This window comes from Salmo trutta, chromosome 15 (assembly GCF_901001165.1).
Source record: "Salmo trutta chromosome 15, fSalTru1.1, whole genome shotgun sequence".
Taxonomy (NCBI): Eukaryota; Metazoa; Chordata; class Actinopteri; order Salmoniformes; family Salmonidae; genus Salmo; species Salmo trutta.
This window is the reverse complement of record NC_042971.1, coordinates 11,099,629-11,243,807: the sequence shown is the minus strand read 5'-3', so window position 1 is coordinate 11,243,807 and position 144,179 is coordinate 11,099,629. Positions and strand designations below refer to the sequence as shown.

At 42.1% G+C, this 144,179-nt stretch overlaps 5 protein-coding genes across 5 annotated transcripts; 3 read left to right on the top strand and 2 right to left on the bottom strand.

Moving 5' to 3' along the window:
- Positions 1–35,307: 35,307 nt before the first annotated feature.
- On the top strand, positions 35,308–49,173 carry LOC115148470 (alpha-1A adrenergic receptor-like). The gene is made up of 2 exons (XM_029690379.1): positions 35,308–36,774; positions 48,397–49,173. Exons 1-2 carry the CDS (start codon positions 35,805–35,807, stop codon positions 48,936–48,938), a joined length of 1,512 nt encoding a protein of 503 aa, XP_029546239.1. The 5' UTR covers positions 35,308–35,804; the 3' UTR covers positions 48,939–49,173.
- Positions 49,174–63,558: 14,385 nt separating this feature from the next.
- On the top strand, positions 63,559–76,743 carry LOC115148469 (tetratricopeptide repeat protein 1). The gene is made up of 8 exons (XM_029690378.1): positions 63,559–63,661; positions 68,944–69,526; positions 69,709–69,769; positions 69,856–69,968; positions 70,455–70,491; positions 70,796–70,944; positions 75,890–75,944; positions 76,353–76,743. Exons 2-8 carry the CDS (start codon positions 68,966–68,968, stop codon positions 76,487–76,489), a joined length of 1,113 nt encoding a protein of 370 aa, XP_029546238.1. The 5' UTR covers positions 63,559–63,661; positions 68,944–68,965; the 3' UTR covers positions 76,490–76,743.
- Positions 76,744–80,827: 4,084 nt separating this feature from the next.
- Positions 80,828–95,292, bottom strand: pwwp2a (PWWP domain containing 2A). The gene is made up of 3 exons (XM_029690376.1): positions 93,808–95,292; positions 85,017–86,943; positions 80,828–81,305 (listed from the first exon to the last, which is right to left on the bottom strand). Exons 1-2 carry the CDS (start codon positions 94,947–94,949, stop codon positions 85,044–85,046), a joined length of 3,042 nt encoding a protein of 1,013 aa, XP_029546236.1. The 5' UTR covers positions 94,950–95,292; the 3' UTR covers positions 80,828–81,305; positions 85,017–85,043.
- Positions 95,293–99,794: 4,502 nt separating this feature from the next.
- Positions 99,795–101,579, top strand: LOC115148467 (gastrotropin). The gene is made up of 4 exons (XM_029690375.1): positions 99,795–99,973; positions 100,239–100,414; positions 101,261–101,350; positions 101,458–101,579. Exons 1-4 carry the CDS (start codon positions 99,907–99,909, stop codon positions 101,506–101,508), a joined length of 384 nt encoding a protein of 127 aa, XP_029546235.1. The 5' UTR covers positions 99,795–99,906; the 3' UTR covers positions 101,509–101,579.
- A 4,208-nt stretch (positions 101,580–105,787) lies between these two features.
- On the bottom strand, positions 105,788–133,459 carry LOC115148466 (cyclin-J-like). Its single transcript, XM_029690374.1, has 6 exons — positions 133,209–133,459; positions 132,528–132,613; positions 125,833–126,043; positions 108,921–109,220; positions 108,053–108,212; positions 105,788–107,384 (listed from the first exon to the last, which is right to left on the bottom strand). The coding sequence occupies exons 2-6, from the start codon at positions 132,594–132,596 to the stop codon at positions 106,898–106,900; spliced, it is 1,227 nt and encodes a 408-aa protein (XP_029546234.1). The 5' UTR covers positions 132,597–132,613; positions 133,209–133,459; the 3' UTR covers positions 105,788–106,897.
- Positions 133,460–144,179: the final 10,720 nt, after the last annotated feature.

Genomic DNA, 144,179 nt, shown 5'->3' with positions numbered 1-144,179 from the left:
GCCCATCTCGGACGTCAAGGTAGCGTCCATAAAGCTCTCATCGGCCCCAGGGTCGATGATTACCCGGAGAAATTTCGACTGGTTCCCCAAAGCAAGATGCCATGAAAAGTGGTGCAAGTAAGGGGAGAGGAAAAGTTCTCCATATGGCCTACCAGAGTACTCGCTCCTACCGGTGAGCCTGGTCTTTTAGTGGACAGGTGGACACGAAATGACCAGTAGTCCCACAATACAGGCAACTCTTCGTGTGAAGCCTGTATAGCCATTTGGCTGGGGACAGCCTAGCTCTGCCTAGTTGCATCGGCTCGGGAAGAGGTGAATTGGCAAACTTCGGAGACTCTCGGGGAAACTGGGTTAGCCTCAGGTTCTCTCAGAAACAGAACCGTCCAGGACTTCCGGGATTTCTCGGAGGGCGAAGTGAAAGCCTTGGGTGGGCGAGTGAAATCGAACCTCCTCTCCTTCCTTCGCTCCAGTAGTCACCTATCGATCCGAATGGTAAAGGCGATGAGCGAGTCGAGATCTGTCGGTAGTTGCCTAACTGACAACCCGTGGAATTGCTCCAGCAATGTGTTCAACACTCAGTCATGGAGTTCGGCCAAGGTCTGGAACCCTTCCATAAGACCACGAAGCAACTCCTCGTGCCTTCCAATGATGGCTCTTTGGGAGGAGATGGCGCTGCGGAGCTGGTCCGAGTCTGCTGGGTCAGTCATGACCAGTTTGTACTATCATTTTTCAGGAGAAGACCCAGATGCAGACAGTGTCGAAGTAACAAACGTTTATTACTAGAATAGGGGCAGGCAAAACGACAGGTCAAGGGCAGGCAGAGGTCAGTAATCCAGAGCAGTGTCCTTAAGGTACAGAACAGCAGGCAGGTTCAGGGTCAGGGTCAGGGCAGGCAGAATGGTCCAAACCATGAAAACTATAAAACAGGAACTAGAAAAGACAGGAGCAAGGGGGAAAATGCTGGTAGGCTTGACAAACAAAATTAACTGACAACAGAAAAACAGAGAACACAGGTATAAATACACTGGGGATAATGGGGAAGATGGGTGACAACTGGAGGGGGTGGAGACAAGCACAAAGACCGGTGAAACAGATCAGGGTGTGACACACCCTTGTGTTTGTGAGAATCTAAACGGTTTGGAATCTACAAACCAAAGTAGGTACATCAACGGTACCGACTTCAGACGAGTCCTGTGGCTGTTGTAGAGGAAAACGGAAACCACCAACGTGCTCGTAAGAGTTGTCTTTCTAGAGTGGTCAAATTGGTTTGTAGGCCAAACCGTTTGGACGCTACAGATGTTTTTGTGAGAAGACCGATTTTCGGGATGTCTCATGGTCCAATAAACACCTCTGTAGCTCTGTTATCTTCCATTGCAGATGCGGGAGACGCAGCCCATGCAAAAAACTTATCTCTAGCTTAAACTGAAGGATTTTGATGGGGATCTTTTTTATTACGTTACTTCGATTGATGCACCGGTGCGTCAATAGACTCTAGAACAGCGGTTCCCAAACTAGGGGTCACAACCCCATGTGGAAAATGGGGTCGCGAGAGAATTGCCAAAATCCTGAAAAAAAATACAAAATACAAAAAACATATAAACCCAGCAAAAAAAGAAACGTCCCTTTTTCAGGACCCTTTTACAAAGATAATTTGTAAAAATCCAAATAACTTCACAGATCTTCATTGTAAAGGATTAAACACTGTTTCCCATGATTGTTCAATGAACCATAAACAATTAATGAACACGCCCCTGTGGAACGGTCATTAAGACACTAACAGCCTACAGACAGTAGGCAATTAAGGTCACAGTTATGAAAACTTAGGACACTGAAGATGCCTTTCGACTGACTCTTAAAAACACCTAAAGAAAGATGCCTAAGGTCCCTGCTCATTTGCATGAACGTGCCTTAGGCATGCTGCAAGGAGGCATGAGGACTGCAGATGTGGCCAGGGCAATAAATTGCGATGTCTGTACTGTGAGACGCCTAAGGCAGCGCTACAGGTAGACAGGACGGACAGCTGATCGTCTTCGCAGTGGCAGACCACGTGTAACAACACCTGCACAGGATCGGTACATCCGAACATCACACCTGCGGGACAAGTACAGGATGGCAACAACAACTGCCCAAGTTACAACAGGAATGCACAATCCCTCCATCAGTGCTCAGACTCTCCGCAATAGGCTGAGAGAGGCTGGACTGAGGGCTTGTAGGCCTGTTATAAGGCAGGTCTTCACCAGACATCACTGGCAACAATGTCGACTATGGGCACAAACCCACAGTCGCTGGACCAGACAGGACTGGGAAAAAGTGCTCTTCACTGACAAGTTGTGGTTTTGTCTCACCAGGGGTGATGGTCAGATTTGCGTTTATTGTCGAAGGAATGAGCGTTACACCGAGGCCTGTACTCTGGAGCGGGATCGATTTGGAGGCAGAGGGTCCTTTATTGTCTGGGGCGGTGTGTCACAGCATCATCGGACTGAGCTTGTTGTCATTGCAGGCAATCTCAACGCTGTGCGTTACAGGGAAGACATCCTTCTCCCTCATGTGGTACCCTTCCTGCAGGCTCATCCTGACATGACCCTCCAGCATGACAATGCCACCAGCCATACTGCTCATTCTGTGAGTGATTTCCTGCAAGACAGGAATGTCAGTGTTCTGCCATGGCCAGAGAAGAGCCCGGATCTCAATCCCATTGAACACGTCTGGGATGGCTAGGGCCATTCCCCCAGAAATGTCTGAGAACTTGCAGTTGCCTTGGTGGTAGAGTGGGGTAACATCTCACAGCAAGAACTGGCAAATCTGGTGCAGTCCATGAGGAGGAGATGCACTGCAGTGCTTAATGCAGCTGGTGGCCACACCAGATATTGACTGTTACTTTTGACCCCCCCCCACTTTGTTCAGGGACACATTATTCCATTTCTGTTAGTCACATGTCTGTGGAACTTGTTCAGTTTACGTCTCAGTTGTTGAATCTTGTTAGGTTCATACAAATATTTACACATGTTAAGTTTGCTGAAAATAAACGCAGTTGACAGTGAGGACGTTTCTTTTTTTTCCTGAGTTTACATCATAATATTGTCTTTGTATCTCAAAATCATTGTTATCTGGTTAACCTTAAAAATCTAAGTGAAAATTATTCAAATATAAAATTCTAACGGAGATCATGGGAAAAGGCTGCACTTGACCGTTGCACTTGAATCATTCCCACGGTGAATGGCTAGGCCTGCTACGCTATGAAAGCACACACTATTGCAGAGACTTGATATTACCAGCCACAATTTATATGGTGAAAACAATATGTGGGGAGGCAGAGGCACAGAAACTCCAATCAATACCTTTGTCAGATAACACTGTTAAAACGAAGAATGTATGCTATTGCTAGCAATCAAAAGGGAACTCTGACTGAAGGACTCATACTCCCCAGCTTATGCGCCCCAAATGGACATTAAATGTGAGGGCCGACATGCCTATGCATTTACTTTTGTTTCCTATACATGTTGTGGGATGCTTTTCACGAGGACATATTGTTCTGTCTCACGATTCCCGAGCATGAAACGACATATGGGATGTTCAGTGTGCTGCGTGGCTATATTGACGGGAAAAAAATATTTCATATGGGATCGAAAGGTGAGCATTTGCACAGATGGGGGTCCATCTATAACGGGACTGCGAAAAGGCCTCTGCACTAGAGTTATTAATGTGTCTCCCTCTGCCATATGGAAGCATTGTATGATACACCGAGAGCACCTGGCGGAAAAAGAGCTGAACAGTACTCTGAGATATATACAGTACCAGTAAAAAGTTTGGACACACCTACTCATTCAAGTTTTTTTTTTTGAGAGTTCCTCTGTCCAGTGTCTGTGTTCTTTTGCCCATCTTAATATTTTATTTTTATTGGTCAGTCTGAGATAATGCTTTTTCTTTGCAACTCTGCCTAGAAGGCCAGCAACCAGGAGTTGCCTCTTCACTGTTGACGTTGAGACTGGTGTTCTGCGGGTACTATTTAATGAAGCTGCCAGTTGAGGACTTGTGAGGCGTCTGTTTCTCAAACTAGACACTAATGTACTTGTCCTCTTGCTCAGTTGTGCACCGGGGCCTCCCACTCCTCTTTCTATTCTGGTTAGAGCCAGTTTGCGCTGTTCTGTGAAGGGAGTAGTACACAGCGTTGTACGAGATCTTCAGTTTCTTGTCAATTTCTCACATGGAATAGCCTTCATTTCTCAGAACAAGAATGGACTGATGAGTTTCAGAAGAAAGTTCTTTGTTTCTGGACATTTTGAGCCTGTAATCGAACAAACAAATACTGATGCTCTAGATACTCAACTCGTCTAAAGAAGGCCAGTTTTATTGCTTCTTTAACAGTTTTCAGTTGTGCTAATATAATTGCAAAAGGGTTTTCTAATGATCAATTAGCCTTTTAAAATTATAAACTTGGATTAGTTAACAAATGTGCCATTGGTACACAGGAGTGATGGTTGTTGATAATGGGCCTCTGTACGCCTATGTAGATATTCCATAAAAAATCAGCCATTTCCAGCTACAATAGTCATTTACAACATTAACAATGTCTACACTGTATTTCTGATCAGTTTGATGTTATTTTGATTGGCTTTTCTTTCAAAAGCAAGGACATTTCTAAGTGACCCCAAACTTTTGAACAATTTTTTTTCTCCTGAATAGACATAGTGCATTCAGAAAGTATTCAGCAGTTAATTTGGCTATATGGAAGACATATATTAAAACATGCAAAATGACAAATGTAAATCAGGGTGAAAAGAAAAGTACTACCCTCCCCCGTGCCCCCCAAAAATAAAAAAATACAACCCTCCCCACATAAAAATGAAAGTTTGACAACCCTCCCCTATTTTGGACCAGCCCCCCCACACCAATAATTTCGAACTGTCCCTTATTTAATCAAATGTGAAGTATGGTTTATTGTACATGGAACTGTGTACGGTTAGTGTCTACATAAGTTCAAAAATTGCTTTCTTCTCATATTACTCTATACACCACTGAATTGGTCAGTATCCTAAAGAGCGGTATGAAAAGAGTCCCATATGAAAATATACGATAGTATACTATGGTCTAAATACAGTAGTATTCACTGTAGTGTTGTTGTACAACTTACTATAGTATTTACTGTAGTGTTTTTACAGACATGACTGTGGTTTACTATAATTTTCCCTGTAGTGTATTTGCGGACGTGACTGTAGTATTCTATAGTTTTCACTCGTGTTTTTGCAGACCGTACTATAGTATTTATTGTAGGGTTTTTGTGGACATGACTGTATTATATTGTAGTAACACTTGCTGACTAGGGTTAACTAAAATGGCACAGCTACCAGACTATGCCAGTTACTGTTTAATAAGAGGAACACCTCAACCAGAACAGGGACTAAGACCCACAGTTTTGTGACAGGCCACCTATTGAGTTGGGTCAACAGTTCTGGGCCCGGTTTCCCAAAAGCATCTAAAGACTAAGTTGATCGTTAGAACCTTTGAAGCATAATCATTAAATCTCCAAACTGTTTCCCAAAACCATCATTATTAACATTGCACTTGAAATCACTCGGAATCTAACGCCTCATTTTCAATTGAAGGAAAGCGGGGAGAAGCGTAGAGGGCTGGGGACCGTTGGGCGCCGCGAACGTGGCGTGGGAGGCGGTGAAAAAGTTTAACATTTCCCAACTTTATGCAAATCACCAGCGGTGACCGCTAGGCGATGACCAATCATATCGAGTGGTTTCCATGACGAATTTGACGCTATGTGACCCAAGGCAGTATACTTTCAAAGATGGCTGACAAAAATACTAGGATAGAAGCAAATGTAAGTAATTATAATGTCATAACGGTTTCGTATTTCACTGAAATAATAAACGTTTTGTTTTCGAAATTCTAGTTTCCGGATTTGACCGTGTTAATGACCAAAGGCTCGTATTTCTGTGTTTATTATATTATTATTATGTCTATGATTTTATATTTGATAGAGCAGTCTGACTGGGCGGTAGTAGGCAGCAGCATGCTCGTAAGCATTCATTCAAACTTTACTGTGTTTGCCAGCAGCTCTTAGCAATGCTTGATTCACAGTTCTGTTTATGACTTCAAGCCTATCAACTCCTGAGATTACTCTGGCAATACTAAAGTGCCTATTAGAACATCCAATAGTCAAAGGTATATGAAATGCAAATGGTATAGAGAGAAATAGTCGACGCGTCATAATTCCTATAATAACTACAACCTAAAACTTCTTAACTGGGAATATTAAAAAACTGGGAATATTGAACCACCAGCTTTCATATGTTCTCATGTTCTGAGCAAGGAACTTAAACGTTAGCTTTTTTACATGGCACATATTGCACTTTTACTTTCTTCTCCAACTGTCAAATAATAGTTCGGCAGGAGGGGTGAAGTCAGGCGCAGGAGACTCAGGTACGTGAAACACGTAGTTACTTTAATGAAGAAAAAAACAAGTCCAAAATATCCAGCCGACAAGGCAAGGGAAAAATATTCCAACAAAGGAAGAATAACACAGTCTTGGGAATATATCGGGACGCAGCCCAGCAACCCTAACGCCAAAACGCTAAAATATAAATGGACCAGAAAAGAAATCCCACCCCAACCTACAATAACAGACACGAAACAATCCCGCACAACCCCAAACCTACCATTAAAATTATAGACTGATCATTTCCTTGTCAGTGGGCAAACGTACAAAATCAGCAGGGGATCAAATACGTCTTTCCCTCACTGTACATCCCTATCTGTATTTCAATGTAAAGCATTCTTTAATAATACTTCCTGTTGACCTGACCAAGTGACCTCTCACCTCTGATCATGCTGTGCCCTCTATGTAGCCAGTTCAGATGCGGGAGGGGTTCACCGACACAGCTGATATAACCTAGAGGATTTAGGGAGAAGGGGAGAGAGGGATGAAGTGAAGGAGAGAGATTGTTATTGAGAAAATAAGGTAGTTAAAGAGACAGTGTTCAACAGGAATCTGTGTGTATGGCCCACACTAAGTGGCTGCAGAGTACTTTATGCTGAAAAACATGCACCGACACACGAGGACAAACAATATAGCGTAGTTATAGAAATAATGAAGTGTCTTACTATTCTCCACGGTTGGTCCTCTTGCACAACACAATCCATCAATCAGATTGATACATGAGTGTGTAGGTGTGGGTTATAAGATGTCAAATTGTTCTTAAAAAAGCCTGTTTTTGTACAGACATCACACCCTTACCTTAACAGCACCCTCACCTGGGAAGTAGAAATCAAAGGAAGAGAAATTGGGAATTGAATAACTGCAGTTGACATAGCTAAGTCAATGCAAGAATACTCTTATAAGACCCTTTGGTTGTGCATAATGTAGTCTATGGTGTTGCCAGGGAACAGCACCCTCTTCAATAAAGTAGGAGGTGAAGATCTCCCGCACACGGATTGCCTCTCTTGCTGCGTTGTTGGACCCCATCCTTGAAACATCCTGCAGAGCAGCAGACTTCTCCTCTGGCACACAGCGGTGAGCTGCAGATCCCCTCCTGGTCCTCGTGGCCATCCTTATGAAGTTATGCAGGACACAGGTAGCCTTCACACGCCTGAATTCTTCCAGGAATTCACCCAACCTTGCAGTGCCCTACACAGTAACTGTAGGCAATCGTTTTGAAGGTATCTCCAGTTATATGGTATCTGTAGGAATATGGAAGATAATGTCATTAGTAGACTTTTACATTACCAGGTCATTGTAGATTGCTAAAGTATAATATCCCTTATAACAAATCACGATAACATTGGATGGATAGATGCATGTGTACACACATGTGCATGTGACAATAGCAGGATCATATCAAGGATAGCATCACAAATGAATACATAAATACCACTTGAAGCTTGATGGTGAGTTGAGTATTTGAATCAGCTGTGTAGTGCTTAGGCAAAAACAAATATGTGCACCCCTTTGAGTCCCCAGGACCAGGACTGAGAACCATTGCTCTTCATTGCGACCTCTTCATCTGCAGACAGGCTTTCACAGCCGAGGACAGAAAACCTCACAAGAAACAGACTTCATTATACTCAAATTAGACCGCACTGAATATTATGTTACTATTATTTCCATCCTCACGTCTAGGGACTGGAACTACACAAAAGTACCTGCCCTATCCAGAATAGTCTACTTTAGCATTGACAGTTGGGGGGTGCTATCCTTTCACCCTCCTCTATGGTTGTTAGCTAGCTACCTACAAATGCATTTGGAGTTTGTTTTTTACAGTGATACATATATCAAGATAGCTAGCTAATATGAAGTTAGGTAGCTGGTGATATTTCATTCACTTAGCTAGCTATCTATACAGTATGTAAAGTTGGCTGGATAGCTAGAAAGCTACGTTAGCAGCTCATTTGAGTTAGCCTACACTGTAGCTAGTTAGCTGATAATACATCGTTTTTTTTTTACATTTTCGAAATGTATTTACATACTTGAATAGGTTCTCCCAGCCATGTGGACGATTGGAAACAGGGAAACAAAGTTTGTTAATCACCAGAGCGTTTTAGAGCATATTACTATTTACCTGTGAATAAATTCATGAAATGGAGAATGGATGAACTATTTACCCATTTAATAACCAGACCTTTATACAAACTTGCTATGCTGAATTCTTGATGCACAATCAAACGTGCTGCTATATGCTGCTAGCACGCCCACAAGCGAGCTACTCTAGGCGGCCTAAGCTGCAATTCACCTCGTGCTAGTGTACACTAGCCGTTAGATGCGTTTTTTCCCTTTATACACAGAAGATCGCCGCTAAACATGGATAAACCTTATGATTCTATTTCTATGACCTCCGATAACTTCAGAACAAAGTTGACTACAAATACAATGTTGGCAATGTCTTTGAAATTGATACAAACAACCGAAGTATAAAAATATGCTTCAAATGAAAACCGAGACTGCATCAAAATGTAAATAGCCTACAGGCCCATTTCATTGATATTGAAATACATATAATGTTCAATAAATTCTGTCTGTAGGCTACGGTCTGTAGTTTGTCTCAATATATTTCACGATATATAGCCTAACGTGCGCCAGCCTAACATTAATTAAGCGCAATTAAGTGCCAAATCGGTGATTTAGTGCATTTATGGGGGGTAAGCATTAGAATAAGCTGCCTCAATATTTCCAGCCGTAGGTGGTAATATCTCTACAGGAGCTGATCCGTCGTCTATATTGTGAAATAATGCTAATGTTAAGGAAAGATTTGAATGGAGAAAGCTGATCCAAGAGCAGCACTGTCTTTTTTCGATCACATCAATATGCTCCAATGACGCACTTAGCAGCTGTTCTCTCTGGATGCTGTTTTGGGTAACGCATGTTACATCTTTGGCGGTTGTAGGAAAGATGCAGTTTTAAAACATTCGTAAGTCTAAGTTCCATCTCTATCGGGAAACTGGGCTCTGAGCAATACAATGGACCAGACAACATCTTAGCAAAAATATAAAAAATGAATTACAATTGTAACATCTAATATATATATATATATATATATATATATATATATATATGTGTGTGCACTGGTTGTAGGCCCATTAAAGGAAACAGTACAGAGGCAGATAAAGAACAAGCCAAGTTTAAAGCTTAGAGGATTAGGTTTGCTTGTTTGATGCAGATCAAGAACAACAAGAATAGATCAAAATAACGTCTAGATAGCTTTCTGAAATACAAGAGTGCTTCACAGCGATTCAGCTGACCAAGTTCAAAATATGACCAAAAATGGTTACAGAAAATATTGTACTTCTGATGGTAGAAAATAAAGAACAGTTAACCACTGCATTTACATAAACAATGGATATTTTAGAAATACAAATGACTTAAAAGACACTCACCTTATTGGAGGGCGCTGTCAATAAACTGTTTGGACTTCAAACCAGCAAAGCCTATCCAAAGAAACCAATTGAAAACTAAATGACATTATTCAAATCAAATTGTATTTGTCACATGCACTCTTACTTACAAGCCCTTAACCAACAATGCAGTTAAGAAAAACAAGTGTTAAGTAAAAAATTGATGAACAAAAAATAAAAGTAACAAATAATTAAAGAGCAGCAGTAAAATAACAATAGCGAGGCTATATACAGGGGGTACCAGTACAGAGTCAATGTGCGGGGGCACCGGTTAGTCGAGATAATTGAGGTAATATGTACATGTAGGTAGAGTTAAAGTAACTATGCATAGATAAACAGAGAGTAGCAGCAGCTTAAAAGAGTGTGGGGTGGGCAAATAGTCTGGGTAGTCATTTGATTAGCTGTTTAGGAGTCTTATGGCTTGGGGGTAGAAGCTGTTAAGAAGTATTTTGGTCCTGAATGGCAGGAAGCTTGGCCCCAATGATATGCTGGGCCGTACACACTACCCTCTGTAGTGCTTTGCAGTCGGAGGCCGAGCAGTTGCCATCCCGGGCAGTGATGCAACCAGTCAGGATGCTCTCGATGGTGCAGCTCTAGAACCTTTTGAGAATCTGAGGACCCAAGCCAAATCTTTTCAGTCTCCTGAGGGGGAATAGGCTTTGTCGTGCTCTCTTCACAATTATTGCAGAGGCCTTACATAACGAATATCTTCAATATTGTCACACACTGACAAACTCAACACATTCCATTCAGAACAATAGACCACACCCCAAAAATCTATTCAAGACAGCATGGTCACAAAATGGTTGCTCACAGAAATAAACCAACAGCACCAACACCGTACAGCCTATTCACACAAAATACCTTCCAGGTACATTTCTTCTTCTTCTGTGGTATAATGGCATTCGCAACAATTAAATGTGCATTCCCCCACCTACTGTGTGGGTGGATAATTAGGATCCCAAAAAAGGAAAAACATTTGGGTAGAAATAACATTTCATACAAACTACCAAAAAATGTATTAACTAAAAATTAACCTGGTTTTCTGTAAAAACCTCATTCTAATCAAGTCCCAACACAGGTTCAGAAGCCTCTTGTGAGGGCGGGACATCTTGTGACAAAAGTAGTGCTTCTGCCATAAAGTCTTGGAACCCCAAAAACTTATCGACTGCAGATATAATGATATCCAGCTTCTTGGACTTCTTAGACACTTGTGCTGTACAATTAATCGCTGTGGCTATAAATGCCACAAAATTCACCTTCTTCACAATGAGTGTATCCAGATTACCCGATTGACTTAAAACACTAGCAAAAAAACGTAAATATCCTTTGCTATTTATTTTCTATTTTTAGATGTTATATGTTTTATGACTGCTGCAAGATGAATTGCCTCTTTGAGGACATTAAAGTTTTCTGAATCTGAATAGCAACTGGTGGCAATGCATCCACTGCCTCTTCAACACTGTTACCTCTTGCCCCTTCGACTCTCTTCACCGCCTCCACATAAGAGATCTGCTGTGCAGCCCTGATCCTTGACACCTCGACCTCCTCACCGCTGTTGCAACATTTTCCATTCACAGAATCTTCAATATTATACTTCTCCCGTCTGCAAACATTTGACATGTGACCATATCCTTTACAATTTCCACACTGTAATGGTTTGGACACAAATTCTCTCACCGCATACCTCACATATCCAAGCTTCATGTAATGAACACGATTGGAGACAGAGAGCTGGTTTCAAGCGCAGGGCACAGCAGTTGTTTATTTGTAAAGGACCACAGGAGGAGGCAGGTAGCTGGGTCCAGGGGCAGGCAGAAGGTCATACACAGAGGGTCCAAAAGGGCAACAGTACAGGCAGGGAAAAGGCTAGTAACTTTGTCCGGGAGATCAGGCAATAGGTTGATAACAGGAAATCCGATAGGCTAAAGTACAGGCAGGGAATAGGCAAAAGGCGTCGTAACTGAATAGGCAAAAGGCAAATAACTGAACTAAATAGTGTGTGATAATAACAGGTGATCCGAATTCAGGTAATTGGGATCTGGAGAGAGCTGCGTTCAGGGGATCTACGTGTTTGAGAGTGTGAGTTGGAAGCAGACGTTACACTTCACATATCCAGGTAGAGTCTCCTCAAACAACAATAATATCGACAGGCTTTTCTCCTTCCTTCCATTTACCAGACGGATCAGGCAACGTGCACTGACCACTCCTGGGATTTTCTGACTAAGGAATTTAATCATCTATATCCATCGAGACTCCAGCTATAACTCCTTTGGCAGGTGCCCTGCTCCAAAGATCAATACATTTGACTTCTGACGTAGAGAATTTTTCCAGATCCAGTGTTCTTCATCAACACAATTAACCAAAACAAGGCCGTTTCTAGTCACCTTGATTGAACCCACCTTTCCCACTGCTTTCTTCACAGTCCTCGATACTACAAATGGATCTCCCAAAATAATCTCCAGCCCAATAAGAAATGCATTAATGGACCGGTCCTTTTATATACATTTCCTGCATGTCCTCTCCTAATAAGGGTGCCCAGGGAAACCCTGACCAAAACTTTGGTTCCAAGCCTGGCGCACAATATTCTTCAGTTACAAGATTGTAACTGATTGAGGTTTAGGTGAGGGTTATGGTGATACTAATCTACTGTGGGACTCCAGTTAAAGAGCAGGCAGAGACGCAGTTCAGTTTTAGAGTTCAGGTAATAGAGATGATACATGGAAGGGAATAATTGACAGTCGTTGACATGAGACGCTTGTCTTGAATTGAGACTTGGTTGGCTTTCTATGGAGTATGGTTTATCTGAAAGGAAAAACAGAAAGGTGCAAATAATAACAGAAATAATAGCAATGAACCTATATAACTAATTGGTTGTTAATGGCAATAATCAATGAGAATAAGCAAATGCAATAATTATATAAATGGGTAAAACTATGCATAAATAGAGCAGCAGTTAACAATGATTGGCCAGAAACAGGGTGCAATAGCATGTGGTATGGTAGGCCGAAGCTATAGCAGGCTAATGTATCAATGGCTACATAGCGTAGCGTAGCATGGCAAGCAAACAAACAATATAAAGCTAACAAAAGTAGCAAACATAGCCATAAAGCAGGCCAGTTAGTATAATAAAATAAATTCACAAAAGGTAACAGATCAATAGACTCAAAATGGCTGTTAGCATTTCGCAGTCATCAGCTGTCGATATCAACCATACAAAACAAACAATGGAGCAGTTTTCAGTGTAGTTTATTTGTATTATAACTGTGTTACTACTGCAGTTTCATTTCAGTCATAGTGAAATTATACTGAAGTAATTACATTGCACTTCTGCACTGTGGTTTTAGAGCAGGGGTTCCCAAACTTATTTGCCAGTTGAGGTGTCTGTTGAATCGCGACCCAGTCGGCACAGTGGGCCTGGGCATATTCCGTTTGAGACCTGGGAAACTTGGCATCGACTCGGGGCTTAATGCGGGCCGAGCTATTTCCGAGTCCGGCAGAATCGTTTTACTCTGGGTTCCGGCCAATGGTATTTGGGATGATTCCAGTTCAGCACTCAATTTAAAAGTGCACATACACTTCCATAACATTTGTTCTACCAGAATGTAAGATTAAATGCACTGCACAATAATAAATTAACAAAGTTGCACTAATAGGCTATGCCCTTACAAAAAAATCACTCCTGCTAAAATGCTGTATAACTACAGTACAGTGAATTAATAGTTGCTTAATTAAAGATATCTACTGTACTGGTAGTTTGCTGTGTTGGCTTCCTGTTTGTCTGTGTTCATTGCACCGTTTATTGTGCTGCATATTTTCTTCTGTTCCACTGAATGCAAATGTTATGTTCTATTGTTATGGCAAACTAAATTTGTTTTAAAAATGTAACATATAACGTGTATGTCTTTTATTCCAATATCCTACAATCCACTAGGATTTATTTTTATTCTATTTCCCTCAACAGGTAAAAAATTATTGCACTTGAATTTGACCGTAAAAATATAACAATTACATTTGGCCTTTTAAGAAATGTTTGATTCTACTCTGTGCGCAGGCCGCCTGCTAGCTCGTGCATCAGCATTCCATTTCATGGTACACAACAACAACCCTTGCTGGAAAACTATGGTTTCTCAAAACGTACACAAATAACTCGGAAAATATTTGTCTGCTAAGTGGTAGTCTCTGTTCTCTTGCGCTCTTGTTTAAATTTTGTTAAATTAGCGATGTTTTGTTGGAGACAAGAACGTCAAGGAAAGTTTTTCTAGCTAGCTTAATGAACTTAATTGGTAATCACGATTCGCCTCTGTCTTTGCAGTTTCTTAAACATGGCAATGACCTGATGCATGGCCTTTACAGCAGTCCATGGCCACCCACTCAGTTACCAGTGACCTATTCAGCCGCATCCCAGGGAAAGCAGGGAGCAGAACCACCACCACTCCTGAAATGTTTTTTTCTCTCTTTCATACGCTGATCTTCAATGTGTATTGATTCCTACTAACCAGTTTAGTAAGAGCTATGTTTGTATTAGCTATGCGAGAATGCTGATCAGTTCAGTATTCAATGCTATTGTTCCCTCCAATCTCAACACCAAGCTCAGAGCCCTGAGTCTGGACACCACCCTCTGCAACTGGATCCTGGACTTCCTAACAGGCAGACCACAGGCTGTTTGAATTGGCATTACCACCTCCTCTAAATCAAATCAAATCAAATGTTATTTGTCACATACACGTGTTTAACAGATGTTATTGCGGGTGAAGCCAAATGCTTGTGTTTTTTGGGTGAGAGGTTATTTTCCTGGCACCACACTCCCAGAGCCCTCCCCTCCTCCCTGTAGGCTGTCTCATCGTTGTTGGTAATCAAGCCTACTACTGTTGTGTCGTCTGCAAACTTGATGATTTGAGTTGGAGGTGTGTGTTGCCACGCAGTCATGGGTGAACAGGGAGTACAGGAGGGTGCTGAGCATGCATCCTTGTGGGACCCCAGTGTTGAGGATCAGCGAAGTGGAGGTGTTGTTTCCTACCTTCACCACCTGGGGGAGGCCCGTCAGGAAGTCCAGGACCCAGTTGCACAGGGTGGGGTTCAGACCCAGGGCCTCAAGCTTAATGATGAGCTTGGAGGGTACTAAGGTGTTGAATGCTGAGCTATAGTCAATGAACAGCATTCTTACATAGGTATTCCTCTTGTCCAGATGGGATAGGGCAGTGTGTGATGGTGATTGCATCGTCTGTGGATCTATTGGGGCGGTAAGCAAATTGAATTGGCTCTAGGGTGTCAGGTAAGGTAGAGGTGATATGATCCTTGACTAGTCTCTCAAAGCACTTCATGATGACAGAAGTGAACGGGGTGAGTGCTACACAGACTCTTAAAACAGTGGCCCCCCAGGGGTGTGTTCTCGGCCGTTGTACTCCTTGTTCACCCACGACTGCGTGGCTTTGCATGACACCAACTCCATCATCAAGTTTGCTGACAACACCATGGTTGTAGGCCTGATAACAAACAAACACAAGTCAGCCTATAGGGAAGAGGTAAGTGAACTGGCATTGTGGTGCCAGGATAACAACCTCTTCCTCAATGTGAGCAAAACAAAGGAGTTGATTGTTGACTTCAAGAAGAAGAGGAGGGAACATGCCCAGATCCGCATCAACGGGACTGCAGTAGAGAGTCAGCGGTTTTAAGTTCCTCGGCATCCACATCACGGAGGACATGACATGGACCAACAACACCACCACTCTTGTCAAGAGGGTGCAACAGCATCTCTACTTCTTAAGGCGGCTGAAGAAATTTGGCATCTCACCCCGGGTCCTGTCTAAATACTACTGTTGCACCATCGAAAGTGTCCTGACCGGTTGCATCATGGCCTGGTATGGGAATTGCTCTGTCCACGAACCACAAGGCCCTCCAGGGGGTGTTGAAGATGGCCCAGTACATCACTGGGAACGTGCTCCCACCCATTCAGTACATCTACTCGAAACCGTGCCTGAAGAAGTCCCGCAGCATCATCAAGGATCCCATACACCCAGCCACGAGCTGTTCACTCCCTTACCGCCGGGCAGATGGTATTGGAGCATGAGGTCTGATACCAACAGGCTCAGAGACAGTTTCTATCTGCAAGCCATCAGACTGCTGAACACTTGAACTGGACTGACCACTTGCTCTGATTCTCTATACATTAGCACACACCCACACAGACATTCAAGAGATAATGCCTGAGAAGCCGGTGTTTGGAGGATATATTGGCACGGGTGTTGTTAGGCCCAAGACGATGTCGACAATGGGTTACCAACATATTCAAATAATGATTGACATACACTATATGTGTATAAATGTGTATAAAATTGAGCACACTGCCATGCAATCTCCATAGACATACATTGCCAGTAGAATGGCCTTACTGAATAGCTCAGTGACTTTCAACATGGCACCGTGATAGGATGCCACCTTTCAAACAAGTCAGCTTGTCAAATTCTTGCCCTGCTAGAACTGCCCCGGTCAACTGTTAATGCTGTTATTGTGAAGTGGAAACATCTAAGAGCAACAACAGCTCAGCCGCGAAGTGATATGCCACACAAGCTCACAGAACGGGACCGCCAAGCGCTGAAGCACATAGCGCGTAAAAATAGCCTGTCCTCGGTTGCAACACCCACTACAGAGTTCCAAACTGCCTCTGGAAGCAACATCAGCACAAGAACTGTTAGTCGGGAGCTTCAAGAAATTGATTTCCATGGCCGAGCAGCCGCACACAAGCCTAAGATCACCATGCACAATGCCAAGCGTTGGCTGGAGTGGTGTCAAGCTTGGTACCATTGGACTCTGGAGCAGTGGAAACGTGTTCTCTGGAGTGATGAATCACACTTCACTATCTGGAAGTCTGATGGACGAATCTGGGTTTGGCCAACTGTAAAGTTTGGTGGAGTAGGAATAATGGTCTGGGGCTGTTTTTCATGGATTGGGCTAGGCCCCATAGTTCCAGGGAATGGAAATCTTAACACTACAGCATACAATAACATTCTAGACTATTCTGTGCTTCCAACTTTGTTTCGGGGAAGGCCCTTTCCTGTTTCATCATGACAATGCCCCTGTGAACAAAGCGAGGTTCATACTGCAATGGTTTGTCGAGATTGGTGTGAAAGAACTTGACTGGCCTGCACAGAGCCTTGACCTCAACCCCATCGAACACCTTTGGGATGAATTGGAACGCCGACTGCGAGCCAGATCTAATCACCCAACATCGTGTCCGACCTCACGAAAGCTCTTGTGGCTGAATGGAAGTAAGTCCCCACAGCAATGTTCCAACATCTAGTGGAAAGCCTTCCCAGAAGAATGCAGGCTCCTTATAGCAGCAGAGGGGGGACCAACTTCATATTAATTCCCATGATTTTGGAATAAGATGTTCGACGAGCAGGTGTCCACATACTTTTGGTCATGTAGTGTATTTCCATCAAAAGCTTTATTTTAATGAATTTATTCATACTTTTTCATCCTTCCACAAGTTATTGTCCAGGCACTAATCTAGGGTTTCTACGCAAGCCAGCTTTGTTCTATCTACGCAACCCAGTCGTTAAGTCTTTTTGTTCTATGTATCATTTGTTCTAAATGTTCTATTGCCATACTGGCTGGCAACGTTCTTATCCCTTCCTTGCCAGCTACTTAGAACTTACAGTTACGTCAAACAGTGCAGCCAGAATGACAGCAAAGTAGCTGCATTTGCATTTGTTTAAGCTTTTTTCTAGTGACATTTATTTGGATAAATTCATAGATTTGAGCTAATGATACGCAATTTCTCCTGGCATAGAAAATGTTCTCTCTTGTCAGGACACTGTTGTTCAGAGGAGCTAGCCAACAACACAGCTAACACAATCACTTCAAACTGAAGCTGGAAAAACTGCAAACTAGCTGCATTTTGTTTCATTTGACATGTTTTCTATAGACATTTATTTGTTTATATCCATAAAAATTATGCTGATTCATGATTTTGACTGGCTGAGAAAAGCTTCCTGCCTGTCTGTCTCATCCTGACTCTCAACCCCTACATGTTCATTACTATGAGACAGCAGAGGAAGCACCCCCTATCCACATCGACGGGACAGTAGTGGAGAAGGTGGAAAGTTCCTCGGCGTACACATCACAGACGAACTGAAGTGGTCCACCCACACAGAGAATGTGGTGAAGGCGCAACAGCACCTCTTCAACCATAGGAGGCTGAAGAAATTTGGCTTGTCACCGAAAACACTCACAAATTTTTACAGATGCACAATCGAGAGCATCCTGTTGGGCTGTATCACCGCCTGGTCCGGCAACTGCTCCGCCCACAACCGTAAGGCTCTCCAGAGGGTAGTGAGGTCTGAACAACGCATCACCGGGGGCAAACTACCTGCCTTCCAGGACACCTACATCACCCTATGTCACAGGAAGGCCAAAAAGATCATCAAGGACAACAACCACCCGAGCCACTGTGTGTTCACCCATCTATCATCCAGAAGGCGAGGTCAGTACAGGTGCATCAAAGCTGGGACCGAGAGACTGAAAAACAGCTTCTACCTCAAGACCATCAGACTGTTAAACAGCCATCACTAACATTGAGTGGCTGCTGCCAACATACAGACTCAAATCTCTAGCCACTTTAATAATACAAAATTGGATGTAATGAATGCATCACTAGTCACTTTAATAAACAATGCCACTTTATATAATGTTTGCACACCCTACATTACTCATCTCATATGCATATACAGATACATTTCAACTCAGTTTTTGACAATTCCTGACATTTAATCCTAGTAAAAATTCCCTGTCTTAGGTCAGTTAGGATCACCACTTTATTTTAAGAATGTGAAATGTCAGAATAATAGTAGAGAGAATGATTTATTTCAGCTTTTATTTCTTTCATCACATTGCCAGTGGGTCAGAAGTTTACATACACTCAATTAGTATTTGGTAGCATTGCCTTTAAATTGTTTAACTTAAGTCAAACGTTTCGGGAAGACTTCCACGAGCTTCCCACAATATGTTGGGTGAATTTTGGCCCATTCCTCCTGACAGAACTGGTGTAACTGAGTCAGGTTTGTAGGCCTCTTTGCTCGCACACGCTTTTTCAGTTCTGCCCACAAATTTTCTATGGGATTGAGGTCAGGTCTTTTTCAGCTGCCTGCCATCCAGGACCTCTACACCAGGCGGAAGATGAAGATCACTAACATCATGATTCAACCTTGTTTTTCTCTGAGTTCCCAGTTGTCTTGAAAGCACCATAAATCCAGAGAATGGCAGACTTTGATGACAAAGTTTGATGACAAAATTTGCCCACGAAGGAATGCCTTCCTGTTGAAGTGAGCACAGCACAACAAGGTGAGTCCAAAAATGTTTTGTATGCTGCTGCATAAATTATGTAATATACCAGGGAGATATGTATACTGTAGCTAAGAAAGTAATACTAAGTGTACTGTATGTTGTGTAGTAAGCTGTTCGTAGCCCATGTGTCTCACTATAATAATTTGGTCCCTTTTCCCCTCATAACTTAGCCTACTGTTCTGACTTGGTGGTGCACATGTAGCCTATACCCTGTTTTAGAGAAATGTCATCATCGAATATTGTAAGCGCTTTCATTGTCTGCTTATATGCCCCCTTTATTTATCCAATGGTTCTGACTTGGTGTACAGGGAGAATACTGTAAGAACAGCCCATGTTCGGAATTCTGTCGATGTACATTTCAAAAAGGGCTGAACAAATAGTTATAGTGACTACGTCTGTCCTAGCTCGCTCATTAATGTCTTAATCAAAATTATGGATTTCCTCTTTTCCGCTCATCGTCCTTCTAATGCCGTAGTTTGTACATCTCAATTGTCAGTAGAAACCACATTTGTGTAAGCAAGTCAACCATATCAGCTATGTTTTTTTTAAGTCAGTAAATGAGGCTGAATGAACTGTTTCACTGCCAGACAAGGCTCCGCTGATAGTCAGGTGTAACAGTGGTAAGGTGTTGGGACTGATGTTGAGATGCTGCTGTTTGGACATCTTTATGTAGGGTCAAACAGCTTGTGGGCACCATTTGTCACAGCTATAGTCTAATTAATGTCTCGTTTAGTGTTGTGTTGTGTAGTGGCTTTGCTGGCATGCATCTAAAACAATTTCTTTGAGTTTGCCTCACCAAGATTTACTTGCTAAAATTGCCACTGCAAAGCACACATACTCACCAGACATGTCACCCATTGAGCATGTTTGGGATGCTCTGGATCAACGTGTTCCAGTTCCCAGCAATATCCAGCAACTTCGCACAGCCATTGAAGAGGAGTGGGACAATATTCCACAGGCCACAACCAACAGTCTGATCAACTATATGGGAAGTAGATGTGTCGTGCTGCATGAGGCAAATGGTTGTCATATCAGATACTGATTGGTTTTCTGATCCACGCCCCTATCTTTGTTTAAGGTATCTGTGACCAACAGATGCATATCTGTATTCCCAGTCATGAAATCCATAAATTACTGCCTAATTAATTGATTTCCCTATATGAACTGTAACTCAGTCAAATCTTTGCAATTGATTTCCCTATATGAACTGTAACTCAGTCAAATCTTTGCAATTGTTGCGTTTATATTTTTGTTCAGTGTAGTTCTGTGGAGTGTTTTAGGGAGATAAAGAGTGATTGCAAAAACTCCCTTCTTGTTTCCATTCCAGTCTGTTGCAGGATATCCTCTCTGAAATTAGCACTGACAAAGAAAACAAATCTAATTTAAACATTCCCAGTCCCAAATTTTCCTTGGCATTCTACAGACACACACACAAATCAGTGGAGCACATCAATTATTTCATCATGGCTAAATCAAAACTGAATTCTTGGCTAGTTTTTGCATCAAAAATGTAACATTTGACCAACATGCAGTGTAAGAGAGCAGTTCTCATAACCTCTCATCGTTTGGCACCTTTCCATGTGTGTCATACACCCACAGACTGTGATCATATTCATGGTTCCACACCAACAGGACATTCTGGGTAAATGGCTGCCTCAGAACAACACGGATCATTAAACTACGCCCCACAATGTGGAGAATATCTTAAATGAGACCAGACCTCCCAAAGGAGAGGGAGAAATTAGGTAAGGAGTTTGGAGAATGCATAATTTATGAATATACCTATTACTATTTTTGTTAAGCGACACGCTGTGCATTTATTCAGATGCCCTCGTTATGATGCTAACTATAATTGTTTTCGCTATTGTTGTTTCAAATACTGTTATTATTACACAGAAATTGATTTCCCCCACACATTGTTCTACATATAGTAATTTCAGAATCACCCAAGTTTTGTAGCCTATGCTGTTGCGGATGCAACACTTTCTGGCTGTGGGCATGGTTGTTCATGCAATGTAGATATCACTTAGCCACTTTGGGAGGGAAGAGGCTAGAATGATTCAGTTGTTTATATTCATCATTTGGTTTGATGCCTGTTTATAGATGCAATGCAATTCAAATAGCTTTGTGTGATTGTTCAGTCTTACTGACTGTAAAGGGAGGAGGCTCTTGGCTTCTATTTCCCCTGGCACTCCCTTTGATGGAGGAGTATGGGTTTCTGTGTGTGCACGTCTCTATACACGTTTGTGTGCATTCACGTGTGTGTGTATGTGCCTATACATAGACCTGTACCTACACAAGTGTGAAATAAATTGTCAGATGACTCTCAGATTTGGCAAAGGTAGCTAAGTGCAACAAGCTACTTGTGTCGACAGAAATCCATTGTGGCACCATTGCCATTTTATTCCCCAGGTATTAATGAAAGAGTAAATGGTTTGTGTTCAGAACTCCACTACTACCAGCATGGCTAATCACTTCACTTACAACAACCAGTTGTACACCACTCCCTGGAGCTTTTAAGGTTTGAGGTTCAGACAGTTAGACAAAAAGATTGCAGAGTAAAGAGCAAAGATGGTCGTTAGACAATCAATGCCCATTTCTCTACAGTTACAGACTTCAAAGCTAATCTTAAACAATTTTCTGTTATTTTGTCTCAGTATTTTAAAAGGAAAGGGACAGAAATAAGGAGGACAAAGTCTGAGTTGAATTGGGTATATGCTGATGGCTCATTTCCCATACTTAAACTTTGACATGGCTCCCTCCTCCCAATGAGATACAATATTTCTGCTCAGATGTAAACTGAGCTTGGTTCAAAGTAATGCATAAACGTTCACCACACAATGTCTTCAAGTTTAAACATTTCCATAATCGGCTATACTGTAAACTTGGGGAAAGTGGGGTATCAATATTTTCTCATTAAATTTATGAAGGCTCTAGAATCAGATCAGACAAATCCCCTACATATGTCTTGATTTCCTAAAGATGAAAGAGGGTCAAACATCAACTAAAACATTAAGATCCATTCAGTTTGACTCCTTTCAGTTTATCCCGCAAAACATTTGTGGGGTTGTGATGTGAACTCAGAAGTACATTGTCTGCAGTGGTAGAAAAAGTAGCCAATTGTCATACTTGAGTAAAAGTAAAGATACCTTAAAAGGATTGGACCCTGTTTTTAAATTTTCACCTAAAATGACATACCCAAATCTAACTGCCTGTAGCTCAGGACCTGAAGCAAGGATATGCATATGCTTGATACCATTTGAAAGGAAACACTTTGAGGTTTGTGGAAATATGAAATGAATGTAGGAGAATATAACATTAGATCTGGTAAAAGATAATACAAACAAAAAAATGTGTTTGAAATGCAAGAGAAAGGCCATACATTAAGATAGGATCCTAGGTGTAATTTAGATTTTGTCAACAAGATGGCAGCAGTGTATGTGCAAAGTTCAGACTGATCCAGTGAAGAATTCCCTCACTACACAATATTTTGCATCAAGTCTGCCAGGAGTTTGCCCAAATGTGCGGAATTGGTCAATTTATACATGTTCAAGTACATAACTATAGAGAACATACAAAAATGCTATGGTAATAAACAATTTAAGTTTACACACTCCCAGGAATGTCATACATGATGGATCATTAACTAACACTAACTTTCACACATCTAGATGCCTGGGCGGGGTGGGTGTGGAGCCAGAGACCGAAGGGGTTCAAACTGTAGAACCCAGTTCCTACATTTGAATATAAAAATGGATTTTATCAAACAAAACTATGCTGCATTTTATCTCTCGGACCCTCAGGATGACAAATCAGAGCAAGATTACTGAATGTAAGTACATTTTTTACCTTCAGATGTGAATGTATCAGACCAGTTGCCCATGATAAAAATGTTTTGTTGTTGTGCACCCTTCTCAAACAATAGCATGGTCTTTTTTTCTGTAATAGCTTCTGTAAATTGGACACTGCGTAATGCACACCTGTCACCCTCGAGCACCGGTCTGACAGTACCCCCCTTCTCTAGGTGCGCCACCCAGCATCCCACCTGGGCGAGCCTGATGGGCCGGCCGAGGCATGGGCGCCTGACGAGCCGGCTGAGGCGTAGGAGCCTGACGAGCCGGCTGAGGCATGACGTTGGATGGGAGCCTGCCGAGCCAACCTAGGCAAGGAAACCTCTCGAGCCAGCTAAGGCGTGGAAGCCCGACGAGCCAGCTGTGGCACCCACGGTTCCATCGGCAGCGGCACCCGGACCCAACTTCACCAACAAAAACTAAAAACTAAAACTCCCTGATGCTTCAAATTGTGGTGTCAGCATTCTGTAAGGACAGATGCTGGGAGACAAGAAGCAAGTTCAGGGAGTGAACACTTAATAAAACCGACAAGAAACAAACAAGGACAGTGTCTGGACAGGGAAAACATAACGACAATAATGCTGACACGGGGATAAAACAGAGGAAAAGACACATATAGGGAAGGCAATCAAAACGTGAAGGAGTGCAGGTGAGTCCAATGAAGCGCTGATGCGCCTATGAAGTTGACAGGTATGCGTAATGATGGGCAGCCTGGCGCCCTCTGGCGCCCTCGCCCTCGAACGCCAGGGAGGGGGAGAGCAAGCAGGCATGACAAATGGAGCATGTGTGTTTAGTACTTCTGCCAGATCAGAGGCAGTAGGGATGACCAGAGATGTTCTCTTGATAATTGTGTGACTTAGACCATTTTCCTGTCCTGCTAAGAATTCAAAATGTAACTTTTGGGTGTCAGGGAAAATGTATGGAGTAAAAAGTACATTATTTTATTTGGGAATGTAGTGAAGTAAAAGTAAAAGCTGTAAAAAAATATAAATAATAAAGTACAGATACCCCCAAAAAACGACTTAAGTAGTACTTGAAAGTATTTTTACTCAAGTACTTTACGCTATCAAAATAAAGAAAGTCACACACTCCATGTATAATCTCCCAGCAATTGAATGGGTATTTACCCACGTTTCGGCATCACTGTGCCTTCCTCAGTGGGAAGGCACCCTGAGGAAGGCACAGTGATCAGGGGGAAGGCACCCTGAGGAAGGCACAGTGATGCCGAAACGTTGGTAAATACCTATTAAATTGCTGGGAGATTATACATGGAGTGTGCGACTTTCTTTATTTTGATAGTTTATAGTTTATTCGCCGTTAGTAAGCACCTCCACACAAACTATTATTCTGGGTGTACGCCAGCTCATGTTTTATCTACTCAAGTACTTTACACCACTGATTGCCTGCATATCTGTCAAATAAAAACAAAAACAGGTACAGAACATAAGATTACCCATAAACCTCTTTTAAGAAGAATGGGTTGGAGGCAGGGAAGAAATAGCACTTTGATTTATGTCCTATAGGACCTTCTATTTCAATCTGATTGTGCTGAACCAACTGTTTATGTGTTTATGGCTGTGTTCTCCTCTGTGAAATACATCTCAGTTTAAAGCGCTGTATTTTCTGCTTAGGGTTCAGATGGATGAACTTATAATGACTTTTATCTAGATTCCATTACCCAGGCCTCTCACAATAGTGCTCAATTCTGTAATTTTGTGCAGGCTTTTCATATCTCACGCACGCACAATTGAACCTTAATGTTCAAAGTAAGGAAGAATCCCTGTTGAAGTATCAAGATAGTGTGATTGTTTTTTTTTTTCAACAATCTGTTAATCCCGACAGAAAAAAACTACAGTAAATTCCCTGCTAAGATTTTGGTTCTTTATTAAAAGTCAACAACAGAACAGTTAGTCCTGCCATGACTCCCAATGATGTCAAATCTGATGACAAGTTCATGTTTGAGTACCAACCTACAAACCTGGCCACGCATGCGTATGTTATTGCTTGAATGTAATAGCATGGGCATTTCTTGATGGTGTAACGGCCTGGCCATAGAGGGGTTTTTGTTCTTTATTTTGGTTAGGCCAGGGTGTTACATTGGGTGGGCGTTCTATGTTCATTTTTCTATGTTTTTGTATTTCTTTGTTTTGGGCCGTGTGTGGCTCCCAATCAGGCACAGCTGTAGTTCATTGTTGCTGATTGGGAGTCACACATAAGGAGCCTGTTTTTCCTTTGGGTTTTGTGGGGGGATTGTTTCTGTTTAGTGTTTTGCACCTGACAGGACTGTTTGGCTGTCGGTTTTCTTGTTTTGTGTGTATCGTGTTCGTTCGTTAATTAAAATTCAAAGATGAACACTAACTCCGCTGCACCTTGGTCTACTTCCACAGACAGCCGTTACATATGGCCTGTTTGCATATCAATTTATGTTTTTTTTTGCTGTGGAAATAACATCATACTTTAAAGATGTACCCTTTGAAATATTCTAAGTGGGTGGTACACAACTGATTCAGTGGTGCTCATAAATAAGTCTAATAAGAGGGGGTGGGCATATTTACTATTTTGGAGTCTCTCTCTCTAATACTTACGGTGAAAGCCATTAAAAGGATCAGCTCCAACAACAGGCCTGAAATGTCTGGGTGCTTTAGGACATGGTCAAATAAATAAAGTGAGCAAAAAGTAAACAAGTGAGTCCCATGGACTTTGTCCCATTAGATTGATCCTAAATCCTAAATCAAACCGAAAATGAACATTTAAGGACATCAGAATCGGTAACTGTTTGAGTCTAGTGTGGTTATAAATGAACAGCTCTGTACAGCTGTTTGTTTCCAAAACTCTTTGTAGTTCTCAGTTCTGTGGGAGAATTGTGTCATGGAATCCCACTCAGACATTTTTGCTGACTTCGTATATCCCCTTAAGTCATCCTCTCCCATTCATCAACCTGAGGTAGTTCAGGGGAAAAAACGGAAATCATTTTAAATGTTCATCTATGCGTTACTTATCTTGGCTACAGATCAAGAGTTATATGAAGAGATGAGGTATATATAGTGTGTGTTCAATATTTATATCCATCATGCCTCTTTATGTTGCCTGTTGCCTTGGTTTGGTTTTATACTGTGGTCAGCACTGATCTCTCATGTGTCAATGCATCAGACTCCCACACAGCATCTTTTAGTTCCCTGCTTCGAGGCCCTAGTGCAGAGGCTGCCGTATTCAATCGATCTTAGAAAGTTTGGCAGTGCCATCTAAGAATAAGGCAAAATGCCTAGTCTGCAATGACTGCAATAGAAAGCCTGGACTACAGGAGGCCTACACACATCGTGAATAACATTTCAGTTATGGTTACTTTGTAATAAAATGTATTTTCCTACTATTTGAAGAGCATTCCCAGGTGTATTGCATTAAATCAGACACCACAGGTGTCTAACGCTACTGAAAACAACAAAGATTTGGCAGATAAAGTTGTTTTCAATCACTTTGGTACAATTTACAGTATGTGGTACATTTTCAAAACTCTAAGAACATTTTCGAATAACTGAGTACAATAAACAAAGTAACTTGTTCACTGCACCAAAACACTCTTTCAATTTGGATACATATTCAATCTAAGTATCTGCTTTTCAAAATGTAATGTTCACAACTTTTTATAGGATTTTCTTGTCATTTGTTAACAATACAATGAACTATTACTTAATCAAACTGCTCAAAATGGATAACTACTGAACCAAAATCACAGAAGGTGATCTTGTACAATGCTGCATGGGGCAGAAATGACATACAACACTGTGTTATGTTTTTGTTAAATAGCCAACTGCTTTACAATAGGCTACCCCTATTTCTAATGACTTGTCCTACATATAAGGATAATGAAACTGTAAGACTGACATAACTGCCATTGGATGCAAATTGTGTTTAAAACATGTGCATGTCAAGTTGTAATCAAATACTGTATGTAAGATTATGTTTACCATCTACTATTCGTTCTATTCAGCACTTCAAAAAGAACAGTTTAGAAATGTGTAGCTTGTATTTTTTGCTATTGGATTAAATGGTAGATAAAATGACAAAATGTTGAGCCTATCATTATCTGATGTATTGGTGACGAAACTAAATGTTCTCATGATATTTCATGGAAAACTTTTGCATGAATGAATCAGGGGTGAAAGATGTGTGAAACCCCAAAGAATGCACAATCAAAGATTCTGAAGATAAGCTAGGGGCATTACAAGTATAATCAGTTTAGAGTATAGTACGCTTTTTTTTAAATTCACCATGTACTTCTGAAAATAGCACCAAAGCGTTTTGAAATATAATATTTGGCCTGCCAAGGGAGACTGTGTGTGTGTGTGTGTGTGTGTGTGTGTGTGTGTGTGTGTGTGTGTGTGTGTGTGTGCGTGCGTGCGTGCGTGGCCGGTTCCAGGCATAATCGACATAAGCTGTCGCTTAGGGGCCCGGGGTCACTAGGAGGCACCCAACGAAAAAAACTCGGTTGGCGTCTTAACTTACTACTGAGAGTAAGAATAGTAGAATACACCAGGTGCAATTTCTAAATGTGGTTGTGCATTACCAATTTTTCTCTTGTATATCAGTCACTGACAGCCACTCATTCAGCCATGTCAGCTAACGTGCACAGGGGCCCTGACCTCCAGGGGGCATGTCATGCCAAATATTGTCCCCCTGCCAAAAAGTGACCCCCCCCTCCACTGATATAGTTATATGTCTGTCATATTGAGGTATCTAGCTATAAGTTAATCCTGATCAATCAAATGGATAGGTCAGTCACTGACAGCCACTCGCGAGTATGGTAATTCCAAATGCCCTTAACTAGGTGTCTTTGCTTGACAGACACAGAGAGAGAGGGGGTGGGTGAAAGTGAGAGAGGGAGAGAGAGGTGGGAGGAGAGTGGAAGACATACAGAGAGAGAGCTGAAGAGAGAGAAACAGAGAGTGGAAGACATACAGAGAGAGAGCTGAAGAGAGAGAAACAGAGAGAGAAAGACATTAGTGCAAATCTACTTAGACTCGAGTATTTCAACAACTCTTCTCTTCCAACTTGTTAGGCAATCATATGTACCTACGGTGGAAGGATAGCCAGCCACACAGAAGGGTGATTTTCACTGAGGAGAAGGAGGCCGTGCTGACTGAGATGCATGCTGGTCATTTCAGAGTGAAGAGCATGATTGCCAAAATCAACCTACGCTTCTTCTGACAGGGAATTGTCAAGGAGGTGGACAGCTGGGCAAGTTAAATAACATTTTGTTTATCAATCACATTCTATTATATCTGAAATTATTGAGATTTCAATGAATGTCATATCAGAGAGCACACAATGTTTTAATTTGTCTCTTTTTGCTTCAAGGTCAGTACCCTGTCTAGCCCGCCAGAAGTTTGAGAGGGCAAAGACTGTGGCGCCGGAGTTGAAGCCCATCAAAGTTGTTTCTCCATGGCAGTGTCCCAATTCAAATTTTGCCCTGATAAGTTGTTTTGTCATGGTTGCTTTAGTTGACCACAGCAGAGTTCAATATTATAAAATGTGTGTGTGTGTGTGTCAGTATCCTTACAAATATGAAAATCTGCGTACTGTATGACATAGATATGGGTAAGAATAAAGTAATCTTCTCTCCAAAACTTTAAATGTTAGGGGTGTACCTCATCGGACCACTTTAAATGTTAGGGGTGGACCTCATTGGACCCTTCACAAAATCCAGGAATGGCAACAGCTGGTGTCTGATGGTGACCGATCACTTTACCAAGTGGGTGGAGGCAATACCCATTAAGGTCAGTAAATGAAGAGTACGTGCTTAACTCAAAATTCCCTTCTGTAACCCATTAAAACAGGTGCTTGCAACCAAAAATAGATGTTTGTTTTGTATGATACCCATCAAGTCCGAGACTGGTGAGGCCAACTCCAAGGCGATGACGGACATCTTCAATCCATGGTTCACCCATGATTGACTTAGTGTTGTTTTTTGTCTATTGCTGTTTTTGTATAACATACTTTCAGATCACTGAAACCCCACCTGATCTGGAGGAAGTTGTCGAACCAGATCAGAACGCCTTCGAGGGCCACCTTCAGGCACGGACTGAGAAGGATGTGGAGGTTTTTGACCAGGTAAAAATGATTGTCCGCTGTTAATTTGTTTTCTGTCCCTCCAAGTGACATGTAAGAAATGTATTTGTAATATGAAATATAATTGGATTCATTCCTATTATCAATCAAGGTGAGACTGAACATCGACAAGGCGTCGGAGAAACAGGAGAGCTACCGGAGCAGAATCAAGAAGAGGACCAAGTGCTTCAACATTCGAGCGAATGACTTGGTTTGGAAGAAGGACGAAAGGAAGGTGAGACCTGGGAAACCTCACTGCTCTTTTGCTCCTAGCTGGGGTCACCATCTGTTAAGGTGAATATAAAAAATCTCAGATAATAACTATTTGCATTTGCACACAAAATAACCTGAAGCAAGTTGTAGTTTCCCTAACACTGACATTTTTCTCAGTTCGAGCAGTTGGATAGTCGACCACTGAAAGCACTGATGCCCTACACTTCGGTGAAGCCCAATAGACAAGAAATTGTAGTTATGCTGAGCTCATAAAAATGTTGTTCTTCAGTTTACCTCTCCAAATGACTTGAGGTCCAACAACTGTCCGAGCCCCCCAGGAGGTATCCCATCCACCAGAACCAATGAGTTCGGATCAGTCTGATTGTCTGTGCTCCGAGTCGGAGGGGGACCATCTTGAGGTAGGCTATAACTTCCAAAAGTGTTGAAAAGTACATATCCCCCATTTATAACACTGCACTAATCCATCACATTTTCTCACAGTAAAGTGTAACCTGTGTGTTTACTTGTTAACGTCTCTGTCTCCTACCCTGTTCCCTTTAATGCTGCTCCTGTTCTGCAGGACCTAGGGGTTCTGCCCAACACACATGGATCCACCTGGTGTCCTCCATTACCAACCACCCTCCAACTTTTCATTACATCATCTACAGCTACTGTTGTTGTCATGTTGTCATTATCTGCTAAGAATTTTGTTTTGCTCTATCATACTGAGTACATAATATGTGAGAAACATAGATTAACTAAAAACATTAGCACTGCAAATACTCAGAACAAAGAGAGCAGCAGTGCCTGGACTTTCCAGTCTCCCTCTTCTAGTCCCCCTTCCGAGACTGGCTGCCTGTTGAGAACAAGTGACAGGCAGAACCTCCCACCAACCCACACAGCAACCACCTCCTCAAATTCCACACACAAATTCCACACACCAGAATTCTGTATTTTAGTTTACGATGTGAGTGTACAAAAAATGTGAAGAAAAAAAATCTACGTTTATGTATTACAATCTTAATATTGCCAAGTTGGTTTTCACAGCTGTTTCACAAGGTGTTCATTATTGTAAGTTGTAAGGTATCCATTGATGGTATTTATTTGTTCCACATTATTCATTGTTGTATTTTAGGACCTAGTCAGGTTTGTAGGCCTCCTTGCTCGCACATGCTTTTTCAGTTCTGCCCACACATTTTCTATAGGATTGAGGTCAGGGCTTTGTGTTGGTTACTCCAATACCTTGACTTTGTTGTCCTTAAGCCATTTTGCCACAACTTTGGAAGTCTGCTTGGGGTCTTTATCCATTTGGAAGACCCATTTGCGACCAAGCTTAACTTCCTGACTGATGTCTTGAGATGTTGCTTCAATATATCCACAATTTTCTATTTTGTGAAGTGCACCAGTGCCTCCTGCAGCAAAGCACCCCCACAACATGATGCTGCCACCCCCGTGCTTCACAGTTGGGATGGTGTTCTTCGGCTTGCAACCCTTTTTCCTCCAAACATAACGATGGCCATTAAGGCCAAACAGTTCTGTTTTTGTTTCATCAGACCAGAGGACATTTCTCTAAAAAGTACGATCTTTGTTTTTTTATGGCGGTTTTGGAGCAGTGGCTTCTTCCCTGCTGAGCGGCCTTTCAGGTTATGTCGATATAGGACTCATTTTCTGTGGATATAGATACTTTTGTACCTGTTTCCTCCAGCATCTTCAAAGGTCCTTTGCTGTTGTCCTGGGATTGATTTGCACTTTTCGCACCAAAATGCATTCGTCTCTAGGAGACAGAACGCCTCTCTTTCCTGAGCGGTATGACAGCTGCATGGTCCCATGGTGTTTATACTTGCGTACTATTGTTTGTACAGGTGGATGTGGTACCTTCAGGCATTTGGAAATTGCTCCCAAGAATGAACCAGACTTGTGGAGGACTACAATTTATATTCTGAGGTCTTGGCTGATTTCTTAGGATTTTCCCATGATGTCAAGCAAAGAGGCACTGAGTTTGAAAGTAGGCCACAGGTACACCTCCAATTGACTCAAAACATGTCAATTAGCCTATCAGAAGCTTCTAAGCCATGACATCATTTTATGGAATTTTCGAAGCTGTTTAAAGGCACAGTCAACTTAGTGTATGTAAACTTCTGACCCACTGGAATTGTGATACAGTGAATTATAAATGAAATAATCTGTCTGTGAACAATTGTTGGAAAAATTACTTGTGTCATGCACAAAGTAGATGTCCTAGCCGACTTGCCAAAACTATAGTTTGTTAACAAGAAATTTGTGGAGTGGTTGAAAAGTGAGTTTTAATGACTCCAACCTAAGTGTATGTAAACTTCCGACTTCTACTGTATATATTCGACCACAAGGGTGTATTAATGAGATATGCGAGATAGAAAAAAATTCATCATAATAGAGGACTTCTGAAATTATATTATTTCAGTGTAGATAAGGGAAGAGCAAGTTAAAATAAAAACATGACAGCCAGACAAGTCAGTGTATGAATCAAACGGATTTGCATATAAATGGAGTAGAAATTAGCTGACTTTGTGATCTGTAAGGTAAGTACATTTAATGTGTCAAGTAGATTACACGTTTTATTTGCCATTTCCGAAATGTAGCAACGTTTAAGACATGGATTTTATGTTGTAATGTTAACAAGGTACCCAAAAGTAGTCATTTTATTGGCTAAACAAAACTAAACAAAGCTAAACAGCGAAATTGTCGCGGAAATCAGCCTTGTTTGCATAGCGATGATGAAAAGAACGTAATTTAGGCTGTAATGATCTCCAAAATTCTAATCATTAGGTCATCACACTGTTGATATAGCAACGGACGGTAATATTTTATCGAATCCCATTGTGATGCAGAGGGGACACTTTTTTGGCCGGGGGATATTATTTGGCATGACAGGCCCCTATTGATTTTGTTAGTCATTCTCACTCAGATATTATAACATAGCATTACTACATTTTTATAATTGCAGGAAATGAGCTTTAAAACTGCGAAAAATGTATCTCGTCCCCATGACAAAATGAGTAGAATTGCATGAAATTTGTTATAAAATGCCACATTTTCTCTCCACCCCATGGAAAAATGTTAGAATTGCAGAAAACTTGCTTTAAAACTTCTTGTGGATCAGTGGGACGCTAACGTCCCATTTCGACAATTTCCAGTGAAATTGCAGAGCGCCAAATTCAAATTAAATTACTATAAATATTAAACTTTCATGAAATCACAAGTGCAATACATCAAAATAAAGCTTAACTTGTTGTTAATCCAGCCGCCGTGTCAGATTTCAAAACGTCTTTACGGTGAAAGCAAACCATGCGATTATCTGAGGACAGCGCCCAGCACACAAATGCATAACAAATCATTTTCAACCAGGGAGTTGAGACACGAAAGTTAGAAATAGTGATATAATAAATGCCTTACCTTTGAAGATTATTTTTCTGTTGGCACTGCAATAGGTCCCAGTTACATTAGAAATTGTCCTTTTGTTTGATAAAGTCCTTCTTCAGTTTAGCTGGCACGCTTCAGTCAATAATCCACTCAGTTTCCCTCCTTCAAAATGCATATAAAATGAATCCGAAACGTTACCAATACACTTATCCAAACAAGTCAATCAACGTTTATAATCAAACAATTGGTACCCTAATACGCAAATAAACGATAAAATTTAAGACAGAGAATTGTTATTGTCTTTACCGGAGAAAAATACCAAAGAACGCACTCTAATTTACGCACTTGGAAACACTACAGCCAAAATGGGAGCCACCTACAAAAACTACAATTTCTGGCTAATTTTTCCAAAAACAAGCCTGAAACTCTTTCTAAAGACTGTTGACATCTAGTGGAAGCCCTAGGAACTGCAATCGGGCACGATTTCGCCCTATTATGAAAGTGTCAGCCATTGAAATCAGTGGTAGGATGAATTTTTTTGGGGGGGGAATGGTTTGTCCTCAGGGTTTCGCCTGCCATTTCAGTTCTGTTATACTCACAGACATTATTTTATATCCAAATCTACCAATTATATGCATGTCCTAGCTTCTGGGCCTGAGTAGCAGGCAGTTTACTTTGGGCACGCTTTTCATCCGGACGTCAAAATACCACCCCCATCACAAAGAAGTTTTAAAGGTCGAATACAGCCATTTTCCATCTCAATAGTAAATGTTTTACATTTTAGTCATTTAGCAGACACTCTTATCCAGAGCGACTTACAGTAGTGAATGCATAAATTTCAACAACAAAAAATATTCTGTATTGGTCCCCCGTGGGAATCAAACCCACAACCCTGGCGTTGCAAACACTATGCTCTACCGACTGAGCTACACGGGACCTCTGGATAACAATTAAATACCTTACTGTGATTGTTTTCAATTAAAATTGGTCAAATTATCCAAAAATAGCTTCTTAGCAAAGAGCGATTTCTCAAGCAAAAATGTTGCTAGGACGGTCTGGAAGTGCTCTGAGTGGGGAGGGGAAAACTGAAAATTTGCTGTTATTGGCAGAGAGGTTTGGAACTCTCTTTCTTATTGGTCTGATAACTAATTTACCGAATGATGATGTCACCATGGAAGGCACCACCAAAACAGACTGAAATGTCAGGCGTTCTTTTCAATCAGATCTTACACTAAAAGGGCTTTATCATCATCTTCCCAATTTAACAGTATCATTCCAACCTCAGTGTGGAAATATTTTTATAAAACGCATGAAAATCATGTTTTTCGACTGCACTGGGTGTTTAAAACTGTAACATTTTATGTACGAACCATAGCAAAATGTGTAGAATTGTAAGAAATTAACTTACATTACATTTCTCTGCAACATCAAGAGGGGTGACACTAAAATGTTTTGTGTGTGTGTGCGTATACATGTGTGTGTGTGTGTGTGTGTGTGAGCCTACTGTGAATTTGCCATACATTAGTCATAAATTTGTCATTTTATTTAGAATGAACTTACAGTACCAGTCAAAAGTTTGGACACACCTATTCATTCAAGGGTTTTTCTTTATTTGTACTACTTTCTACATTGTAGAATAATAGTGAAGACATCAAAACTATGAAATAACACATATGGAATCATGTAGTAACCAAAAAAGCGTTGAACAAATGTTGATTCTTCGAAGTAGCCACCCTTTGCCTTGATGACAGCTTTGCACACCCTTCGCATTCTCTCAACCAGCTTCACCTGGAATGCTTTTCCAACAGTATTGAGGGAAATAACAACATAAAGATGTTGCTCTTGGTTGTGTGGATGGCTCTGATGATTTCCATCATCACTATGACACCTTTAAAGGAATGACTTTTGGATTGGCAAAGTACCAAACACACTCCCACAGTTTTCAACGTGTCTCTTTGCTTTCAATAGCATTTGCTAGTGGGTTGAGTTACCTTATGCAATTGAGGATGATTTGCTGGAATATTTGGCCACACTGCCATCCTTTAATGCTGGGCTCCAGAGTGGCTGGTTGGGGAACCACGCGACTGCCTGACCCTTCCCTTACGCAATTAATTTGTAATAGCTTACTACCTAAGAATGTTTACTCGTTGTGCTAATAATAAAACACACATTGTAAACGTCTCTTTCATCAGTAGACTGTGCGTAATGGTCCCCTTAAAGCTGTTGAAAGAGTCGCCTAAATTATTTTTTCACAATAAATTGCCCATGAGTTTGTGTAGATTGCAGTTTACTTAAGACAATGACTATATGTGTAATGAGCACTACAGGTTAGTGCTTTGATTTGTAGTCCTTTCTATATCAATTCAACAAGTTATTTTTGGCGCGCTGGTATATTGCTTAGGGCTCTAAATAGATAGATACTATAGTAATTGGTGAGGGTTGATGGCACGCGCTATATGCCTGTGACTTAAATGACCTGTCGTTGTCGCCCAGTGCTTATCGGTTTTAGGGTTTCGCGTTGGTCAGTCCTGGAAACAATTGTGTGATAGCATGTGCATGTCGGACGACGTCTTGTGTCAAAATGTTTAGGTCAATCCAGAAAGGGAGGAAAGGTTGTGTCTTGTGCGCATGGATGCGGGAGTGGTCACTCTGTGGTGTCGCTGTGTTTCAGCAGTAAGTATCGCCACGGTGGGAGCGCTGCAGTGGGAAGGGAACGGAGTGAGAGGCGACAGTCACGACGACTGCAGTAGCTGGTTAAAGTTATATAATCATGTGTTATGAGACTTCATTTTTCCGGACAACATCATGGGATTATGGAACCACACCATAAAAGGTCATTGCGCTTTTTCTCTGAGTTTTGCGCTCATGCTTAGTAATTGTTTTAGTTTGATTACCATTGAAAATGAAGTACACAGGTGATGTAACAAAATAAACAACGTTTGTGTTGATCCATGGATTTACACATATCTGGTTTGGAGGAACAGGGTCGTCAACATGAATTTTGATACTGCTGATGAAGTCAACTTCTGGAGTAACCGTTCCTCGGAGCTGTACTCGGAGACACAGGGACCATTATCTGCAAATAATTCCAACTTGACCACAGCAAATGACACAGATAATGACACATTCACGAGTCCGCTGGACCTTACCCGAGCCGTGTCCGTTGGTATAGTTCTGGGTGCGTTCATTCTGTTCGCAATCGTGGGCAACATACTCGTAATACTTTCCGTTGTATGCAACAGACACCTGCGCATCCCAACAAACTATTTCATTATCAACCTAGCCATTGCGGACCTGTTGCTGGGTACAACGGTGCTGCCCGTGTCTGCAACATTGGAGATTCTTGACTACTGGGTATTCGGGAGGATATTCTGTGACATCTGGGCGGCAGTGGACGTGCTATGTTGCACTGCTTCCATTATGAGCCTGTGCGTAATATCCATAGACCGTTATATAGGAGTGCGCTACCCACTGCAGTACCCCTGTATAGTAACGGAGAAAAGAGCCCTTTTGGCCATGCTCGGTGTTTGGGTTCTCGCTACTGTCATTTCCATCGGACCTCTGCTCGGGTGGAAACAACCACCCTCAAATGACGACACCATTTGCCCCATCACCGAAGAGCCCTTTTACGCACTGTTCTCGTCATTGGGTTCATTTTACATACCTCTGGCTGTCATCCTTTGCATGTACTGTCAGGTTTATGTAGTTGCCAAGCGGACCACTAAGAACTTAGAGGCGGGGGTCATGAAAGAACACATGGACTCGAATGAGCTCACGCTCAGGATCCACTGCAAAAACGCACAGCTGCAGGAATACTGCGGCGCAGGCAAGGGTCAGACACGGAGCACGCTAACAGTCAAACTGCTCAAGTTCTCTCGAGAGAAGAAAGCTGCTAAAACGCTCGGTGTGGTGGTGGGCATGTTTATTCTCTGCTGGCTGCCATTCTTCCTCGTGCTGCCTATCGGTAGGTTTGGAGTTTTGTTCAGCAAACTGTTGTCATCATTGCTCCCTAGTTGCATTAGGTTAGATTAAACCACATAACTGATAGATAGATAGATAGATAGATAGATAGATAGATAGATAGATAGATAGATAGATAGATAGATAGATAGATAGATAGATAGATAGATAGATAGATAGATAGATAGATAGATAGATAGATAGATAGATAGATAGATAGATAGATAGATAGATAGATAGATAGATAGATAGATAGATAGATAGATAGATAGATAGATAGATAGATAGATAGATAGGACACTGAATGCATTCACTCTGTTTATAACAAAGAAACCTTGAAAATGAGTGCGGTCACCAGGCACGAGCACAGATGGGGCTCTACCTGTACAGAGCACATGACCCTTTGCCATTCCGGTCTCCAAAGTGCCCTTTTGGGTGGTGGTATTATTTTTCCCCAAAATATATATTTTTGTATAATTGTTTTGTCATTGTTGTTCGGATCCCACTTATCGCAAGTCATCAAGTTCGCCACCCCCCACACAGTCTGTTGGTTGCGCATGTTGATCGTTTGTCCTTCCGTGTCACTTTACACACAGACAATGTCAGCTAAACATAGAATGAAGATGTTTATCTGTCTCTCTGTGACGGCCGAAAACTTCACAGTTGAATATTAATAGCCCAAAAAGTTCCCAATGTTATAAACAAGCGAATCAAGGCCACATTTTTTCAAATTTAAAACAAGCCAACTGAATTATATAAAGCTAGATTATTAAGCTAAATATGGACATCACTTTCATGTAGGCCTATGTGCAATCGATAGACCTACATCTGAGCCGCTACAATGTTCTTATCTATTAAGCCCATAGGCTAGCTACTATTATCTAAAAGCTTGCGCGTTTCACTGTAGCCTAACCAATAACCAAAAGGTGAACATACCAGGTATATGTCAACGTGGCTTAACTTTCTACTTAATGTTTAATTATTTTTAACTGTTTGTTTATTTCATTGTAGAATAGCTGTAGCCTAGGCCTACTTTAAGCTCAATTCCTGCCTGCCCTTAGGCTTCAATGATTTGTTGAGCAAAATTTGCGAAAACCATTGTCATATCCTATTTTTAGGTCACATTGATGTTTTCTATAGCAAACGAGGGAATGAGCGACTTTTACAGTTTACACAAACTGTAGACATTCAGAATTTACATAAACCAACATTGCATACAAAATAGCACGAGAACACTTAGAATGCATAACACATGGCAAAGATATAAAACAGACACTTAAATACATAATAGGCTACAAAACATGTTTTCTCATAATTGGACAACTGTACTGTGTAAAAGAAAAATTATATATATATATATATAAAGGATTAGTTCGAATAGCCATAAAACATGTAAAAGATACAGCGAGCTCTTTGGCCTATATACTGGAATCATTTTCAGCACGGGACAGCTCCTGTAAAGGCCGTTCAGTTTCAGATTGTAACAAGTGCACTGCGTCGTGTTTTGGGAAACGGGTGTGACATCTTGGTGTGACAGCTGTTATTTTTAGGATGCATCGTTAAAACACTCGTAAACCTAAATTCCATCACTATCGGGATTCGGGAAACCCGGCCCTGTCCTTTGTCCCAATCTGCCCTGTACGAGGATTGCGCACGCCCGGTATCCAAACACTGTCCGAGTGTGTGCAGCTAGCTACCTAGTATAAATATCAGCAGTACTGCCACAACAGCATTATATTTGATTCATACTTGATAACACCAGATTTAGCCTACATCATTCGGTCTGGTTGGCTGACATGCGCAGCAGAGAGCGACAAAAAGACAGAGGTAGGCGAAATGACAATCAGTAAAATAAATGAAACTAGCGAGCAGATCAACATCAAAGATCAGCTGATAGCCGACTCTATTTTACCGATGTCAATCATGTCTTTAGGATGCACTGTAACTAGGTTACTTACAATTTGTGATGATGAGAAAATGTTTATTTTTTTTTATCTTAACAGGCATTTTGGTATGTTATGAATTTCGAGTTATGATTTATGAAAGTAAAACAAAAAAATCAAGCAGGGTGCCATTTTTGTTATTTGGAGCACCTGGCCCCTGAAAGGTCTGTGCATGGCGCTGTGTGTGTGACAGAAGAGGACAGCATCTACCTGTACAGGATATTCTCTGCTTATCATTCTCACACAAGCACACAGGCATTTATTAACACACACAGCCTCTCTCTTTCGCTCTGACACACACACAGATACTATTTTTTCCATATACAGTATGCCAATAATGGAGAGTTTTCATAAGCCTGATGGTAGTCATGTCAAAAATAAAATCTGGTTAGGCAGAAAAGGGGTTAATCAGACGCTGTAGGTCTACACCCATGCCAAAACGTGAAAGTGGGGTATGACAGTAAAATACAACTTCCTTTTATTATCAAAAGATTAACTTGCCAAAAATGTAAAGATTGAAAAAGACCATACTTCCCAGCCTATGGCACCAGAAAATGGAGGTAGCTAGTTAGGGGTAGCTTGGTTGTAGCAGAAGGGTGTACAAATAAATAATTTATTGTGGGTGCTAATGGGGGTGGTTGGCCTGTTCTTGTGTGTGTTTTAGCACCGGCAAGCCTCTATCTTGAGCTTCCCATGTTCCCAGCACCTCTTAAATCAAGTGAGCAACACATTACACATCAAAGTGGATTCCTCCTACATCTGTTGTTGATATGGAAAAGTTCAGAGATAAAACAGACTTTTATACATGAGTCCTTTCCATCCCCCGCCCTCTATATTCATCTATATTTACTGAATTATGCCAACCCTGAAATACCATATCCATTTAGAAATGTATACCGTAGCATGCTCAGGCTCTTTCAAAGTCTAATTTCCAAATCTCAGGCCCACAATCTTCATTCTCTCCATATGGACTTCACACAGTTAACTGGACATTTTTCATTTCAATTTTGTAAAGCAAAAAGTCAGTAGGCCTATACCACTAGGAGAGTATATAAATACAGGAGCTACTACATTTTCGATGATTGATTACAGGTATACTAATTATTCTGTGCTTTTACTAAACCAGTGTGTCTATCACATAAATAAATCCTGAATGAAGGGTGATATCAGTCAGTCATGACCTTGCATGAGATAACAGAAATGTACAGTTTTGTGGTGATAATCAGGTTATTTGGCTTTGCTCAAATTACCCTGTTATAATGTCAAATTGTGGCTCCCTATTGGTTCCTGACGCCTCCTCAGGGTGTGATATAGACTGGCTGTGTGGATGACAGAGATGGAGACAATAATATATGCACTGAGCAGAGCAGTGACCTAGCATGGCCACACCATGGAAGTGGAAGAATTGTGTAGAGTAGAGGGATGACATCTAGTAAAAATCACACAGAGTACTTGATGGTGAACAATCAGACAGTGCTTTGGGTAGTAGCCTAGTTAGTCAAGTTCACGAATCCTGTTTTTATTGTCAAGTGCACAAGTACAGTGAAATGCCTTTCTTGCTTGCTCATTGCAGTAATCAATATCAGTAGTACAATAAAACATTTAATAAAAAAGTAAAGTAGAACAAAAACACACAAGAAATAGAAATAAGAACATAAGAAAGTAAGTAAGCTATATATAGGGTCAGTTCCAGAGTCAGTGCCAATACCATATTTACAATGTGCAGGGATACTGGAGTGGTAGAGTTATATATGCATAGGGCTAAGGTGACTATAGGCATCAGGATATAGGATAAACTGAGTAGCAGCAGCGTATATGATGGTTGTATGTGAGTGTGTGTGTGTGTGTGTGTAGAGTCAATATGAATGTGTGTGTGCGTGTTATGTATGAGCAAATTAAGTGTGTGTGTTTGTTTTGGAGTGTCAGTGTAAGTGAGTGTGTGTGAGTGAATGTGTAGAGTGTGCATAGAGTGACTGCTGCAGACGTCTGTGTCGTTGTGTACCATGTTGGACCCTCATCCAGACACTCAGGGACTTCTATTAAAGATAATAAAAATGCTGTTGGTTTGAAGGATTACAGCTTTCCTGACATTGGTTGTAATTTCCTCCTTCTATGGTTTTTGGAATATGATGTCTGATATATTTGTTATGAGTCCAGGAAGCAACAATAAGCCCTGAATAGCCCTGTCTTTGCTATCTCTACCAGTATATCAGTGATATTATCTACATTATATTAAAACTATATAATCTGTTACATCACCTGTTATTATTTACTTAAGGTATGGCGATTAGGAGCGGTTATTATCTCAGTTATGCAATAAACAGTAATAATTGGCATATAGATGGTGTTTTCATTGGAAATGAATGGTAGTCCTTACAAAGCACTCCCTTAGACGAATTGGATAAAAATAGCTGGGTGAAGAATTCTTGGTGGTCATATTTTACAAACTTGTTGCTATTGCAACTGCCAGGATTTTAAAGTATCTTTGTGAGAGCTTTTGCAGATTGTGGGTAACAATAGTTCCACTTTTCAATGACAGTATAAATTGTGCAATTTTCAAACTCTCTGCCTTGACCCGCCAAAGACATGTTTTGTTTGTGTCACCCAACATGATGTAGTAACCACAAACTATAGTGTTCTGTGATCAATTGTGCCTGTATTTTATGGCTTGTCCTCAGGCAGAGGTGGTGAAGAATAGAAGGATAGATTTAATGGGACAAACAGGAAACAGCATTTTTTCAATTGACCACTGATGTGGTGATCAGTATAGCGGTTGAGGGCTTTTGCTTTTTTCATCTCACAACTCACTAGATGAACCAAAATATTACCTGCTAAAGATACTGACCCTCCAGTGATTGTTGCTTTCCAAGTTACGTAACCAATATTTACTATTTTACCAAGGTTACAGTTAAATGCATATGCATGATATTGCATTCCCACCATATTTAATAGATGTTTCCAATAATGTTTCAGATTAGTTAACTTATCAACCCAAATTCTCCAGTGAGCTGGACCTTGAGCGTGATATAATGGTGATGGGTTCCTGATGCTTTTAGAGGGCAGGGGGCAGGATTTCAGTGGGAATGCCAAGGCACTCATACAGTAGGTCCCACTTACTATCATGCATCTTAAGCCGTCTTTAAAAATGGCCTTTGACATTATATTTTATTCCATGCTTTTGTCCATTAATGGGTTGTGCGGAGCTGTCCAAGGACATTAAGTTCCCAGGTAGATCTCAGGGTCTTTCTCCGGCGCTATATGGCACCGGAGAAGATGGCTGCTGTTTTATGGGCTGTTTACCAACCATGCTATTTTGTTAGATTTTTTCACACTGTTGGTAACTTATTTTGTACATAATTTTGCTGCTACCGTCCCTTATGACCGAAAAGAGATTCTAGAAATCAGAACAGTGATTACTCGCCTTGAACTGGACGAAGAATTTCTCTCTAATGAGTCGGACGAGAGGGCTTTACTCCAGACACCCGAACAGGCCCTCATCCTGTCATTCGCAGAAGAAAGAGACGGAAAAGATAATGCGGAAGGAGATCGGGGTGCCTTGTGAGGATCCGCCGACGATTGGATAATGTGCCCTTGCCATCAGTACTTTTGGCCAGCGTACAATCGCTGGATAATAACTTGAACGAACTAAAAGCACTTAATTCCTACCAACGGGACTTTAAAAACTGTAATATCTTACGTTTCACCGAGTCGTAGCTGAACGACGACATGAATAACATACAGCTGGCGGGTTATACATTGTATCGGCAGGATAGAACAGCAGCCTCTGGTAAGACAAGGGGAGGCAGTCTATGTATATTTGTAAATAACAGCTGGTGCACGATATCTAAGGAAGTCTCTAGGTTTTGCTCGCCTGAGGTAGAGTATCTCATGATAAGCTGTAGACCACACTATCTACCTAGAGATTTTTCATCTGTATTTTTCATAGCTGTCTGCGTACCACCACAAACCGATGCTGGCACTAAGATCACACTCAATGAACTGTATACCTCCATAAGCAAACAGGAAACGCTTATCCAGAGGCGGTGCTCCTAGTGGCCAGGGACTTTAATGCAGGGAAACTTAAATCCGTTTTACCAAATTTCTACCAGGATGTTAAATGTGCAACCAGAGGGAAAAAAAACTCTAGACCACCTTTACTCCACACACAGAGACGCATACAAAGCTCGCCCTCCATCAGACATATCTGACATAATTCTATCCTCCTGATTCCTGCTACAAGCAAAAATTAAAGCAGGAAGCACCAATGACTCGGTCAATAAAAAAGTGGTCAGATGAAGCAGATGCTAAACTACAGGACTGTTTAGCTAGCACAGACTGGAATATCTTCTTCCGATGGCATTGAGGAGTACATCACATCAGTCACTGGCTTCATCAATAAATGCATCGATGACGTCGTCCCCACAGTGACTGTATGTACATTCCCCAACCAGAAGCCATGGATTACAGGCAACATCCGCACTGAGCTAAAGGGTAGAGCTGACGTTTTCAAGGAGTGGGACTCTAACCCGGAAGCTTATAAGAAATCCCGCTATGCTCTCCGATGAACCATCAAACAGGTAAAGCGTCAATACAGGACTAAGATCAAATCGTACTACACCGGCTCCGACGCTCATCGGATGTGGCAGGGCTTGCAAACTATTACAGACTACAAAGGGAAGCACAGCCAAGAGCTGCCCAGTGACACGAGCCTACCAGATTAGCTAAATTACTTCTGTGCTCGCTTCAAGGCTAGCAACACTGAAACATGCACGAGAGCATCAGCTGTTTTTGACGACTGTGTGATCACGCTCTCCACAGCCGATGTGAGCAAGACCTTTAAACAGGTCAACATTCACAAGGCCACATGGCCAGATGGATTACCAGGACGTGTACTCCGAGCATGCGCTGACCAACTGGCAAGTGTCTTCACTGACAATTTCAACCACTCCCTGTCTGAGTCTGTAATACCAACATGTTTCAAGCAGACCACCATAGTCCCTGTGGCCAAGAACACTAAGGTAACCTGCCTAAATGTCTACCAACCCATAGCACTCACATCTGTAGCCATGAAGTGCTTTGAAAGGCTGGTCATGGCTCACATCAACACCATTATCCCAGAAAACCTAGACCCACTCCAATTTGCATACTGCCTCAACAGATCCACAGATGATGCAATCTCTATTGCACTCCACACTGCCCTTTCACACCTGGACAAAAGGAACACCTTTGTGAGAATGCTGTTCATTGACTACAGCTCAGCGTTCAACACCATAGTTTCCTCAAAGCTCATCACTAAGCTAAGGACCCTGGGACTACACACCTCCCTCTGCAACTGGATCCTGGATGTAACTGGATCCTGGACTTCCTGACGGGCCGCTCCCAGGTGGTAAGGGTAGGTAACAACACATCCGCCATGCTGATCCTCAACACGGGGGCCCCTCTGGGTTGTGTGCTCAGTCGCCTCCTGTACTCCCTGTTCATTCATGACTGCACGGTAAGGCACGACTCCAACACCATCATTAAATTTGCCGATGACTCAACAGTGGTAGGCCTGATCACCAACAATGACGAGACAGCATATAGGGAGGAGGTCAGAGACCTGGCCGTGTGGTGCCAGGACAACAACCTCTCCCTCAACGTGATCAAGACTAAGGAGATGATTGTGGACTACAGGAAAAGGAAGACCGAGCACACCCCCATTCTCATCGACAGAGCTATAGTGGAGCAGGTTGAGAGCTTGAAGTTCCTTGGTGTCCACATCACCAACAAACTAACATGGTCCAAGCACACCAAGACAGTCGATAAGAGGGCACGACAAATCCTATTCCTCCTCAGGAGACTGAAAAGATTTGGCATGTGTCCTCAAATCCTCAAAAGTTTCTACAGCTGCACCATCGAGAGCATCCTGACTGGTTGCGTCACTGCCTGGTATGGCAACTGCTTGGCCTCCGACCGCAAGGCACCACAGAGGGTAGTATATACGGCCCAGTACATCACTGGGGCCAAGCTTCCTGCCATCCAGGACCTCTATACCAGGTGGTGTCAGAGGAAGGCCCTAAAAATTGTCAACGACTCCAGCCACCCTAGTCATAGACTGTTCTCTTTGCTACCGCACTGCAAGAGGTACCGGAGCACCAAGTCTAGGTCCAAGAGGCTTCTCAACAGCTTCTACCCTCAAGCGATCAGACTACTGAACATCTAATCAAATGGTTACCCAGACTATTTGCATTGCCCCCCTGCACCACCTCTTCACTCTTTTACGCTGCTGCTGCTCTCTGTAATTATCTATGTATAAGTCACTTATATATTTCTACCTACATATTACCTCAATTACCTTGACTAACCAGTGACTCTGTACCGGTACCCCTGTACATTTTTTATTTCATCTTTATTTAACTAGGCAAGTCAGCTAAGAACAACTTCTTATTTACAATGACAGCCTAGGAACAGTGGGTTAACTGCCTTGTTCAGGGGAAGAACAACAAATGTTTACCTTGTCAGCTCGGGGATTCAATCTAGCAACCTTTCGGTTACTGGCCCTAGGCTACCTGCCGCTATTGCTGTTTATTGTTTATTGCTGCTCTAAATTATTGTTATTGTTATTATATTTATTTTTATTTTTTAATGTTTTTGTCTTAAAACTGCATTGTTGGTTAAGGGCTTGTAAGTAAGCATATCACTGTAAGGTCTACACCTGTTGTATTCGGCGCATGTGACAAATACAATTTGATTGGATTTGATTTGATTCCTTGCCTACACTATCATAATCAGGTATGTGTTAGCAAACATGCCCAAACCAGAAAATGGATAAATCCTTCCTAAAAAATTAACTGCTCCTTTTGGCTGAATCTGTAGTCAATGTTTCTGTCCTAAAATGGAAATACCAGTTATGTAGCTAAAATGCGTAGTACAAATAGAAATTTGACAGCATCAGTGATTAAAGTAAAAATATTCCCAGTCTGTCTGGACCTCTGAGAAATTAATGTGCCGACATGACTGTTGTTTTCTCATTCCATGTTACTCAATCAATGCCCGGGCATACAGTTCCTCTAAGGACCTCCACATTGGTAGAAGAGGGCATGGACTGAGAGATTCCATTTGAGATTATTTCTATGTATGGCGATTGATTGTGAAACAATGATAGATTGAGGAGTTTGCTGCATTATCCTGAGTTCTCCTCCCCCTCCCTCTGGCATGCTGTTTTTTAGCAGCACTCAGGACATAGCCAGGAGATGTGTTGAAAGCCAGCAGCTTCACAGGGCACTGCATACTGGAAGCCTACTGTAAATTTGACTGTCCCCCATTCCAGTCAAATGTATTTTATCAGTCTTTGCTTTGTTGTTTACTACCTCTTCTCTATAGAGCAACATTGACTTCCTTTCTGTGTTTGTCTCATTAGTTTGTCAGAATTCAGCAGCCGTCAAGCCGGACTCAGTCATTTTGTAGATAAGACGGGCAGTCAATGTTGTCCGGATGTGTGAAAGACGTGGCGAGTAGATTAAATGGTCAATTAGTATGTGTAAATAAAGCCCTAGGAGATGGACTGTGCAAGTGGAATTGAGAGAGAAGTTGGACAGAGTGCACTGTGATTTGTTAGCCTGGATTCCACAGTTGCACGGCGCGAAGAAGCGTCCTAAATCTTTGCATGTAAGCACTATCAGAGTAAAGTGGGTTCCTGGCTTCCGGTGACTAGGGAGGTTGGGGGATGAGGACTTTACAGTTAGTGGAATAGCTTTGCGGAAGCTCCGGCTATGAAGGCACTTTGCACTGGACAATAAAGCCAGCCAGTAGCACATGATTAAAGTCTAACCACAGTCTCTCCTAGGGACAGGCTGGGAAATGACAAATGTGTCCTTGAATTAGATGGTTCTATGAGCCATGGCTCTATTCTGAGGAAACACTGTAATAACTCTTGTTAAACCTCTCTCCATCCCAAAGCCGAAATAGAGAAATAGGATAGAATGCAACATCTTTCTTCTCAGGTTTTCATCCAATAACGTGACAGCCAAGGCTTCTGTGGCAGGACATACCAAAGTGGATGATTACCCACAATGCTGAGTCCAAAAAGGCCAAAAAGGGGATGTGATGTGCATCAGGGGAGGAGTGTGAGGGTTGTTAAAGAGTGGACTCCCAGCGGTGAAAGCCTCTGGGATTAGTGTGCCTGTAAAATGGAGAAGAATTTGGAATGATGACGGATGTCTGTGACCTTTGTTTATGAGCTGGAGACAGCAAAGATGAAACTTGAAAAAGTGCACAGTAGTGTCGGCACAGTAGTGTTATAGCTTACTGTAATGATTTCTTTATTTAATTACGCTGCTTGTAAATCCTGCCTATAACTTTTTTTTACTACTTTTCTTCAATGGTATTGGAAGCTTAGTAGCTTATTCAGAATCAGTAGAAGCACATGCAAGGTTTAGTCGGATTGAGCTCAGTGACTAAAGGCCCAGTGCATTCAAAGTGCAGTTTTACCTGTGTTTTGTATTATATTGTACAACAGCTGATGAAACTAACACTGTAAAAGTGTGAAAACATTTGATCAGTGTTATTTCCTGATAATTGCTGGTTGAAAACGCAATCTACACAGGACCTTCTAATCAGCAGGTTTGGATGGGCGTGAATTTTCATCTTTCCATGATGACATCACCATGAGGTAATTGGTTAATAGACCAATAACAAAGAGTTCCAACCCTCTCTGCCAATAATAGCTAGTTTTCAGTTTCCCCCCTCAGACCATTCCCAGACAGTCCTAGCGAAAATCTTGCAAGATAAATAGTTTTTTGCTAAAAAGCTATTTTTGCCCATTTTAATTCAAATCTATTCCAGTAAGGTACTTAATTGTGACCCAGAAAGTATGATATTGATATAAAAACAGCTGAATTGGGCCTTTAAGGAGAGTATAGTACAGTACAGTAATGACGTGTGTTGTCAGTGAGTCATGCTATCTTTCTCTAAAACATTCCGAAACAGGAAACAGTCAAGACAGTAGAATCAGCACCAAAATGGTAATACTTGGAATCATTGTAATAATTGGAGACCCACCAATCTCTATATCTCTGTAGTGTATGATACTCCCGTGTCACTACACACCTGAGGCACAGGAGTATCATACACTACAGATTGTGCCCTCTATACTTGAAATGAATGTATGATTAAAAAGAAATACTTTTGCCAGTTGTACAATTGGAAATAGTGTTTGATGCTTCAACAAAACCATCAGACAGACACAGAAGAGTTGAGTGAAGCCCCGCCTGTACTCTAAAAGTTCTCATGAGCTTCGTCACTGATCACTGATCATTGATCTGAAAAGTCTGGGAAGGGGAAAGCTGAGCGATTGAAACACCACCAAGCCTATATTTCACCTTTCCCGTCTTTCCAGATCTGTGGTCTCGAGCGAGTGGAGGATGCCAGTGATAAAGTAGCTGCTGGTACATTGACTGTCTGTGAGGTTCTTTTGATGAATGCTGCCATCTATTGATCACCAAACATAATGCATTGAAGAGATGGTTCAGCGTTTACATTGTTTTCTCAGATACAGTATATCTACCACCACAGTGCATACCACATCTTATATTTAAAATGCCAAGTTAAGTTAAAATATATAACAGATATAAGATATGTATAATTACATCGTTTTTGGAAATCTCTGTCCATTTATAACATGTTTTCTCTATGTAATCTACCAGGGTCATTCAACGCCAACCTGCGTCCCCCGGAGACATTCTTTAAGGTGATCTTCTGGCTGGGCTACTTCAACAGCTGCCTGAATCCCATCATCTACCCCTGCTACAGCCGAGAGTTCAAACAGGCCTTCATCCGCATCCTCAAGTGCCGCTGCCATCAGAAGAAAAAGCAGAAGGGCTGGAGGGCCTACTACAACTACCGTTCCTCTCACCTGGGCTCCACCAACAACTCCTACCTGAACGGGAGCCAGCAGACCCTGTCCTCTGTCAATCCCAGCCCTCGCTGTGTGAGCAAAGGATCAGGCTCTTGCCTGGAGTCTGGGTGGGGCCATGGCTCCCTGTCTCCCTGCCTGTCTCTGCCTGGGAGCCCCTTCAGCAGCCAGATGAGGGCCCTTCCTGGGGCTGTCTGCCAGAGCACCAACAGAACTATCAGAGTCAGCCTGGCCTCCCCCCTGGCCAGGGAGCCAGTGCATGCCAAAGGACAGAGTGGGAATGGAAAGGTGGAGCATGGAGCAATCAGGGCAACACCCGAGACAATGATGTAATGGCAGATTGGAGCACCAGTCATAAGCCTGGACAATGCCGTTTGATAGTCTGTACTTATGCAACGGTAGCCTTTACATCCAGGTGCATGTGGGTATTTTATGCTGGATACTGAAATATGGACAAAAGCCTAACTACTGTAGCAGTCTGGATTTAAGATTTGCGCATCACACCAGAGGGTCAATGGTCAATGTGTCCGTAAGTATTTATTACTAAAAGTCTGATTGCTTGTAGTTCCATGTCCTCCTAAATAATTATTTGTATTATTAAAGGATACTTTTAGACAGAACACTGAAGGCCTCTGCTACTGCACAAAACCTTTTCAGAATAACATGTGCAGCTCTGGCACATACACCTTTTTCTTTTTATTGTTCTGGTACTATTTTCACAATTATGTGGTGAATTTTCAAAACTCTTAGTACAAAACTCAAAATGGGTAGCACTTGTAACGCAGCCAGTCTTACATTCAAACCCTTTCATTGTCCATTTATTTCATTTGTAGACATCTTTTACCACACAATTGTTTAATCATCAAAACACAACATAATAATATCTTCTCAATTTAGTTATTTTAAATACCAGTTAATCCACTAGCAAAACATCTAAGACACATGTTTCTATCACGTTTCAGGTAAGACCCAAATGCTTCAGGTAAGACCCAAGTGTTGTTGTAACAATGTTTATTACAGCAACAGGGGCAGGAAAACGACAGGTCAGGTCAGGCAGGGGTCGATAATCCAGAGTAGTGGGGCAACGGTACAGGATCAGGATCAGGATCAGGCAGTGGTCAGGCAGGCGGGCTCAGAGTCAGGACAGGCAAGGGTCAAAACCAGGAGGGGGAAAAGCAGGAGCTGAGACAAAACACTGGTTGACTTGACAAGCAAAACGAACTGGCACAGACAAACAGAGAACACAGGAATAAGTACCCGGGGGATAATGAGGAAGATGGGCGACACCTGGAGAGGTATGGAGACAAGCACAAGGACTGGTGAAACAGATCAGGGCGTGACAGTTTAAAATTGCATTTTTTATGCAATATGCTACAGTACTGTAAATTACAGTATATTATACTTTTTTCACATTAGGCAATACACCTGCACTACCCATTAAAATTGACTGAACATCACATTTCCATAATGTCTATTATCCCATGTGTGATGAAATGTGTGACCATTGAAGACATCTGTTTAACAGGCACTAGTTCGCAGTAAATATCTTCACTGTTCATGCACCTGGGGAAAAAGCTTTTGGCATGGCGAATCTAAGCCTGACATTGGTCTGAATTGATGTACCGTAAATTCCGGACTATAAGCCGCAACTTTTTTCCCAGCTTTGAACCTCGCAGCTTAAACAATGACGCGGCTAATATATGGATTTTTCCCGCTTTAAATATTTTTTTTCTCCAAAAAAACACATTCTGTGACGTGCTCAGTTTTTTGGCGGCATGAAGCTTTCATTAGACCAATGAAATTGCCGAATGGGTTAAGGTCAAACAACTTTTTTGTTTACTGTTTAGATTAAATCGAGCGCTCTCAAACTTCCCATCATTCTGATTACGGTAGTCATTTTGTCACCCTCATCATGGCAAAGACACAGAGAAATGCATATGATGCAGCTTTCAAGTTGAAGGCGATTGATCTGGCTGTTGGAAAAGGAAATAGAGCTGCTGCACGGGAGCTTGGTCTTAATGAGTCAATGATAAGACGTTGGAAACAGCAGCGTGAGGAATTGACTCAGTGCAAAAAGACAACTAAAGCTTACTGCTAATTTTTTATTTTTTGTTACAAGCCGTGTTTCGTTAAAGCCTATTTATTTTTGTTACAAGCCGTGTTTCGTTAAAGCCTGTGTAAAGTTCATTTGTTTCAATGTACCGGTAGGCACTTGCGGCTTATAGACATGTGCGGCTTATTTATGTTCAAAATAATAAAAATAAAAAAATTCAGTGGGTGCAGCTTATATTCAGGTGCGCTTAATAGTCCGGAAATTACGGTAATCACATGCCTCGTCCATGGCCTGAAGGAGGGTGTTACACTCATGGAGATGGCAATCATACATCTTCCAAATGTATTTTAATCGTGTATTGTATTGGTCCTGTACATGGCTCAGTTCATAAGAGCATGGCACTAGGAAAAGGGGATACCTTGTCAGTTGCTCAACTGAATGCATTCAACTGAAATATGTCTTACACAAGGCTGCCTTAATCAACATAGGCAAGTAGTTGTTGTTTAACTGCCTTGCTCAAGAGCAGAACAGAAGATTTTTTCACGTTGCCGGCTCAGGGATTAGGACTAGCAATTCGGTTCCTGGCCGAATGCTCTTAACCACTGGGCTACTTGCCGCTACCAAGCAGGAATAGAGTTGTGAGTTCGATTCCGACTAGGGTCACATACCAAAATGTGTAGACTGTTGTCACTTTGGATAAAAGTGTCTGTTCATAAATGGCAAATATTATGGTACTACAGTTCTGTACTGGCCAATGAATTTTTGTAAGGCCCCCAATAAACTTTTAATTGATTTGTTACATACAGTACATCTCTGATCTTGTCAATATCAGATTGTTTTAAAGAGTACTGTGGAGTAAAATCATGAAAGTAGTACATTCGAGAGTATATATATACAGTTTAAGTCGGAAGTTTACATACACCTTGGCCAAATACATTTAAACTCCGTTTTTCACAATTCCTGGCACGTAATCCTAGTAAAAATTCCCTGTCTTAGGTCAGATAGGTCATCACTTTATTTTAAGAATGTGAAATGTCAGAATAATACACTGCTCAAAAAAATAAAGGGAACACTTAAACAACACAATGTAACTCCAAGTCAATCACACTTCTGTGAAATCAAACTGTCCACTTAGGAAGCAACACTGATTGACAATAAATTTCACATGTTGTTGTGCAAATGGGATAGACAACAGGTGGAAATTATAGGCAATTAGCAAGACACCCCCAATAAAGGACTGGTTCTGCAGGTGGGGACCACAGACCACTTCTCAGTTCCTATGCTTCCTGGCTGATGTTTTGGTCACTTTTGAATGCTGGCGGTGCTGTCACTCTAGTGGTAGCATGAGACAGAGTCTACAAACCACACAAGTGGCTCAGGTAGTGCAGCTCATCCAGGATGGCACATCAATGCGAGCTGTGGCAAGAAGGTTTGCTGTGTCTGTCAGAGTAGTGTCCAGAGAATGGAGGCGCTAGGAGGGCAACAACCCAGCAGCAGGACCGCTACCTCCGCCTTTGTGCAAGGAGGAGCAGGAGAAGCACTGTCAGAGCCCTGCAAAATGACCTCGAGCAGGCCACAAATGTGCATGTGTCTGCTCAAACGGTCAGAAACCGACTCCATGAGGGTGGTATGAGGGCCCGACGTCCACAGGTGGGGGTTGTGCTTACAGCCCAACACCGTGCAGGACGTTTGGCATTTGTCAGAGAACACCAAGATTGGCAAATTTGCCACTGGCGCCCTGTGCTCTTCACAGATGAAAGCAGGTTCACACTGAGCACGTGACAGACGTGACAGAGTCTGGAGACGCCATGGAGAACGTTCTGCTGCCTGCAACATCCTCCAGCATGACCGGTTTGGTGGTGGGTCAGTCATGGTGTGGGGTGGCATTTCTTTGGGGGGCTGCACAGCCCTCCATGTGCTCGCCCAAGGTAGCCTGACTGCCATTAGGTACCGAGATGAGATCCTCAGACCCCTTGTGAGACCATATGCTGGTGCGGTTGGCCCTGGGTTCCTCCTAATGCAAGACAATGCTAGACCTCATGTGGCTGGAGTGTGTCAGCAGTTCCTTCAAGAGGAAGGCATTGATGATATGGACTGGCCCGCCCGTTCCCCAGACCTGAATCCAATTGAGCACATCTGGGACATCATGTCTCGCTCCATCCACCAACGCCACGTTGCACCACAAACTGTCCAGGAGTTGGTGGATGCTTTAGTCCAGGTCTGGGAGGAGATCCCTCAGGAGACCATCCGCCACCTCATCAGGAGCATGCCCAGGCGTTGTAGGGAGGTCATACAGGCACGCGGAGGCCACACACACTACTGAGCCTCATTTTGACTTGTTTTAAGGACATTACATCAAAGTTGGATCAGCCTGTGGTGTGGTTTTCCACTTTAATTTTGAGTGTGACTCCAAATCCAGACCTCCATGGGTTGATAAATTGGATTTCCATTGATTATTTTTGTGTGATTTTGTTGTCAGCACATTCAACTATGTAAAGAAAAAAGTATTTAATAAGATTATTTCTTTCATTCAGATCTAGGATGTGTTGTTTAAGTGTTCCCTTTATTTTTTTGAGCAGTATAGTAGAGAGAATGATTTATTTCAGCTCGTATTTCTTTCATCACATTCCCAGTGGGTCAGAAGTTTACATACGCTCAATTAGTATTAGGTAGCATTGCCTTTAAATTGTTGAACTTGGGTCAAACGTTTCAGGTAGCCTTCCACAAGCTTCCCACAAAAAGTTGGGTGAATTTTGGCCCATTCCTCCTGACAAAGCTGGTGCAACTGAGTCAGGTTTGTTGGCCTCCTTGCTCACACAAGCTTTTCAGTTCTAACCACAAATTTTGTATAGGATTGAGTGAGGTCTGGACTTTGTGATGGCCACTCCAATACCTTGACTTTGTTGTCCTTAAGCCATTTTGCCACAACTTTGGCAGTAGGCTGTGGGTCATTGTCCATTTGGAAGACCCATTTGTGACCAAGCTTTAACTTCCTAACTGATGTCTTGAGATGTTGCTTCAATATATCCACATAACTTTCCTTCCTCACGATGCCATCTATTTTGTGAAGTGCACCAGTCCCTACTGCAGCAAAGCACCCCCACAACATGATGCTGCCACCCCCGTGCTTCACGGTTGGGATGGTGTTCGTCGGCTTGCAAGCCTCCCCCTTTTTCCTCCAAACATAACGATGGTCATTATGGCCAAACAGTTCTATTTTTGTTTCATCAGACCAGAGGACATTTCTCCAAAAAGTACAATCTTTGTCCCCATAGGCAGTTGCAAACCGTAGTCTGGCTTTTTATTGGCTGTTTTGGAGCAGTGGCTTCTTCATTGCTGAGCGGCCTTTCATGTTATATCAATATAGGACTTGTTTCACTGTGGATATAGATACTTTTGTACCTGTTTCCTTCAGCATCTTCACAAGGTCCTTTGCGGTTGTTCTGGGATTGATTTGCACTTCTCGCACCAAAGTACGTTCATCTCTAGGAGACAGAACGCGTCGCCTTCCTGAGCGGTATGACAGCTGCGTGGTCCATGGTGTTTATACTTGCGTACTATCGTTTGTACAGATGAACGTGGTACCTTCAGGCGTTTGGAAATTGCTCCCAAGAATGAATCAGACTTGTGGAGGTCTACAATTTTGTTTCTTAGGTCTTGGCTGATTTCTTTTGATTTTACCATGATGTCAAGCAAAGAGGCACTGAGTTTGAAGGTAGGCCTTGAAAAACATCCAGAGGTACACCTCCAATTTACTCAAATCATGTCAATTAGCCTATCAGAAGCTTCTAAAGCCATGACATAATTTTCTGGAATTTTCCAAGCTGTTTAAAGGCACAGTCAACTTAGTGTATGTAAACTTCTGACCCACTGGAATTGTGACACTGTGAATTATAAGTGAAATAACCTGTCTGTAAACAATTGTTGGAAAAATAACTTCTGTCATGCACAAAGTAGATGTCCTATCCGACATGCCAAAACTATAGTTTGTTAACAAGAAATTTGTGGAGTGGTTGAAAAACGAGTTTTAATGACTCCATCCTAAGTGTATGTAAACTTCCGACTTCAACTGTATATATATATAAGAGGTCGACCGGTTATGATTTTTCAACGCCGATACCGATACCGATTATTGGCGGCCCAAAAAAAGCCGATACGATTAATCGGCCGATTTTATTATTATTTTTTGTTGTTGTAATAATGACAATTACAACAATACTGAATGAACACTTTTAGTTTAACTTAATATAATACATCAATAAAATCAATTTAGCCTCAAATAAATAATAAAACATGTTCAATTTGGTTTAAATCATGCAAAAACAAAGTGTTGGAGAAGAAAGTAAAAGTGCAATATGTGCCATGTAAGAAAGCTAACGTTTAAGTTCCTTGCTCAGAACATCAGAACATATGAAAGCTGATGGTTCCTTTTAACATGAGTCTTCAATATTCCCAGGTAAGAAGTTTTAGGTTGTAGTAATTATATGAAATATAGGGCTATTTCTCTCTATACCATTTGTATTTCATATACCTTTGACTATTGGATGTTCTTATAGGCACTTTAGTACTGCCAGTTTAACAGTATAGCTTCCGTCCCTCTCCTCGCTCCTACCTGGGCTCGAACCAGGAACACATCGACAACAGCTACCCTCGAAGCATCGTTACCCATCGCTCCACAAAAGCTGCGGCCCTTGCAGACCAAGGGGAACAACTTCTTCAAGGTCTCAGAGCGAGTGACGTCACCGATTGAAACGTTATTAGCGCGCACCCCGCTAACTAGCTCGGGAGTTGATAGGCTTGAAGTCATAAACAGCTCAAAAGCACAGCGAAGAGCTGCTGGCAAACGCACGAAAGTGCTGTTTCAATGAATGCTTACGAGACTGCTGCTGCCTACCACTGCTTAGTCAGACTGCTCTATCAAATATCAAATCATATACTTAATTATAACATAATAACACACAGAAATACGAGCCTTACGTCATTAATATGGTCAAATTCGGAAACTATCATTTCGAAACCATAACGTTTATTCTTTCAGTGAAAAACGGAACCGTTCATTATTTTATCTAACGGGTGGCATCCCTAAGTCTAAATATTCCTGTTATATTGCACAACCTTCAATGTTATGCTAGAATTACGTAAAATTCTGGCAAATTAGTTCACAATGAGCCAGGTGGCCCAAACTGTTGCATATACCCTGACTCTGCGTGCAATGAACGCAAGAGAAGTGACACAATTTCCCCAGTTTAATATTGCCTGCTAACCTGGATTTCTTTTAACTAAATATGCAGGTTTAATAACGTATACTTCTGTGTATTGATTTTAAGAAAGGCATTGATGTTTATGGTTAGGTACATTCGTGCAACGATTGTGCTTTTTTCGCGAATGCGCTTGTTAAATCACCCATTTGGCGAAGTAGGCTATGATTCAATGATAAATTAACAGGCACCGCATCGATTATATGCAACGCAGGACAAGCTAGATAAACTAGTAATATCATCAACCATGTGTAGTTAACTAGTGATTATGTTAATATTGATTGTTTTTTTATAAGATACGTTAAATGCTAGCTAGCACCTTACCTTGGCTCCTTGCTGCATTCGCATAACAGGTAGTCAGCCTGCCACACAGTCTCCTCGTGGAGTGCAATGTAATCGGCCATGATCGGTGTCCAAAAATGCCTATTACGGATTGTGTATTTCCAACTATAAAACATGGAGGACGAGGTGTTATGGTGTGGCGGTACATTCCTGGTGACACTGTCTGTGATTTATTTAGAATTCAAGGCACACTTAACCTGCATGGCTACCACAGCATTCTGCAGCGATGTGCCATCCCATCTGGTTTACGCTTAGTGGGACTATCATTTGTTTTTCAACAAGACAATGACCAAACGCACGTCCAGGCTGTGTAAGGGCTATTTTACCAAGAAGGAGAGTGATGGAGTGCTGCATCAGATGACCTGGCCGCCACAATCCCCCAACCTCAACCCAATTGAGATGGTTTTGAATGTATCGGACCGCAGAGTGAAGGAAAAGCAGCCAGCAAGTGCTCAGCATATGTGGGAATTCCTTTAAGACTGTTGGAAAAGCATTCCAGGTGAAGCTGGTTGAGAGAATGTCAAGAGTGTGCAAAGCTGTCATCAAGGCAAAGCATGGCTATTTGAAGACTCTCAAATATAAAATATACTTTGATTTGTTTAACACTTTTTTGGTTACTACATGATTTCATATGTGTTATTTCATAGTTTTGATGTCTTAGCTATTTTTCTACAATGTAGAAAATAGTAAAAATAAAGAAAGAAAACCCCTTGAATGAGTAGGTGTTCTAAAACTTTCTACCGGTAATGTATATGTATATATATAAATCATACATTTTATGTTTCTACTTTACAAACATACATTTTCATTATGTAGTTCTCAGAATCTGTAGTTAACAAGCCAATTTACATGTTAAATCTATAGCTTTACCAAACATTTAAGTGATTATCAATTAAAAGCAGTCAGATTAAGTAATAGTAAATGTCTCAAAGTAATGAGTTATATCATTATATCAAAGTAATGAGAGCATTGCATTGTGAAAAGCAATTACTTTATCTGAACATGTATTGCCATGTGAAAAATGTAATTCTAGATTAAACACTTAGTCAATTGAAAATGTGCTTAGACTTTTGAAATAACTGCCTTTTTTATTATCTGTTTTGAGTTTTGTACTAAGAGTTGTGAAAATGTACCACATACTTGTGAAATTTGCACCGAGGTGACAAAAAATACTGTAACTAGGCCCTTGAAGGGGATGAACTTTGCCCACGTCTTGACTTTGGTTGCACTGCTCTCCATTGTAACATACACTGAGTGTACAAAAACTTAGGACACCTTTCCATGACATAGACTGACCAGGTGAATCCAAGTAAAAGCTATGATCCCTTATTGATGTCACTTGTTAAATCCACTTCAATTGGTGTAGATGAAGGGGAGGAGTCAGGTTAAATAAGTATTTTTAAGCCTTGAAACAATTGAGACATGGATTGTGTATGTCTGCCATTCAGAGGGTAAATGGGCAAGACAAAAGATTTAAGTGCCTTTGAACAGGGTATGGTAGTAGTTTCCAGCTGCACCGGTTTGTGTCAAGAACTGCAACGCTGCTGGGTATTCCCGCTCAACAGTTTCCCATGTGTGTCAAGAATGGTCCACCACCCAAAGGGGGTGCAACTCGATAATAAACTCAGCAAAAAAAGAAACGTCCTCTCACTGTCAACTGTGTTGATTTTCAGCAAACTTAACATGTGTAAATATTTGTATGAACATAACAGGATTCAACAACTGAGGCATAAACTGAACAAGTTCCACAGACATGTGACTAACAGAAATTGAATAATGTGTCCCTGAACAAAGGGGGGAGGGTCAAAATCAAAATTAACAGTAAAAGTCAGTATCTGGTGTGGCCACCAGCTGCATTAAGTATTGCAGTGCATCTCCTCCTCATGGACTGCACCAGATTTGCCAGTTCTTGCTGTCAGATGTTACCCCACTCTTCCACCAAGGCACCTGCCAGTTCCCAGACATTTCTGCAGGAATGGCCCTCACCCTCACCCTCCGATCCAACAGGTCCCAGACGTGCTCAATGAGATTGAGATCCGGGCTCTTGGCTGGCCTTGGCAGAACACTGACATTCCTGTCTTGCAGGAAATCACACACAGAACGAGCAGTATGGCTGGTGGCATTGTCATGCTGGAGGGTCATGTCAGGATGAGCCAGCAGGAAGGGTACTACATGAGGGAGGATGTCTTCCCTGTAATGCACAGCGTTGAGATTTGCCTGCAATGATGACAAGCTCAGTCCGATGATCCTTTGACATACCGCCCCAGACCATGATGGATCCTCCAAATCGATCCCGCTCCAGAGTACAGGCCGTGGTGTAACACTCATTCCTTTGACGATAAACGCGAATCCGACCATCACCCCTGTGGAGACAAAACCGTGACTCGTCAGTGAAGAGCACTTTTTGCCAGTCCTGTCTGATCCAGCGACTGTGGGTTTGTGCCGGTGATGTCTGGTGAGGACCTGCCTTACAACAGGCCTGCAAGCCCTCAGTCCAGCCTCTCTCAGCCTATTGCGGAGAGTCTGAGCACTGATGGAGGGATTGTGCGTTCCTGGTGTAACTCGGGCAGTTGTTGTTGCCATCCTGTTCCTGTCCCGCAGGTGTGATGTTCGGATGTACCGATCCTGTGCAGGCGTTGTTACACGTGGTCTGCCACTGAGAGGATAATCAGCTGTCCGTCCTGTCTCCCTGTAGTGCTGTCTTGGGCGTCTCACAGTACGGACATTGCAATTTATTGCCCTGGCCACATCTGCAATCCTCATGCCTCCTTGCAGCATGCCTAAGGCCCGTTCACGCAGATGAGCAGGTACCCTGGGCATCTTTCTTTTGGTGTTTTTCAGAGTCAGTAGAAAGGCCTCTTTACTGTCCTAAGTTTTCATTACTGTGATCTTAATTGCCTACCGTCTGTAAGCTGTTAGTGTCTTAACGACCGTTCCACAGGTGCATGCTCATTAATTGTTTATGGTTCATTGAACAAGCATGGGAAACAGTGTTTAAAACCCTTTACAATGAAGATCTGTGAAGTTATTTGGATTTTTACAAATTATCTTTGAAAGACACGGTCCTGAAAAAGGGAGTTTAGGAAGGTGTTCTTAATCTTTCGTACACTCAGTGTGTATAAAAGACCTTTGTCTCGACTATTTTGGAGGGTGAAACATATTATTTTTGTCATAATGTATTTATTTTATTTGTATGTTTAGTGAAACATTTATATTTGCTAGCTAGCTGCCCAGAAAAGGCTATTGAAAGCATTGTGTTAAGATAATTCAGGTTCATTTTTGACATCAATCCCCATGTGCATTTGGGTTTGTTCTCTCAATTTAAGAATGTAGATGTAGTATTCCATAACAGCCACTGTGTAATGTAATATTGAAAATGCATTTTTATTGTATGAACGCATGTATATACATATATGTGTGATGTATCTTGATTTACAGTATTGTATTGCAGCGTTTGTACACATCTGCAGCGTTTGTAGTTCACGTCTGCTAAACTTGGGATTGATATTGTATTTATTTATTTAGATGGCGATATATGTGATAGAAAATGCTTTATTTAAGGGGGGAATGTGCTTTTTATCTCAAACAATTTAGAGGGACAGTGGAGTAACAACCTAACTATGCCGATTAAGATTTCAATTAAATACTGTACTTGTGCACATGACATTAAAACATGAAATCTGAACAGCCATAGAGGGTCTTGATTTTAATTTCATTTAATGAAATTAAGCAGCAGAGGTCAAGGCATGACGTTTATCATCAGGGTCAAGAGCACACTCCTTTGCAAATATATCCCTAATCCATTCAGTGATACAGAATACTGTGTACATCATAAAAATAGATGTTCAGCAGAGAATGTGAGAGAGACATTTTCTATGGCAGCATTCAGCTATAAAGCACATTTTGAGGATGTATCTGTCCATGTCATTTGATCTCAATAATACCTTTTTCTCCCTCCCAAAATGGTCCCACAACTTGTATAATTTGTACCCAAGATAACAGCATTTGGATTTGTAGAGCAAGTACCATCTCTTATGCATATTTCAGACTTTTTCTAGCAAATACAAAAAAGTGATCTCAAAGGGATGTTGATGATGAATGTTTTAACGTTAACTGGGCTCCACAAATGAGAAATGACTGAGACAGGGTTTTATCCAGTCAAATAACCTTCTCTCCACTCCATCCAATTCAACCAAGCCCATTCATTGATGCCAGAGCCCTTCAATAAGAAGATTGTGGGCTAATCTTTACACAGATCGCAGCTAACAACAAACATTTCCACAGCTTTAGAGAATGTTCCCTTAGTCTCATTAACATTTCAGTCGTTTAGCAGACACTCTTATCCAGAGCACACATTTTCATGCTGGTCCCCGTGGGAATCAAACCCACAACCCTGGTGTTGCACGTGCCATGTTCTATGAACTGAGCAGCATGGGATACATCTAATGTTTTCATAGGAATGTTCCTGTGATGTGCAAGCAATGTTTCCAAGAGTCCATTCCCTTAATGTAAAATAGAAATTACCCAGAACGTGGTTACCATGTTCTCAGAACATAAAATAATGTTCTGGACACATTTCATGGGAACGTTGCAAAAGCATTTATATGTCAACTTTTCTGTGGGGTAGGAGAATATTGTCCAGAAGAAACCCTAACTCCTCTGAACAATGCACTTTTGTAGATTTGAAACAACTTGATATGTCTAAGCAATAGGGTGAATGCACTTTGAAGTAAATCTGAGCTCTGTTCAAAGTACACTCAAGAAAAACTTGTATTGATCATAGTGATTCAGGAGTATCATTAAAACAGGTTATTATGTGCCAAAACCATTAAACAACTATACAGAAATCCCTTAAATAGTTGAAATAAGGAAATGAGAGAATGATGAGAGAATAGTCAAATTAACTGATAACTGACACAGACATGGTGGCATAGCAAGAAGATCTGAGTACTGTAAACCAAGAGGTTTGTGAGTTCAAAGCCCAGGTGAGGACATGTTAAATAATAATTACTGTATACATGCACAATGTAGTCAAAGTGTGTCCAATATGTAAGTTGAAAACACCACTGTATATGAAACACCACTGTGTGTGAGTATCCCTAAACTTGCCAAATAAAGGTTGACCGATTAATCGGAATGGCCGATTAATTAGGGCTGATTTCAAGTTTTCATAACAATCCGTAATAGGCATTTTTGGACACCGATCATGGCCGATTACATTGTACTCCACGAGGAGACTGCGTGGCAGGCTGACTACCTGTTATGCGAGTGCAGCAAGGAGCCAAGGTAAGGTGCTAGCTAGCATTTAACGTATCTTATAAAAAACAATCAATATTAACATAATCACTAGTTAACTACACATGGTTGATGATATTACTAGTTTATCTAGCTTGTCCTGCGTTGCATATAATCGATGCGGTGCCTGTTAATTTATCATTGAATCATAGCCTACTTCGCCAAATGGGTGATTTAACAAGCGCATTCGCGAAAAAAGCACAATCGTTGCACGAATGTACCTAACCATAAACATCAATGCCTTTCTTAAAATCAATACACAGAAGTATATGTTATTAAACCTTCATATTTAGTTAAAATAAATCCAGGTTAGCAGGCAATATTAAACTGGGGAAATTGTGTCACTTCTCTTGCGTTCATTGCACGCAGAGTCAGGGTATATGTAACAGTTTGGGCCGCCTGGCTCGTTGCGAACTAATTTGCCAGATTTTTACGTAATTATGACATAACATTGAAGTTGTGCAATGTAACAGGAATATTTAGACTTAGGGATATCACTCGTTAGATAAAATACGGAACCGTTCCGTATTTCACTGAAAGAATAAACGTTTTGTTTTCGAAATGATAGTTTCCGGATTTGACCATATTAATGACCTAAGGCTCGTATTTCTGTGTGTTATTATGTTATAATTAAGTCTATGATTTGATAGAGCAGTCTGGCTGAGTGGTGGTAGGCAGCAGCAGGCTCGTAAGCATTCATTCAAACAGCACTTTCGTTCGTTTGCCAGCAACTCTTCGCGGTGCTTCAAGCATTGAGCTGTTTATGACTTCAAGCCTATCAACTCCCGAGATTAGGCTGGTGTAACTGATGTGAAATGGATAGCTAGTTAGCTATACTGTTACACTGGCAATACTAAAGTGCCTATAAGAACATCCAATAGTCAAAGGTACATGAAATACAAATCGTATAGAGATAAATAGCCCTATAATTCCTATAATAACTACAACCTAAAACTTCTTACCTGGGAATATTGAAGTCATGTTAAAAGGAACCACCAGCTTTCATATGTTCTCATGTTCTGAGCAAGGAACTTAAACGTTAGCTTTTTTACATGGCACATATTGCACTTTTACTTTCTTCTCCAACACTTTGTTTTTGCATTTTTTAAACCAAATTGAACATGTTTAATTATTTATTTGAACCTAAATTGATTTTATTTATGTATTATATTAAGTTAAAATAAAAGTGTTCATTCAGTATTGTTGTAATTGTCATTATTATAAATAAAAAATAAAAAATAAATCGGCCGATTCATCAGTATCGGCTTTTTTTGGTCCTCCAATAATCGGTATCAGCGTTGAAAAATCATAATCGGTCGACCTCTATTGCCAACAGACAAAAAGAGCTGGAAATGAATCAGTGGTTCACCAATCAAGGCCTTGATGTTCTTGACAACAGTAACAAGGTGTGAAGTTTAATAAAATATAAATTCTTTGGACAATATTTCTTTGGGACAATCAGACGACATCCTGACAACTGATACACAGAAATGTTCTTGCAACATTTCCATGAAACGTGTCTAGAACATTAATATCTTGTTTTGTGAGAAAATGGCATCCATATCCTGTGTATGTTTGGTGGGACGTTGAGGGAATATTCTCCTAACTGGACACATGAATGTTCTTGCAATGTCCGATATAACACATCTAGAACATTGCTGTAGTATATTCTGTGAACATTGCAAACAAGTTCTAAATCAGTTCTGCTTGACATTGAGGGAATGTTCACCTAACTTAACACCAAAATATTCTAATATTCTTGCTAACATAGATAGAATGTTCACCTAACTAACGGGAAAACTGCACACTCAAACATTAGAGTAACATTACAAAAACTCTTTCTCTCCCTAGAATTGTTAGCTGGATTTCTGAAAGGCAAGTTTGAGAGAGATTCATTCATTGATTAGTCGGTTTTTAATGGTTTTCTTCAGGGTGAAACCAAATAATAATTCTGTGACGAAACAGACAGTATTTATGGGAAACATTCATTCAGCCAAGTTTTCCCTTAATGGCTACACGTCCCAGAGTTCCTTGGGGTAGTAACCCTTATGTGATTGGATAAGCAAGCGGAAGCATTGTTTACAGAGGAAACGTCATCGTGAGTAGAGGTAGGAATGTACTAAATCGTAAATATGCAATATTATACTCCTTAACGAACCATTGTAAAATCTATATACATATGTTTACGATGGTGAATAAGTAATTTAGCTTTAAGTATTGAAATATATATAGAAAACATAATTCAAATGTCACAATGCGTATAATTTGGGTCTGTAACTGTTGGGTAGCATTATGCTAGCTAGCTAACGCATTAACTTAGCTGACTAGCTAGCAAGCTAACGTTAGCTTTATCACTGAAGTAAAAATGTTTTTTTGCTGCTAGATAAGCAAACATCATGCTGATATTAAGTAAACAGTTAGTGAGCGAACGGAGTAGCTAGAAGTAAAAAAAAAAAGTGTCCATGCCTCTACATTCGTGTTAGAGAGGGCGCTGACAAGAGGCTTAAACGGCGGTGATACGTTGCCTTCAAAGTATTCATACCCCCTGATTTATTCCGCATTTGTTGTTACAGCCTGAATTCAAATTGGTTTAAATACATTTCTCACACGTCTAACGTTACACACAATGCCCCATAATGACAACGTGAATACATGTTTGGATCGTGCAACATTTGCCCATTTATTATTTTCAAAATTCTTTAAGCTCTGTCAAATTGGTTGTTGATCATTGCTAGACAACCATTTTCAGGTCTTGCCATAGGTTTTCAAGTAAATTTAAGTCAAAACTGTAACTCGGCCACTCAGGAACATTCACTGTCTTCTTGGTAAGCAACTCCAGTGTAGATTTGGCCTTGTTTTTAGATTATTGTACTGCTGAAAGGTGAATTCATCTCCCAGTGTCTGGTGGAAAGCAGACTGAACCAGGTTTTCCTCTAGGATTTTGCCTGTGCTTAGCTCCATTGTTTGTTTTTTTTATCCTGAAAACTCCTCAGTCCTTAATGATTACAAGCGTACCCGTTACATGATGCAGCCACCACTATGCTTCAAAATATGGAGAGGGGTACTCAGTAATGTGTTATATTGGATTTAACCCAAACATAACACTTTGTATTTAGGACAAGATGTTAATTCAATCAATAAATCATTTTTTTTCATAAAGCCCTTTTTACATCAGCAGATGTCACAAAGTGCTATACAGAAACCCAACCTTAAACCCCAAACAGCAAGTAATGCAGATCTAGAAGCACGGTGGCTAGGAAAAACTCCCTAAAAAGGCAGGAACCTAGGGAGGAACCAGGCTCAGAGGGGTGGCCAGTCCTCTTCTGGCTGTGCCGGGTGGAGATTATAAGAGTACATGGCCATTTAAGGACAGATTGTTCTTCAAGATATTCAAACATTCATAGATGACCAGCAGTGTCAAATAATCACAGTGGTTGAAGAGGGTGTAACAGGTCTGTACCTCGGGAGTAAATGTCAGTTGGCATTTCATAGCCGAGCATTCAGAGGTCGAGACAGCAGGTGCAGTAGAGAGAGAGTCGAAAACAGCCGGGAAAAGGTAGCACGTCCGGTGAACAGGTCAGGGTTTCCTAGCCGCAAGTAGAACAGTTGAAACTGGAGCAGTAACACAACCAGGTGGACTTGGGACAGCCAGGCGTCATCAGGCCAGGTAGTCCCGAGGCATGATCCTAGGGCTCAGGTCCTCCGGAGGTGGAGGGAGAGAGAGATAATTAGAGGGAGCATACTTAAATTCACACAGGACACTAGATAAGACATGAGAATTACACCAGATATAACAGACTGACCCTAGCCCCCCGGCACATAGACTATTGCAGCAAAGATACTAGAGACTGAGAGAGGGGTGTGTCGGGGGACACTGTGGCCTTGTCCGACAATACCCCCCAGACAGGGCCAACCAGGTAGTATATAACCCCACTAGAGGGATATCAACAGACCACCAATTTACTACCCTGAGACAAGGCTGAGTATAGCCCACGAAGATCTCCACCGCACAAGCCTGAGGGGGTGCAAAACCGGACAGGAAGATTACATCTGTGACTCAACCCACTCAAGTCACGCACCTAGGGACGGCAAGGCAGAGCACTAGTAAGCCAGTGACTCAGGCCGCGTAATAGGGTCAGAGACAGAGAATCCCAGTGGAGAGAGTGGAGCCGGCCAGGCAGAGACAGCAATGGCAGTCCGTCGCTCCAGTGCCTTGCCGTTCACCTTCGTACCCATGGGCCAGACTACACTCAATCATAGGACCTACTGAAGAGATGAGTCTTCAGTAAAGAGTCTGCGTCTCTCACATGGATATGCAGACCATTCGATAAAAATTGAGCTCTATAGGAGAAGGCCCTGCCTCCAGCTGTTTGCTTAGCAAATTATAGGGACAATAAGGAGGCCTGTGTCTTGTGACAGTAGCGTACGTGTAGGTATGTACGGCAGGACTAAATTGGAGAGAGTGGTAGGATCAAGCCCATGTAATGCTTTAGCAGTAAAACCTTGAAATCAGCCCTAGCCTTAACAGGAAGCCAATGTAGAGAGGCTAGCACTGGAGTAATATGATACATTATTTTGGTTCTAGTCAGGATTCTAGCAGCCGTGTTTAGCACTAACTGAAGTGTATTTAGTGCTTTAACCGGGTAGCTGGAGAGTAGAGCATTGCAATAGTAAAATTAACAAAAGCATGGATTAGCTTTTCTGTATAATTTTTGGACAAAAAGTTTCTGATTTTTTCAATGTTACGAAAGTGAAGAAAAGCTGTCCTTGAAATATTCTTGATATATTCGTCAAAAGAGAGGTCAGGGTCCAGAGTAACGCTGAGGTCCTTCACAGTTTTATTTGAGACGACTGTACAACCATCAAGAATAATTGTCAGATCCAACAGCAGATCTCTTTGTTTCTTGGGACCTAGAACTAGCATCTCTGTTTTGTCCGAGTTTAAAAGTAAAACATTTGATGCCATCCACTTCCTTAAGTCTGAAACAGATGCTTCCAGGGTAGGCAACCTTGAGGAACGCCTATTACAATTGATTTGTCAGAGGCCAAAACATCCACAGAGACGAACTGATATCTTTACGACATATAAGATCTAAACCAGGCAAGAACTTGTCTGTGTAGACCAATTAGGGTTTATAATCTCTCCAAAAGAATGTGGTGATCGATGGTGCCAAAAGCAGTACTAATGTCTAGGAGCACGAGGACAGATGCAGAGCCTTGGTCTGACGGCATTAAAAGGTAATTTCACACCTTCACGAGTGCATTCTCAGTGCTATGATGGGGTCTAAAACCAGATTGAAGCATTTCGTATACATTATTTGTCTTCAGGAAGGCAGTGAGTTGTAGCGCAACAGCTTTTTCAAAAATGTTTGAAAGGAATGGGAGAGTTGATATAGGCCGATTTGTAGTTTTTTTACATTTTCCATGTCAAGGTTTGGCTTTTTCAAGAGGCTTTATTACTGCCACTTTCAGTGAGCTTGGTACACATCCGGTGGATAGGGAGTCATTTATTATGTTCAACATAGGGGGACCAAGCACAAGAAGTAGCACTTTCAGAAGTTTAGTTGGAATAGGGTCCAGTATGCAGTTTGATGGTTTAGAGGCCATTACTATTTTCATAAATGTGTCAAGAGATACGGGATTAAAAAAACTTGAGTGTTTCTGTTGATCCTAGGTCCTGGCACTTCTGTGCAGACTCGGGACAACTAAGTTTTGGAGACATACGCAGATTCAAAGTGGAGTCCGTAATTTGCTTTCTAATGATACTGATCTTTTCATCAAAGAGGTTCATGAATTTATCACTGCTGAAGTGAAAGCTATCCTCTCTTGTTGAATGCTGCTTTTTAGTTAGCTTTGCCACAGTATCAAAAATAAATGTTGGATTGTTCTTATTCTCCTGAGATTAGGTTGGAAAAATAGGATGCTCGAGCAGCAGTGAGGGCTCTTTGATATTTCACGGTACTGTATTTCCAAGCTAGTCGGAAGACTTCCAGTTTGGTGGAGCACCATTTCCGTTCCAATTTTCTGGAAGCTTGCTTCAGGGCTCGAGTATTTTCTGTAAAACAGGGAGCAAATTTCTCGTGACAAATGTTTTTTGTTTTTAGGGGTGCGACTGCGTCAAGGGTATGATGCAAGGTTAAGTTAAGATCCTCAGTTAGGTGGTTAACTGATTTCTGTACTCCAACGTCCTTAGGTAGGTGGTGGTAGTCTGGAAGGGCGTCTAGGAATCTTTGAGTTGTATGAGAATTTATAGCACAGCTTTTGTTGATCATTGGTTGGGGTTTGAGCAGATTATTTGTTGCGATTGCAAACTTAATATAATGGTGGTCCGATTGTTCAGGGTTATGAGGAAAAACATTTAGATCTACAATATTTATTCCACAGGACAAAACTAGATCCAGGGTATGACTGTGGCAATGAGTACAGTAGGTCTGGATGACATGTTGGACAAAACCCACTGAGTCGATAATGGCTCCGAAAGCCTTTTTGAGTGGGTCTGTGGACTTTTCCATGTGAATATTAAAGTTCAAATGTTTTTATATTACCTGCCATGACTACAAGGTCCGATAGGATTTCAGGGAACTCAGTGAGGAACGCTGTTTACGGCCCACGAGTCCTGTAAACAGTAACTATAAGTAGGCTGCATAGATTCCATGACTAGAAGCTCAAAAGATGAAAACGCAGTCATTTTCTTTTTTGTAAATTGAAATTTGCTGTCCATAAATGTTAGCAACACCTCCACCTTTGCAGGATGCACAGGGGATATGGTCACTAGTGTAACCAGGAGGAGAGGCCTCAATTAACACAGTAAATTCATGAATGGCACACATACACAATCCGTGTCTCAGTTGTCTCCAGGCTTAAAAGTCTTTAACCTGTCTCCTCCCCTTTGTTAGGTTCTGAACATATTTCAAGCTAGAATCCAACACTTGGTGAAAGCTATGGAAAGAGCAGGTGTTTCTAATGCTTTGTATTTTGTTTTATTCAAATAAAACATTTCATAAAATGACCCGAGAAATTAATCCAGATGCATTTCGGTAATGAGATTTTGGGGTGAAAAAAAAAAGTTAAATGCTAATTTATTTAAAATAAGACACTTTCCTAAAAACTACACATCTTAGTCCTCAGAATGATAGTTGATTTTTTTCAGATGCATCATGGTTTTGTAACTCAATTTGCTACAGACATTTTAAAACTGTTTTAATGAGAATCCCCCTGCTAGCTGAGATTTGAGAGCTCGAGACCACTGCTCTGGCTAGCTATGTGAATTATATTATCTCTGGTCACTGGTATCGCAGTGCACTGTGACATAGTCTATCCTTAGGTTAAACTGAGATGCAGGTTAAATTGACAGAATGTACAACTGACTACAACGCCTTCTTATGTGAAGTTTTGTACAGGGAGAAAATTGTATGGATTCCACAGCAGAAAAGGAGTCCGAGGCACTCCTTGACAAGATGACCAACTCTCTAACCAATGCTATGAGAGTATCCGAACAGCATGAATGTCCAGACAGCCAAAGCACAGCAGCCCACAGGGGTGCTGAGCAGGAGGACGATGCCTTCTTTGACTGTGAGGAGTCTCTGGATGGAGCAGACAAGGGTGACAAGGAAAGGAAGACTGACTGTTCAGAAGCCCCACCGTTATGCCAGGGAGCAGAGGGAGACAGTAAAGAGACAGTCAGATTGAACAACTCACAAAACACAAAGGAAGAACACATCAATGCAGAGTTAGGCGAAGCTGAGTTGTCAGGAGTGAGAACGACAATATTGGAAGATAAAGAGGGGGAGAGAGGTGAAGGAATGGAGGAGGAGAAAGAGAGTTGGGATGAGTGCACTGAAGAAGACATGAGTTTGGCAGTTGAAGGGGGAGATTCTGATACTGAACTGAAAGGAGAAGAGAACCCAGCTCCTGAGTTTGATGAGGAGTATCTGAGAGAAGTGGAGAAAGTCCTGACAGAGGAAGAAAAGGAGGTGAATTTTATCCTAGTCTAAACATTAGTTTCCGTGTTTCTGTTATAATAATAACTCACCAAAATGCAAGATGCTTTTTTTCCAACTTGAAACTCTACAACCATCATTTGGTGCTTAGTAAGTTGACATTGCAAAAGCTCCCCATCTTTCGTGTTTAATGTTTTGTTTCCTTTGTGCCATAGAGCCGCAGAGAGGAGAGCATGACACTAAAGGACAAGGGGAACAGTCAGTTCAAGAGTGGAGGTAAGCTGCTGTAGACTAAACTGCTGTAGGACGGCTGTTAGAGGAAACGTGTCAAATAGGAATTGACTGACCCTTTATCTTCCTAGAGCACACTGAGGCAGAGGAGTCTTACACGGCAGCTTTGGGAGTGTGCCCTGTGTGTTACAGCAAGGAGAGGGCTATTCTCTTCTCTAACCGTGCTGCTGCCCGCCTGCACCTGGTAAGACTGATAGTAACAATAAACTTAACCAAGTGGGGAATTCTGAGGACCTATCTGAGTTTATCTAGTTGATTGTTATTACCCTCCTGAGGTTTTCTAAATTTCTGTTTGTTTTGTCAAAATACCTTCTCAGACGGCTACCTATATAAATTATAACATATGGCTAAAGTGTACCTTTTATGGCACAATTGTATCAAGTAAACTATCTTCTACTATTGCGAAGTCATGTGCGCAGTTTAGTGGTGGGGCAAAAAGACGCAGAGCTCTTGTGACACCTAGTGGTACTCCACTGTAGCTATAGGTTTGAATGGGAACTATGCTCTTGCCTGATTCATTCGAGTCCTGTGTGTCAAGACATCAACAGGTCATTTGGAGTTGATGATGTCATCTCATAACTTTTCCACCCAAACAAATGTACAACACCTAGACAAATACACAACAAAATGCAGACTGAGTTTCAATCAAACCTTTTTCCCCCACCAACAGGATAAGAATGAGAAAGCCATTGCTGACTGCACAAAAGGTGAGACTGTTAAATCTGTATGTATTGTAATTCAACCATGTCAGATGATTGAACTGCCTGGGACCTGGTGTCTTACTTTACCAGTGTATGGTGTGTGTAGCGAACACACTGCCCGCTCCAGAACCCCCCCCCATGTTTCTACATATTTTCTGTTCACCCAAACCAGGTGTATCCGGTAAACTGCAGTTGCTATTATCAAAATCACCAACACCAGGTGCAGATTTGGGTGAATTACATTTATTCATACCCATTGCTACATAACTAGCACTCTGAACATTTGTTTCCTTGTTTTTTTCACCTCCAGCTATAGAGTTGAACCCAAACTACATGCGGGCGATCCTGCGGAGGGCAGAGCTCTATGAGAAAACAGACAAGCTGGATGAGGCTTTGGAAGACTACAAGGCTGCTCTGGAGAAAGACCCAAACCTGCCTGTAGCCAGAGAGGCCTGCATGGTTAGTGGCAAAAACTGACATTTAAACTCAAAGTAACGATTTAGCGGAACAGAGAAAGCTTGCACTTAACGGTCACTATTCAGTAGATGCACATAGTTCCCTTTTAACACTTGGAGACTACTGTATAAGGGTTGGGTTTTACATGTTATTAGAGTTGCCTTGGATGAAAAAACAAGAATCATTATAATCCATAATCAAGATTTTGATATGAGGCCCACTTATTTGACAATTTCATTGATCTTGCTCGTTCAATAGCTAGGGTTTGAATGAATCATCACTGTTTAACTTGCAATATTGATGTGAGGCAAAATGAAATGGCTTGGACAAAGTGTTTCATCTTTCCATTCAATGAGGCTGTCTGTGCTGTAGTTGGAGTTGGCTGTATCTGTGTCAAGGGTAGAGAAGTTTTTTTTGTTCTGAATGAGGCCATGCATAGCAACAGGAGCCAAGCAGCAGCTCTTACTAATGTAGCCATGAGGAGGCGGCTTACACAACACAAGCTCACAGCGCCTGCATCTCAAATGGCACCCTATTACATATATAGTGCACTAAGTAGCAGAGTAGGGACGATAAACCCAAAATGATCGACACCGACCGCTTATCGCAGGCATTTTGCTGATATCGTTAATTACGATAAGTCGCCTATACTAGAGAAATGTGAAGTTTGAAATGAAGTAAGTTTGCTAATATGGGTTGTTAATGGAACAATTGTTGGCTACAACCATCAAACCAGTAGTAGTAGTAGTTTAAAAAATAATAATTGGTGCTCGACATTAATGTTATAAACGTATCGTTCTATTTATCATTATCGCATTAATTCAGGCAATTTATCGCAAAATGGATTTCTGTCCATATTGCCCAGTTCTTTAAAAAAAAGATTTAACCTTTATTTAACTAGGCAAGTCAGTTAAGAACAAATTCTTATCATACAATGACGGGCTAACCCGGACGACACTGGGCCAATTGTGTGCCGCCCTACGAGTGTGCACAACTGGCCCAGCCTAGTGCACTTTATAGGGGATTAGGAACCATTTGGAACGCGGTCGGCCCATCTTGGCCTGGCCTGAAACAGAAGAGTAGACCGAGGCAAGGAAAAGACAGATAGAGGAAGGAGTATAGTGCAATTACTTTCATATGAAACTACACCGGCAGACACTAAATGGTCTCAAAATACTCTGTCTAATGTATCTCCTCCGGCCCTGACACACACACGCGTACCCAAGAATCAACTCCACTCCTCCCAACAGCTCCACACTTCCTTTGTTTGGTCTAGAATGGATAATGTGAGATGAGAGCAGTAACAGAGCCTTCAGAAAGTATTCATACCGTTTGATTTATTCCACATTTTTGTTGTTACTGCATGAATTAAATATATATTTATTATCTGCCAATCTACACACAATACCCCATAAAGACAGTGAATTGTTTTTAGAAATTTTTGAGACATTTTCAAATTGATTGATTAAATGAAATACAGAAATATCTCATTTATATAAGTATTCACAACCCTGAGTCAATACTTTGTAGAAGCACCTTTAGCAGTGATTACAGCTGTGAGTCTCTAAGAGTTTTACACACAGATCTGTCAAATTGGTTGTTGGTCATTGCTAGACAACCATTTAAGTCTTGCCATAGATTTTCAAGTAGATTTAAGTCAAAACTGTAACTCGGCCACTCAGGAACATTCACTGTATTTTTGGTAAGTGTAGATTTGTCCTTGTGTGTTGGGTTATTGTCCTGCTGAAAGGTGAATGCATCTTCCTGTGTCTGGTGGAAAGCAGACTGAACCAGGTTTTCCTCTAGGATTTTGCCTGTGCTTAGCTCCATTCCATTTATTTTTTATCTTAAACTCCCCAGTCCTTAACGATTACAAGCATACCAATAACATGATGCTGCCGCCACCACTATACTTGAAATATGGAGAGTGGTACTCAGTAATGTGCTATGTTTTGGGAAAATCCAATAACACTTTGTATTCAGGAAGAAAGTGAATTGCTTTCCCAAATTTTTTGCAGTATTACTTTAGTGGCTTGTCAGTCTGTCAATCAGGTTAGTATTGTGGAGTAACTACAGTGTTGTTGATCCATCCTCGGTTTTCTCCTTGCACAGCCTTTAAACGCTGTAACTGTTTTAAAGTCACCATGGTGAAATCCCTGAGCGGTTTCCTTCTTCTCCGGCAACTGAGTTTGGAAGGACGCCTGTATCTTTGTAGTGACTGGGTGTATTGATACAACATCCAAGGTGTAAATAATAACTTCACCATACTCAAATAGATATTCAATGTCTGCTTCTTTATTTATTTCTTTTATTTTTTGTGATCTACCATTAGGTGCCCTTCTTTGCAAGTCATTGAAAAGCCTCTCTGGTATTTGTGGTTGAATCTGTGTTTGAAATGTACTGCTCAACTGAGGAACCTTACAGATAATTGTATGGGTGGGGTACAGCGATGAGGTAGTCATTCAAAAATCATGTTTATCACTTGTTGCACAGAGAGTGAGTCCATGCAATTTATTATGTGACTTGTTAAGCACATTTTTACTCCTGAACTTATTTAGGCTTGCCATAACAAATGGGTTGAATACTTATTGACTCTAGACATTTTCTTTTCATGATTAATTCATTTGTAAAAAAAATAATTAAAAGAACATAATTCCACTTTGACATTATGGGGTATTGTGTGTACAGTGAATTCGGAAAGTATTCAGACCCCTTTACTTTTTCCACATTTTATTACGTTACAGCCTTATTCTAAAATTGATTACATTTCCTCATCAATCTACACACAATACCCCATAATGACAAAGAGAAAGCATATTTTTAGAAATGTTTGCAAATACATAACAAATTAACAGAAATACCTTATTTACGTAAGTATTCAGACCCTTTGCTATGATACTCGAAATTGAGCTTAGGTGCATCCTGTTTCCATCGATCATCCTTTAGATGGACTCCAATCAATTTGTAGAAACATCTGTGGTAAATTCAACTGGACATGATTTGGAAAGGCACACACCTGTCTATACAAGGTCCCACAGTAGACAGTGCATCTCAGAGCAAAAACCAAGCCATGCAGTCGAAGGAATTGTCCGTAGAGCTCCGAGATAGGAATGTGTCGAAGGCACAGATCTGGGGAAGGGTACAAAAACATTTCTGCACCTTTTTAAAGGTCCCCAAGAACACAGTGGCCTCCATCATTCTTAAATGGAAGAAGGTTGGAGCCACCAAGACTTTTCCTAGAGCCTGCTGCCCGGCCAAACTGAGCAATCGGGGGAGAAGGGCCTTGGTCAGGGAGGTGACCAAGAACCCGATGGTCACTCTGACAGAGCTCCGGAGTTCTTCTGTGGAAATGGGAGAATCTTCCAGAAGGACAACCATCTCTGCAGCACATGGCATCCCGCTTGGAGTTTGCCAAAAGGCACCTAAAGGACTCAGACCATGAGAAACAAGATTCTCTGGTCTGATGAAACCAAGATCGAATTCTTTGGCCTGAATGCCAAGCGTCTCGTCTGGAGGAAACTTGGCACCTTCCCTACGGTGAGACATGGTGGTGGCAGCATCATGCTGTGGGGATGTTTTTCAGCGGCAAGGACTGGGAGACTAATCAGGATCGAGGGAAAGATGAACGGAACAAGGTACAGAGAGTTACTTGATTAAAAACCTGCTCCAGAGCTCTCAGAACCTCAGACTGGGGCGAAGGTTCTCCTTCCAACAGAATAATGACCCTAAGCACACAGCTAAGACAACGCAGGAGTGGCTTAGGGACAAGTCTCTGAATGTCCTCGAGTAGCCCAGCCAGAGCCCGGACTAGGTCCCGATCTAACTTCTCTGGAGAGACCTGAAAATAGCTGTGCAGCGACGCTCCCCATTCAACCTGACAGAGCTTGAGAGGATCTGCAGAGAAGAATGGGAGAAGCTCCCCAAATACAGGTGTGCCAAGCTTATAACGTCATACCCAAGAAGACTCGAGGCTGTGATCGCTGCCGAAGGTGCTTCAACAAAGTACTGAGTAAAAGGTCTGAATACTTATGAAAATGTGATATTTCAGTTTTGTATTTGCAAAAATTTCTCAACCTGTTTTTGGTTTGTTGTTAGGGGATGTTGTGTGTAGATTGAGGGGGGAAAAAGCAATTTCATCCATTTTAGAATAAGGCTGTAACGTAACAAAATGTGGAAATAGTCAAGGGGTATGAATACTTTCCGAATGCACTGTAGGCCAGTGAGGAGAAATCTCTATTTAATCCATTTTAAATTCAAACACAACAAAATGTAGAAAAAGTTAAGGGCCGTGAATACTTTCTGAAGGCACTGTATGTCCTTGGAGGCATGCCTAGATATAATATGCCAATAATTATAAAGCAGAGAAAAGGAGTCCTTCTGACCTGAGGTGGATAATGAGATATTACTGTGATGGATTGAAGGGAAAAAACCTGTGAGGTGGCCTAGTGGTTAGAGCGTTGGGCCAGTAACCGAAAGGTTGCTGGATCGAATCCCCGAGCTGACAAGGTAAAATCTGTCGTTCTGCCCCTGAGCAAGGCAGTTAACCCACTGTTCCCCGGGCGCCGAAGACGTGGATATCGATTAAGGCAGCCCCCCCCCCTGCACCCTCTGGTTAAATGCGGAAGACACATTTCAGTTGAAGGCGTTCAGTTGTACAACTGACTAGGTATCCCCCTTTCCCACTACGTCTGAGGTTACTAGCTCTTGTCCAGGGGTTAAGGACAAGTGTAGTGCAATAGTCCCACCACAGTGACGTTGTCAAGACAACCGGGGCGTAAAGTAGTAACACCATGTCCTTGAAGTTCTATTCCAAACAAATTAAGGTTGTGAGATCAGATGGAGCTGAATCATATCTGATGTGCACTGTTGTGTGTGTGAAATGTTGGGGCCACAGAATAGTAACCAGCCACCTTGACTGACTGACTCTCTTTCTCTCTCCTCCATACAGCGGCTTCCACAACAGATCCACGAGCGAAATGAGAAGCTGAAGGAAGAGATGATGGGTATGAGACCTTTTTTGTATTTTTCACCTACTGATTTTCTCTTGCTTTGCGTAGATTGCACCACCTGGGGAACGTTTCAAAAGGCTAGAGATTAAAGTACATTCACTGATCAGCAAGAAACACTGAACACTGAATGGTGCACTGTGATATGTTAAATCAGATTGTTAGCAAGTGAGGGTGGCCGCAACATGCCATTGCAGATTTAGGGTGGTTCTGTTCCATCATGGTCACCTATAAATGTTGTGTGGCTCCAGCTGTTACTCACTAGGCTAGGAGTGGTAAACCAGAAAGCAGTGTGTAGGTAGGAAAGAGAAAGGTTGTTTAATAATACGGACCTAAATGGAAATGTTTTCATGTGTTATTGGTCATTTTATGTATTTTGCCTTTACCCTGTCTGTTTGTCCATAGGCAAGCTGAAGGACCTGGGCAATATGTTCCTACGGCCTTTTGGTCTGTCCACCTCAAACTTCCAGGTGAACCAGGATACAGGCACTGGATCCTACTCCGTCAACTTTGTTCAGAGTCCAAATAACAACAACAGATAACAGCATGACAAGCCAGTCTGAGAGCCGTCACACCTGGCTGGCCTTCCATCCCCAGAGCTAAGAGACTGACACCCAGGACCCTCCACTGGTGTGTCAGAGGTCTGAGTGGGATCCGTTTGAAATCCACACGACAAATGAGTTTTTCATGGTTAAATAAGATGTGATAGTGTGTGTGTGAGAGTGTACTGTCTAACAGTCTGAAAAGTCAACTGTGTTTCCTAAGGGTGTAGCCATTAAATGATCAATGACTGTTACTTTGCAGCATTGTCCTTGTTTTTATATGGAGCTATTTCCTTTGCCACTTCTTTGATGTCAGGATGTGAGGATTGAAAGTCATTGGCCCCATAAACACTCAGTTTATACTGATGTACAACACATTTGACAACTTCTGAAGAATGTCTGTGGTGTCACACCTTTTTGTCAAATGTGTTGTACATCAGTATAAACTGAGTGTTTATGGGGCCAATGACTTTCAATCCTCACATCCTGGTGTGTACAGGGCCAGTGTAGTTAAATTGTGTTGAAAAGATGAACTACTCTGTGTAGGCCTTTTTCATTCGCTTAAATATTCAGAGGATATGCATATTGGTGTCATGGTGAATTACAGTACAATATAGAAAAACACCAAGTACAAAGGCAAAAAGCAGATTTACTGATTTTAGGAGATATACAGTAATTACAAAACAGGATTTCCCACACCCACCAGTCTGTTAAGTCAAGACATTATTAGATTGTATCAAAACGCATACATGTACACGAGATAGCGAGAGATGAGCCACAGCTGATTCAGTCACCGTGGCTCTCTTCAGCTGCTCCTGACTGACTTGACCATGTGTTTGTTTCTCTTTGGGAATCCCCAATCCAGCCTGTGACCTCACAATCGGTCCAGTCAACTGGCTCTGCTTGTCTTGAAGTGAGGAGGAAAGTCAGGGAGGAAGATTGTGGTTTTAACCCTAAAGAGTGACTGAAGAGGGACATCTGGCAAGGAAAATGACATGTACGCTTAAATTTGCACATAAAATGTCATGTCATCAAAAAATCTATGTGCTGGATGAGGGGGGCTTCAGCGTTAGTGTGATTGAAATTTAAAGGCAATGTTCCCGCGTTAGTGGAGACTGCATTCACGTTAAACGCTGCATACGTCGGCTCATAAGGAATTTACCTTTACATTTCTTACGCTTCAGCGAAACTGATTGAATAGAGCCCTACAGGACACTAAGTGGGGGAGCGTGATATCTTTTGATTTTCTGTATTTGCCAGTCAATTGTAGATTACACACTTTAAGTACTGCATCTCCCCAGGAACAGTCTAGACATTTGGACTCCTGTTCTTTTAAGGCTGCTTGTAGCTCAGCGGGTAGCATACTGTGGGATAACAGGAGCTGGTATAAGGTTGGGGCAGACTGAAGCTCCGTTTATACCTGGCGCTGATGTAGTCCACATTCTGATTGGGCCCACATTTTTAGACCGGTGTAGACGATCAAAATAACTGATGGTGATCCTCCCACATCCACATAGCTGATCTTTTGACGGTGTCAGAGGTGAAACTGAGTTAAGTCCACAAGCAGCTCCCAGCATTATACTTAAAGTGGACATTGCCATTGGCTATGGAGTCACATTAAGAGAAATCCCATCCAGCCTTGTTTACAAATTCTAACACTGGACTGTGAGATGTAATCTACACCTTGATTAGGCTGATAGAAATCCTCATTATTTTGTTTAATGATTTAATTTGAGTGTCATTTCTACAGTGCAATTGGAAAGTATTCAGACCCCTCGACTTTTTCCACATTTCGTTACGTTACAGCCTTATTCTAAAATTGTTCTCATCAATCTTCACACAATACACCATAATGACAAAGTAAAAACAGGTTTTTAGAAATGTTTGCTATCACATTTACTTAAGTATTCAGACCCTTTACTCAGTACTTTGTTGAAGCACCTTTGTCAGCAATTACAGCCTTGAGTCTTCGTGGCTATGACGCTACAAGCTTGGCACACCTATATTTGGGGAGTTTCTCCCATTCTTCTCTACAGATCCTCTCAAGCTCTGTCAGGATGGATGGGGAGTGTCGCTGCACAGCTGTTTTCAGGTCTCTCCAGAGATGTCAGACCAAAGAATCTTGTTTCTCATGGTCTGAGTCCTTTAGGCAAATTTCAAGCGGGCTATCATGTGCCTTTTACTGAGGAGTGGCTTCTGTGTGGCCACTACCATAAAGGCCTGATTGGTGGAGTGCTGCAGAGATAGTTGTCCTTCTGGAAGGTTCTCCTACCTCCACAGAGGAACTCTGGAGCTCTTTCAGAGTGGCCATCGGGTTCTTGGTCAGCTCCCTGACCAAGGCCCTTCAAACCCAATTGCTCAGTGTGGGACAGCTCTAGGAAGAGTCTCGGTGGTTCCAAACTTCTTCCATTTAAGAATGATGGAGGCCACATAGTTCTTTGGGCCCTTCAATGGTGCAGACATTTTTTTGGTACCCTTCTCCAGATCTGTGCCTCGACACAATCCTGTCTCAGCTTATTTCCTTGGACCTCATGGCTTGGTTTTTGCTCTGACATGCACTGTCAACTGTGGGACCTTATACAGACAGGTGTGTGCCTTTCCAAATCATGTCCAATCAATTGAATTTACCACAGGTGGACTTCAATCAAGTTGTAGAAACATCTCAAGGATGATCAATGGAAACAGGATGCACCTGAGCTCAATTTCGAGTCTCGTAGCAAAGGGTCTGAATACTTATGTAAATAAATGTGCTAAAATATCTAAAAACCTGTTTTTGCTTTGTCATTATGGGGTATTGTGTATAGATTGAGATTTATTTTTATTTAATCCATTTTAGAATAAGGATGTAACATAAAGTGTGGTCTGAATACTTTCCGAATGCACTGTAAATAGCCTTCTTTCTCGTTCTGAACTTCTAATGCGAGTGGAACGGGTGTGGTTTCGTGACAACGATTAAGAGCAGCTGCTCACCGATTTGACAGCTCCGACGCAGTTACACCTCCGACACCGCCAAAACATCAGCTATGCGGGTGTCAGCTATCGCTGGTTAGCGCTTGATCTGTTTTAATCTAGGCCTAATGCTCAGTGGGCAAAGCTTAGAATGTCAGTGGTTGGAGTTACAGGTGAGAGCAACAACAAAAAAAGGCCCTTAGGGAGGCAGGTTGGAGGTGGTGGATGGAGGGCGTTAAATGTGGGTTGCAACAAATTATGTATTTCAACCTTAGATTGCTGATGCTATTTATTGGTCGATGAGAGGCTTAGAACCCACCAGTTGGCCATATTGGGACTCAGAAGAAGCAATCCTCAATAGGAATGAATTTAAATCTACAGTATTTCAATGACTTATTGTTTTCAAGGACAAAATTACATTGATTTAAGTATTTTGTTGTTGTAGTGGGGACGTAAGTACTTTAAAAAAAATGATACAAATAAAAAAAATCTAAACATTTAATGTATGTTCAGCTCACATATAATTTGAAAGTAAACATGGTGTCTGTAATAGGATAAAACAAATGTAGACATTAAGAAAAATACATTTGTAGTTCTATAGCTTTGGAGTGCCAACATGGAGGCACAGTTGCTTCAAAACAGCACACCCCTCAGTCATTGTGTGTGAGAGAGAGAGAGAGAGAGAGAGAGAGAGAGAGAGATTGGTTGCGACTTTTAACTTTAACCAACATTTTGAATTTATCACATTTCTAATCTAACTTTCTGGCTGAACAGCTTTAAATATGTGACAAGACTGGGCTAGTACCATCCCCCCTGCTGGTGCAATGGACTTAGCAAGGGACCAGAAGGTCACAGGTTCTAATCCTCCCAATCACCTTTCTCAAAAAAGGTATAATTCAGCATATTAATGGTAATTTTTATTTTATGTTAAGACAAATATTGCTGGGTCTCCCAAGTGACGCTGTGGACTAAGGCACTGCATCGCAGTGCTAGCTGTGCCAGTAGAGATCCTGGTTCGCCTCTTCCAAATCCGTACGGGAGTTGCAGCGATGGGACAAGACTGTACCTACCAATTGGATACCACAAAGTTGGGGAGAAAAAGGGATAAATAAAACAAATATTGCCTTGAGTCGAGAGGGAATATTTAAAAGGTTTGATAATCCAGATCTGTTTACACTTCTAAGATATCTAGATACAACGTGTCCCTGACTACCTCCTAAGGTGGTCAGGAAGATCTGATCACAATCACTTCACTTCAAAATGCGGACACAATCAGAATGTGGACAGGATCAGGACACAGACCGCATGTTAGCACCATGTATAAACGGGGCTTGAGACACCAGTATTCTTTTTCAAGACTGCTTCAACACAACAAAGCACAGCCTTCTGCAAATGCACTGTAATAGCATAGCACATGCAATCTTTATTGCATTAATATAAATGTTTTACATAGTATTGTTTTTATTCATTTTTTTGTCTTTGCATTTCAAGATCACTGATCAACATACTAAAAACCCTGCAAAATCCTGTGTCCTGTCAACATGTATGTAATACAAATGTAATAGATATCTATAATGGTCAGAGTGCTCGTCTACTCTGCAGATGTCCTCACTCAAACTAAGGTCACATGCTTGTGGACATGGACGCCTGCTCAAAGAAATCAAATGGTATTCAGCATGATGGACAGGCCCAGGGGTGGAGTAGGTCTGCAATTTATTATAAATATATAAATGTTCCTTCTTCCGATACTTAAATAAAAATAATTATATCGACGACGTCTCCAATTCTGGACATGTCCTTCCGTCCGACAGTCTCTCAACCAATGGCAGTGTAAAGGACCCATCAGCAGCCCTTCAGCGTTGTAGCACTGGAAGAGAAGACAGAGAGAGACATGAACACATCAGGGACCTTTTCATCCAAATCAGAGGGCATGTTCTTTCTGTTATTTGGCCTCAACAAAGCAGATTCAATAGGTTTTAGTGCATGCCATTAAAAAAAGCTTCTTTTTTTTTATCAAAGCACTGAGACATTGAAAACGGCAACGCTATGGTACATGACAGGAAGTGCACTCCTACAAATACTAAAATGTTCATTGAATAAAGGCTGTAGGTCAGCGCACATTAGTTAGCCAACAACACAACATTTTTGAGGGGCCTCCAGTGATCTTGAGTGAAATCAGGAATGAACCTTACGGTGCATTGTTCATGTTGCAATGGCACCATTTCTGGGCTCAAGGACACCTCTGAGGCATTCTGGGAGGGGTCCTGTGCGTCTCAATGAGGGATCTATACCTGAGTCCTGCTGCACGGATGCCTCAGCCTAGCAAGTTTCTGATTGACAGTGGTAAAACCAAGATAGACATCACAAATGAGTCATTGTAATCTGTGATAACGTTTTCAGCAGTTTGCTGGTCTGCCATGCATTTACTCTACTGATTATTCAAATGTCTTTGAGATTTAACCTAGTTAACCTTGAAATGCTGCTGCTGTGTGGATCGTCTCCTTTATTTACGTAATGTTATGTGTATGCTGCTACCGAACATGGACATATACACTGAGTGTACAAAACATTAGGAACACCTGCTCTTTCCATGCCAGACTGACCAGGTGAACGCAATTATCTCTTATTGATGTTACCGGTTTACTCCACTTCAATCGCTGTAGATAAAGGAGAGGAGACAGGTTAAAGATGGATTTGTGCCATTCAGAGGGTGAATAGGAAAGACAAAATATTTAAGTGCCTTTGAATGGGGTACGATAGTAGATGCCGGGCGCACCGGTTTGCGTGTATCAAGAATGGTCCACCACCCAATGGATATCCAGCCAACTTGACAACTGTGGGAATCATTGGCATCAACATGGGCCAGCATCCTTGTGGAATGCTTTCAACACCTTGTAGTCCATTCCCTGACAAATTGAGGCTGATCTTAGGGCAAACAGGGGTGCAACTCAATATTAGGAAGGTAAGTAGCCTTTTCATTTGTATTTCAAACCAAAACATTACTTCTCAGTACTATTTCATTTACAAACAATTAGGAGGACAGAACCATCAAACTCCCCCTAAACGTTAAATTCCACAATGCCATTCAAAGATGCATTGCTTCAGATACACTGACGGACAGCCATTGAACAATGGCTTCTATTAGCATATGACGTCAATGTCCTAGATCTGTTTGCAGGTAAGAAAATCTGTTCAATAAAAGGAATGATTTTACTCCCCAAAAAATTCTCCATTCAGCCCTTTCCTCTCATTGTTAATGTACCAATAGCCTCAAGTGGTAAACAGGGGCTTGAATGGCAAGTCGTTTTCTACAGGTCTGCTATTTCATAAAAGCCCCACAAACATTTGCAGTTAATGGCAGCTACTATAAAGACCACAAGCCACAATTTAAAAGGCATGGTCATAGTCAACTTAAAATGCCCCCATTTTAGTACGAGGGGGACAATAGAAATATCCCAAATTCCAAATGACCAATGTTTTTATTCCAGCTTGTTTCAAGGTGAAACTGAAGCCTTATAAATGGCATTGGATTTGTAGGTGTTAATGGAAGTAGGAGCACTAAAATGAAGACAACTAGGTAAGATTCTTGAAGTTGACATTTTATTTATAATACCTTTTAAAAACATCAGAAAACATTTACACAAGTATTCTTCAACTGTTACTTTTTCCAACAGTTTTTTCCCCCTATACAGCCTTCTCTGATCTGCAAACAGATGTCCAAAATAGAAGAAACAGAGCCAACCATCATAATACACTTTGTCTCTGCTTGTAACAATGGTCAGGTCAGTGTACTCTACCAAGCAATAAGCCTCTGATCTCTACCTGTTCGGGCCAAAAGGGCAAAGGTGAGGCGATGTTGGTCTTACTGTCTGTCCCTTAATATTTAGTCAGAGTGGATAGGTATGTAGGTAGGTAAATGAACAAACATCTTTAGGAAATGTAATTTGTCATTGGTAATGAAATGGTCAAATCTGTTCTGAACCCATATAATTACAGAACAGGTGAGGTAACCTTTCCTCACCACCCTCCCCCAACTTCAGCCAAACAAAAAACCCTTTTTCCATTATTCATCATAAAAATCCACTAAAAAGATTTGCAGTCGTATGAGATCAGCCAAGCAGTGAAGTGATAGAAGATCGAGTTCAGAAGCACCAAATAAAGTCAAACACATTCCAACTCAAATAGGGTTGAGTAACAGCTGAACACTGAGAACTCTGAGAAATCACTGAACTACTTAGTACAAGTCAACAAGACAATGGCAAACCCATAGTAAAAGTTCTACAAAATAACTGAGCAAAAATAGTTCATCCCTGTAACGTGCCATACCACACGTATATGAGAGGAGTAACTAAAATGGCTTCCCTCTGTCAATGCTAGTTGATTCTATCATTTTCATAGTAATCCAGCGCTCCATCAACTAACATCTTTGCTTAAAATGTCCCGATGCAGACAATTCAAATCAGTGATTTTAAAACAAATTGGGCATCATTCTATGTATAACAGCATGCAAAATCAAGGAGCTAGATAGGAAGACCAGAGAGTAATAAAACAGTCTTGGTTAACTGAGGAGCATAAGGTATAGAGACTACAGACAGGACAGAGTCAGATGAGGAGAGAGAAAGGGGGAGAGGTGAGGTGGCCCAAGGGGACCAAATGATGTAGCACTGGACAGGTATGAGGGGGGTGGATGTGCCCACTGCCCGGTTGAGCGGGCACTCTCTCAGTACTGTATTTACTGCCCTGCAACCATCTCTGTTTTCAGAGAGGATTAGAAACAGGGCACCATCCTCCTCTCACCGGTACTTGAGGTGACTTTGGCTTACAGGCACATCCTCACAACCCCAGCTCAACTGTCTGGAAAGCCCTAGCTGGCAGTGTGCCACACGGTGATCAAGAGCTTACCGGCCCGGCAGCCAGCTCCCACAGCCAGTCAGCTCTGACTGTGTCTGAGATACAGCAGGTACCTAAGCCCCTATGACTGCTCGCTCTTCAAATCCACCAGGGTCCACTTCCTCGTCACATCACAGCTACAGTACATGTCTTCCACCAGCACAGATACATCATATTTACTGCTGCTTAGATCCTGTAACTTTCCGTTCACAGTATCTGAGACTGAACCGTTTGTTGCATAGACTGAAAGAAATACACTTTTTGTCTCTTAAGATTTTGACAATTGGCAGCCAATCAAGCAGACCTATGAACCATGGTGTTAGAACATAACATAAGCTTCTTTGCAAATAGAGTGAAACTTAAAGGCCTCAAGATAAGGAGAATATTTCAATCACCAACCATTCTGTAAAGAAAAGTTAAAAATAAAACGACCAGATTTCCACCAATTTGGATAAATAAGTGAAATTTGATAAGGATGATAAAATAAAAACACACTGCCATTTTTATATATGCAGTAATGTGTATAACCCCAACCCATTCAGTCCCTTTTTGATAAATAGAAAAAAAAGAGGAGTCCTGGTTGTCTGGCCTGAAATATTTAGTTTCTTTCTGCCAGGAAGGTGAAGGGACATGGTAGGTGACTAGCAGGGGAGGGGAAGGGGGGAGGGGGAGGGGCATGTTTGCCTACCTTTCCTTTTCCCCAAAGCACACCACCTCACGTCTCGAATTGCGTAAGCAAGGCGCGAACCTCAGGAGTGAGCTGCTTGGCAGCCTTGGCTGCCTCTGTGATGGCTTTACGGTACAAGCCCTTTCTCTTCTTGTCGAAGCGTGACTGGAAGCTTTCTAGAAAGGGGGCGACCTGTGCAAGTGCCAAGAAGGAGGTGGTGGGTGAACCGAACCAGGCGACACGGGCCTCCTGCCTGACTAAGAGCCCATTATCTTTGCGGCTGATCTGGATGCCTAAGACACGGGCTGGCCACCAAGGGAAACCATATATTTTGGCCCAAACGATGTCCCCTACGCAAATGCTCCTGCCGTCCAGAGAGACACACTTAGACACATTTTTGGAAAACACTTTCTGAGATTTATGAGGGGTTTTCTCTTCCGTAGGTGCAGGCGAGGGGTCAGTGACTGCTGAGGACGTGCCAGGGGCGGGGGGCGAGTGCAAATCACCGGGAGGGGGAAAGTCAAAGGTCTCGGTGGAGCTACACTCTGAGTTTGAAGACTTTAAGTCATCTGCACTATCAATGCTGCACATGGAGGTATTAGAGGAGTCAGGCTGGCTGGGGTTAAGGGTCATGTACACCACAAGGTTGCCAGCCTTGCTGCCGCGCGTCTCCCGCCTCTCCTCCCGCCCCCCCTGCTCCTCTGGCTCCACCTTGGGGTCGCTGTGCTCCGTGGCTGTGAGGGGTTCCACTTGGGGCTGGGATTGGGTCTGAGGACTGAGCTCAGGTTCTGGCCCTTTATCTGGACCCTGGTTTTCAGCAGCAGTGGCCTCGCCTGTGGAGCAGGAGGAGGAGGAGGAGCGCGTGGAGGTGCAGCGGGGCGCGCCTGGCTTTGGAGGGGACAAACGGCCACTTCCCGGCACTTTCTCGAGGCAAGGCGGCTTACATGTAGAAGAGTCATTCTCTTCATTACGGTACCTTTGAGGCTTGATGCGCATCCTGGGTGGGAGAGGGGTGGCGTTGCTTGGTCCCACCCCGCTGATCTGCTGCAGCCGCCGGGTGAAGTGGACCTTCTGGTGGGCGTGGGCCTCCTGCAGGGCAGCGGCCCTCGTCATCGTCTTGGCGTTGCCACAGCTACCAGTGACCACTGTAGTCTCTCTCTGCCTCTTCTGCGCCTTGGCCAGTTTCAGCACCTCCCGTGCCTTGGAGTGATCAACATTTTTGCTCTGCAGCACTTTCTTGGCATTGAGCTGGACTCTGGAGCTGCTGTTGACCGGTGATGTTGTTGTGGTGGATGTTGTCCTCAGAACCCTGTTCCCTCCAGCTCCGCCCTTCACCTGGCCCAGAGAGGAGGAAGAGGAGACTCGAATCCCTGAGGCCTGCCGTTTGGACACCTCAGCAGCATGGCGCTTCTCCTCAGAGCGAGGGTCATTACGCGGCCGCTTGCTGACAGTAGCTGCACTGTCGTTGCGTCTCCGCTTGGCGTCCTCGCCCCTAGAGTCCGACACAGGGCCTCTACGTGGCTCCCTCTTGTCCACGGTCATGACAGTCCCCTTGCACTTGTCACAGAGCACCTGGCGGGGCCGCAACTTGATGGCGTTCATGATAGAGGTGGGCTCCTCGCGATACAGCCTGCGCTTGGGCCGCTTGATCTTGCGGGGGGGCGGCTGAGGTAACGACTGGTTGTAGGTGTCCCTGATGAACAATGGTGGAGGGTAAGGGGCTCCCTCCTGAAACAGTGGCGGAGGTTTTGAAGTCCATGGGTTAAGCTTAGGCTGGGGGTCAGGGTTTGGTTCGGGGATTGCGACAACTTGGCTGTCAGGGTTTTCCTGGACTGGCTTTTCCACCTTCTCTGGCTGGAATGGTTCTGTCTTTAGCTGCATAGATTCAGGTTTATCCTTGTATTCTCTCTTTGGGAACACAGTGATTGGAATTCCATAGGGTCCAAACCTGAGAAGAGAGAATTTAGAGGATTTAGAAACTGTGGATAACTATAAAAACTCTAAACTTGTTTTTTGTCTTGTATTCGTCAAAGATTTCATGCTAATTCAAGATGTTTCTCCTTTAGGCCTACACTGATTTCCTAAATGTACAATCTAAATCAATTAAATCCTGAACATTCAAAGAGGAAATATTAAATTAGTGTTGCAAAAGATCAAAGAAGCTCCCACTGCCTAAAACACAACATCACCATAGCTAACTAGAGTACACAAGGCCCTACAAACAAAGGGAAAAAAACAATCCTTGTTTACAATATTAATGCTCACCCTCCAGCTTTATTCACTAATGTTTTAATAAGGCAGATACAAGTGAAGGTGGCAGCAGAAACTTCATGACTGTGTTTGTCAAACCCTACCGTATGAATTTGGGATCAGAAGTGACTCTTGGGTTGAAACTGCCGCACATTTCAACATCTATTGGGCTGTGTTGATACAGGAAGAGCAATTCAGATTTTTTTTTTAAATTTTTTTTTTACACTAATTGGTCTTTTGACCAATCACAGATCTTTTCACATCAGATATTTTTCAGACCTGATCTGATCGGTCAACAGACCAATTAGGGAAGAAAAATCTGAATTGCGCTGCCTGTCTTGTTTTCTCTATTTGGCTGAGTGTTCCTCAAAATGAAATTCCAGGAGGTGTAGAAATGTGGGCCATGCAAAACAAACCAGACATAGCGTATATGATAACTTACTTCCCATGAAGCAGGCCTAGCCTAAATTCAACGCTACCATGAACCAAAAATAAACAAATCTGAATAAGCCTACAAAAACTTTCAGCGGTGGCTATTACCATGGCAGAATATATAATTTATTTATTTATTTATTTATTATCCCAGAAGAACCCCAATACACCTTGACAACTTCAGCTCAACCAAAATCTTAAAACTGCCGGCCCTACTGAACATTATCCAGATACTATAGGTCAGGTGGTTCAACTACCACTACATAGGCCTAGTTGAGCTAGTTTCTAGGCTGAGATATCATATGCAGTACAATATGTTTCCTACCAGAGCACCTCCTAAAATAATCCCCATGTTACAGAGAGATGACAGAGCTATACAGAGATAGATGGCCTTGGGTAAATGTGTCCCTATGCTGCATTAGTGAGTGCATCAAGCGCAAACACAGGACAAGATTTATCACGCTAACTCTACTGGACCAAATGCTAACTCTACTGGACCACATGCTAACTCCACTGGACCAAATGCTAACTCCACTGGACCAAATGCTAACTCCACTGGACCAAATGCTAACTCCACTGGACCACCCTTCCTCCCCTTTGGAGAACAAAACAATGGATCAATAGCTAGGTTACCATCCAACTGGTGACATTAGAAAATATGCGCATTTACCCACCAGTGGTGTTTCAGCCAAACATCAGTGCGTGATGACGTAGAGAACAAAAAATGTATTTTTTTTGCTTAAGTTTTCATGTACCGAATAAAAATCTAAAGTTCAGTGTGTTTACATCCCATTTTCAACTCGACCAATAGTTTTCTAACAAACTGTTGCGTTAAATAGCAAATGTGCCTACTCTGGTCTTCGCATGTGCGCTCTATCCAACAGCTCGCATACACAGTGCGGGTAGGCTAGTCTACATGATGAGATTCTTATGGATAAGAGCAAGAATATTTGTATTTGTCAAGCAAGTGCAACGTCAATAAAGATGTTTTGGGAAACAGCTCTGAAATGTAAAGGTGCTCTTATGAAGGTTCTAACAATGAACTGACTAGTCTCCTGACTAGTCTCTCAGTCGCTGCCGCTGAAAAACATCCCCACACCCACAGGATGGTGCCGGGTTTCCTCCAGACGAGACGCTTGGCATTCAGGCCAAAGAATTCAATCTTGGTTTCATCAGACCAGAGAATCTTGTTTCTCATGGTCAGAGTACTTTAGGTGCGTTTTGGCAAACTCCAAGCGGGCTGTCATGTGCCTTATACTGAGGAGTGGCTTCTGTCTTGCCACTCTACCATAAAGGCCTGATTTGGTGGAGTGCTTCAGAGATGGTTATCCTTCTGGAAGGTCCTCCCATCTACACAGAGGAACTCTGGAGCTCTGTCAGTGACCATCGGGTTCTTAGCCACCTCCCTGACCAAGGCCCTTCTCCCCCGATTGCTCAGTTTGGCCGGGCGGCCAGCTCTAGGAAAAGGCTTGGTGGTTCCAAACTTCTTCCATTTAAGAATGATGGAGGCCACTGTGTTCTTGGGAACCTTCAATGCTGCAGAATTTTTTTTGTACCCTTCCCCAGATCTGTGCCTTCGACACATTCCTGTCTCGGAGCTCTATGGACAATTCCTTCGACCTCATGGCTTGGTTTTTGCTCTGACATACACTGTCAACTGTGGGACCTTATATAGACAGGTGTGTCTTTCCAAATCATGTCCAATCAATTGAATTTACCACAGGTGGACTCCAATCAAGTTGTAGAAACATCAAGGACGATGAGCTCATAGCAAACGGTCTGAATTCTTATAATAAGGTATGTATTTTTTTAAATAATTTTGCACATTTCTAAACCTGTTTTTGTTTTGTCATTATGGGGTATTGTGCATAGCTTGAGTGTTTTTATTTAATCCATTTTCGAATAAGGCTACAATGTAATAAAATGTGGAAAAGGTGAAGGGGTCTGAATACTTTCCCGAATGCACTGTAATCAATAGCCTAACTGTTAAATGTGTCTGGCTTTATAAAATTATAGAAACTGAAAACGCAGGCCACGTAGTATTTGTACTGTCCAGAGCTAAAAGTAAAACTGGACAATGTGTCAGGCTACGGCCTTTTGGAGGGCATAATATTAAAAGTCGAGGTTTGGGATGCTTGTACTCAATTACTGCCTACATTCAAACTTTCAATCTCTTTAAATGTGAGGGGATGTGTGCGGTTCAAAATGTATTGTTTCTCTGGCAGTTACATAAGGGCAATTCCACGTTAATGGAATTATGCTTTGATTCCGTTTTTTTCCACTTTAAAATGTATGCCAAACAAAAACCATTGATTTCAAAGTTTAATGAACCATAATTCTATGCACAAGGACTCCTTAACAATTTCCACTGAAAATATTACAAAAACGAATTTAGTGGATAGATGCCGATGCAAACTTTGGTAACGGAATTTAGGTAAAATCTCAATCAGGATTTTATGCAAACCCGTTTCAAAGATGTCTGTAAGTGAAGTGGATTTACACCCGGTAAAGGAATACATCATGGGTCCCTGATCTGTAATACCCAGAAATGCATAATTATGGATATGAATGTTATTCTCAGGGGTCGCACTAAAAAAGATAGGCCTATTTCTTAATACGTTATTTTGCTGCGTTTTGTAAACGCTGATCTAAAATGCTTCATATTGTAATTTCTGCTTGGCATCAGACTCATTTTGTGCTTCAGTTGCACTTCTCCACTCGGAAGAGAATTCACAAATGGGCATTCTATCAGCAGACAGCGCTGACCAATGTGTAGCTACTTTTCTCTGGTACTTTTCTCAGTGTAGCCTACTTTTCTCTGGTAAAATGCAAAATTAACATCAAGCAAAACATTAGGAAATGTAGCTGGCTACATTCTTTCTATGATAAACATTAGAAATGGCCATGCATCGTTTTTTGCAAAAAATGACTTGCTTTTTCATTGTACGCTCATTTACTTGTGACTGTTAGCCAAATAGCTTTGCACTTCTTTTGTCACCTGATGAAAAAGAAGCTATTTTCTGCACAAATGTATTTTCTGCGAAGGAAAACTATAGTTGCACATCCCTGATTACTCTATTGAAGCAAAACACTTGACTGTCAATATAAAACGCAGGTGATATGATTTAAAACGCAGATTTTTTTTGATGGGCTGCATTTTCAAAATGCAGATTTCTTTCTGAACTATTAACGTGACCCCTGATTCTCATGTTTAATAAGTTTGGACATCACAGCGCAGCAGAGCACAGTAGAGTACATTGCAGTACAAAAGAGCAGAGTAGGGTTCAGTAGAGTGCAATAAAGTTCAGTAGAGTACAATACTATACTTTACTGTATTGGACTGTATTCTACTGTGCTGTATTGTGATCTCTACTCACTGTACTATCCAAACTTGTGAAACATATGTCTATGATTGGTCCAGTCAGTCTGTGGACAATACCATCAAGGTCAGGGTGGACTGACCAAATTTGAACTACTTTTCAACATCCATGGACATCCGGTGTTGGTTGGTGCTAGGTGGGTTAGGATGCTGGTTACAGGGGGGGTCATGGGAAGGTGTCAGTAATAGCTGGGAGAGGTGACATTAACTGGAGAGTAAGAGAGAAGGGCAGAAAGCGAGGAAAACGGGAGAGAGGCAGGGGTTGTCCAGACTCACTGTTATAACACTCTTGGTTTGACCACCAGACGACAGAAGGAGAAAGAAAACCGTTATAATGCCAGTGGAAGAGAGGACAGTAGCAGGTGACCCAACTGTGGTTTGTGACTATTATGATTTCCTATCGTAGCCAATTCAGTTACATATTTTTTGGTAAATACGTTACCAATTTTAATGACTTAATTCATAAACAAAATCGATATCAGTAAAATACTAAATTGGTAGGTTTACCATTACTTGTTACTTCTGTGAACTTTCATTATCCGAAATTACAAAATATCTTAAATGCGCATTTTTGGTAATGGAATTACAAGGCAATATTTCTTAAACTTGCAGAAGGTAAACCATTTCTCCAAAACAAAATATAAGTGTTGATATTAGTTGTCAGGGATTTTACATCAACATTTTGTTTGATGTATTTTTGATACCTTAAGACTTTTTCGGGTAGATGTTTTCCAAGACTCCTTTTCCATATGTCTTTACTTATGTCTAATTTAAGATTTAAACATTTTTGAAAAATGTATCCATGCCTTCATTTCCCAAAAATATAGACTTAACTTTCATTTCACATGCTCCTATGAATTTCACATGATGGTACTCATGGGTTCTTTTTGATGGAAATGCGCATAAGCAAGTAGCCTACATCTATACCTGCATTAATATGGCCATGAGCCCCTCCATTGCTACTTATAAACATCCTTGAAACCGTAGAAAGATGCAGATTCCTCTGACAGCCAAAACCAACTGTAAAATTGCACTGGAGAGTTAAGGATTAGCGAGTGTCTCACTCTGATCACAATGAATGAAACAGCCAAGAGAAAGAGGGGAACATGCCTTTCCTCACCACTGTCTTTCCTTTGCGTCACAGCTTCTCACAGCAGCCTCCTTATCAACCAACACCTTTCATTAACACACAACCACCATCTTTTACTTCCTAATCAACACCAGGTGACTGTCAGCTAGGCAAAAGGTTGGCCTGGTCCAGAAACATCAGCTGGCCTCTTCCCCTTGGCACTTCATAGATTTGAAATAATTTGATAAGTATACAATATGGTAGCAGCTCCAACTTTTCCTCTGATAGCAACAATATGGTGGAAATTCCACCCATCTATCCTAACACCCATCTTTCCAGATGCATACACCTAAGTAGGGGACGGGTAGAGTAGATATTTTAGGACCAGGTCGATGTCTAGAGGCGAGTTAGTCTGAACCGAAGACAGCGACTCATCTCTCGTCTTGAGCACACATCCAATAGGAAAAACAATGATTCCATATGACCTATGCTATGGAACACACTCTGGCAAATCACAGGCACAAGGCCTGCACTCAGGGGACTGTTGGAAAACAAAAGCCATAAACCGATCCCTTAGACTCAACAATGAGGATCTAAAAATGGAGTCTTTTGTTTGTAGAGAGGGGATGGTGTTGATTATCTACAGTACTGTAGAAAATGTCGCAGTAAGGTTTGAGTGGCCTCCATCTTGTCATTGTAATGAACCGGCCATTGTTCTTGGGATCACTGCTGCTCAGGCTCTTATCAAAGCAACTTACACTAACGTGGCTTCCAAGTTATAGCATATTCTACCATGTATTGATAACCTATATTAATAGCGTATATGGTATAACACCAGAGGAATACCTTGAAACGATATGAAGTCCTGAAGAGCAACTACACAATGAGCTGTAAGCAGCTTGTGAGGGGAACACAACAAGGTGTTGATCGTGTGTACAGATATCATCTTTGCTAAACATAATGAAGATAGTCAACATAGTCCCCAGGCATGTCAGCAAGTTTAATTATGACCCAAAATCTAGACCTGCAGATGATAAAGGGAGGGTTGGAGGAAAGGTGTTGATGAGACGGGTGACAAATTACAAGAAGGATATTAGATAGAATCCAAGAGGGGTTGTTGATAGTGGCATAATGCTACATGACTACTCTACCAACTGCAGCATTCTCCTAAGTATGACCTTACACTACAGACTGAGCATGTGATCATCCTCTCCAGCTGACCTCTGATATACCTGGACTTTGTAAATAGAAACATCAAGTTTAGCTTTGTAAACTGAAATGACAATCCGAAAGCACCGCCCACATAATTGGGGCTAAGAGCAGTTCCTCTGTATTTTTGTGATATGTTGTCAAACTAGAGATCACCATGGTAGATTGACCCCTCGACCCCTGGCAAATGTAGAAAACTATCCGTTTAGGTCAGGAGGCAGGGGTTTGCAAAGCACAAGGTCCTTTACTGACAGCTGACAAGTCGGAATGAGAACACACCACATCTTTCAGCTGTGAATTGTTGTATAATTTTGTATGTGCATAATGTGCAGTGGATGTCAGTGGTAAACAAAAAGATGTGGTGTGTTTCCACAAGTAAACTAATGGACAGAAAAGTCTTAGGAAGTTACATAGAAAAACAAATGTGGTATAAAACTAAAATATAAGAGACATTTCCGAGGATTATACTATACCTTTTAGAGAGGTCCATCAGAACCCCAGAGAAGATCTTCTCGCCTAACCGAAAGGACACCACCAGTGCGTCGTCGATGATGTGATCCAGAGATACTCGAACTTCGGAACCAGGTATCAGATGGTCCACTGACTCGGACTGTACCTCCTCAGTTTCAGCAACGGGCATGGGGTGAGGGGGTTTCAATACGGTCTCGATCTCGTTGAAGTTCGTTTCCAAACTCCGCTGTCGTGAGCACGAGTCCCCAAGTTCTGCCGAGGAGGGAACCTGACCCACTGCCATTACAGGAAGCTCGGGACTCGGAGAGTTCTGGTTTGTGATGCCCGAAAAGTCATAAATGTATCCAGTCTCCATGGGTGTTCCAAGGAGTGTCTCCGTCTCTAGAACTGGCGGAGAGTCGACGTGTTCTATGGACTGGGGGTGTTCAAGAGAGGCATCTTCCGAAGACTCGGCCTTGTACTCGGTACCAGAAGGAGCATCATCTGCTGATTCGGGCTCCAGTTCAGCCTCGTGGGACGGTTTGATTAAAGCTCTATAGTCACACTCGATAATAGTAGGTTGGGTTAATTCTGTGTTTTGATAGTAATTGATCATGGGCTCTGCTGGTTCTGCCAACGACAGCCCAGCCTCCGTAGTCACAGGATGCGCAGGGAACGAATGCAAAAAGACCACCGATGGCTGTGAATCGGAGATGGAGTTATTCTGATGGCAGGCGTAGGGCTCGTGCTTACTGAGCTCGTTTTCAGGATCAACATTAGGCGAAAAAAATTGTTTCAAACGTTCTGCCCTCGACATTGTGTATTTCGAACCATAGCCCTCGCGAGAATGGTTATCTGTATTTTCTACGCCGACCATGAGACATCCTGTATCGATGTGTTCATCCTCTGCACAAGCAGCGAGGACTTTTCCCGCGGCTTCTTGGTCTGGCCTGCTCACTAGCTCCATTTGGACCTGGCTGCATTCCTGAACTGCATCCCCATCCTTGAGTTGGTGAACAAGGTCTATTACTGGCGCGTACTGCTGCGTTGCATCGGAGTCGAGTTTGGCCCCCGGCACAGCTGGCACCGGTTCGTGCTCACCACAGTCCCCCGCTGTTGTTGTTGATACCGCAACAGCTCCTGGCTCCGCAGCCACGGCCGCCATTTTCTTTCCGCTTTGCTTCTACGGCCAGGTCCCGTCCTCTCCCTGTGATAGCACTAGAGCCCGCCTACTTGAAAGCCAAGAACACTTGATAGGCCAGCGAACTATAAAGTTGTAGTTGAGTTGTCAATGTCCACGTCATTCAAAGGAAACCCTGGAAACACTTTTGTAATTGGCTCTCTTTGTCTAACCTTAACCTAACGTAGCAGGCAAAAAATAAACCTTTTGTGACCCTTTTCCACAAGGGGCGATATTGTATTGTAGTTCAAGAATTAGCGAGGTTCAAGCAGAGATGTTAAAACATGTACAGTAGGCCTATATTGATTTTGGACCTTTTGTCTTTGGTCCTAGTTCTATCCTTCAAACATGTTGTCTGGGCAACACTCAATGCATTGCATTTAACACTTATCAGTCACTTCAAATTCGTCAGGTGGTGACTCACTAGTATAAACGATGTATAACTGTGTCATTATGTCTCATATGAGGCAAGAGAACACATTATAGAGTAAATGCATATAAAGTGAATTATCTTAACCTGCTGCTTAAATTCTCCTAACCTGCTACGAAAAAGTAACTTCTGGTTGTAGCTCTATCTATCTAAGTTGCAGTCCAAATGACGACGAAAACAACAACAAGCACAATTAATGGCTTTGGTCCTTGCCATAGCCTTCAGCTTCACGATTGCTGACTGGTCTGGTGCAAGGCTTTTAAGGCTTTATAAGGATTTAAGTCTTAGGCCACAATTGCACATTGCTATTTCATTCTCACATTATATTTGTCTCCTTTAGAAACCAAGCTTACCAGTAGGTCTATGTATACCACAGTTTCTAAAGATAGGATCCAAAAACGAGGGGTCATATCAGTTCTACCATTTACGTCTGCATAAAAGGTGTATCTGAATGGATCAATTCTATAAATATAATGCATTGCTATATATCCCTTATCCATATTATTCAATGAATACTTTACAGGATTTTTATAGCAGTACCAGCAGTGTCTGAAATACACCCCTGATATAGATCTTGGCCTATAGCATACACTCCTAGGCCTAATGTGTTCATAGCGAAATTTTGACCTGAGCTTAGGGTGGTTCCTCTGAAAAGCACTGTCAAAGCATCTCAGCATGAAATACAGTTGGATATTATATGGGGGTGGATGGAAGATAATAGTATTACTTGACAAGGCAGCTGAAACACATTTTCAGTTGAGGAAGAGCATTTGTGTTACAGGTGTGTCCTTTGTGTGAATTAGAGATTATCCATAAGAGATACCACCTTACAAAAATGACTTCTGACAGAGAAAGATTGTATGCCATTTGTCATTGGTAAGGGGTACTTAAGTAGTATGGTGCACTATAAAAGTTGAAGTTTCAGTGTGTTTTACACTCTTCAAACTGATTCAACCCTCGGGGAGAATAAAATGATTTAGCTCTGTGCTGAAGGACACTGTTGAGCAAATAATCATGAAAGAGTTTTATGTGTTCTCTTGGCATAGTACATCAACGACTCAAGTGATGAAATCAAAGGTAATACAGTATCAGTCAATGAGTAACCAATACCTGAATAAACTTCCTTACTTATTCATTTCAATTTTTTAAGAATTTCAAATGAGCATTTTCTTACGTTTAGATGAGCATTACGTAATTCAATGAACTATCAAAAATAGTAGCCTACTGTAGGCTAGATATATAAATGTGGATCTTATTACATACAGTTGAAGTCGGAAGTTTACATGCACTTAGGTTGGAGTCATTAAAACTCGTTTTTCAACCATTCCACAAATTTCTTGTTAACAAACTATACTTTGGGCAAGTCGGTTAGGACATCTACTTTGTGCATGACACAAGTCATTTTTCCAACAATTGTTTAGACAGATTATTTCACTTAATTTACTGTATCACAATTCCAGTGGGACAAAAGTTTACATACACTAAGTTGACTTTGCCTTTAAACAGCTTGGAAAATTCCATAAAATTATGTCATGGCTTTAGAAGCTTCTGATAGGCTAATTGACATCATTTGAGTCAATTGGGGGTGTACCTGTGGAAGTATTTCAAGGCCTACCTTCAATCTCAGTGCCTCTTTGCTTGACATCATGGGAAAATCAAAAGAAATCAGCCAAGACCTCAGAAAAAAAACTGTAGACCTCCACAAGTCTGGTTCATCCTTGGGAGCAATTTCCAAATGCCTGAAGGTACCATGTTAATCTGTACAAACAATAGTATGCAAGTATAAACACCATGGGACCACGCAGCCGTCATACCGCTCAAGAAGAAGAGGCGTTCTGTCTCCTAGAGATGAATGTACTTTGGTGCAAAAAGTGCAAATCAATCCCAGAACAACAGCAAAGGACCTTGTGAAGATGCTGGAGGAAACCACAGTAAAACGAGTCCTATGTCGACATAACCTGAAAGGCTGCTCATCAAGGAAGAAGCCACCGCTCCAAAACCGCCGTAAAAAGCCAGACTACGGTTTGCAACTGCACATGGGGACAAAGATCATACTTTTTGGAGAAATGTCCTCTGGTCTGTTGAAACAAAAATAGAACTGTTTGGCCATAATGACCATTGTTATGTTTGGAGGAAAAAGGGGGCTGCTTGCAAGCCGAAGAACACCATCCCAACCGTGAAGCACGGGGGTGGCAGCATCATGTTGTGGGGGTGCTTTGCTGCAGGAGGGACTGGTGCACTTCACAAACTAGATGGCATCATGAGAGGTAGGAAAATTTAAGTGGATATATTAAAGCAACATCTCAAGACATCAGTCAGGAAGTTAAAGCTTGGTCGCAAATGGGTCTTCCAAATGGACAATGACCCCAAGGAGACTTCCAAAGTTGTGGCAAAATGGCTTAAGGACAACAAAGTCAAGTTATTGGAGTGGCCATCACAAAGCCCTGACCTCAATCCTGTCGAACATTTGTGGGCAGAACTGAAAAAGTGTGTGCGAGCAAGGAGGCCTTACAAACCTGACTCAGTTACACCATCTCTGTCAGGAGGAATGGGCCAAACTTCACCCAACTTGTTATGGGAAGCTTGTGAAAGGCTACACAAAACGTTTGACTCAAGTTAAACAATTTAAAGGCAATGCTAGCAAATACTAATTGAGTGTATGTAAACTTCTGACCCACTGGGAATGTGATGGCTGAAATAAATCATTATCTCTACTATTATTATGACATTTCACATTCTTAAAATAAAGTGGTGATCCTAGCTGACCTAAGACAGCACATTTTTACTATGATTAAATGTCAGGAAAAACGGAGTTTAAATGTATTTGGCTAAGATGTATGTAAACTTCCAACTTCAACTGTAAGTTATTCAAGTATGGCACCATCTCATCAAGCATGTCTACAATATTTACTGTGACTTTCTGCCCATGCCATAAGCACTGCATAGCTCATCCACTGGATTGTATAATTTAGCTGAAAATACACTGAGTGTACAAAACATTATGAACACCTTCCTAATATTTAGTTGGACCGGATTGAGTTGCACCCACGTTGACTCCAATGCTTCCCAGATTTGTGTCAAGTTGGCTGGATGTCCTCTGGGTGGTGGATCATTCTTGATACACGTGGAAACTGTTGACTGTGAAAACCCAGCAGCGCTGCAGTTCTTGACACAAACCAGTGTGCCTGGTACCTACTACCATACCATGTTCAAAGGCACTTCAATATTTTGTCTTTCCCATTCAACCTCTGAATGGCACACATACACAATCCATATCTCAATTGTCTCAATCCTTATTTAACCTGTATCCTTCCCTTCTTCTACACTGATTGAAGTGGATTTAACAAGTGACATCAATAAGGGATCATAGCATTCACCTGGTCAGTCTGTCATGGAAAGAACAGGTGTTCATAATGTTTTGTACACACAGTGTAATTTCGTAGTTAATCACATCGAGATTTGGAGCTACAAGAAATGCGAAAGTGTGAGATGTATTCAGACTTGTGGCGTGCATTTTGAAAAGGCATACTCTTTAGTAGAGGTTCTTGGATGAGCAGTGGGGGTTTTACCCTTATGGCTTTTTAGGGTATTGACCTGCATGTGTTGCTTCCTCACCAACGCCTTTTGAATTTCAAAACGCGCTGATATAAAAATGTGTTGTGTGTATTTCTGCATAGTTTTTGGCAAGTGCTGGGACTTGAACTGAGTAGCATCTAAAAATAAGAGTCGTAGGAAGTTTGATGTACAAGTGGAACACTGAATTTGTGGGCGTGCATTTTTTGGAAAGGTCTCAGAGGCTAGGTGTGTGTGTGTGTTTCCGATGTGCTCGAACAGACTGTCCACCCCTGACAATTATCCCTGGTGTTTTGGCGGTGGTGTAACGAGCTTACTGTCCTCCATGAGCTGATATTGTGTGCTGCCATGTTCTATGTCTGGTCTCATCATAGGATCTTTGGTCAAGGGTGGAAAATGTAGAGTAATGTTCTGTAGCTGTCATAGAGATCATGACAACACTCCTAATGGATAACTAAACAGACAAGGAGAAGCTGTTGTTGATTCAGAACCTGTGTCATGTATGGCAGCCTTAGGTCCCAGACTGAGGCAGACTGTAAACTCACCATGTAATTCACTGTTGACTAACAAATTAAAGGAGGGGTTGTATGGTCCAATCATGTCCTCTGTTCTGAGGGAATTTTGGACCTCTATGTTGCCATTGATGTAGTATTGAAATACTGTTAATAATCAGGTGTTTTTTCCCCCCATATACAGCAGTAGATTATGTGCAAAAGGTGAGTGACCCCATGGTCACCAACTCTCTGACTCGCCATAATACCCGATGGCACCATAAACGTTTATGGCGTAGTGATGTACCCATTGTAATGAAAGAAGGGTGGAGATGGTTGCCGTGTCTATTTAAAGAGGGACAGGTTGTCACTCAGTACCTGACTCTTCCCTGCTGGTCTTGGAACTGCTTCTCCCTCTCCTTTACCTCTCCCTTGCTTTCTGTACACCATGGCCTTCGCTGGAAAGTGGGAAACTGAGTCCCAGGAAGGATACGAGGAATTCTGCAAGCTCCTTGGTAAGACATTTATTCAAGTTTAATAACCACCTGTATAAAGTAATAGTAAACCTATGAAAGCCTTAGTCTTTGTCTTGACATCTTGAATTCAATTGGTTTATGCAATATATTGAAATGGATGTATTCACATCACTGCACATTCAATGGGGATTAGCAGTATTACTATAGAAAAACTATGGTGCTCAAACTGTGCTCAGACATGAGAATATGATTAAAAATTGCCTCATTACCCCTAGTCTAACTACATATTTTCTTGTAATCCAAGGCATCCCTGATGATATCATTGAGAAGGGTCGTGACTACAAGCTCATTACTGAGGTGGTGCAGAACGGCAATGAGTTCTCATGGTCCCAGCTCTATCCCACAAACAAGACCATCAGCAACAAGTTTGTCATTGACCAGGAATGTGACATGGAGACTATCGGAGGAAAAAAGTTCAAGGTAAGAATCTCTATGATGTGTCATACAACTTTCAGTCAGTTTAGATCAGGAATTGCTTTTTTTATCCTGGTGTCTGTTGTGTAAGCTTCTGTAATATAGTATTTCAGACAAAAGTCTCATATAGTCACTATAGTAAAAAATTGTCTAGGGGGCTCCCGAGTGGCGCAGTGGTCTAAGGCACTGCATCTCAGCCAATCAGCCAATTCCTCCTTTGGCCGTCTCTCCTTCCAGTTCTCTGCTGCCAATGACTGGAACGAACTACAAAAATCTCTGAAACTGGAAACACTTATCTCCCTCACTAGCTTTAAGTTCCAGCTATCAGAGCAGCTCCCAGATCACTGCACCTGTACATAGCCCATCTATAAATAGCCCAAACAACTACCCCTTCCCCTACTGTGTTTATTTATTTTGCTCCTTTGCACCCCATTATTTCTCTTTCTACTTTGCACTTTCTTCCACTGCAAATCTACCATTCCAGTGTTTTACTTGCTATATTGTATTTACTTTGCCACCATGGCCTTTTTTGCCTTTACCTCTCTTATCTCACCTCATTTGCTCACATTGTATATAGACTTATTTTTCTACAGTATTATTGACTGCATGTTTGTTTTACTCCATGTGTAACTGTGTTGTTGTATGTGTCGAACTGCTTTGCTTTATCTTGGCCAGGTCGCAATTGTAAATGAGAACTTGTTCTCAACTTGCCTACCTGGATAAATATAGGTTCAACTAAAATTTAAAATAGGGGAACTCAGATGTATGTATTGTAATCTAGATGAAATTAACAGATTGTTGGTTTAACAAATTATAGTATGAATAAATAGCATTTGTGTCCATCCATTTCAGGCCACAGTTACAATGGAGGGGGGCAAGCTGAGCACGAAATTCCCCAACTACCGCCACACATCTGAAATCAGCGGAGGAAAGCTAATTGAGGTAAGTAAAAGTGGCACTTTGCAGAAGATGGTGTAAATTAGAGGGGAGAAGAAAAAAGACATTTAGGCAGTTCAAGTAATGTTTTATGTATTTTTTCCCCTGTTTAGACCTCAATCGCAGGCTCCGTCATGCTGAAAAGAACCAGCAAGAAGATCTAAACACATTGTGACCGTGCTATTAGCAAAAAAGAACGAACGGAATAATGAGTAAATAAAGACTGCTTAGCCAACCTGCTGCCTTGGTCTTTGTGTCTCTCCTATGCTTGATGACATTTGCCACATAATGGTGAAGTAAAACCTCTTGACAAATGTCACTACATTTATTATGGGACAACCATTGGGGGGGGGCAATCTATCTTTAAACACAATACAATTCAGTAGCAACTTTAATAAAAGGTTGAAAGAATAGTTTAAGAGTTTGCTAGAAAGATTCATGCCCTACAACATCAATATTAAGCAGTGTGTAGAATAGAATCTGGAAAACAGTTGGATTTTCCATTTCCACCATGATAGATGTACATTGTTAGGTTTTAGTATTAAACATTAACAAGGAAACAACAGGTTTGTGCCACACTCTCTTAGGATGTGCATGCATACTGAGTTAAGAGCAATTAAGCTCTCTGGGATAGTTACAAAACAATAGACAGATGAGGGGATGTCTCGGGGTGAATGAGTGCACCCCTCTCTGTGTAACCAGCCAGCCCCTCCCCTCTCTGCTTTGTAAACAAAGCTAGCGAGAATGATCCATTACCCAACCCCCCCTTGCCTACTCCAGAGTCCCCACTTCCCACGACTGCCTTCAGTACCCCCTACCAATCCATCCAAAGGAGGGGCTACTATAACCTCCCTTTCCTATCATTGGTAATCAACTTGGATAAATATATTTTCCTCTCCCACAGTTTTTCACTAATGACAAATGTTGCACAACTTTATGATCTGTGAAGTGAATGAACACAGGACACAAAGGATGTTACATCTCAGAAATCCTCTGAAAATTAAGATGTCAATTTCTGAAAAAGAAAAGAGGGGGTCAAGTGTGAGTTTTCTAAAGGCAAATGTTATCTTTTTTACTATGCATTGCTTGTACTTCCTTATTTTGTCTCTCAGCCGTGGTTTGTATTTTGAGAGACTAACATGTTTTACATTTTTCATTCGCAATGATTATTTACAGTTTCTTTACACTTTGTAAGGCCTACAGTATCAATAGTCTCCAGTTTCTTAACTATTTGTTTAGTGGCAAAGGGAGGGTAGAAATGAGGGATAGGGATCTCCTCCATTGTCCTGAGGTCTGTAGAGGAAGGGAGCATCAGGGGAGGCTGGGGAGGGGGTTAGTGGTAGAGAGTGGAGCTCCTCTTCCCCCGTTGAATAGCTTTTCATGTGCAATGAATTGAGACATTCATATTAAACTATTCCCCCTGGGGTATGCTAATCGACTTCAAAGGCTTGCCATACACATCTAAAGGATATTCTCTACAAACATGAAAAACAAAGGGTGGAGAAACGATAATGTCAGTCTGGCTTTTGTAAACTGTTTTATTTGCAACTCATTTGACAGAGTTAACACTGATTCCCCTTCCCCAATATGTGCTTCTCCTGCACAAATGCACATAGCTGTTATTGATCCATCAGGGTAGATATAGTTGGTCCATTTGGATTTCAAGAGTTGATGCTTCTAGGTGGTTGCAATGTGCAACATTTTCATTCAGGTAAAGAAATCCACTGCCTTTCCAAGCAGTTAACACAAGACCTACAAAGCATTTGCAAAAAAAAGAAAGTGTGCTTTAAAACAACACAATAAGATGGCGGTGTGATTGAAAGTAGTCTTAACTAAAGTGACCAATCATTAGCCTACATATCACACAAGTTAGATTGGTCTTTGATGGTGGATTGAGCTCTTCATATATTCCAACATAAAACAAAAATAAGTTACAGGTAGAGTCAGTGATATGACGTAAACAGCATAGTGGATACATTTCTGCAACTACTAAGAGCGTTGAAGCGCAAGGCTCAACTTCTCTGCTGTTTTGGTCCCGTAGCTACCACGCTGTAACAGTGTGAAGCAAACCCGTGCACATACTGTGAGGGGGAGAAAAAGAAAAGGTTCAGGGGAAGAAAAAAAATGGACAATAAAAAATAAAATAAAAAGTGTACATCAAATATAAAGTCAACTAAATGTACATACATTTGATATAATGAAAAAAGTAGCAAATAATAAACAGGTATCACTACATATTGAGGTAGGTAAAAGTTAAGGTATGCAAGAAGATGGTTTTGTTATCGGAGACCCAGTAGACTACAGGGCCATGGCCTCTTCATGCCATCTGTCAGCAGTAGGGGAAGCAGATAGACATCGTGGTTAGGATGTGATCAGTGGAAAATATTTAATTACTCCATCAAACCTGAGCTATTCCGGGTACTGGACCCACATGTACTTGGCCATCGATAACAGCATGTCTGGCCAGCCTGGATTTAGACGTCAAGGCAGCATCATGACTCATGACACAGACATCAAGCTCACATTCCATATAAGCCCGAGTCATACAGTCGTGGCCAAAAGTTTTGAGAATGACACAAATATTAATATTCACAAAGTTTGCTGATTCAGTGTCTTTAGATATTTTTGTCAGATGTTACTATGGAATACTGAAGTATAATTACAAGCATTTCATACGTGTCAAAGGCTTTTATTGACAATTACATGAAGTTCATGCAAAGAGTCAATATTTGCAGTGTTGACCCTTCTTTTTCAAGACCTCTGCAATCTGCCCTGGCATGCTGTCAATTAACTTCTGGGCCACATCCTGACTGATGGCAGCCCATTCTTGCATAATCAATGCTTGGAGTTTGTCAGAATTTGTGGGTTTTTGTTTGTCCACCCTCCTCTTGAGGATTGACCACAAGTTCTCAAATGGGATTAAGGTCTGGGGAGTTTCCTGGCCATGGACCCAAAATATCGATGTTTTGTTCCCCGAGCCACTTAGTTATCACTTTTGCCTTATGGCAAGGTGCTCCATCATGCTGGAAAAGGCCTTGTTCGTCACCAAACTGTTCCTGGATGGTTGGGAGAAGTTGCTCTCGGAGGATGTGTTGGTACCATTCTTTATTCATGGCTGTGTTCTTTGGCAAAATTCTGAGTGAGCCCACTCCCTTGGCTGAGAAGCAACCCCACACATGAATGGTCTCAGGATGCTTTACTGTTGGCATGACACAGGACTGTTGGTAGCGCTCAGCTTGTCTTCTCCGGACAAGCTTTTTTCCCGGATGCCCCAAACAATCGGAAAGGGGATTCATCAGAGAAAATGACTTTACACCCGTCCTCAGCAGTCCAATCCCTGTACCTTTTGCAGAATATCAGTCTGTCCCTGATGTTTTTCCTGGACAGAAGTGGCTTCTTTGCTGCCCTTCTTGACACCAGGCCATCCTCCAAAAGTCTTCGCCTCACTGTTCGTGCAGATGCACTCACACCTGCCTGCTGCCATTCCTGAGCAAGCTCTCTAATGGTGGTGCCCCAATCCCGCAGCTGAATCAACTTTAGGAGACGGTCTTGGCGCTTGCTGGACTTTCTTGGGTGCCCTGAAGCCTTCTTCACAACAATTGAACCACTCTCCTTGAAGTTCTTGATGATCCGATAAATGGTTGATTTAGGTGCAATCTTACTGGCAGCAATATCCTTGCCTGTGAAGCCCTTTTTGTGCAAAGCAATGATGACGGCACGTGTTTCCTTGCAGGTAACCATGATTGACAGAGTAAGAACAATGATCCCAAGCACCACCCTCCTTTTGAAGCTTCCAGTCTGTTATTCAAACTCAATCAGCATGACAGAGTGATCTCCAGCCTTGTCCTCGTCAACACTCACACCTGTGTTAACGAGAGAATCACTGACATGTCAGCTGGTCCTTTTGTGGCAGGGCTGAAAGGCAATGTTGGAAATGGAAATGTTTTTTGGGGATTCAGTTCATTTGCATGGCAAAGATGTGTGCCAGATGTGGCACAGATGTGTGCCTTACCAAATCATGTCCAATCAAGTTGTAGAAACATCAAGGATGATCAATGGAAACAGGATGCACCTGAGCTCAATTTCGAGTCTCATAGGAAAGGGTACGAATACTTGTGCAAATAAAGTATTTCAGCTTTTTATTTCATTTTGGTTTTGCTTTGTCATTATGGGGTATTGTGTGTAGATCGATTTCTTTTCAATACATTTTAGAATAAGACCAACGTAACAAAATGTGGACAAAGTCAAGGGGTGTGAATACTTTCCGAATGCACTTTATGCTACTGTTCTATCGCGCGTGCAATGGTGTCCGGGGGGGGGGGGGGGGGGGGGCTGGGGGAATTGTTGTTTGCAGTAATATTGTTGTAATTTCACAAAACAGACGTGGCAGTTTCACCCTTAAGGATTCCAGCTTTAACGTCAACTATACTGTTGCTAATTTTATAGGATATATGTTTGGTGGCACTCTTTCCATCTGATCAAGCATGGTCCATTTTACAGGTACAGTAAATTACAGTAAAACTACACAAATAGCAACTCTCCTGGAGAGTGAGGTAGGACATCAGTAGTAGTATAACCAGATGAGAATGTCAGCGGTACTGAACCACAAGCTATCCTGTGCAGAAAGCCTTCCCAACGTGATCATGGTGTCATTAACTGCTCAAGGTCCTTGTGACAAGGACAGCAACAGTTCCAGTGAGGGCTGTGTGACTGTCCTGGGTTTCAGTCAGACATACAGATGAAATGGTACCAGTCAGGAGAATTTACATTAACTGAGCAGAAAGCGTGGCTTTGCCCCCCTGGGGACTAGCTAGTAAAGCATCACTTCTTCCCCTGTGGTTTGATGTGCTGAGAGGATGGATGTGGCTGTTCCCCTGGGAACCATAGCTCCATCTGCTTCCAGGGGCACCAGAAAGGCAAAACAAGATTGAGACTACTCTACACCAGCCAAGGCCAAAGATGGACCAGAAATCCTAGCAAGGCATCTCCTACATTACAATACACACTGTTTTTACCCAGTAGAAATTAAAAACACAACATCAAAAAAGGAATTCATTTACACAGCTGTTTAAATACATATTCTTTCAAGTAAACCTTCAACCCCTGAAATGGTATAGTTCATGTAAATAATACCAAGGACAGACCACTTTCCACTGATCATAATGTCATAATTTTGTTTAAAGCAGCAGCATTGAAAGATAATAGTATAAAAAAACAGCAGTCCCACATTGAGAGAACTGATTTGGAAGCAGGGGCTCCACACAACCACAGTTGATAGCAGAATCACAGTGGCTAAACCAGCCTCTCAGTCTCAGTATAGAGCAAGCAGTCACGTGAAGGGAACAGTATGTACTGTACGTAATCAGCTCATCACAAATAGTGTCTCATTTCAAATAGGTAGGGCTTTTGTTAGGTCAATACTATGACCTCAGCAACATCTGCATTGACATTGCTTCTTTGTTTTGGTTTCCTTTGTCCCCAGTGGATGAGGTCAGAATGGATGGAGGAGGACACTGACTGCCCCAGGTTCTGTTTGTCCTCCCTCTCCTGGCGTCACCTGTCGAAGCAGCCTGCTGTGTAGGTGTGATGGGAGCCCAGGTAGCCTCCCCCGTATGACAGGGGAAGGCAGTGACGGGGCTCTGCAGCAAGAGCCACTTGCATGGAGATGGGTCCCTGCAGGGGCAGGGAGGAGCGCAGCCCTGAGGCTAAGCTGGGGTAGGAGGGGAAGACTCCCTGAGAAACCGACCCTGAGAGGAGCCCTCTCTGGTGGGCCTGGAGGTAGTCGCGAGACCCGACAGGGCCCAGAGTCTGGGACTCACCTAGCATGTGCAGCTGGGAAATGGGAGTAGAGTGCTGGGTGAGCTGCTGCTGGTATCCACCTGTCTGGAAGAGCAGCTGCTGAGAGGTAGACAAGGGTTGTTTCATGGTGGAGACGGAGACTGTGGAGGTTGAGGGAAGGGCCTGGGGTTGGAGAGGACTCTGGACAGACGGAGAGTTGGACTTGGATTTGTTGGCTTGTTTCACATCGTTGTCATGGGCACTAGAGGGAGAAAAACGGTGAAAATCATTACTTAATGACGTTTAGCTGATGGACATAAACATCAACATACAGAGGTAATAACTAAGGGTCAATGGTATTGACAATGTGAAAAAGCTGTAGAACCTCAATCCTCAAATTGCATTAAAATGGAGGAAAAGTGCATACATAGGAAGCATACAACTACACAGTTTAGAAATGGCAGAGGATAAACTAAGTGTAAGCAGATGTCAGTAAACATATATTCATTAGTCAGATTCCGTAGCAAAATGTTTTGTCTGTTCAGGGCTCCAGACTAGCATTTTCCCAACTTCTGCAGTTGGTGGCACAAGCTCATGATTTGGTGGCACCCAACAACAAAAAGTTTGGGCAGCGTCACACAACAGAATATATTTGAGTTATCATCATATAAAGTAATTATAAAGTCATTCACAATAGATGACATATAGCATGTCAAAATAGGGCTCCAGAACTATCAGATTGTTTTGTTTCATGGAGATGAATTGGCCTTCCTCTTTATGTGCACAAATATTATACATAGCCCTAATTCAATTGGTGCTTCTTCACTACCTGATGAAGTGTAAACTCAAAACAGATGAGTCGGAATCCGACTAATGACCAGATTAATGTGTGTGTACAGCACATTATGTAAAGCAGTAGTGGAGTCTTACAGCAGCATGAGCTCGATGCACGGGGTGAGGGGTTCCCAGGAGTATCCGGTGAGCAGGTGGAGAACGGTGGTCCAGCTTGGGGTGATCTGGAGACAGATGCGGGACGCCGCAATGCAGGCTGCTGCCACCTGGGATGGTCGGAAGCCCAGGAAGGCATGGTCTGAGACACACAAACACAGAGATCATCAGTCTCACTCATTTACTCAATAATGAATGGCCCCACCAGAGAGAGCAATTGTCTTGCCCATTAGACCACCCACTGCAGTCACTTTATGGACTTCCATTCTTGGGCACTCCTAATCAGGGCTGTTGCGGTGACCGTATTGTGATGATCAATTTGAAGAAAGAAGTTCAACAACAGGTTGAAACTGAGTGGAAAAACATGGTCGATGTGGATGTTGTTTCAAAGCCTAACACAACGAAATGGACAGCGCTTTCATTCAAACACCCAGATGTATATTTTTTATTTATTTATTTTACCTTTATTTAACTAGGCAAGTCAGTTAAGAACAAATTCTTATTTTCAATGACGGCCTAGGAACAGTGGGTTAACTGCCTTGTTCAGGGGCAGAACGACAGCTCAGGGATTTGAACTTGCAACCTTTCGGTTACTAGTCCAACACTCTAACCACTAGGCTACGCTGACGCCCCGAGCCACTTGCATATTAAAGCTTATGCATAGGCCTATACATGAGCCCAAGCCCGAACAAAAAAACTGAATTAAAATAATGATTGTGCCATTATACAATGCTAAACGTGTTTGTTAATTAACGGTCAATAACCGTGAGACCGGCAGTCTTTTGCATGACAATAACCAGCTGACAAAATGTCATGACTGCCACAGCCCTACTCCCAATCTCATCCTCACCTTGCAGTGAGACTTCCAGGAAGTAGTGTGTATACTTGTCCATGAAGGCTTTGGTCTTATTGAGGGAGGAGAGCGGCCAGCCGTTGTGCAGTTCTCCCTCCTGTACAGCCGCATGGAGGTAGTAGTCTATGAAGTGTGCTGGCGTGGGCATACACAGGTTCCAGCCAAACGTCTCTAAGAGGAGCAGCTCCATCTTTACCAGGTCCTTCCTGCTCAGTGACAGGTTCAGGCTGCACATGAAGCCCAGAGAGTTTAGCTGCTCCAGCTTTGGTACACAGTCTTCCTTCTCTTCAAACTTACCTGGAGGGGAGATGATGTTACGGTGAGTGAAAATTGAACACATTTTGTAGATGGTGTGATTTTGTTTGTTAAGAGTGCTTATAGATATATACTTCATAACTTATCATAAACTGGCTTTTTCGAGGCCTGAATGTTGATTGGCTGAAAGCCGTAGTATAATCAGACCGTATACCATGGGTATTTTTACTGCTCTAACTACATTGGTAACCAGTTTACAATAGCAATAAGGCACCTCCGGGATTTGCGGTATATTGTCAACATACACCGGCTAAGGGCTGTATCCAGGCACTCTGCGTTGCGTCGTACATAAGAACAGCCCTTAGCCATGGTATATTGGACATATACCACATCCCCCTCGAGCCTTATTGCTTAAATAACACACAATCTATTCGCAAACAAAATAAGAATGCCCCATTCAAAAAAATGTAGAACTAAGAACAGATATAGCCCTTGGTTCACTCCAGACTTGACTGCCCTTGACCAGCACAAAAACATCCTGTGGCGTTCTGCATTAGCATCGAATAGCCCCTGCGATATGCTACTTTTCAGGGAAGTCAGGAACCAATATACTCAGTCAGTTATAAAAGCTAAGGCTAGCTTTTTCAAACAGAAATTTGCATCCTGTAGCACTAATTCCAAAAAGTTGAGACACTAAAGTCCATGGAGAATAAGAGCACCTCCTCCCAGCCCACTGCACTGAGGCTAGGACACACTGTCTCCACCGATAAATCTACGATAATCGATCATTTCAATAAGTATTTTTCTATGGCTGGCCATGCTTTCCACCTGGCTACCCCTACCCCGGCCAACAGCTCAGCACCCCCTGCAGCAACTTGCCCAAGCCCCCCCGCTTCTTCTTCACCGAAATCCAGACAGCTGATGTTCTGAAAGAGCTGCAAAATCTGGATTCCTACAAATCAGCTGGGCTAGACAATCTGGACCCTCTCTTTCTAAAATTATCCACCGAAATTGTTGCAACCCCTATTACTAGCCTGTTAAACCTCTCTTTCGTATCGTCTGAGATCACCAAAGATTGGAAAGCTGCCGCGGTCATCCACCTCTTCAAAGGGGGAGACACTCTAGACCCAAACTGTTATAGACCTATATCCATCCTGCCCTGCCTTTCTAAAATCTTCGAAAGCCAAGTTAACAAACAGATCACCGACCATTTCGAATCCCACCGTACCATCTCCACTATGCAATCTGGTTTCTGAGCTGGTCATGGGTGCACCTCAGCCACGCTCAAGGTCCAAAACGATATCATAAGCGCCATCGATAAAAGACAGTACTGTGCAGCCGTCTTCATAGACCTGGCCAAGGCTTTCGACTCTGTCAATCACCACATTCGTATCCGCAGACTCAATAGCCTTAGTTTCTCAAATGACTGCCTCGCCTGGTTCACCAATTTCTTCTCAGATAGAGTTCAGTATGTCAAATCGGAGGGCCTGTTGTCCGGAACCTCTGGCAGTCTCTATGGGGTGCCACAGGGTTCAATTCTCGGGCCGACTCTTTTCTCTGTATATATCAAAGATGTCGCTCTTGCTGCTGGTGATTCTCTGAAACACCTCTAAGCAGACGACACCATTCTGTATACATCTGGCCCTTCTTTGGACACTGTTAACAAACCTCCAAACGAGCTTCAATGCCATACAACACTCCTTCGGTGGCCTCCAACTGCTTTTAAATGCTAATAAAACTAAATGCATGCTTTTCAACCGATTGTTGTCCGCACCCGCCTGCCTGACTAGCATCACTACTCTGGACGGTTGACTTAGAATATGTGGACAACTACAAATACCTAGGTGTCTGGTTAGACTGTAATCTCTCCTTCCAGACTCACATTAAGCATCTCCAATCCAAAATTAAATCTAGAATCAGCTTCCTATTTCGCAACAAAGCCTCCTTCACTCATGCTGCCAAACATACCCTCGTAAAACTGACTATCCTACCAATCCTTGACTTCAGTGATGTCATTTACAAAATAGCCTCCAACACTCTACTCAGCAAACTGGATGTAGTCCATCACAGTGCCATCCATTTTGTCACCAAAGCCCCATATACTACCCACCACTGCGTCCTGTATGCTCTCGTTGGCTGGCCCTCACTACATAATCGTCGCCAAACCCACTGGCTCTAGGTCATCTATAAGTCTTTGCTCGGTAAAGCCCCGCCTTATCTCGACTCACTGGTCACCATAGCAACACCCACCCATAGCATGTGCAGGTATATTTCACTGGTCACCCCCAAAGCCAACACTTCCTTTGGCCGCCTTTCCTTCCAGTTCTCTGCTGCCAATGACTGGAACGAATTGCAAAAATCACTGAAGCTGGAGTCTTATATCTCCCTCTAAATTTAAGCATCAGCTGTCAGAGCAGCTTACCGATCACTGTACCTAAACACAGCCAACCTGTAAATAGCACACCCAACAACCTCATCCCCATATTATTTCGCCTCTATGGCCTATTTATTGCCTTACGTCCCTACATTTGCACACACTGTATTATTTTGTCTTATTGACTGTACGTTTGTTTATGTGCAACTCTGTCTTGTTGTTGTTGGTCGCAATGCTTTGCTTTATCTTGGCCAGGTCGCAGTTGTAAATGAGAACTTGTCCTCAACTGGCCTACCTGGTTAAATAAAGGTGAAATATATATATATATATATTTTTCAAACGATTTGTACATTTTGTATATGTGCAAACAAGACATTCCTATATGGACTAGCAACAAATTATCCTTAAGGAGATGCAATTAACAACTGAGGATTCTACTCCCCCCCCTTCACTTGGTGTGAAACTGGTCACAGCTAAATCCTCAAGCATCTCCCTCTGGAGTCAGATGCTCCAACAATGCAGGACCCCTGGCTCCTGACCTCTGGAGATCAGGCCTGGGCACTTGCGATGGCTAATGCGCAATTTCAAAGCCATATCATATACCTTCATTGTAAAACAGTGTGCTTTGAGCTCAATAAAAATAATAATAATTGAGAAATACAAATTATACCCAAGCTGAGACCTCTTCTCTTTAATATGGAAAACGAGTTGCTCCCAAAGTAGTTTTTTCCCCGCAATTGCATTTTGAAATATTATACACGAGGGGGACACAAGGGGGAAGAGAGTAAAAGGCACGCTCATTACATCAGCCTGGCCTAGCAAAAAAAAATACAAAAAAAATCAGGTAAAGCGTCAGGAAAGACACCTTTATTACAGGAATCATGATGCAAAAAAATATGTAATTAACAACTGAGGACTCTACTTCAGCAGCATACCACCCTGCATCCCACTGCTGGTTTGCTTCTGAAGCTAAGCAGGGTTGGTCCTGGTTGGTCCCTGGATGAAGACCAGATGCTGCTGGAAGTGGTGTTGGAGGACCAGTAGGAGGCACCCTTTCCTCTGGTCTAAAAGAAATATCCCAATGCTCCAAGGCAGTGATTGGGGACATTGCCCTGTGTAGGGTGCCATCTTTTGGATGGGATGTTAAACGGATGTCCTGGCTAAATTCCCAATCTGGCTCTCATACCATCATGGCCACCTAATCATCCCCAGTTTACAATTGTCTCATTCATCCCCCTCCTCTCCCCTGCCACTATTCCCCAGGTCGTTGCTGTAAATGAGAATGTGTTCTCAGTCAACTTACTTGGTTACATTTTTTTATTTTATTTTTTTATTTTATTTAAATATTTAAATATATATATATATATATTCATTCTTCTCACCCACGTTTCCCTTTCACTGGGTGTGAAACTGGTCACAGCTAAATCCTCATGTATCTCCCCCTGGAGCCAGATGCTCCAACAATGCAGAACCCCTGGCCCCTGACCTCTGGAGATCAGTCCTGGGCACTCAGGCAGAGGCGGTCCCCTCCTCAGATCAGTGGAGGGTGTGTGTGTGTGTGTGTGTGTGTGTTCAAAAAGGGGTAAAATAAATTGCCCCACTTTTCCTTATTTAGTCATTAAACATTCCATTGTAATGCAAATATTTCAACCCAGAAACATTCACAGAAAAGGCCAAACAGTACGTCCTTTCTTTATTTGTCTTTTTTTTTTACAAGAGGGGTCTTTCTAACGCTCTAACATTTGGAACATCTCAAACTGGGACTTGTGTAACATTTCAATAAATCCTAAATTGCAGAGTTGTCACAAATCCCCAATGTACACATCATTTTGAAAATGATCTGTGGGCATATTAATTCCTTCAGAACATCAACAAACCTCAAGGGGATTTCTGTCTCGCTAAACTAAATATCAGGAACCTTGCGGAGTATTTCAACCGACCCCCTGTGTTTTACTTGATTTATTTTTTAATACCTTGAGACCTAAAAAATATGCTGCTTAGAGACTCAATGTGTAAGGCTGCCATTCGCCATTATGCTGCAACTCTGAAATGACAGTACAGGGCGGGGGAACCAGGGAGGGAGGGAGGGGAATGGGAGCTAGGGAGGGAGGGAGGGGAATGGTTTACAAGTAGGGTCTTCTGGGTAGGGAACGACCAATGGATGAGTTTCCCTGCGGGTCCTGCTTTTTGTTACACATCAATGGGCTTATCAGTACCTTCAGAAAGTATTCATACCCCTTGACTTACTCCACATTTTTGTTGTGTTGCAGCCTCAATTCATAATGGATTAAATCTTCTTTTTTTTCTTCCTCACTACACACAATACACCATAATGACAAAGTGAACATATGTTTTTAGACATCTATTGCAAATTATATACAGAAATATTTCATTTACATAAGTATTCACACCATTGAGTCTACACATGTTAGAATCTCCTTTGGCAGTGATTGCAGCTGTGAGTCCTTCTGGGAGCTTTGTACACCTGGATTGTGCAATATTTGCACTTTAAAAATATATATATATTCTTCAAGCTCTGTCAAGTTGGTTGTTGATCATTACTAAACAGCCATTTTCAAGTCTTGCCATAAATTTAAGATTGATTTAAATCAAAACTGTAACTCGGCCACTCAGAAACATTCAATGCCATCTTGTTTAGCAACTCCAGTGTAGATTTGGCCTTGTGTTTAAGGTTATTGTCCTGCTGAAAGGTGAATTGGTCTCCCAGTGTCTGTTGGAAAGCAGACTGAACCAGGTTTTCCTCTAGGATTTAGGCAGTGCTCAGCTCTATTCCATTTATTTTTATCCCCCCAAAAACTCCCTAGTTCTTGCTGATGAAAAGCATAACCATAACATGATGCAGCCACCACCATGCTTGAAAATATAAAGAGTGGTACTCAGTGATGTGTTGCATTTGCCCCAAACATAACACTTTGTTTTCAGGACATAAAGTTAATTTCTTTGCTGTATTACAGGGTTTGGAACATTTTTATTCTGTACAGGCTTCCTTCTCTCCACTCTGTCAATTAGGTTAGTATTGTGGAGTTACTGCAATGTCGTTGATCCATCCTCAGTTATCACAACCATTAAACTCTGGAACTGTTTTAAAAAGTCCCCATTGGCCTCATGGTGAAATACCTGAGCGGTTTCCATCCTCTCCGGCAACTGAGTTAGTAAGAACACTTGTATCTTTGTAGTGACTGTGTTTATTGATAAACCACCCAAAACGTAATTAATAACGGTCACCATGCTCAAAAGGATATTCAATGTCTGCATTTTTATATTTTTACCCTTCTACCAATAGGTGCCTTATTTGCGAGGCATTGGAAAACCTCCCTGGTCTTTTTGGCTGAATCTGTTTAAAATTCACTGCTCAACTGAGGGACCTTACAATTATCTGTATGTGTGGGGTACAGGGATGAGGTAGTCATTCAAAAATCATGTTAAACACTATTATTGAACACAGAGTGAGTCAATGGAATTTATTATGTGACTTGTTAAGCACATTTTCACTCATTCATTTATTTAGGCTTCCCATAACAAAGGGGTTGAACCTTATTGACTCTATAGACATTTCAGCTTTTCATTTGCATTTCTTTTTATTATTATTATTATTATTATTATTATTATTATTATTATTATTATTATTATTATTATTAAGGCTGTAACACAACAAAATGTGGAAAAAGTCAAGGGTGTGAATACTTTCTGAAACATTCCTTTCTGAAAAACATTGGCAATGTTAGCTATTCTCTCTTGGAATTTGAAAAGTGTAAGTTGTCCTATCAAACGTTCCACCTGTCTTGATATCCTAGCAAGAAACCATATTGATGTAGCAATGCTCCATGAAACACACCTGCTCTATAAGGAGGCACATAGAACCATGTGAACAAAAAGTGGCTTCTTTTTCATCAGCCCCAAACAAAACTAACAAGGTGAACTCATAATGATACAAGAGAGACTCAAAACCACTAACTTGGGTGAAGGCGAAGACCAAGAAGGCAGAATCACTTTCCTTAAATGTATCCATAATGGAAGGGAAATTTCCTTTATTAATATGTACGCTTTTTTGATTCACTGAACAGCATATTGTTAAAATGAACTGAATTCCATCGTTTTTTTGAGACAGACATGAATGCCATTTTGGACATGCAAGACAAATCTAATAAGACCAACAAGCCACACGCAACCAAGGCTCTCCAGCATATAACCTACTCTCTGATTACAAACTCATTGATGCCTGGCAAGCACATAATCCGAAAGCAATAGAGTACACTTTCTACTCAAACAAGCAGAAAACATTCTCCTGAATCGATTTCATACTATTATCTACAACTCTACTTTCCTTAATCAAGAAAATAGAAATTCGACATATGGTGTTTCGACGTTTCATTACTACAAAATCATACATTCTGTGATCAATTTGAAATTTAAACTAAATTCATTCATAATGATCAATAAAAATTCAGTCGATGACCCCCGGATTCTATGGGATGCCACCAAAGGTTTGATTAAAAATAATGCAACTGCATTTTCATCTGGGTTGAATAAATCACAATTAAAAGAAGATGTCAGAATTGGAAATGTTGTTCACTGCATTAGATTGTTTTCAACAAACACTTTTCAGACCAGGTAGCTATTATTCTTTCCAAAGTCAAGACAGAAGTTCATTTATTGATAAGAGAGCAGAATTTTCCGACCATCCAGTTAGACTTCCATGGTAATCGTCTTTGTCGTTTACTGGCCAACAAGCTACGCAGTAATGATCAATTAGCTGATTTAGCAAATATTACATCTGAAAGAGGGGAGTTACTATCACAACCCAAATTAATCAGATTCTCCTGCTTCTATAAAGAACTGTACACCTCTGATAGTAAATCAACATCAAACCAGACTAAGAACTTCGTCTCTCAACAGAAGCCACCTCGCTGGGAGCCCAAATCTCTCTCAATGAACTCAAAAGAGCATTGGATAGCATAAATAAAATGGGATGGTATTCCTCCTATTTAAACATTTGGAATTGCTCGAAATGATTAACAGAGCCATTCACAAAGGTTAATTTGGGGGAAGAGATCGACCGATCACGTCATCTCATTATATGCAGACAATATTTTACTACATCTAAAACACATTGATGATCATAGAAAAATTCAGCTTCATCTCAAGTTATAAAATGAACCTAACCAAATCAGCCCTACTGCTTCAAGACCCTGAGTGAGGACTCCATCTCTACTTATGAAATCCCAATTGTTCCCATTTTAAATACTTTGGAGTAGATAGATATATTTCCTCCCTTAGAAAAAAAATCATTGGCACAAACTTTAACAGAACGCTCAAATCAATTAAATCCAATCTCATTAGATGGAATAATATCCCAGTTAGATTATGTGAGCAGTTGAGCGGTCGGAAATCCTGCTCATCAAGCGGTGGGCCGGCGCTCCACATCCTTTTCAACCGCTCCACGCTCACAGGAGGAAATATTGACGCTCCATTCATTAAAAATCACAATTTAACAAACCACCATCTATTTTTGTAACTACCTGGACCTACCATTTGGTTTTTAAATATTCAAACCAAACCATATGATTTGAATGAAAATCATTTTAATAAACATGGGAAGGTGAATGTAAGAAGCGCTCATCATTTAAAATAGGCTACACGTCACATTAAACAGCATATAAACACTCTAAATAGGTCAGGAGCCAGAGAGGGAGTCTAAGAAGGAACGAAAATGAATTATTTAGGCTATATTATTTACATTATTTCAAGGCTGTAGCCTACAAAGAAATACATTGTGAAGCACTTGCGAGTGTGACCCACTAGGCTGGTAGGAAGTCAGGGACATTAAGCGCTCAGCATTTAAACAACATTTTGTTGTATTATATCATTAGTCTATAAATTGTGTATATAGGCTGTGACTAACGAAAAATGCCTTACTAAACTCAGTCTACAGTGCCTTTGAATTCATTTTTAGAAATGAATTCAGGCTGATGTGATGGTGTCTGGAGAGCAGGCCAGCAGCGGAGAATATCCTCTCCGCGCTTGCAGAGCCACCGGGGATGCTAAACTTGTTATTTATTTCATTTCACCTTTATTTAACCAGGTAGGCCAGTTGAGAACAAGTTCTCATTTACAACTGTGACCTGGCCAAGATAAAGCAAAGCAGTGCGACACAAACAACACAGAGTTACACATGGAATAAACAAACGTACCGTCACTAACACAATAGAAAAGTCTATATACAGTGTGTGCAAATGTAGTAAGATTAGGGAGGTAAGGCAATAAATAGGCCATAGAGGCAAAAAAAATACAATTTAGCATTAACACTGGAGTGATAGATGTGCAGATGATGATGTGCAAGTAGAGATACTGGGGTGCAAAAGAGCAAAATAAATAACAATATAGGGATGAGGTAGTTGGGTGGGCTATTTACAGATGGGCTGTGTACAGGTACAGTGATCGGTAAGCTGCTCTGACAGCTGACGCTTAAAGTTAGAGAGGGAGATATGAGTCTCCAGCTTCAGTGATTTTTGCAATTCGTTCCAGTCATTGGCAGCAGAGAACTGGAAGGAAAGGCGGATTGGAGATGCTTAATGTGAGTCTGGAAGGTGAGTTTACAGTCTATTGGTGGTGACAGTGTTTCCTAGCCTCAGTGCAGTGGGCAGCTGGGAGGAGGTGCTGTTATTCTCCATTAACTTTACAGTGTCCCAAAACCTTTGGGAAAATGTGCTACAGGATGCAAATCTCTGTTTGAAAAAGCTAGCCTTTGCTTTCCTAACTGACTGTGTATATTGGTTCCTAACTTCCCTGAAAAGTTGCATATCGCAGGGGATATTCGATGCTAATGCAGTACGCCACAGGATGTTTTGTCAAGTCTGGAGTGAACCAAGGGCTACATTTGAAGTCGGAAGTTTACATACACTTAGGTTGGAGTCATTAAAACTCGTTTTTCAACCACTCCACAATTTTCTTGTTAACAAACTATAGTTCGGGCAAGTCAGTTAGGACATCGACTTTGTGCATGACAAGTCATTTTTCCAACAATTGTTTACAGAGATTATTTCACTGTATCACAATTCCAGTGGGTCAGAAGTTTACATACACTAAGTTGACTGTGCCTTTAAACAGCTTGGACAATTCCAGAAAATTATGTCATGGCTTTAGAAGCGTCTAATAGGCTAATTGACATCATTTGAGTCAATTGGAGGTGTAACTGTTGATGTTTTTCAAGGCCTACCTTCAAACTCAGTGCCTCTTTGCTTAACATCATGGGAAAATCAAAAGAAATCAGCCAAGACCTCAGAAAAAAAATTGGAGACCTCCACAAGTCTGGTTCATCCTTGGGAGCAATTTCCAAACACCTGAAGGTACCACGTTCATTTGTACAAACAATAGTATGCAAGTATAAACACCATGGGACCACGCAGCCGTCATACCGCTCAGGAAGAAGACGCGTTCTGTCTCCTAGAGATGAACGTACTTTGGTGTGGAAATGGCCAGGCACGACTCCAACACCATCATTAAGTTTGCTGACGACACAACAGTGGTAGGCCTGATCACCGACAATGACGATACAGCCTATAGGGAGGAGGTCAGAGACCTGGCCAGGTGGTGCCAGAATAACAACCTATCCCTCAACGTAACCAAGACTAAGGAGATGATTGTGGACTACAGGAAAAGGAGCACCAAGCACGTCCCCATTCTCATTGACGGGGCTGTAGTGGAGCAGGTTGAGAGCTTCAAATTCCTTGGTGTCCACATCAACAACAAATTAGAATGGTCCAAACACACCAAGACAGTCGTGAAGAGGGCCCGACAAAGCCTATTCTCCCTCAGGAAACTAGAAAGATTTGGCATGGGTCCTGAGATCCTCAAAAGGCTCTATAGCTGCAACATCGAGAGCATCCTGACTGGTTGCATCACTGCCTGGTACGGCAATTGCTCGGCCTCTGACCGCAAGGCACTTCAGAGGGTAGTGCATACGGCCCAGTACATCACTGGGGCAAAGCTGCCTGCCATCCAGGACCTCTACACCATGCGGTGTCAGAGGAAGGCCCTGAAAATTGTTAAAGACCTCAGCCACCCCAGTCATAGACTGTTCTCTCTACTACCGCATGGCAAGCGGTACCTGAGTGCCAAGTCTAGGACAAAAAGGCTTCTCAACAGTTTTTACCCCAAAGTCATAAGACTCCTGAACAGGTAACCAAACGGTTACCCGGACTATTTGCATTGTGTGCCCTCCCCCTGCCCCCCCCTGCTACTCTCTGTTTATCTTATATGCATAGTCACTTTAACTATACATTCATGTACATACTACCTCAATTGGCCCGACCAACCAGTGCTCCCGCACAGTGGTTAACCGGGCTGTCTGCATTGTGTCCCACCACCCACCAACCCCTCTTTTTACGCTACTGCTACTCTCTGTTCATCATATATGCATAGTCACTTTAACCATACCCACATGTACATACTACCTCAATAAGCCTGACTAACCGGTGTCTGTATATAGCCTTGCTACTCTTATTTTCAAATGTCTTTTTAATGTTGTTTTATTTCTTTACTTACCTACACACACACACACCTTTTTTTTTCTTTGCACTATTGGTTAGAGCCTGTAAGTAAGCATTTCACTGTAAGGTCTACACACCTGTTGTATTTGGCGCACGTGACAAATAAACTTTGATTTGATGTTAACATGCATGAAACCAAGGCTTTTACAGTTACAGAAGTCAACAAATGATAGTGCCTGGGGAATAGGTGTGGTACTGGGGTCTACAGGGCCTGGGTTAACCTCTACATCACCAGAGGAACAGAGGAGGTGTAGGATAAGGGTACGGCTATAGGCTATAAGAACTGGTCGTCTAGTGCGTTGGGAACAGAGAATTAAAGGTGCAGATTTCTGGGCTTGGTAGAATAGATTCAGGGCATAATGCACAGACAAGGGTATTGTAGGATGTGATTACAGTGGAGGTAAACACCCTTATAGGTAGGCATAAAGGTTTTTAGGAAAAATAACCCAATAAAAACGGAAAACTCCTTGAAAGTTGGAATATGCAAGGCCAAGATAATAGAACAAAAATGAAGGAAACTTAAGAAATCAGATTTTTTGGTTTATAAATACTTTGCTACAATGACACAATTAGCTACCTACCTCGTTCCTTCCTTTCAGTATGTGCATGTAGTAAGTACACCATCATGCTTTCGGGATATGCGTCTTTTCCGATTCCACAATGATTCTTTAGTTGTGGACATTACATCACCGCACTCCCTCTCTTGCTCCTCATCCTTGTAGGTCACCTTGATTTTGCACCTGTGTGTTTGATCAGTTTCTTAATGGAAATATTTAGTGAACTCCATGACAGTAGCTAAAGCAAGGGACACAAGTAGACTACAAATGTATGTTGGGCCGGGCATGCTCTGAGCTCGTGAACTGAGCACTACTAGAGCAAAATTGAAGCGGGCAAGAAGGCCTACGCTCCAGCCTTTGGGAATCTCACCCCGCACTCCAGTCAAATGTATGGATGAGCCAGTCACGTTTCAAATGCAATGTAGGCTACAGGATGGTATCTAGCGAAGTGCACAGACAATGCACACAACACCAAATGATTCATCCAAACTAGTTAACCACTAGTATTGACATAATTAAATCACAATGGATTAGCTAGTTTCCAAGAAACAGCTGCCTGTGTTAGCTGCCGAATTAACAGTGTTCTTAGCTAGCTAGCTGTGTGAACACAAAAGAGATTGACTGTCGGCAGTGAAACATTTGACAATCCTACCGGTGTGTCTGCCATCTAAAAGCTCAATAACCTCCCTCTATCCCAATTTGCCAGTGAATACAGCTTTATTATTAGAAGTTATAACTTTCAAATTATCGGCAGCGAGGATGAATGGTCCTAGTCAAAGAACAATTGAGGCCTGGACAAATATACTTGACTCTGTAAAGAATAATCTCAGCTAAAGCCTAACACATACAAATAAACCATTTATTAAAGCCCAACACATACATACAGTGGCAAGAAAAAGTATGTGAACCTTTTGGAATTACCTGGATTTCTGCATAAATTAGTCAGAAAACTTGATCTGACCTTCATCTTAGTCACAACAATAGATGAACACAGTGTGCTTAAACTAATAACACACATATTATTATATTTTTCTTGTCTATATTGAATACATCATTTAAACATTTCCAGTGGAGGTTGGAAAAGGGATGTGAGCCCCTAGGCTAATGAAAAAGCTAATTGGAGTCAGGAGTCAGCTGACCTGGAGTCCAATCAATGAGACAAGATTGGAGATGTTGGTTAGAGCTGCCTTGCTCTATAAAAAAAAAACTCACAAAATTTGAGTTTGCTAATCACAAGAAGCATTGCCTGATGTGAACCATGCCTCGAACAAAATAAATCTCAGAAGACCTAAGATTAAGAATTGTTGACTTGCATAAAGCCGGAAAGGGTTACAAAAGCATCTCTAAAAGCCTTGATGTTCATCAGTCCAAAGTAAGACAAATTGTCTATAAATGGAGAAATTTCATAACTGTTGCTACTCTCCCTAGGAGTGGCCGTCCTGCAAAAATGACTGCACGCGCACAGTGCAGAATGCTCAATGAGGTTAAGAAGAATCCTAGAGTGTCAGCTAAAGCCTTACAGAAATCTCTGGAACATGCCAACATCTCTGTTGACGAGTCTACGATATGCAAAACACTAAACAAGTGTTCATGGGAGGACACCACGGAAGAAGCCACTGCTGTCCAAAAAAAACATTGCTGCACGTCTGAAGTTAGCAAAAGAGCACCTGGTTGTTCCACAGTGCTTCTGGCAAAATATTCTATGGACAGATTAAACTAAAGTTGAGTTGTTTGGAAGGAACACACAACACTATGTGTGTAGAAAAAAAAGGCACAGCACACCAATATCAAAACCTCATCCCAACTGTAAATTATGGTGGAGGGTTCATCATGGTTTGAGGCTGCTTTGCTGCCTCAGGGCCTGGACTGCTTGCTATCATCAACGGAAAAATGAATTCCCAAGTTTATCAAGACATTTTGCAGGAGAATGTTAGGCTATCTGTGCACCAATTGAAGCTCAACAGAAGATGGGTGATGCAACAGGACAATGATCCAAAACACAGAAGTAAATCAACAGAATGGCTTAACAGAAGAAAATACGCCTTCTGGAGTGGCCCAGTCAGAGTCCTGACCTCAACCCGATTGAAAATGCTGTGGCATGACTCCGAGAGTGGTTCACACCAGACAGCTTAAGAATATTGCTGAACTGAAACAGTTTTGTAAAGAGGAATGGTCCAAAATTACTCCTGACCATTGTGCAGGTCTGATCCGCAACTACAGAAAACATTTGGTTGAGGTTATTGCTGCCAAACGAGGGTCAACCAGTTATTAAATGCAAGGGTTCACATACTTTTTCCACCCTATACTATGAATGTGTACATGGTGTGTTCAATAAAGACATGAAAATGTTTAATTGTTTGTATGTTATTAGTTTAAGCAGACAGTGTGTGTCTATTGTTGTGACTTAGACGAAGATCAGATCAAATTCTTTGACCAATTTATGCAGAAATCCAGGTAATTCCAAAGGGTTCACATACTTTTTCTTGCCACTGTACCTATTTTCAGTGGTGTAAAGTACTTAAGTAGTTTTCTGGGGTTTTTGACAATTTTTACTTCACTACATTCCTAAAGAAAATAATGTACTTTATACTCCATACATTTTCCCTGACACTCAAAAGTACTCTTTACATTTTGAATGCTTAGCAGGACAGAAAATGACCCAATTCACACACTTTTCAAGAGAACATCCCTGGTCATCCCTACTCCCTCTGATCTGGCAGACTCATTAAACACAAATGCTTCATTTGTAAATATGTCTGAGTGTTGTAGTGTGCCCCTGGCTATCCATGAAAAAACAAAAACATTGTGCTGTCTGGTTTCCTTAATATAAGCACTTTGTAATGATTTATTATTTTACTTTTGATACTTAAGTATATTTAAAACCAAATACTTTTACTCAAGTCACATTTTACTGGGTGACTTTTACATGAGTCATTTTCTATTAAGGTATCTTTATAAGTATGACAATTTGGTACTTTTTCCCCCCACTGCCTATTTAATCTTTTTTACTTTCTTTGCTTTCAGGACCACAGGGAAGGGGTGGTATGGGGAGGGTTCTCTCTGGTCGCCGGGAGGGGGTGGCTGGTCTGGGGAGTGACTGACGAGCAAGGAGGTGGAAAACATGGTTTCCTGGGGGGGGGGGGGGGGTTGGGGGAATGGAAGAAGGAGGAGGTTGGGGTGGGTAGAGGCCCACTTATGTTTTCTTTTCCTTTCCTGTTTATACTGAATGTATTATTACTTCAACTCTGTATGCATTTCTTACAGTTTTTTCATTCTTCTTTTGAGTGGCAGTATGGGTACATGTTTTATAAACGTTAAAAAAAAGATGGACCTGTACCACCCCCAACAACAAAAAAACAACATAAATAATAACTTGGTCAACAAAAATAGTTGTTTCACTGCAACGGCAATTATTTCCCGATATAGACAGTCATAATGTCTACATCTGTTCTCTAGAAGTCTCCACAAAGCTCGTCACTAAGCTAAGGACCCTGGGACTCAACACCTCCCTCTGCAACTGGATCCTGGACTTCCCGACGGGCTGCCCCCGGGTGGTAAGGGTAGGCAACAACACATCTGCCATGCTGATGCTCAACACGGGGACCCGTCAGGGGTGCATGCTTAGTCCCCTCCTGTACTCCCTGTTCACTCACGACTGCGTTGCCAAGCATGACTCCAACACCATCATTAAGTTTGCAGGCGACAACAGTGGTAGGCCTGATCACCGACAACGATGAGACAGCCTATAGGGAGGAGGTCAGAGACCTGGCAGTGTGGTGCCAGGACAACAACCTCTCCCTCAACATGAACAAGACAAAGGAGATGATCATGGACTACAGGAAAAGGAGGGCCGAACAGCCCCCATTCACATCGACGGGGCTATACTGGAGCGGGTCGAGAATTTCAAGTTCCTTGGTGTCCACATCAACAACAAACTATCATGGTCCAAACACACCAAGAAAATCATGAAGAGGGCACGACAACGCCTATTTCCCCTCAGGAGACTGAAAAGATTTGGCATGGGTCCCCAGATCCTCAAAAAGTTCTACAGCTGCACCATTGAGAGCATCCTGACTGTTTGCATCACCGCCTGGTATGGCAACTGCTCGGCATCCGACCATAAGGCGCTACAGAGGGTAGTGTGTACAGCCCAGGACATCACTGGGGCCAAGCTTCCTACCATCCAGGACCTATATACTAGGCGGTGTCTGAGGAAGGCCCCAACAACTGTCAAAGACTTCAGTCACCCAAGTCAGTGTTCACTCTGCTATCCCACTTCAAGCGGTAACCGGAGTACCAAGCCTAGGTCCAAAAATCTCCTTAACAGCTTCTACCCCCAAGCCATAAGACTGTTGGACAATTATTAAAATGGCCACCCTAACAATTTGCATTGACCCCCCCCCCCCCCCTTTGTTTTAACACTTCTGCTACTTGCTGTATATTACCTATCCATAGTCACTTTACCCCTACCTCCATGTACAAATTACCTCGACTAACCTGTACCCCCACACATTGACTCAGTACTCGTACCTCCTGTAATTAGCCTCATTATTGAGTTACTTTTTACTTTAGTTTATTTAGTAAATATTTTCTTCAATGCAGTTTTAAGAAAATCTAGTTTTGGTTAAGGGCTTGTAGTAAGTAAGCATTTTACCATATTCGGCGCATGTGACATAATAGTTGATTTGATTCTTCTCTCCAACAGCTATAATTACTATGCCGGCAAGGGTTGTGGGTAACGCAGGCCTCATGGTTTGTACATGTGATAAGTTCCCTTGGTGACTGAGAGAGGACTGGGTGACCAGGGGAGGGCATGGCCTCTTAAACACACAGCTGTCCCCAAACATGTCTCAGACAAACCCCGCAGCTACAGCCACTTAAAGCCCACTACAGGCTGTAGCACTGCTCACTCTCCCTGCTTTCCTTTTCACCTCAAAAAATATTTTTAAAAAAAATAAACATGTAGTGGAAAACATTTAAATGTAACTTTCTGGAAAAGAGTGGGATAAACAACCAGAATCTACTCAAAAAGGAAGGACATTATAACTGAAGTATCTGAAACTTTTCACTATAATTTGATGCGTACTAGAGGTACTGCTACTGCTGTTCCATCTTTACCAGATCTGTTGTTAGCAGTTCAGTAGCTGACTTACTAGCTAGGAGGAGGCAGGAGAGGGCAATGACGTAGAGCTGGCGGACTGCCACGTCATAGTGGTCCATGAACAAATCCAGGAGGTAGACGGCCAGGTGGCGAGCCGCTGGGCACAATTGGTAGCGGTTACTGAGGACAGCCAGCAGGTCAGCAAAGTACCGCCGCATCCCGATCTGAGGAGAGTGGGACTTGTAGGTGGGCAACTTCAGCTCCTGAGGAAAGGAGGTAAGGAGAGGAGACAGGATGAGAGGGAGTAAGGATATTGCAGACTGCAGAGTTGAATTGCGTATACATAAAAAAATACAGCACTGTGTCAGGAGGCATGTGAGAGCGTGTGCAAAGACTCCACTTTCAAATGTCAATCACAGCCAAGAAACTGCAGCCCATTCTTGACCATGGGCCTAAAATATTGCTCAATAAACACTGTGAAATACACTACATGACCAAAGGCATGTGGACACATGCTCGTCGAATATCTCATTCTAAAATCATTGGCATTAATATGGAGATGGTCCCCCCTTTGCTGCTATAACAGTCTCCACTCTTCTGGGAAGGATTTCCACTAGATGTTGGAATATTGCTGCGGGGACTTGCTTCCATTCAGCCACAAGAATATTAGTGAGGTCGGGCACTGATGTAGGGCAATTAGGCCTGGCTCGCAGTCTGCGTTCCAATTCCTCCCAAAGGTGTTCAACGGGGTTGAGGTCAGGGCTCTGTGCAGGCCAGTCAAGCTCTTCCACACCGATCTTGACAAACCATTTCTGTATGGACCTCGCTTTGTGCACGGGGGCATTGTCAAGCTGAAACAGGAAAGGGTCTTCCCCAAACTGTTGCTACATATATGGAAGCACAGAATCGTCTAGTATGTCATTGTATGGTGTAGCTTTAAGATTTCCCTTCACTGGAACTAAGGGGCCTAGTCCGAACCATGAAAAACAGCCCCAGACCATTATTCCTCCTCCACCAAACTTTACTGTTGGCATTGGGGCAGGTAGCGTTCTCCTGGCATCCACCAAACCCAGATTTGTCCGCCGGACTGCCAGATGGTTTATCACTCCAAAGAACGCGTTTCCACTGCTCCAGATTCCACGTGCTTCTACACCTTCATCGCTTGCCGTTTGGAGTTTTAGGCTGGGTTTCTGTACAGCACTTTGAGATATCAGCTGATGTAAGAAGGGCTATATAAATACATTTGATTTGATTTTGATAATGCAGTTCACAAGTGGAACAATAATGTTAGTGATTTTGAATTTCCAATTCATTAATAAATTCCATTCCAAATTCAACAATCATTTTGTGTAAGTATGATGATGTTATTAAACCCATCAGAATCTTAGCACCCACTACCCCAGAGTCAGTTTGTCAAATTTCTGCCCTGCTAGAGCTGCAAATGCTGTTATTTTGAAGTGGAAAAGTCTAGGAGCAACAACGGATCAACCGCAAGGTGGCAGGCCACATAAGCTCACAGAACAGGACTGCCAAGTGCTGTAGCGCATTAAAAAAATGAAATTGGCTTCCATGGCTGAGCAGCCACACACACACACAAGCCTAAGCTCACCATGCCCAATGCTAAGCATCTGCTGGAGTGGTGTAAAGCTTGCTGCCATTGGACTCTGGAGCAGTGGAAACACGTTCTCTGGGTGTGGCGGATGCCAGGAGAACGCTACCTGCCCGTATGCATGGTGCCAACTGAAAAGCTTGGTTGAGGAGGAATCGCCTTGTGGCTGAATGCAAGTCCCTGCAGCAATGTTCGAACATCTAGTGGAAAGCCTTCCCAGAAGAGTGGAGGCTGTTATAGCAGCAAAGGGGGGGACCAACTCCATATTAATGCCCATGATTTTGGCATGAGATGTTCGAAGAGCAGGTATCCACATACTTTTGTTCATGTAGTGTACAACCCAGCAGAAAACAACTGTCTTCTTGCAGAGAAGTGCTATTAATACATTGAACATCCTTCAGTGAGTAGATGACAGAGGTAAAGGCCTCCATAGCAACAGTCAGTGGGAAAGAATGGTTTGTGCGTCAAGCTCTCATAAAACACCATACCCTTGTGCAGGGGTGGAACGAGTATTGAAATATCCTACCCATATGTCGTAATATCTAAAAATGTCAAGATCTTGTCTCAAAAGATCATACATATACGTTTTTTAATTTGTAGAATCGTGTGGCGATTTCCATCTATCCATGTTGCAGAGATCAGCACCGCAGGGCCTCCGGCAAACGTGTGGCGAACTGGCTTCTGCCCCAGCACTTGATTTGGTTTAATAAAAAATAGACATAAAAGCATTGAAAAGAAGGAGAAAGTACTATCGTTTAGACTACGGGTGTGAACGTTTTAACAAAATTGGGACATTAACTTTTAGAAAAAAATCCCCTAACCGAAAACATGGGCTATACTCGGGCTATACTCGGCCTTGTCTTAGGACGGTAAGTTGGTGGTTGTAGACATCCCTCTAGTGGTGTGGGGGCTGTGCTTTGGCAAAGTGGGTGGGGTTATATCCTGCCTGTTTGGCCCTGTCCGGGGGTATCATCGGATGGGGCCACAGTGTCTTCTGATCCCTCCTGTCTCAGCCTCCAGTATTTATGCTGCAGTAGTTTATGTGTCGGGGGGCTAGGGTCAGTCTGTTACATCTGGAGTATTTCTCTTGTCTTATCCGGTGTCCTGTGTGAATTTAAATATGCTCTCTCTAATTCTCTCTTTCTCTCGGAGGACCTGAGCCCTAGGACCATGCCTCAGGACTACCTGGCATGATGACTCCCTGCTGTCCCCAGTCCACCTGGCCATGCTGCTGCTCCAGTTTCAACTGTTCTGCCTGCGGCTATGGAACCCTGACCTGTTCACCGGACGTGCTTGTTGCACCCTCGACAACTACTATGATTATTATTATTTGACCATGCTGGTCATTTATGAACATTTTGACATCTTGACCATGTTCTGTTATAATATCCACCCGGCACAGCCAGAAGAGGACTGGCCACCCCTCATAGCCTGGTTCCTCTCTAGGTTTCTTCCTAGGTTTTTGGCCTTTCTAGGGAGTTTTTCCTAGGGTGTTTTTCCTAGCCACCGTGCTTCATTCACATGCATTGCTTGCTGTTTGGGGTTTTAGGCTGGGTTTCTGTACAGCACTTTGAGATTTCAGCTGATGTACGAAGGGCTATATAAATAAATTTGATTTGAAAAACAAATTTGTTTTTTCTTACACAAAATGTAAATCACAGTGCAGTTATCACAGAACTACCACCAACTAGCCTCGAACATCATTATAAAGGGAAACATAAAAATTTGACCAATACTTTACGCAATGCTGTTACGTTAGTAGGAGATGTGCACCTTTAAAATTATTTGCCACGGATATAAATAAGCACTCTGCACGTCATCGTCATTAAGTTGGAAAAATGCTCTGCTCCCATCGAGTCTGCGGCTGCGCTTTTAGCCGACCAACGTTAGGACGTAGCGATTGGTGCTTTGGAAACATGCTGAAGTACGGACTGACTGCTGGGAACATGTCTACAACTTCATCAGCAAGCTGTCAAACTATCGTAAATAAGTTACAAGCTGAAGCTACACGCTGTTTATCAGTGCAGCGCCCAACATCAGATAGCTAGCAAAAATTTGATCCCTGTGTTTGCCAGCGAAGCGAGCTAGCAGCTGATGAAGTCACTGGTGACTGATATACCTTAGCAATAAAGCCCGAGGGGGTGTGGTATATGGCCAATATGCTACGGTTATGGGCTGTTATGTAAAACACAACGAGGACTGCCTGGATACAGCCCTTAGCCATGGTATATTGGCCATAAACCACAAACCCCCAAGGTGTCTTATTGCTATTATAAACTGGTTTCCAATGTAAAAATAAATGTTTGTCATACCCGTGATATATGGCCTGATATAACACGGCTGTCAGCCAATCAGCATTCAGGGCTCGAACCAGCCAGTTTATAATTGTACATATACAGCAGTAGAGCGATGTCTTGTGCAAATTTTCCTCATGATTTGTCAACTCGTGCACAATTAATCTGTGCTTCAGTCTGATCAACTGTAGATTACTGATAACAAACCACGGCTGCAGGTAGCCTAGAGAAGCCTATGCGATCTGATCCCCTCTGGCCAGGGGAGACGATAGCAACGTCATGTATTTATAGCCTAAGCTATGTACTGTAATTATAGCCTAAAACAGGCCCATTTATTTGTGCTAATAGAAAACGTGAATGTGATGAAATTTGGTTTATATTCAAACTTTGGGTGGCTAGGCTACCTAGGCCTTTTCAATCCCAAACTAGACTGGACTAGTTGACTGGAATTAATCAATCAACACCATAGCGATGACATACTGTGTGAGTAACTTTTCAATTACAGATGCAAAGGCCTACAAGATGCAGGCCCGCGTAAAGCAAGCTCAGACCTGTTAGTTCTATTGTTCAATCGCAGTTCTTGTCTCTTTGTACATGGAAAAGGACCCCCCCCCCAATTAGTTTAGTTTTAAAATAGAATTCATATGAACAAGTACGAGGTTGCTGCAGTTTGACAGGGTTTAAACATTGAAAGCAGTTAAAATAAGGGGTGGAAAGAGTACTGAGATATCCTACTCAAGTAGAAGTACTGTTATTTATATACAATTTTACTCAAGTAAAATGACTGACTTTCAAAATTCCTCAAAAATGTACAAGTACTCGGAAAAACGAGTCAATTTCAGTAACAAAAGCAGTTGTAATGCGTTACTTTACACTGTCCCTGTGGGGGAAAAAAATCACCTGGTTTAGCTCTTATGCATCCATTTGCTGAAGTATTTATTCAGGGAAGAAAATACTATACGTGAGGTTTCGCCTGTCACATTCTATTTCTGAATAGCTGGTGATAAAATCAGATCTGGCCAGCATGCACATCATTTCAAACTAGGGTGGTGTAAGTGTCAACATCAAAGCTCTGGAGATTTGCATTCCTTCACGATGAACAAGGAACGTCAGCATAAAGCCATGCATCCCTTCAGCCCCGTTATCTGTCGCTGTTTTAGATCAATGTGTTTAAGGTTAGCTATTGGATAACAGGCAGGACGAGAGGGACTTCATATCTACACTGAACAAAAATATAAAAACAACGTGCAACAATTTCAACGGATTTACCGAGTTACACTTCATGTAAGGAAATCGGTCAATTGAAATTAATTCATTTGGCCCTAATCTATGGATTTCACATGACTGAGCAAGGGCGCAGCCATGGGTGGGCATAGGCCCACCCACTTGGGAGCCAGGCCCACAATCAAACACTCCACGTTCCTTCAAAACTTGAGACATCTGTGGCATTGTGTTGTGGCCTTTTATTGTCCCCAGATCAAGGTGCACTTGTGTAACGATCATGCTGTTTGATCAGCTTTCTGGGATCTTTTATTTCAACTCATGAAACATGGCACCAACACTTTACATGTTGCGATTATATTTTTGTTCAGTATAATAATGTTGAGTCTTTGGCAAGAGAGCTGAAATCAGGATAAAAGCAAAACGCTCCACATACAGCCAAAGAGCTTCCACTTAGCAGTTCCTACAGGAAGTGGGCATGATATACAGCCGGGCTTTAAACAACCACAAACAGCCAGAGCGAGCCACGTTGGCACATTTCCACTGAGGATCTACGCGGGCCGGCACCCGTGTCTCACTGAGCCATAGCTCCGGCGGACCTGCTTTAAATTGGGGCCAAGGCAAGGCCACTGGTACTTTTCAGCTGGCATTTACATAACATTGGCTAACTGTGAGGTTACACCTTCTCACAAAGAAACTGTTTTAATTATGCTGAGGTTGTTGATTCTGCTCTTCAAAAGTCCTCACTGTCAGCCCTAGCTATGGAAACACAATTTCCCAAGTGTATTCCACAGGTGTGACAAAACATTTATTTTGACTGCTCTAATTACATTGGTAACCAGTTTATAATAGCAATAAGGAACCTCAGGGGTTTGTGGTGTATGGCCAATAAACCAGGGCTGTATTCAGGCACTCCGTGTTGCATCATGCATAAGAACAGCCCTTCGCAGTGGTATACTGGCCATATACCACACCCCCTCGGGCCTTATTGCTTAAGTGTAACACACTGGTGTCACAGTCAAAAAGCAGCAGAGTGGAGTAGTCAGGTCCTCTGTGCTCCCTAATCCAGTCAACACAGACAAACAACAACCCAGCGTTTGCCTAGAACAAACCTCTTCCACCCAACACAGATCTCCTCTTAGTTTAGCTGGAGGCATCAGCTCATATGCCCAGCATTTGCTCAAAATAAGCATTGTCAATTTGACAAATTACCATTTAGGATGACCGATCAATATAATCTCTATTTCAAGACGTTTTGGAGTTGATTATTGTTCACAGATGAAGTGTCAATCCCTGTTGGATGGTGGAAATCCTGATCTACAAAATCGAATAACACAATGAGTACGATAAGTGCATCTATGTGTACCGTTAACATAAGACGTGTCCCATGCTGTGGTAGAGGTTCTGACAACCCGACAGGGGTAACCATCTCAATCGTTACAGGGGGAGGTGACATTTCACACTTTAGCATCGAAGACAGCAAGGAATAGATGAGCTCACTACTGGAAAGTGTTTTTTTTTTTTTTAATGTTACGGTATTTGTGTAAGTCAACTAAGCACCGTGTTTGCTGCGGATGAAAAAAGATTTCAAGAACCATCAAAGAATAAGAATGAGACGTTCACCTTTATTCGTAAAGACTGGTGGATGTCTGCAGCGAGCTGGCTCTTCCACCACTGCCCCTCCCGTTCCATCTTGCCCACGGTCCACCCTGAGGAAAACATCAAGTAGTGGCCAGAAACTGATTAGACCCCTGTCCAAACGATTCTACATCACTGGTATCATCATGGCAAATGTAGGAAAACTGACAAATTGTATGAATGAATGCGTTCTTTCAGTGGTAGCCAAATCGTTTGGATTTTGCAGCAAAAGAATGCACTCAAACTGTCATAAGTAGTATGTTGGACGTGTGCAGTCATCGAGTTAAAGAGTTCAGAGACCACCAGGTGCTCTAGCGGATTGCAGTTTATTACACTTGGGTAATTAAATGAATATGTAGGCTACCCTACAACATTAGCCAATCTAAAAAGCGAGCACCTCACTCACAATCGGTATCGCAAAAGGTATGATAATGTTCAAATGCATGAACATTGTCGGCTTCGTTCACATACATTGTTGCTAGGCTTAATTTACCACGCGTGGCAATTCACCTAACCGCTAGAAAGTTATGAACTACCGATCGGATATTTCTGAGAATTGCTCAACGCAACATGACTGTACAACGGAAACTGTTGGAAAGGTTAGTCTACAACGTGCAAAACTAGTTATACGCTGGATTTGTAGGCTAATATCTATTAAAACGTTACCTTTCGACCTGCTTTTACCACTGCAACACTCCGAAGTCCCCGACCCCTTTGTTTCAAACCAGCCGCAATCTGAGATTAAATCCTTCGCCGACAGTTTCCCAACAGGAAATACTCAGCAAAATAACCAACTCTTAGTTTAATCGTCACAAACCCATGAACTCAAACCTAAAGACCGGGATATTGTGGTTGAATTAGGTTTGTTTTTATTGACGCCCCTCTTCATTCGCCCCCCCGGTGATGTGATCCTCGCTCTCAATGGAACTCGGTCAGACGACTAACCGCACGCCGCTCTCCTTAGTATGGAGAACAACTGGAATGGTCTCTGCATGTAAAGAAAGCGCCCTCAACTAAAATAATAATGGGGGTTGGATATTCTATGTAACATCCATACTTGTAGGCTACATTGTTACAGGATTTGAACTTCGTGTTTTATAGTCTGGGGAGATCAAGCCTATTTGAAAAGACATTAAGCTATTGAATGGTGGTGGTACAGGTCGTAGGCCTACATGTCTGGACAATTTTATTCTAATATGTTTCAATAATAATAATCTATATCCTATTTTTTTGTGGACTAGAGGAATTACACCAAAACCTGCACCAGTGTGTCAGTGCAATCAGACCATGTATGTAGGACAATGGTATTATAATTCATTTTGATTCCACATGATGATTCTTATGCCATTTCTCTGTTTGACCAACAGGTGGCACATGAACTAATCGATGTTTGCCATGGATCCATTTTCATCATCCTGGACAAACTTTATCGCGTTTTTAGAGAGATACTTTCATGATATTGCTGAGTAAATGTTCGTGTGTGTGTGTGTGTGGGGGGGGGGGGGGGGGGGTGATTTGTTTGGATTTCTACAGCAACAACATACATATTTTCCATGATTGCACAATCTGTTGCCATATTTATTTTAATTTTATTTAACTAGGCAAGTCAGTTAAGGACAAATTCTTATTTACAATGACGGTCTACCAAAAGGCAAAATACATCCTGCTGGGACGGAGGCTGGGATTATTAAAAAAATAAAAAAATAAACATAAATATAGGACAAATCACGACAAGAGAGACCTAAGACAACAACATAGCAAGGCGGCAACAAATGACAACACAGCATGGTAGCAACACAACATGACAACAACATGGTAGCAGAACAAAACATGGTACAAACATTATTGGGCACAGACAACAGCTCAAAGGTCAAGAAGGTAGAGACAACAATACATCACACAAAGCAGCCACAACTGTCAGTAAGTGTCCATGATTGATTCTTTGAATGAAGAGACTGAGATAAAACTGTCCAGTTTGAGTGTTTGTTGCAGCTCGTTCCAGTTGCTAGCTGCAGCGAACTGAAAAGAGGAGCGACCCAGTGATGTGTGTGCTTTGGGGACCTTTAACAGAATGTGACTATTAAAGCCTAAACATGTATGATCTGTAGGGTTATGTATCAGGCATTTCCCATTTGACCAGGTCTGCATAATTTGATGAAATTTGTTCACATTTTTATTTGTTTAGAAGAGTGCATGCAAACGAATAATGCGTGAAAAATGCAGGAGTAATCATACCCTGTCCATCACTGTAGGGCCATTCCCACATACAGACCCCCTCAATCACCCCAGACAGGGTACCGCCTTATACAAACACATAAGTTAACACCATAGTGTTACAGTTGATCCCAGCTGATCTGCAGAGACTGGGGCTATGCACACCACAGACATCTAGCAGAGTGGGGCTTTAGCACACACAGCAATACCAGATAGCTCATTGAAATGCTGTGAATGCCATGCCACCAAACTATTTGGCGCTGCCATGGTAAATTGGACCAAATGTCCATTCCCTGTCTTCTTGGTATGGTTGGTATGGTTGTGTCCCATCAGGCGCATGGCCCAGCAGGGACTTTTGGCACAGCACCATGACACATTTAACACAGGGGGATTTCTCAACTGCTGATTCATGATCCCACAGCAGCACTGCTACAACAACAGTCAATAAGACAAAACATGCAAAAAATAAACACATATACTATAGCTATCGAAGTTAATATATCTATAATGTGTCCACTGTGTGTCCTTACGTATATATTTATTCATTATTACTTTTGAGAAGTGTAACTTGGTAAAAAAAAAAAAAAAAAAAAATGTTGATTTCACAAAATCTTAACATTCTGTCATAAAGAGCACCTGTTCAACTTCATAAAAAAAGGTATTCCCATCTCAAGAGGTTAAATAAAAAAGTATGACTATGGTAAGTTCCTATTAAGTGCCAAATAAAGTAACAGGGTTGACTATAACAGGGCTGACGATTTCTTCTTAAATCAGCCATAAATGTACTCATGACAGGGAGAATGGAAGCTTGCTGTGTGCAACAAGGAGTAGCAATTGAATGCAAGCTTCATCCCCAAATATGAATTGTTAAAACATTTCTAGCCTGTCCATCTATGGGTAACAGGTTTGATGTGTTACGCTCGACCCGCTCAGTTTTCCACCACAAAATTGCAAAAAAAGCGTAGAACCAGCTCACCTGCTATTATTCTATGATTTGACTATTAGATGTCAATGTTTCTTTTTTTTAAATATATATTTATAAAGGAATCGTTTTCACCATATTAAAATGAGAGTGCAGTTCACGTAACAGGGTGACATTAAAACAAGGGAGAGAAATAAATAATAATCTTCAGAAATGACTTTGTCAAAGCAACAAAATAACTATGGCTTTACAATGATGGTGAAACTTGGAGAAATGTAGTGATTAAGTGGGTTAAAAAAAACTTCCCAGAAGTGACTCAGGGTTGACAGAGAGACAAACCAAAATGCTGAATTTTGGCACTTTAGCAAGTCTTTATTCATATTAAAAATCAGATTTTTTGGGGCGTCCTTTTGCATCCCCCTAATTAAAAACAATATTATTGATTTAACCTTTAATTAACTAGGCATGTCAGTTAAGAACAAATTCCTATTTACAATGACGGTCCAAATGTGGAATCCATACCCTTGCCGATATCACGGACAGTAATGGTTTGAGAACATTCCAAGATTTGAAAGATACACATTACCAGGCAACTCCTTTTTTCTATATTTACAACTTAGTACCTGAACCCCCTTCCCCATGTGGACTGTATAAATGGGAAGTACATTTAATATAACAGCCTTTTCAAATTCAATATTGGTGAACAATTTCTACCTAAAATATCAAAGGGATGCAAAAGGAACTCATTTTGTGGAATGACCCTATTAAGAAAACTTATAGGTTCCTCCTATACTTACAGTATCCCCACCATCAAATAACACAGATTCAATGTACAGGAGCCATTTAGTGGCCCAGCACTTCCCCGCGTAACGCATCCACAGAACCTCAAGCCTATCTCACTGATGATAGTGTTATGGGGCTGCAGGGGTTATTTATAGCCAGCCCTGTGACTGTGAGTACGCTGGCCATGCTAGGTGGATTCCAGTGGTATGCTCAGCTCCAGTACAACCCAACCAGCACCTGCTGCTAGAGCTAACTGCCACGCCGTCGTTTCAGCTCCCACTGGACCTGGACCACATAGCCCCAGGCCAAACCTCAGGAGGAGAGAAAAGAAGGTCAGACAGTCACCCAGTCATCCATTTATTTTGGTTGGCCTGGTGATTTGTTTTGTCTTTCTATTTTTTGTTACATTTGAGATCTCTTGACATTTAAAGGCGTATGGTTCTTTTGTTTCAGGTTTTGTTGGAGGAGGATTTGACTGGAGTGGTGGTTGATGTGTGAAGAGTTTTCTCCAGGCTGGGCTTTAGGATCTGGTTAGAGGGCTCAGGCTGACATGACATGATAGGGGCCTCCTAGTTCACATGAAGGTAACTGTAGATCATAGATGTCTTAATGGAAGTGTCAGATGGTCTCACTTTTGCAGACACTTTCAACAAGCACTATCTTCTACAAACACACGTTCCACTGGAGAATTCCTACAAGTCAGATCAGATACCTTCAGAATCTCACTTACCTAATAACTGCATTTTCACAAAACTTCACAACCCTGATAGAGGTTTCACAGATAATGTAGACAATACACATTTACTGTTAAAATACCCAGATACATTTTATTTGATACTTTTACATTTTGATATACAAAAATAGATTAGGAAAGTAAGATAAGGGCAATTAGGCGGTGATAGAGTGATGCTGAGACTCAGATTTTTCTATTTAAAATGTATGTCAAACAAAAACCAATGATTGCAAAGTTAAACAAACCATACAACCACAGTTCCAGTCAAAACTTTGGACACACCTATTCATTCAAGGGTTTTAATTCATTTGTACTATTTTCTACATTGTAGAATAATAAGGAAGACATCAAAACTATGAAGTAACACATATGGAATCATGTAGTAACCAACAAAAAGTGTTAAACAAATCCAAATATATTTGAGATTCTTCAAAGTAGCCACCCTTTGCCTTGATGACAGCTTTGCACACTCTTGGCATTCTCTCAACCAGCTTCATGAGGAATGCTTTTCCAGAAGTCTTGAAGGGGTTCCCACATATGCTGAGCACTTGTTGGCTGCCTTTCCTTCACTCTGCGGTCCAACTCATCCCAAACCATCTCAATTGGGTTGAGGTCGGGTGATTGTGGAGGCCAGGTCATTTGGTGCAGCACTTCATTACATTTACATTTTAGTAATTTAGCAGACGCTCTTATCCAGAGCGACTTACAGTAGTGAATGCATACATTTCATACATTTTTTACTTTCCGTACTGGTCCCCCGTGGGAAACGAACCCACAACCTTGGCGTTGCAAACACCATGCTCTACCAACTGAGCCACACGGGACTCCATCACTCTCCTTCCTGGTAAAATAGCCCTTACGCAGCCTGGGGGTGTATTTTGGGTCATTGTCCTGTTGAAAAACAAATGATAGTCCCACTAAGCGCAAACCAGATGGGATGGCGTATCCCTACAGAATGCTGTGGTAGCCATGCTTGTTAAGTGTGCCTTGAATTCTAAATAAATCACTGACAGTGTCACCAGAAAAGCATTTCCACACCATCCCACCTCCTCCTCCATGTTTCACGGTGGGAACCACATATGCAGAGATCATCCGTTCACCTACTCTGCGTCTCACAAAGACACGGCGGTTGGAACCAAAAATCAAAATTTGGACTCATCAGACCAAAGGACAGATTTCCACCATTGTAAAGTCTATTGCTTGTGTTTCTTGGCCCAAGCAAGTCTCTTCTTATTGGTGTCCTTTAGTAGTGGTTTCTTTGCAGCAATTTAGACCATGAAGGCCTGATTCACGCAGTCTCCTCTGAACAGCTGATGTTGAGATGTGTCTGTTACTTGAACTCTGAGAAGCATTTATTTGGGCTGCAATCTGAGGCTGGTAACTCTAATGAACATATCCTCTGCAGCAGAGATAACTCTGGGTCTTCTTTTCCTGTGGCGGTTCTCATGAGAGCCAGTTTCATCATAGCGCTTTATTGTTTTTGCAACTGCACTTGAAGAAACTTTAAAAGTTCTTGAAATTTTCCTCATTGACTGACCTTCGTGTCTTAAAGTAATGAATGACTGTCGTTTCTCTTCGCTTATTTGAGCTGTTCTTGCCATAATATGGACTTGGTCTTTTACCAAATAGGGCTATCTTCTGTATACCACCCCTACCTTGTCACAACACAACTGATTGGCTCAAACGCATTAAGAAAGAAAGAAATTCCACAAATTAACAAGGCACACCTGTTAATTGAAATGCATTCCAGGTGACTACCTCATGAAGCTGGTTGAGAGAATGCCAAGAGTGTGCAAAGCTGTCATCAAGGAAAAGGGTGGCTACTTTGAAGAATTTATAGAATTTGATTTGTTTAACACTTTTTTGGTTACTTCATGATTCCATATGTGTTATTACATAGTTGTGATGTCTTCACTATTGTTCTACAATGTAGAAAATAGTAAAAATGAAGAAAAACCCTTGAATGAGTAGGTGTGTCCAAACCTTTGACTGGTACTGTAAATACTGACATTCATAAGAACTACTTTAAAAAAATTGTTGTTACCAACTGTTCTTGCAATGTTCTTCAAGTAAATGTGTTTTTGTAAAAAAAAAAAGTAGAAATAGTTAAAAGTAGTCGTTTGTATGGTTGTATGGTTTGTTTAACTTTGCAACTTTGTTTGATATACATTTGAAAAATCTTAGTCTCAGCATCACTCTGTTAGCATTGAATTGCCCATAAACAAAACTTGATTAAAAGCGGTGTAGTTGCATGTTAGGATGTAATTACATCTCATTCAAAGGCATCAACATGTACATTCGAATAATAATGTTTTTTCTTTCTGTAATTCTGATTTAGGTGCAGGATACAAATAAATGTTGACTGAATCAAGCTTTGAATCCTGAAGAACAATTAAGAGTTTGACTTAGAAAGTAAGACAGCATCCTACACTGTATTTAAAATAGAGCACTGTGGCAGTAGAGAGATGTCAGAAAAACCTCTCCATGTTTACATAACCTACATTATTCATCTCATACGTATATACTGTACGCCATACCATCTACTGCATCTTGCCATCCTGATGTAATGTATCACTAGCCACCTTAAACAATGCTGCTTTATATGTTTTCATACCCTACAATACTCATCTCATATGTATATACTGTACTCCATACCATCTATTACATCTTGCCTATGCCGTTCGGCCATCACTCATTGTTGCGTCGAAAGACAGGTATTCATATTATATATTTTCATGTACATATTCGTATTCATTCCTTTACACTTGTGTGTACATGGTAATTGTTGTGGAATTGGTAGATTACTTGTTAGATATTACTGCATGGTCGGAACTAGAAGCACAAGCATTTCGCTACACTTGCATTAACACCTGCTAACCATGTGTATGTGACAAATACATTTGATTTGATGTGATATCATTGACGAGGAGGAGGAGGATAGGACGTTGGCACCAACTGATGACGTCAGTGATTCGACTAGTTCCTACTGCACTGCCCTATGTTCACTAAGTGATTTTGGCGAGGTGGAAGAACCAAATGACAAACCGTGTCCTGAGCCCCAACCTCTAGTCTCAGCCCCGCTAACACCACCTTTACCTCAAGTTAGCGATGCTGCTCTACTGCTTGATCCCTGTATAACCAACCTGACAGAGGAGGGAAAGAGTACAGACGGGTCAGGTGAAACATCAGATAAAACTTCTGCATCCAAAAAAACGGGATACCTTAAGTGGCACTGTCGCCCTCACTGATACTGACACCAATGAGGGGCTGCGATCCTCTCAACCCAGATTCACCTCCAAGACTATTTTGATCAGACCAAAAGTAAACCAATACAACCAGGACAGGGGACGAGAACACTTTGGCAGAAAGCCAAATGAGGATTCCACAACATATGGTAGAAAGCAGGAAAAGGGTCCCAGTATCTATGGTACTGAAAGTAAACTCCTTAGCAGCCCCCCCCTTGGATGGTGGTCAGGAGGATGAGGGGGAGGGGCTGGGGCTGGACTGCATGGGGGCCAGCAAGAGAGAGGAGCAGACTGAGCTGTCACTCAGAGCCAGGAATAGAAAAGCGCCTGCAAGCTGCATCTCGACACTCACAGTCGGCGAGCTGCAGTCAGGAATCCCAGCGTGTTGTTATTCAGAGTGTTCCCTCGCAACCGGGCAGCAACACCAACGGCAGAGACCTCCCGGATCCCAGAGCTTGCCAACGGACAGCCATCGAGACACCTGGAAATTCAGTCCGCTCCCTCAGAAACGCTGTAGAAGCACCTGGCGGCTCCAAGGGGTTCTACAACACAGCGGTGAGCCATCCACCATGTCCACCAAGTTCTATAAGGCAGACAGAGACCTGGCCTTCAGCAAACACTACTGCCCGCAGGCAGACTATTTGGATGTCTACAACTCCAGCTGTAGGTCCTCGACCCAGCCGTCTACAGTCAGCGACTGGTCAGAAGATGATATCTCCCTCCAGCAGTCCTCAGTTGTGTCAGCTAACATCCAAAGCACAACAGCATGCTCAGAAACCGGCAGCTTCGAATGCATTGATGTGGCTATGGAAAACCAGGGTGAGGTGTACGGAGGGGGAACAAAAACTGTTCCCAAGAGGCAAATCCAACTGAAGAGACGTAACACGGCAGAATCACAAGACAGCGATAAGGGAGAGGTGACAAATGAAGCCCAATGTACACCCAGTACAGCCAGCCACCGCAGGGACATGTTCATGCGTCAGCACAGCACACCGGCAACTTTCCACCAGGAGTCACATGGGATGGAGTCGGAGAACAGGACAGCTCAGGCCGAGCGAAAGCAGAGGCTCCAGAAGTCGATGTCCCTGGACGAGACCTCCACAAAAACCAAAATGGCCTCCTGTATCATCAAGAGTGTCCTGTCAAAGAAGATGCAGTGTGAGCTGAATCTACAAAACTCTGAAGTGAACGAAGGAGCTTTCGCACCTCTAGAGGTCCAGAATAACGGTAAGAACTGTCACCAGAGCCCCCTGGCAGCCAAAGAGAGCAACACAACTGATATGAGCTCTGTTGATTCACATAGACAGAGTCACTCTATCCAATACCATCAGGTTGCGAGCGCTAAAACACACATAAAGCCGCTTTACAAACAGAACTCCATTTCACTCGTGAGCAGCATTGGAGGGTCTGAGTTTCAGAGCACCAGCACTAAGAGGGCTGAAATAGCCACCACTCTGGAGAGTGAGGAAATAGAAAGGCAAAACCCCAGGGATGGGGCTCTGCCGTACGCTAACCGGAGCCCAGGGGACAGACTATCTTGTGACTCAGCAAAGGGCAAAACGCGGAGCACATGTGCTGGTTCAAGCAGATCTGGAGGCAAACAGGCTCCGGTGAAAAACACACCAGAGGAATGCAACAGGGGGCAAGGGGTCCATAAACAACAGAACCCCCTGCCTAAGACGCTACAGAGGACTGACACACTCTGGGGCAGTCAAGTCAGTCAGCAGCCACTAATTCCTGAAGGTGTATCAGGAAAGGCGATAGAGACGGGGGACAGGGGAGAAGTCAAGTTTGTGGGACAGTCTGAGAACATAGGGACACAGGGGATATTTAAAGCCAAGGCCCCAGTACATGTGGTGAGGGATGTGAGGAGGCTGGTGAAAAATACCTACAACCTGTCTTTCAAAAACACCGTTTTGGGACAAGAGGACAGTCTCCTGTCCTTCTATCAGCAGTCTGCGTATGACCAGGTCAGCCACAGAGAGGCCTGCGGGGTCAGAGCACCCGGGCCTAATGAAAAGCTGTTTGTGAAGAAAGTGTCCCCATCGGCACCTCTGAAGGTCACGGATACAGCTTCACTTTACACCACCCCCAAGGGATATGTAACCAAAGTCACAGCTCTCCATGAATCACAAGACAGAATTCCTAACACTGGATTTACAAATATCACACCCCAAAGCCTTGCAAAATCTATTGAGAAAAGAGGCAACCGACCCAATATCAACCAGTCTGATAACCTGGGTAGTAATGCCAATACAAGTTCAAAATACCCAAACAGAGCAGAGATGCTTCGGCAGACCTGGTCTTCAATGGAGCCCCCCAGTAAGTCTAATCAGCAATGGTGTGAAAGAACAGGCACCACCAATGAGAAACAGAAATCCCCACAAGCAACTGCCACAAATAGTTTTACTTTAGTTCCAACATATTACTCATCAGCAGCACACATGTACCAGCCAGAACAGTATCAGCCCTCAGTTACAACGTGTTCCAGTGTCAAGGATAGCAGCCAAAACCAGGGCCCTCCTCCCAGATCCCAGGGTCAAACTACGCTCACTTGCACTCCTTCCCCTGCCTGTGTACAGCTCACCACCACTGGGACTCCACAGCCACTGATGTCTCCCTTCTTCCATACACCAAATCCCATGAACTACCAGACAATTCAAACCCACGTTGGAAAGATGACTTTCATACAGGCCCCTGTCCTGATGCAGCCTCCCCCTCAAAACCAGCCAGTCCAACTGCTGAGGGGAGAAAAATTCTCACCCCCACAGCCAGCAGGGAATGGAGAAAACAAAATGCCCTCCCCAGACACACAACAGCAGCAGTACCTGTGCAGCACACAGGGTTTCATGGCTCCATTCAGCACAGAGTACAGGCAGGGCAGTGCAGGCTTAGCATATCCTGAGATAGCTGGAGGTCAGGTTTACGGACAGGGTCCCCGACACATGCTGATGGACCCGGAGACGGGGCGATGTTTCTACGTCGACGTTCCCCAACTTCCACCTCAGCGCAAGATGCTGTTTGATCCAGAGACCTGCCAGTACGTGGAAGTGCTGCTGCCACAGCAGACGGTACCTACAGCAGTCCTGCCACCTGCATGTGCCATGCCCTACCAGTCACTGCAATTCCCAGCCATGTACCCTCCCAAGTGCTTCTCTGTTCAGGCTCATCCACAGGAGATGCCTCACACCTGGCTGTAAGACTGCTGCCTACCGGACTGCAACAGCAGAACACTTAACACTCCGACAGGACTGTACACTGCACTGTCCAGGGGGTAAGGACTGAGGGTAGGCCGCACAAGGCTACCCAGAGATGGATCAGAGTGTCTTACATACTGTCAGGTTGAGTAAAACTTGGATATCAATAATAGTAAGGAAAATCAGTGTCTCATCTCTGATTCACCTGAATCTGAAAATTCCTGACACAATACCCATAAAGATGATGACGACCGGGACTTCACGTTGTCAGATATTTGTGTGAGAGAACAGAGGGCTGCTAAGGTATGCAATGTTTTCCATAACTAAAATGCATACAGTGTATTTACCTGTGGTTCTCTGAACCCTCCTCTTCCCTCCCTTTTGAAACTGTGTCTTCCTGGGCAGATGCTTGATGATCTTTTACTGTAACTAAAATGGCATGTCATCTCATTTTCTAACATAAACGTTTTTTTTTGTGATGATGTTTGCCATGTCTAGTTGTGTAATATAGATAAAACCACACTTTCTTAAAACACAGATTTT

Excerpts from the sequence above, each read along its gene's own strand:
- LOC115148470 (XM_029690379.1), top strand. The coding sequence starts at position 35,805 with ATGAATTTTGATACTGCTGATGAAGTCAACTTCTGGAGTAACCGTTCC. Across the intron at positions 36,775-48,396 it reads CTTCCTCGTGCTGCCTATCG|GGTCATTCAACGCCAACCTG; the intron begins GTAGGTTTGGAG and ends GTAATCTACCAG.
- LOC115148469 (XM_029690378.1), top strand. The coding sequence starts at position 68,966 with ATGGATTCCACAGCAGAAAAGGAGTCCGAGGCACTCCTTGACAAGATG. Across the intron at positions 69,527-69,708 it reads TGACAGAGGAAGAAAAGGAG|AGCCGCAGAGAGGAGAGCAT; the intron begins GTGAATTTTATC and ends TTTGTGCCATAG. Across the intron at positions 69,770-69,855 it reads CAGTCAGTTCAAGAGTGGAG|AGCACACTGAGGCAGAGGAG; the intron begins GTAAGCTGCTGT and ends TTATCTTCCTAG.
- pwwp2a (XM_029690376.1), bottom strand. The coding sequence starts at position 94,949 with ATGGCGGCCGTGGCTGCGGAGCCAGGAGCTGTTGCGGTATCAACAACA. Across the intron at positions 86,944-93,807 it reads CTGATGGACCTCTCTAAAAG|GTTTGGACCCTATGGAATTC; the intron begins GTATAGTATAAT and ends CTCTCTTCTCAG.
- LOC115148467 (XM_029690375.1), top strand. The coding sequence starts at position 99,907 with ATGGCCTTCGCTGGAAAGTGGGAAACTGAGTCCCAGGAAGGATACGAG. Across the intron at positions 100,415-101,260 it reads TCGGAGGAAAAAAGTTCAAG|GCCACAGTTACAATGGAGGG; the intron begins GTAAGAATCTCT and ends CATCCATTTCAG. Across the intron at positions 101,351-101,457 it reads GCGGAGGAAAGCTAATTGAG|ACCTCAATCGCAGGCTCCGT; the intron begins GTAAGTAAAAGT and ends TCCCCTGTTTAG.
- LOC115148466 (XM_029690374.1), bottom strand. The coding sequence starts at position 132,596 with ATGGAACGGGAGGGGCAGTGGTGGAAGAGCCAGCTCGCTGCAGACATC. Across the intron at positions 126,044-132,527 it reads ACCAGTCTTTACGAATAAAG|GAGCTGAAGTTGCCCACCTA; the intron begins GTGAACGTCTCA and ends TCCTTTCCTCAG. Across the intron at positions 107,385-108,052 it reads TGCATCGAGCTCATGCTGCT|TGCCCATGACAACGATGTGA; the intron begins GTAAGACTCCAC and ends TTCTCCCTCTAG.